The 131443-nt window shown below is 39.2% G+C and overlaps 1 protein-coding gene and 1 non-coding gene across 13 annotated transcripts; one reads left to right on the forward strand and one right to left on the reverse strand.

The window, feature by feature from the left end:
• The first annotated feature begins 1202 nt into the window (after positions 1-1202).
• On the forward strand, positions 1203-120624 carry SCEL (sciellin). Of its 12 annotated transcripts, none has more exons than XM_043892376.1 (35): positions 1203-1507; positions 16520-16581; positions 17283-17400; positions 23036-23095; positions 28213-28281; positions 34562-34630; positions 35227-35265; positions 36502-36582; positions 39618-39683; positions 52719-52799; positions 55276-55341; positions 57521-57580; positions 61440-61484; positions 62658-62717; positions 63014-63073; positions 65069-65128; positions 65762-65821; positions 66202-66261; positions 67937-67996; positions 73754-73813; positions 74488-74547; positions 76185-76244; positions 80233-80283; positions 81225-81284; positions 85751-85810; positions 85946-86005; positions 86153-86209; positions 95266-95328; positions 105771-105863; positions 107068-107139; positions 108351-108410; positions 109141-109215; positions 113699-113807; positions 115916-116018; positions 118343-120624. In XM_043892376.1, exons 2-35 carry the CDS (start codon positions 16539-16541, stop codon positions 118357-118359), a joined length of 2217 nt encoding a protein of 738 aa, XP_043748311.1. In that variant the 5' UTR covers positions 1203-1507; positions 16520-16538; the 3' UTR covers positions 118360-120624. The 12 variants fall into 12 exon arrangements, with proteins under 12 accessions (XP_043748311.1, XP_043748312.1, XP_043748317.1 ...); XM_043892377.1 differs by having other exon boundaries at positions 65765-65821; positions 66205-66261; positions 81222-81284; XM_043892374.1 differs by having other exon boundaries at positions 1204-1507; positions 66205-66261; positions 81222-81284.
• Positions 65498-65570, reverse strand: TRNAR-CCU. Its single transcript has one exon. It is a non-coding gene; the product is annotated as a tRNA-Arg (tRNA).
• Positions 120625-131443: the final 10819 nt, after the last annotated feature.

Consider the following 131443-nt stretch of genomic DNA (forward strand, 5'->3'; position numbering starts at 1 on the left):
TCTTTACCATCTGAACCACCAGGGAATATAGATATACATATATACATTGGAAAAGGAAATGGCAACCCTCTCTAGTATTCCTGCCTGGAATTCCTGTATCCCACATACAGAGGAGCCTAGGGGGCTACAGTCCATCGGGTCCCAGGAGTCAGACACAACTTACCGACTAAACCACCACCACCACCATATATATATATATGTATATATATATAACCTTTAGAGAACATTTTCCATTTGACTTTATTTTTTAAAAAAAATTTTGGCCCAGCCACACGGCATGTAAGATTTCATCTCCATGGCTAGGGACCGAATCCCTGTCCCCTGCATTGGAAGCATGGAGTTTCAACCATTGGATGGCCAGGGAAGTCCTTGTTTTCCATTTTAAATGTTCAAATCCTCAACCCAGAATAAGGGCACATTAAGATAGAGATGTCCCAGTCCATAATGACTGCATCCTGCAATTGCCTGAACCTTCTAATGGGAATGCTTCTGTATCTTCTTATAGTCACTTCTATGACTGTAGCTCCCCTGGACTGTGGTTTTTCAGGAGCTGTCTTGAAATGGGGAAGACTTGGTTAATTACTGGTGTGGCAGATGAATAGAGATGACCCAGGAAATTCTAATGACTCCTTCCTCTCAGCAGTGTTCCAGATTCACTAAGCTTCTTTAAAGACTCCTGGCTGTCACGGAAGGTACATTTCAGAACCTGTAATAGGAGTCCCCACCTAGTGTGGCTCCTCTTTAGCATTCCTTGCTCTCCAAGCAGGTGTCTACTGCTGCTCTCAGATGAGAAAGAAGTTTCCAGGATGCTTTTCACATTTTTATAGGTGGTGAAATCACAAAACGATCAGAATTCTTACTTTTACTTCAGGATGTATTTTTTCCTCTGATCGTTTTACCAAAATTCCTATGTGCAGAATTTGTGTAACAGATTCCTTTCCTATTTCCTGATCTCGGGCTTCCAAAGGACTTTTGTCTCCTAAGGATCTTGATTCCAACCAGCAGTGCATTTCCTGTGTGTGTATCTGGGCCCCAGTCTTCCAGGCACCATGGGCAGAGAAGAGATCCCTCCCAGCTCAAGTTTTGTGTTTTGTTTTTTAAGAGAGAATCCAAAATAGGTTGGATACAATGGCACCTGGTCAGGGTAGAGTTGTGTGTACTGTTGATGCCAATTAAAAGGGTGATAACAGAAGTACATATTTTTGGTCTACCAAGGCCATAAATTGCAGAAAGAATTCACCAGACAGACAGCAGGTCGGTGAGTGAGCTGGTTTAATTGAATTGGTATTTGTACAAGGTGACACCCTCTCTCATACCACCCACCCCCTCCCTGGGTGACTCAGCCACTGAAGGAGAAGCCTCTGAACTCTTCATTAACGCAGGCAGGCGGAGGTGGAAACTGCTTTCAGTAAACTCCACGTACTCATTCGGAGTCTCAGCCGGATCACCTGGGGGAAATCACTGCAGGTTGTTTAGACAGAAAGTCCCGATTTTCTGCCCAAGACAGGTAAGTTGAATTATATTTGCAAAGGTAAAGATATCTGCTTTATTGCGTCACTTTCTCTTTTTCCTTTGCAAGTGGTTAAAATTAGAACTTACTCTCTTAACTTTGTCTTCTTTCCAGTGAAATTTTGACAGCTTCCCACTGGCTGCTCTGCTTGTCCACAGCTCTGCTGCTCCTTGTTGTGATTTTAGATGGCGTTGCTTTTAAATTCTCCACAATTTTACACATTTCTGGCAGTAGAGAAGTGAAAGCCTATTTGTTTCCATGTGGGAGCTGTCAGTTGGCGAATCTGGTCACACAGAAGGATAGTAAATTCTTAAAGTCAAGGGACCAGCATTTGCTGGTTTATTTTCTCAAGAGACTATAAAAACCTTTTTTAAGAGGAGCTCCTTGTCTTCACAGATGACGCTTTTACTGAAATGGTGAGCTCTACTGTTTTATAGATAAGAAGTCTTATTTGTTTTTCTTGATTGCTGAAAACACTGCAAGTCAGTCACTGAGCTATGTGAGAGGACTAGCCCTCCACCCTGTCCTCTCCAAGTAAGAAAATCATGTTTGTTGAGTGAATGCACCAAGGAATAAAGCAGGGCGGGATTAACTGGTCACAGGGTGGTATGCAGTTTCCCATAGAGATTCGTTTGTGTGCATTTTGCCAACTTGACTATGTTATATCCTGAGTTCCAATTTACAAATTGATTAATGTACATGGGGCAGTTTCAATGTCTATTCAAATCCTAGTCCTGAAAAACCAGTTTTAGAAGTCCTTTGATAAGAATAGAAAAGTTATTTTAGCCAGGCTTTCCTTTATAATTAATAGCTAAACTGATTTGTCTGACCTGTGTGTTTTCTCCACTATTTCCATTCAAAACTCAGAGCTGTGGGAATCAAACCCAGGTGCTAATCACACTTAGAACAAAACTTCTCTTTCCTTCAAATAGGTGCTTCCCACAGCACACCTGCCTCAGCCTTGAATTCTAGAGCTTCCATCACTTTCCATTGCTGAGCAGGTCACCTGCCATCTCAGGGGCATTTAGAGCTCAGTGCTCAAAGGTTACTGAGGAATTTTATAATTGGTTTTCAAACATTTATAGCAATCAGAAAGCTAATCTGTCACATTTGTGGATTATAATTTTGTCATGAAACGTGATCAGATTTAAAACCAGCTTTCTCTTCCACAGTTTATAATGCACAAATGGTCCTTGTGATGTTTGCTGTCTTCCAGAACTAAAGTACTAGGAAAGTCAATTTGAGAAAACTGTGAGATTATATCAATAAAAATTTTAGTAAAACATTTGGTTGATTCTGAATGTCAGAGTAGACCTAGAATGCAGATAAAAGGCCAGGATTTTTATTAAAATTTTAGCTTAATGAAATCTTAGAGCCAATTGACATAAATTTGCAACTGGAGCATTCAGCCCCCTATAAGAAGATGATGTAGTATGCACAGGTAGGTTGTAGGTAGGTTGCAGGTTGTGATACACTCACTCAGAGCCAGCCTCACCTCGGCTGCCAGTCTGTAGGCGCTGCTCACCTGGCTGACTCCTCTAGCTGCTAGAATTTTGACTGAAATAGCTGAGAGATTCATTTTCCTGGGGACTTTGTCAACAAAGAGGAGATGTTTTGAATGACAAAGCCCAGACTGTGGAATGAACAGTATATAGTTAACTAAGCAGTCAACTTAAGCAGTTTTCACTGATAGTGACCCTATGATTTGGGCGTCGACTCCAAGCACTCATGAAGAGGGATGTGATAGACTCATTCACCAGCCAGTGGTCCATGGGAAACCTTTGCTGGTCCCACAGTTTGTCTTCTGACATTATCCTGCTTCTAGGCTATTGGTTGGTCATGTTTCTCTTGCTGAGAACTTTGAAATAAGGGTTTTGTGTATTAATTACTGGAAACGTGTCTGTAGTTGCTTGAAGTTTACTTTTGAATCGAAAGTCTTTATCAAATATATTTCCTAAGGGTTTCTAGTCCATTGTAAAAAAATCCATGTGATTTTAGAATTTGGTGAAGGCCCTTCCTTAAATGGATACTCTGTCAAATAACAGCTATATTTATTAGATTTGTGTTTATGTTAGTTGCTAAACTTTTTAAAGATATGAATCATCCTTTTACTGTGATTGTTAAATGGAAGAGTGCTTTTTATAGCTATCCATTAAACAACTGGCTTACTTCTAGTTCTGAACTCATTGTAATTGTATACTTGAGAGCTCTAAGCACCTAAATAATTTATTCTGTTTCTAGACCCAAGTTTCCTTGGCCTAAAATGTGATTAAGTCTCCTTTTAATGGAACCTTCTGGGAGAAAGTAATAAATCATATAGAACATACTTTTTTAACTAAAATACACCCATCCCAGGAAACTGTGACAGTATTCCAGAAAATTCTCAGAAGCCACAGGATATGCATAGTACATCCACATCAAGAACTAATTTTAAATATTTTGGAGAAAACAGCCTCCCTGCAGCCTTACCTTCCTCCCTCATCTTTCCCAGTGTTCTCTCTCTCTCGTTATTAAGTAAACATTTGAAAGGAATCTACAGGAGGCTGGAGTCCAGATAGACTTGGATTTAATTATGACCCCACTTTGACCAAGTGTCACTTGTATGATCATACTTACCTTACAGTACCAGCGAATAAAAAGAAAATGTAGGGTTCTTACTTAATTATGCATATATTTGTATAATAAGATAATATGACTTATGTAGTCTTTCATAAGAACACAAAGAGATGTAAAACATGGAGAAAAAATTTCTGTACAAAAAATGTGGGACCTAGATTAAGAAAATCACAGAAGTTTACTATAAGTCCTAAACTTTGTTGAGAAAAAACATCTTTGAGTAGATTCCTGGATGAACAGATTGAATGTCATCAATGTCAGCTCTTCTCGAACCATTTTATAGGATTCATGCAGTTCCAATCAAAAGTGTTAATAGAATATTTGTTTTGAAATCAAAGAAAATAATTTTAATGTTTACCTTAAGAAATTAATAAATTAGAATAGCTGATAGAATTTCTACAAGGGAAATTAGTGAGGGGTGCTTGCATTAAACATTAAAACATATTATAAAAAGACAATAACTAAAGTAATTTGTTTCTGTTACAAGAAACTAATGTTAGATCTATGGGACAGAAGAGACAGCTGTGAAGCACATTCTTGAATATATAAGAAATTTTTTATGTGACAAAGGAAAAATCATGTATCAGTGGGAAAAGTATTATCAAAGTAAATCCATATAGATTCGAGTTTCTATGTAACAATAAAATACATTTTTTAATTAGAAGAAAATGTGTAAATATTTATTAATCTCATTTTTTGCAACAAATATTCCTCTAGAATTGATTATGTGCCAGATACAATAATAATATTTGGAAATACAACTATAGAGAAAATGGTCTTTGTTACAACCCTTAGATTTACAGTGTGTGTGTGTGTTGGAGATGGAGACAAACTATTCAGCCACGCAAACAGGCAGTCTGTATGCTAATGTTGTCATGGAGAGGTACTCTGTGCCTTGTGAACACTCTTAGTAAGCCTCTTAACTCAGCCTGGAGAGGTGGAGGTACAGACAGGTTGTGATGGTATCACTGAATGCCTCTAGGAGGATATGTAACGTGTGACCTGAAAAGTCTTTCCTGAAAGGAGAGTAAGGGTGAAGAGAGGCTCAGAAAGAATGCTTTAGGCAAAAACCGTAGAGTGAGCAACGCATCAAGGTGATGAAAAGGATGGAGCCCTCAGGAATTGGAATGACTTAGTCTAGCAGTAGCTCAGATGGTAAAGCGTCTGCCTGCAATGCAGGAGACCTGAGTTCAACCCCTGGGTGGGGAAGATCCCCTGGAGAAGGAAACGGCAACCCACTTCAGTATCCTTGCCTGGAAAATCCCATGGGCAGAGGAGCCTGGCAGGCTTCAGTCCATCGGTTCACAAAAAGTCAGGTACATACGACTGAGTGACTAAATTCCCTAGTCTAGCTGAAAGTAGAGTTTGAGTGAAGCATGGGAATTGGGAAGAAAGAAGACCGGAAGGTACAGACTTGTAAGCCTTGTCAACAATTTGGATTTTATCCTGACAGAAATGGAGGCCATTGAAGAATTTTAAGCAAAGTAGTGACTTGTGAGAATGGATTAAGAGTGTAAGTCTAGAGATTGGGAATATAGGTAGGAAGCTGTTAAAACAGTAAGCAGATCATGCCAGCTTGAATTGGTAGCTTGAATATAGAAAGAAAGACAATCAAAAGTGTTGTAGGAGAAGAGTCACAGTATTTGGTGATCGCTTGGATTTTGAGGTCAGAAAAAAGTTTTATTGATGGTCTACAGGGGTTTTAAGGAGTGAAAGAATTCATAAGGGGAAAGATAGAGAATTACAAAATTAGAAGCTGATAATGAAAACTCAGAATTAGAAGCCAAATGAATACTGGAAAAGTAAAAATAAATATTTTTGACATATAAGTATGTCAGACATATAAACATTTTGCTATAAAGAAAATAAGAAAGCAATAAGAAATCTGTAATATTAATCAATGGATAATTCACAAAATAAGAAAATAACCAAATGAAATTATAAAAATATGCATGTGAGCCAAAATGATTCCACTTTCACCTATTAAATCATTAAAGAGACTAATAAATGACAATTCTAAATCCTGGCCAATATGTGAACATTCATGTGCTGAGGGTGGATTGTAAACTGGTATAAAGTTTATGGGAAGATATTTGACAATAGAGACCAAGTACATTTTAGAAGTTACACCCCTTGGCAAATAATTTTACTTCTAAAGATCTATAAGATGGGGAACACATGTAAATCCATGGCTGATTCATGTCAATGTATGGCAAAAACCACTACAATATTGTAAAGTAATTAGCCTCCAACTAATAAAAATAAGTGGAAAAACAAAACAAAAAAAAGAATAACAAGGGATGTGGTCGAAAGATTTGTATGGTTTTGTTGGAAAAAAACAGGAGTTATGTTATACTGATAGGCCCATAAGACGAAATATTTTGTAGTTGCAGAAAAATTAATTATTCAAATATTTTTAAATGGTATTGAAAATGTGCATCAATAGGCTGTAATATGCAAAATGATAATAATAATAATAAAACAACCCTGGAGGAAAAGAACAAAGGTTGATGAAAGGTATCTGACTTTTTCCTTCTTTGTGCTTCCTTTTATTTTCCACATTTTCTGTTGAACATATATTGCAAATATAATGAAAAAGATTTTACTGTATAAAATTGAGATGAAGAGTGACCACATGACAGAATATGAAATAAGATTAAGATAAAGAACTTAGGGTAACAGTGTTTTGGTTCATAGTGCATGGTCTAAATTTGGGGTTTTTTAACATTTAACATTTAACATTTAACAAATGTTTTCAGTTAGAACTGAAAATAGTGCCTGAGGAGCTCAGACAATAGATAATTTTTATTAGATAGCATTTTTATTTAAACATTAGACCAGTGTCATGATATGAATTTAATCACTGTCACAGGACTAGGACTCTGCATGCTACAACTTACTGTTATCTATCATCCTGCAGTAAAGATTGGTGGTGGAAGCAAGGGCAGCTGGGGGCTCGCGCTGAAGGCAAGAACAAGCAGTAAAAACATTTTATGGTTGATGGTTTGTTGTTTAGTCGCTCAGTCGTGTCCAACTCTTTGTGAACTTACGGACAGTAGCCCTCCAGGTTCCTCTGTCTGTGGGATTTCCCAGGCAAGAATACTGGAGTGGGTTGCCATTTCCTTCTCCAGGGGATCTTCCTGACCCAGGGATTGAACCCGCGTCTCTTGCATCTCCTGCGTTGGCAGGCAGATTCTTTACCAGTGAGTCACCAGAAAAGCCCTTGGTCGATGGTTTTCAGACTCCGAATTCGTAGCATATAGATAACTGGCAGGCTCCAAGATTTCCTTTGTGCTACATTCTGAACTGTTTCACCCTTAGTAAGCAAGTTTTCTAATGGTAAGTGTAGACTGGGAAGCTGTGTAACTAAAGAAATAGCAAATTTCTAACCATCACAGCAGGCTAAGCAAGTCTTTCCCAGCCTCGTAATTATTGGATTTCCTTCTACAGTGCGTGTGAAGGCTAAACATAGTCCATTAATTTAAATGCATTTATTAATGTTTATACTTCGTGAAGCCCTGTTTGTTTTATCCTTACATAATATTTCATGTTCTTTTAGGTGATAATTAGTTGTTTGATGGTTTGTTGTATCTATCTCACAGAAGATAATGCTGTTGTTTATTGGTTTGTAATTATAGAGTCTCTCTTATTCTTCTGTTGAAAATAGTTTAATAGCGTTTGTGCTTTTTTCAGTTTCTAGGCGTTTTTCCCTATTATCAGTGATTTCTGGGAAGCAAGTACTAGTAGGTATTATTGAACCATGAAGGCTTTTTCATACACAAAAATGAGTACCACCAAGCTACATATGTCATTCCAGACATTTTTGCTGTGCTTATTTCCATAGTCTATGTTTGCTTTTGTTTTTTCCCCATCACTTTAGTAATTTCTCCTAGGCAACTATTCACATTTGGTCTTTTCCATAAAGATATCAATTTACCTAAGTATATTAGAAGCTCAGTAAATTAACTCTGGAGAGACTCTGGAGCATCCAACTATCACTCTGTGCTGTTCTCATGATACTTTGTTAAAAAGATCAGAGAAAATCTGCTCCAAATCTCTCTCTTGGTGGAGGTCCATCACAGATTTCTATTGCAAAGGAAATGTCATCCTCCTCACCCTTTCTTTTAACCTGGTAACTTTCTACCTGTTGACACCTTTTTATTTCCCGAGCTTCTGAGACAGGAACTCTGATGTCAGGTCCATTTGGGTTGGAATCCCAATTGTGCACTGGCTATGTTACTTGAGGCAAACTACTCATCCTAAAAACCTCTTTCCAAAAAGAGTGAATTTTTTTCCTACTTTCCTTGTTTTCTTTTTTTCTTAGAGGACATTACTCAGCTATAAAACAGAAAGAACTAATATCACCCCCTCTCCAGATTTCCAACTCCTGCACTGCCTTCTGCAAAAAGACTCTGACTTCATTGAAATCATTTGTTATAAAGTTTACTTAGGTGGAGAAGGAGGATAATCACAGTATCAGCCTTAAGGCATTATGTGGGTCTAAGCACAATACATGCATGGGTGCGTGCTAAGCCGATTCAGTCGTGTCTGACTCTTCGTGACTCTATGGACTGTAACCCAACAGGCTCCTCTGTCCATGGGATTCTCCATGTGAGAATACTGGAGTGGGTTGCCACACCCTCTTCCAGGGGACCTTCCCCGACCCAGAGACCGAACCCATGTCTCCTGCAGCTGCTGCAATGCAGGCGGACTCTTGACTGCTGAGTCACCGGGGAAGCCCTAGGCATGATACATATACAATCTAAGCTGAATAGGGCTAACACTATCACATGACCAAGTATCAGTGGTGAATTTTTTTGTTGGCTTTTTTCTCTTTTCTTCTTTCATCTTTTAGTTTGTTATCCTATTTTCTGCTCTGCATTTTTTTTTTTCTTTTCTGTCTTGATCTTCCTAAGTCTCTTTCATCTCTGCACCACCTCATTCCAGTTGCTTTGCTCACACAATCTTTCTCAGGGAGAGTTAGTGGGGAGTGATAACCCGTAGCGCTTATTAGGTATGTCGAGAGGCATTTTGTCCTTGGGAGGGAAGAGAGAGATCCACAAGGTCTTTTTGTCAGGAGGACCCAAAAGATGGAGAGGAGTGCAGCTTAGCTGGGAGGTGGCCCAGGGGAGTCTTAGAGTTGGGCTAGGAGGAACCGGGGCTGCCTGGCTCTGGGGGCAGGGAATCACCTGGTGACCTAAATCTCTCAAGGAAGTGCTATTATTCAAGATAGAAATTGAGAAGGACCAGAGGGAGATGAAGAGGATCTGAAAAGGGACAACTTGAAGAAATAGGGGATGTTTGATAGTTTCATATGCATCCAAAGAAAACCATGGAAAACTTGACTGGCTTTGTAATTCAGAATTTAAGAAGACCAATCTTTTCTAAAATCTAAATACACATGCCTTTGGGCAGAAGCTGTAGAATTGGGTACAAACTAGCACTTTCTGGTGTTTGGCCATTAAGAGGAAATGAAACAGAGGCCAAAAGTTGAAAAGATTTTTTTTTTCCTTCTACCATATTGACTTTTTTTGGCCATGCCACATGGCTTCCTCAACCAGGGATCAAACCCAGGTCCCTGCAGTGGAAGTGTGAAGTCCTAACCACTGGACAGACAGGGAATTCCCTCCCTATTGACTTTTGACAGCATGATTTCACATCAGAGTTTTCAACTTAAGCATTTGGTGGTTTAAAAGGGAACAGTTTCTGTAGTTCCCAGCATAATGGAGACATCTTTTTACACATCTTTGCCCATAATATTACACATTTAAAATATAGTTTTTGGCATATGTGCCAGTAACGGGATTTTGAGAAGCCAAGATGACAGTTGCATCTTTCTCATGAGAAGTTTAAAACTTGATTGGAAGGAAGCCAAGGACAGCACTTAGAAATAAATCTAATTGGCTGAACTGAGACTATTGAAGTGTGATTATCTGGGTGTTAAGTAAATATGAAACGCAGCATAACCTCAGCTGCTGAAATAAATAATTTCTTTTAAAAATAATATAAAAATGAGATTTTGCTTCATGTATTTCTTGATATTACCAATTTGAAAGGTTTTTAATCTCCAATCCATTCTACAAACAAGTATTTGTTTAACAAAAGCATTATTCACAGGGACCTATATTGTTGATCCATTTTTAATAGCAGTATAGAAAATTTCCATATGTAAAAAATGTATATTCTGGTCAAGATGGAAAGTGTTCCATTGCAGTAAAATTTCTGTGGAATTAGAGGTTGATGAGAGAGGAGCATGCACCTTAAAGGTTTTAGACTGGAGCTTCTAGAAATGATTCTGGGGCCACCAAATGGGCTGACATAAGGAGATAATTAGGGTGCTATGGCCAATGGGTCCTAAGGAAAAATAAAAGAGCAGATAACCCTGAGGAAGTTTGTGTAGTTGTGAGTGAAACATGTAGATTTGATGAAAAAAAAATTTTTTTTCCCACAGTATTAGTCATTTTTCACTTAAAAAAAAGCTCCTGCATACTTATTAAACTATTATCATTTAAAAATAGAATATATTTTCCTGTCTCATTTCACATCAGAGTTTTCAACTTAAGCATTTGGGGGTTTAAAAGGAGTCAATGGACAGCAAGCAGCTAGGAAAGAGTATAAAACATTATCAAGCCACTGAGTAGGGAGAGAGATTCAGAGAAGGAGTCGGGTAAGGAATACTGCCAGGCCACTCATGGCGTCACTGTGGCCACGGGAGGGGAGAGGCTCGAGGTTGAGCTGCCCAGCGGTGAAGGAGCAGCTATTTACTACTGCTGCTCCTCCCAGCTCCTCTCCCATTATCTCCCATCTTTTGGAACTTGTGGGCATTTCCTGCATATCTGGGATTGGCTGCATCACATGATACTTTGTGCAACATGTAGTATGGTGCACTGGGAAGACCCTGGCGTTGCAGTCATATAGACCTAATTGCAGTTCCTGGCTGTCACTTCCTCTGTGACCTTGGCCGGGTTATTTAGCCTCTCTTGAGTTCCTATAATTAGAGGTAATGATACTGACCTGGGAGGATTGGATAAGCTGATGTGCACTAAGCATGTGGCACAATCTGAAGCAACAGTAGGAGCTAAACACGTGATCCTTCTTGCTAGGGGCATCAAACACATGGACATGTTGCAAGAAATAGTGTTTTATTAATAAAAGAGTCACTAGTATCTCATGTTTTGAAGACCACAATGGGCTTTTAGACCTTCTGTTTCAGACCTACACAATGACCTTGTAACAGGCAAGTAGAGCACTAAGCTTTAGTAATAAAAATATGAAAGAGTAATTTCATGAAGAAACAAGGAGGTTTACTTTTCTCTTGCTCAAAGTTAAGAATTAGATCATCTAGGGCTGTCTGGCAACTCTGTAAGGAGCCCTGCCCCTTCTAACTTCCCATTCTGCCATTGTTAGTATGTGACTTCAGTCCTGAGGTTAGTTCATGGTCCAAAAATGGCCACTCTTACCTTCAGTCTGGCAGTTTCAGAGATGGAAAGGGCGAAGTGCAAAAGGCCTAGTTCTTCCCAGGAACTTTCATGAAAGAGGGAACAAGTTGAAACTGGGGTGTCCCAGAGAAAGCAAGTGAGGTCATTGGAAGCTATTCCTAGAAAGTATCCCAGAGACTCTGGGGATGGAGCCAGAGAGGTGTTTATGGGATACCAGAAGCTAATCATTGGCAGGGAGACAGAAGTAAGGTCCCAGCTCTTGCGTGGATGTCAGAGCTTATGACTCCTTCTGGAGAATGCCTGGCTACCAAAGCGTGAAAATATCAGATGTTTTAGCAGGATCTGATGAGAGCCAGCCTTGAATATAAGGTGTGTATGTGTGTGTTAATCACTCAGTCATGTCCGACTCTTTGTGACCACATGAACTGTAGCCCTCTAGATTCCTCTGTCCATGGGGTTCTCCAGGCCAGAATACTAGAGTACGTTGCCATTCCCTTCTTCAGGGGATCTTCCTGACCTGGGTTTGAACCCAGGTCTCCTGCATTACAGGCAGATTCTTTACCATCTGAGCCACCAGGGAAGCCCAAATATATGGAGTTGCTACATATTAGCACATTCCTCTGTCCGTGGGATTTCCCAGGCAAGAATACTGGAGTGGCTTGCAATTTCCTTCTCCAGGGGATCTTCCTAACCCAGTGATTGAACGTAGGTCTCGAATATCTCTTGCGCTGCAGGCAGATTCTTATCTGCTGAGCCACTGGGAAAGAATAAATATAAGGTAAAGAGGAGGTGCTGTTCTCTCTACAACTGCAGGGAGTCCCTGGCAGAGAGGAAAAGATGATGAACCTTGAGCTGGAAAACCTCAGGTGGAGTCCCAGCTTTGCCTCTCAGCCACTGCTCAAGCCATATCTCTGCTAAGTTGGGATTATATTACTCTTAGAACATGGCTATGGAAATGAAATGAGATAATTTATATATTACTATAACATCATCTATAGAATTATTATTGTCTGAACTCTCCTCTTTTTTACCCAGCAGAGCCTAAAGGGGCAGCAGAAGCCTGGCTTGGGAGGAAATTGAGGTGGAATATGGGGAGGATACCAAGGAAAATCTAAAGAAACAACATCCAGATAGAACCCTACATATGTCACCTTTAAGTCTGGCTTCTTTTGCTTAGCATGTTTCAAGTTTCATCCACATTGTAATGCATATCAACATTTCATTTCTTTTAGTTGCCAACTAATATTCCACTGTATGGGTGTACCACATGCAGTGTACCCATTCATCCATTGATGGACATCTGGGTTATTTTCACTTTTCGGCTATTCGGAATAATGCTGCCATGACCATTTGTGTGCACATTTTGTATGGACATAGGTTTGTAAGCTAGGAAGTGTCAGGGAATACACAGATGAGGCTGTTCTGTGCGTTTGTTTGCTGCAGTGATTCCTTGAGAAGCTGTCCTGGTTCCCCTCCTGCCAGGCACTGGGGGCAGAGATCATGGGACTCCAGAGATGTCAAGAGTCAGGCAGGCCCTGCTGTGTGCCTACCCTCTCTCAATGTAACGCCAGGTACCTGTCCTGTCTTGCAGTGACTCATCCCAAGCATTATTGCTGGTTGCCGACGAACGAGTTGGCTTCAGTTTAGAACCAGATTCTGCTTGTTTCCACTTTGGCAGGTTACATCCTCTCCCTGAGCTTCAGGCGTCTTATCTGGGAGATGGAGGTAATAGCTGCAGTGCAGAGTTTAGGTGAGGAAGAGTTTATGATGCCTGTGAGGCACCCTGTCAAGAGCAGATACTATGGCTATGGACAGCTGCCCTGTGCAGCGCGGCCATTAAAAAAATGAAGGTCAGAGATACGGTGGCACGAAGCTCTTTGAATAACTTAGCTATTTTAGAAATGTTTAAACTACTTTCCCCGTAAGGACTCTATTAGTTTGCTAGGGCTGCCAAAACAAAGTACCACAGGCCGGTAAGAGAAATTTGTTATCTGGGGGATTTCCTTGGAAGTCCTAAGGTTAAGGCTCTGAGCTGCCAGTGCAGGGGGTGGGGCTCCATCCCTGGTTGGAGAACTGGGATCCCACAGGCCATGTGGTGGGGCCAAAAGACTTTTTTTTTTAAAGTTTTTAAGAAAGAAAGAAATTTGTTGTCTCATAGTTCTGGAGGTTGGAAGTCTAAGATCAAGGTGTCCTCCGTTTTGGTTTCTCCTAAGGCCTCCCTTCTCAGTTTCAGGATGGCCACCCTTCTGTCTGCATCCTCTCACACCCTTTTCTCTGTGCAGACACAGAGAAAAGGTGTCTTTGTGTGTCCAAATTCCTCTTCTTATAAGGTCAGAGGAGAGGTTGGATTAGGCCTCACCCTAATGGCCTCATTTTAATGTAATCACTTCTTTAAAAGCCCTGCCTCCAAATGCAGACACATCCTGAGACACTGGGGTGTTAGAAATGTTGAAAAGGACCTAACTCAGTGCATAGTAAGTATCGAGGGGGCATCCACTCTGTCCCACAGGCTGGAAATGAGAAGACACAGTCTTGGGTCTGACTTACAGGACACTCGGTCTCTTGTGAGAGACAAATAAGCAGTTAATTGCCAAATGCCTTTTCTCTGTTGACCCTGGCCTGTGTTTCATGGTTGAGTTTGCAATCTCTGCAAATACGTCACCAGCTGTACATTCAGCATTCTGCCCACGTCAGAATCCCAGTTCAGTTGGCTACGAGCCCTTCAGGTCCTTACTGGCTCAGGAAAGGGTTTATCAGAGCCCATTTAGAAACAGAAAGTTGGTTAGCCAAGAGCCCAGAGAAGTGAGGCCAGACTGAGGTGAAGTGAACAAGCAGTTGAGACTGAAGTTTGCCAGGCCCTTTTTCCTCCCCTTTCTTCCAAATTTGAGGGGCCTCCACATACGTGAGACAGGGTCTGCTCTACACCCCTTGCGTGTCCAGGACCCAGTGACCCAGGGTGTTCATCTCCTCCCCACACCCAACCACACCTCCTCTATGTCTTTGCTTTATGCTTTCCGAGGTGATAGAAGCCTATGTCATCATCTTGACAGACATGTCATCAAATCTGACCCTCAAAACGACCACAGTTCATCTCATTTTACACATAAGGGAGCTGAACTATAAATATCATCCCCAAACTGACACAGTAAATAGCACACCTTAGATGCAGGTCTTTCTAATTCCCTGATGGCAAGGTGGTAAAGAATCCATCTGCCAAACAGGAGACACGAGTTGCCCCCTGGGTTGGGAAGAACCCCTGGCAAAAGAAGTAGCAATCCACTCCAGTATTCTTGCTTGGAGAATCCCACGGACAGAGGAGCCTGGCAGGCCACAGTCCACGGGGTCACAAAAGAGTCGGACAGGAGTTAGCAACAACTGGTAGCTCAGATGGTAAAGTGTCTGCCTACAATGCGGGAGACCCCGGTTTGATCCCTGGGTCGGGAAGATCCCCTGGAGAAGGAAATGCCAACCCACTCCAGTATTCTTGCCTGGAAAATCCCATGGGCCGAGTAGCCTGGTAGGCTACAGTCCATGGGGTTGCCAAGAGTCGGACGTGACTTCCCTTTCCCTTTCACTTTCTGATTTCACTGAGACCTTCAGACTCTCTGCGGAGTGAATAGCTGCCAGTCTTATCCTGGTTGTTAGTCTGAGGTTGGGTTCCCTCGAAGGAGTGCCTGAGATGCCCTTGGGTGCCTGTGATTTATGAAGGGTTTGTGCCCAAGAGAAGGAGAAAGGGCAGAGGGGGGAGGGTTGGGGAGGCAGGGGAATGAGCTGGGCCGTGATGCACCCGCTGCTGGCCTAACGTCTGCCATGGTGAGGGCTGAAGCACCAGTCGCCTGCAGAAGTGGCTTGGCTCTGCGTTCCAGGGTAGTCAGCTGCTGGCTGCTGGTGTAGTGGATGAGGGTATATAACTGGCAGCCCCACGAGCCAAGGGCAATTTCCCAGAAGAGATGGAGCTGTGAGCCCATGGTGCCAAACACTAGGCTGGTAAAGTCACCAGCAGCTTCCAATTCTCACCCACTCTTGGGGCACTGATATTCTAAATGAAAACACCAGGCAAACAATGCCTTGATCCAGAAAATGTGTCTTTACCTCTTCAGGTCCTATAGCCAGTTATTGTAGGAGATACATTTGAACCAGAGGGTAGGAGATAGGGGCTTTATAACCCCCACATTAAACCTGTAAACTGCTGTCTGATGATGCAACTGTAAGTCTCAACTCATTTATAGTTTGACAAGGTGATTTTTGTGTACCTTGTTCAGATGATCATCACAACCTTATAAGGTAGGTAGCAGGTTTCTTTAGCCCATTTTACAGGGAGATTAAGTAGTTCAGAACTTTGATGTTATGAAACTGGGCCTAGGACTTGCTTCTGACTCAAGATGGAGGACCCCTCCCACATTCCGTACACCGTCTGGTGGGATGGACTCTGCAAAAACACAACGCCCCACCGAGGGTGACCAAGTCATCACTATTGGCCCAGGACTTTTCTAGTTTAAAAACTGAGAGCCCCACATTTGTGGAAATTCAGGGCTGACTTCTCTGTTAAGCAGAAAGGCCACACCTGGGACTCGCAATACCTGTAGGGCCCCAGAACAGACACTTGTCATATTATCTTTCTTGTCTCCACCTCCTGGTTCAGTGCCAGGCTCTCAATGCATATTTAGTCATTGAATAAATGAATTAACTGATGGGCTGATTCAGTCAATTGCTTGTCCTGTAACATAGGGGGCACTAAATACTCCTGATTTCAGTATCATCTGTAAAATAAATACATTGGAATAGACGAACTCTCATGTTCTCAGGAGACAGTTTATATCATGTATTTGTTATACCAGGTTATGGGACTGTCCGTGTCATTGAAGAATGTGTCTCACTAGCAATGAACGAGCCCCTTGTTGATTCTTCGTTAAGTCATTGTCGTGTTTCTTCCCCATCCCCATTTTTCTTTTAGGTCCTAACTGGAATGCAGCATGTCCAATTTCACCTTGAGAAAAACATCTCCCACAGGAAACGGTAATGTAGATGGTGTTTCCCTTACTCAGAAAACTTAAACATCTGGGGAAAACAATCCATAGTTCCTAATTTTTTCATGTACCTATGAAATGCTTAGAAGCAGCAGTCTGATTTAATTAACATGGCCAAAGTTAGGCTTAAAATAAAAGTCAGAGCACTGTAGACTTAACTCATCTAATTGCAATTCAAAGATTTCTTTTAAAAATCAAGTATAGGTGACCTTCTATACTTCTGACTCCCATAAGATCAAAGAATCACGTTATTTATAATCAGAAGCACCAGGACTTATTGAGTATTATTTATACTCAATAATAAGTAATAAGTACTTCCAAAACATATGTGTTTGTGTGTCCTTCCAAGGCATATTTCTTTCTGAGCAAAATGGCCCACCCACTAAACCCAGTATTGATTTAGCTGAGGCCTGTGGTTCTACATTCCCAGCTGCAGGGCAGGGCTTCATAACGTGCACAGGTAGTTTCAGTTGGCACCCGAGCAGTCTTATATGTTATGTTATCTTTGATGATAGGTGTGGGATTTGTTCTTTCTTGCCAGTGCATCTTACTTTGAAACAGTATGGGAGGTTCCAGCCTAGAAGATGGAGGCTGGACCATCAGATGCGCCTCTCAAGATTTCCAAGTTAGCAAACACACACTCAATTCCATGGCACTGTATCTCTTGAGGTTTCATTTTTCTGTTGTTAGATATGGGGACTACCACGCAGGGGACCACACTGAGGCAACAGGGTTTCCAAGAGGTCAACAAAAGAAGGACTTTCTTACAGGATAATAGCTGGATAAAGAAACGTCCTGAAGAAGAAAGGTAAGAGGGCATGGGGAGGGGGAGAAGGGGGAAGAAAGAGCTATTCTCCATTTGGGAAACCAATGGCCAACTGAAAGTGGATGCTTTTTTTTTTTCTAAAGCACTTTGTTGCTTGGCCTCATTTTTGGTAAGATTTAGTTAGCATACATTGGTTATATCAGATTTTTAACAATATCTCTACCATCTTAAATATCCATATACCTAGAAGAACATGAGTTGTGAGTGAGAGAAAGCAGAATTTCATTGTTATGAGTAGCATAGACATTGATAACCTCAGGAAAAAAAAAGACATTCCAGTTTCCAAAAAGGTAATACTTAGTCTGTGGTGGGGATATTCCTGGTATATATTGATCATGTCAGTTGAAACAAACAGAAGTATGATTCTAAATTTACAAATTTAATAATAATTTATCTGAAATTTCCTTATGAGCAAGTGAAATAGTTAAATTATTGGCTCATTTTATTTCCCACTGGCTGTATACCTCTAGGTCCAGGAAGGTGCTAAATGCACTGTCACTTCATGAGTGAAGACATTTACCACCAAGAAAGTATTGTCTGTTTTAAGCATTACATCTATTAGCTATATGTTTAAAGGTTTGAAGACCATGTCCCTAAACATATTGCCTCATTGCCAGCACAGATTTATAATAGATATTTGTCCAACCCAGATATATTTATTATAAATTGTTTACACACACACACACACACACATGTGTGTGTGTCCTTAGTCACTCAGTTGTGTCCGATTCTTCCACTCCATGGTCTGTAACCCGCCAGGCTCCTCTGTCCATGGGGACTCTCCAGGCAAGAATACTGGAGTGGGTTGCTATGCCCTCCTCCAAGGGATCTTCCCAACTCAGGGATCAAACCCAGGTCTCTCACATTGCAGGCAGATTCTTTACCATCTGAGTCACCAGGGAAGCCCAAGAATACTGGAGTGGGTATCCTATCCCTTCTCCAGGGAAGCGTCCTGACCCAGGATTGAAGCGGCGTCTCCTGCATTGCAGACAGATCCTTCACCAGTTGAGCTACCAGGGAAGCCTATATATATATATATATACATATATATATACACGTATATATATATACACATATGTGTATGTATGTATGTATGTATATATATATGCATATATATATATATGCATATACATGCATATGCGTATGTTCTTTGATTCCCTCTTACATGTCAAGTTAGATGCTAGGTACTTTACATATAAAGCATCACTAAATCTCACAACTTTTCTACAAGGTAGGTATTACATTCTCATTTTGCAGAGGGGAGTCTGAGGCTCAGAGAAGTTAGGTAACTTGTCCAAGAGCACACAACTATTAAGTGGTAGAGCTGAGAGTAACATGACCCATTGTCTTTCTGTTACACCAGTGGATCTCAGTCAGGGACAATTTTGCTCCCAGGGGATGTTTGACAAGGTCAGGAGACATTTATAGATGTCAAAACTGGGGACGCGGTACTCCTGACATCTAGTCGGTAGAGACTAGGAATGCCACTAAAAAACCTATTAATACAATCACAGGATACTCCTCACAACAAAAAATGATCAAACCTGTAATATCATGAGCACTGAAGTTGGGAAGCCCTGCATTACAGGATACTTACTCCAAGTTTTCTACTTAACTGTCCATGCATGGTTGTAATTGGTGAACAAAAATGTCTATTAAATTCTGTTATTTTAAGGAACTATAGGGGTATTTGGAGATACACTAAGTTTTGGAGGTAGCATTCTTAGACAACAATCAGTTCCACACACTAAGTTTTGGAGTTAACACTCTTGGACGACAATCATTCCCTTCTATAAAGCAACATTTACTGCTTCTCTTGAAACCTATTATGACATTTCTATTTTTCCAAAGTGACAGAGGGATATCAAAGGTGAATTTGGCGCTGCAAGTATTTGCACAGATGTGGGGAGATAGAGATGTCTAAGACAATTCACAGTCGGTAGGAGCAATGGTTTTATGTCAGACACACTTCCTTAAAAAGGCCTAGGGAAGCTTGGGCGGTGTGACAGCTTCTCAGTGAAGGGGAAATTGGCTCTGGTACTTCCCCCACACTCGCTGGCCCGGTGCTGGGCTCCTTGCTAGGATTTTTCTTCAGGCAAAAAGTGCATCTGTTGTCTGCTGCTCTCCACCAAGTGTAGGGAGGGGATACCGGGAATCTGGAGGGTTCTCTTGGGATCTCTGAGGGTGTATATTCACTGGAATTGTTTCAGTTTCACTGTTCATCTTTCTTTTTAATTATCTACTACAGTTCTTTTATAGCTTTATTGTCAGTGGTTCCAGAGTGTTGAGTAACATTAGTGGAGCAGAACCAGGAGAAATGTGATATTTCAGGTTTGGTTGGGTTCACATTAAAAGGTTCAGATGGTTACTCTCTGCCTTGGCTCAAGGCCAAAGTCTTTACTACATGTTTTGACATTTCCTAATATTGCCTGTGGGCTTCCCAGGTGGCGCTAGTGGTAAAGAACCTGCCTGCCAATGCAGGAGACATAAGAGATGCAGGTTCAATCCCTGGGTTTGGGAGGTTCCCTGGATGAGGGCATGGCAACCCATTCCAGTATTCTTTCCTGGAGAATCCCATGGACAGAGGAACCTGGCAGGCTGTAGTCCACAGTTGCAAAGAGTCAGACGTGACTGAAGCAACCTAGCACATACACACACAACATTGCCTGTACTTTCAGGTCCACTGTACAAAGTAAGAAAAATATAACTTTAGGATTTTATGTATGAAGGCCTATTGCATGATTGACCAGTAGGAAAAGCAAAAGTTTGGAATATAGAGATCTGGGTCCTAAACCCACCCTTGTCACTTGCTAATCTTTTAGCTTTAGGAAAGCCACACAGACTCCCTGAGCAATTTTCTCATCTGTGAATTGGATGAGTGTCTCCCTTGCCTAATTTATAGGGTATTTTAAGGACCAAGCAGAGCACACAGTCTCATGGTTCAAAAATAGGCTAAATCTGTGAACAATCAACCTTCTTAACCACAAATACTGGTATGTATTTTCCTACACTTTGTCAAGAAAAACTATCAAAGTCATCAAGTGGAAAAATTTCAGACATAACAGACTTAATTAAATTTAAAAGATGTTTGAAAAAACATTTGCCTTCCTGCAGAAAAGCATGCTTCTTTTTTTCCCCCATTTAATTTTATTATTTGGAGGCTAATAACTTAACAATATTGTAGTGGTTTTTGCCATACACTGACATGAATCAGCCATGGATTTACATGTGTTCCCCATCCCGATCCCTCCTCCCACCTCCCTCTCCATCCCATCCCTCTGGGTCTTCCCAGTGCACCAGCCCTGAGCACTTATCTCATGCATCCAACCTGGGCTGGTGGTCTGTTTCACCCTCGATAGTATACTTGTTTCAATGCTGTTCTCTCAGAACATCCCACCCTCGCCTTCTCCCATAGAGTCTAAAAGTCTGTTCTGTATATCTGTGTCTCTTTTTCTGTTTTGCATATAGGGTTATCGTTACTATCTCTTTAAATTCCATATATATGCATTAGTATACTGTATTGGTCTTTATCTTTCTGGCTTACTTCACTCTGTATAATGGGCTCCAGTTTCATTCATCTCATTAGAACTGATTCAAATGAATTCTTTTTAATGGCTGAGTAATATTCCATGGTGTATATGTACCACAGCTTCCTTATCCATTTGTCTGCTGATGGGCATCTAGGTTGCTTCCATGTCCTGGCTATTATAAACAGTGCTGCAATGAACATTGGGGTACACATGTCTCTTTCAATTCTGACTTCCTCGGTGTGTATGCCCAGGAGTGGGATTGCTGGGTCATATGGCAGTTCTATTTCCAGTTTTTTAAGGAATCTCCACACTGTTCTCCATAGTGGCTGTACTAGTTTGCATCCCCACCAACAGTGTAAGAGGGTTCCCTTTTCTCCACACCCTCTCCAGCATTTATTGCTTGTAGACTTTTGAATAGCAGCCATCCTGACTGGCATGTAATGGTACCTCATTGAGGTTTTGATTTGCATTTCTCTGATGATGAGTGATGTCAAGCATCTTTTCACGTGTTTGTTAGCCATCTGTATGTCTTCTTTGGAGAAATGTTAAAAAGATCATACATCATGACCAAGTGGGCTTTATCCCAGGAATGCAAGAATTCTTAAATATCCACAAATCAATCAATGTAATACACCACATTAACAAATTGAAAGATAAAAACCATATGATTATCTCAATAGATGCAGGAAAAGCCTTTGACAAAATTCAACATCCATTTATGATAAAAACTCTCTAGAAAGCAGGAATAGAAGGAACATACCTCAACATAATAAAAGCTGTATATGACAAACCCACAGCAAACATTATCCTCAATGGTGAAAAATTTAAAGCATTTCCCCTGAAATCAGGAACAAGAGAAGGGTGCCCACTCTCACCACTTTTATTCAACATAGTTTTGGAAGTTTTGGCCATAGCAATCAGAGCAGAAAAAGAAATAAAATGAATCCAAATAGGAAAAGAAGAAGTGAAACTCTCACTGTTTGCAGATGACATGATCCTCTACATAGAAAACCCTAGACTTTACCAGAAAGTTACTAGAGCTAATCAATGAATATAGTAAAGTTGCAGGATATAAAATTAACACACAGAAATCCCTTGCATTCCTATACACTAACAAAGAGAAAACCGAAAGAGAAATTAAGGAAACAATACCATTCACCATTGCAACAAAAAGAATAAAATACTTAGGAGTATATCTACCTAAAGAAACAAAAGACCTATACATAGAAACTATAAAACACTGATGAAAGAAATCAAAGAGGACACAAATAGATGGAGAAATATTCCGGGTTATGTATTGGGAGAATCAATGTGGTGAAAATGAGTATACTACCCAAAGCAATCTATAGATTCAATGCAATCCCTATCAAGCTACCAACGGTATTCTTCACAGAACTAGAACAAATAATTTCACAATTCGTATGGAAATACAAAAAACCTCAAACAGTCAAAGCAATCTTGAGAAAGAAGAATGGAACTGGAGGAATCAACCTGCCTGACTTCAGGCTCTACTACAAAGCCACAGTCATCAAGACAGTATGATACTGGCACAAAGGCAGGAATATAGATCAATGGAACAAAATAGAAAGCCCAGAGATAAATCCACGTACCTACGGACACCTTATCTTCAACAAAGGAGGCAAGACTATACAATGGAAAAAAGACAACCTCTTTAACAAGTGGTGCTGGGAAAACTGGTCAACCACTTGTGAAAGAATGAAACTAGAACACTTTCTAACAGCATGCTTCTAATATACACAAGTAGTTGGCTGAGCGTTCCCACACTCTGATGAAAGAAACCAAAACCAAAAACCAAAGAGCAAACACTCATCCTGTTGTGGAATCACCTGGAAATCTCATGGGATAAATCAGAATAATGGTCGTTTGTACTCCCAAACTTGTTTCTTTTCACCGTGTTCTTTCAAGTGGTGACTGGTTAAAATAAATGCATAGTTTTATTCTTATGCCTGAAGTAAAATGAATTAACTTTGCCAAGCATTGCGAGCTCTTTCCCGTCTGCCTTATTTAATGCTTACTAAAGACTGTGAGGACTTTTCATGTGACTTAATTTTGTTCTTTCTCTGCAGAGATGAAAATTACGGTAGGGTGGTGCTCCACAGACATAATTCCCACGATGCCTTGGACAGGTAGGTGTTTCAGACAAGTTACATCATTAGCAGAAACACAAAGACAGTTGTTTCTGAGAGTAGACTTGTTCAAGGTTGAATACTGGTGCCTAGCCACAAGCTTTCCTGACATTCTGGGCACATGAAGGAGAATCTGATAACATCAGGAATTTTCACAAAGCAAACTGTGCTTCTCCAGCTTTATGCTCCTAAAATACAGCTTGGAGGTGTAGAATCATCAATCCACTTCTCACCTTACCAAGTTGGCCTTCCTGATGGGAAAGAGCAAGGGCTCCCACAGAAACATGATGAGATAAGATATTTCTGAGCCTGAGAGAAAGGGACCCTAAAAGAGAAATAACAGCTGAGTTCACTTGCTTTATAGGACAGTACATTTCTTTTCTGTGGTTGGTGACTGCAGGCATGAAATTAAAAGACACTTGCTACTTGGAAGGAAAGCTATGACAAACCTACACAGTGTATTAAAAAGTAGAGACATCACTTTGCCAACTGGGTCCATAGAGTCAAAGCTGTGATTTTTCCAGTAGTCATGTATGGATGTGAGAGTTGGTCATAAAGAAGGCTGAGTGCCGAAGAATCGTTGCTTTTGAATTGTGGTGCTGGAGAAGACCCTTGAGAGTCCCTTGGACAGCAAGGAGACCAAACCAGTCAATCCTAAAGGAAATCAGTCCTGAATATTCATTATAAGGACTGATGCTGAAGCTGAAACTCCAATACTTTGGCCACCTGATACAAAGAACTGACTCATGGAAAAAATACCTGATGCTGGGAAAGATTGAGGGCAGGAAGAGAATGAGGCAATAGAGGATGAGTTGGTTGGATGGCATCACCGACTCAATGGACATAAGTTTGAGCAAACTCCAGGAGATAGTGAAGGACAGAGAAGCCCAGTGTGTTGCAGTCTATAGGGTCTCAAAGAGTTGGACATGATTTAGCGACTGAAAACAGCATTTCTTTTCAGAAACTCCTAGGCATGTGGAAAATCACTAAATGATACTCAGTGGCCAGTGGCCAGGCAAATGTAAATTAGTAGGAAAATTTAAGCAAAACTCATAGTCACATGATGTAAATAATCTAAGATTGATAAAATGAATAGACAATATTCTTACTAAAGCACATTGATACTAACACACATACAAACAACCACACCCAGCAGAAGAACCTAGTTATTTCTCAGACAAAAGTTTTATCTGGTTCAATAGCCAGTGTCTACCACCAAGACATACTTAGTAAAGGACTATGATTGTTTTTCATGGTGGGGCTTTAAAAAGATAAGTAGACATTGTAAAGTAAGTTGTTGTTTAGTTGCTAAGTTGTATACAACTCTTTTGTGACCCCCATGAACTGTAATCCACCAGGCTCTTCTGTCCATGGAATTCTCCAGGCCAGAATACTGGAGTGAGTTGCTATTTCATTCTCCAGGGGATCTTCCCAAATCAGGGATCAAACCCATGTCACCTACATTGGCAGGTGGATTCTTTACCACTGAGCCACCTGGGAAGCCCCCAAGTAACTATACTCAAATAAAAATTAATTTAAAAAAACTTAAGTGGACACTTTGAATATGCCTATTTTGTAATTTTTATCTGTGAATTTTTTAAACCATTTAAAAAATGTTCAGAATTTTGACGTGTTCTAATTGCCAACAAAGGTCCATCTGGTCAAGGCTATGGTTTTTCCTGTGGTCATGTATGGATGTGAGAGTTGGACTGTGAAGAAAGCTGAGCACAGAAAAATTGATGCTTTTGAACTGTGGTGTTGGAGAAGACTCTTGAGAGTCCCTTGGACTGCAAGGAGATCCAACCACTCCATCCTAAAGGAGATCAGTCCTGGGTGTTCATTGGAAGAACTGATGCTGAAGCTGAAACTCCAATACTTTGGCCACCTCATGCGAAGAGTTGACTCATTGGAAAAGACCCTGATGCTGGGAGGGATTGGGGGCAGGAGGAGAAGGGGATGACAGAGAATGAGATGGCTGGATGGCATCACCAACTTGATGGCCATGAGTTTGAGTAAACTCCGGGAGTTGGTGATGGACAGGTAGGCCTGGCATGCTGCGATTCATGGGGTTGCAAAGAGTCGGACACGACTGAGCGACTGAACTGAACTGAAGGGTCCTGAGTTTACCCCCCTCTACATGAAGTATCCCATTGGTTTTTGGGTTCCCAGCCTTAGTTCTTCTGTTTGACTCTTCTGTGATTTAGCTGACTGTCCTGTGACCTGTCCTGAGTCTTCATGATTTTGAAGCTTATGTTCTTGTTCTCTGTTGGCCCTCTCTTACCAAACAAAGGGAACCTGATAACTTGAATCCAGGCACTAGTGGAAAATGCACCCTCCATTGTATTTGCCTTTCTCTGAAACTATTAAAGATCATACTTGTTGTGAAGCATCAGGAAAACTAAGATTCGTGTTCTTAATATGTTTCAAGATGGACAACATTCTGGCTAAACCAGCACATTTAACTGTTTTATCTTCCCTATTAAAAATCTAAAAGCCTGAGACATTTCCCCCGGACTCCTTGACTAGTATCTCAAATGACATCTTTATAAAAGGTAGGGTAGGTTATTTTTCTCCTTGCATTTGCTCAAATAGATGTCTGTGTGACACTTTTCCATCCTTCTGCAGAGGTTGTGTCCACTTTGGTGTTCACCCAACACCACTTTGGAGCACCTACTGTGTGCTGACACTGTGCCAGGTGCTGGGAATACAAAGATGCATCAGACACCAGCTGTGATTTTAAGGCGCTCTCATATTTCATGGAAAAAGATGGATCCATAGACACAAATACTCAGATTTACCATGGAAAGTGCTTGTAAAAGTCTGGGCCATGCTATGGGAAGAAGCAGAGGGTAACTCTGGCTGAAAGAGTGGGAGCCCTCCCTGAGGAAGTGCTCATTGGTGTTGCTGTTTGAAGGATGGAAGATGTTTCCAAGTGGGAAAGAGTAGCTGGTGGGTGAGCGGCTGGGAAAGAGGCACTTCCAGCAGAAGCGATAACATGCCCAAGAGTTCCACGTGAGCAGAGACTGAAAATAAAGGAAAATAAACAATAGTCTCGTCATGCTAGAAGACAAGCTTCATAGGATGCACAAACAACATTTTGCAGTGTCATTTCCCTGTGAGATCATTAACACGTGTCAAAGGAGGCAGAAAGCACAACAAATAGTACCAGTGGAGATGCCCTTTGGAGCCAGACAATATTCTGCAGTCTGGGAACAAAACAAAACCCTTGCTTCCATAAAACTCCAAGTGACTCAAGTGAAAGTCACTGAGTCGTGTCCAAGTCTTTGTGACCCCATGGACTGTACAGTCCATGGAATTCTCCAGGCCAGAATATCGGAGTGGGTAGTCTTTCCCTTCTCCAGGGGGTCTTCCAAACCCAGGGATTGAACCCAGGTCTCCCGCAGTGCAGGCAGATTCTTTACAAGCTGAGCCACCAGAGAAATCCAAGAATACTGGGCTGGGTAGCCTATCCCTTCTCCAGCGGATCTTCCTGACCCAGGAATCGAACTGGGGTCTCCTGCATTGCATGCGGATTCTTTACCGACTGAGCTATCAGGGAAGCTTCCTGGTTAAAGGTAGAGGAGGGAGAGATTGAATGTAAATGAACACAGTGTGGTATGTCCTGTGGTGATAAGTACCTGGAAGAATAAAGCAGCTAATGAGACAAAGCTATGGCGTCTGTGAGGGGCTGTTTCCTGGATGGGGGTCAGTTCCATCTGCACCCATGCATTACACCTGCTGATGAGTCTCACTATGACCTCACTCTGAGTTTCCTTAAAAGCACGAGAGATTGCATTAGCCATTTTTTATAAACATTATTCTTTCCTTAACAAACACTATTCCCTCTATCTCTGTTCATTCGTGTCTGTTTATCCTCCAAGTCCCAGCTCAATGTCTATCTCATCCAGGAAGCCTTCTCTGATCCCCATCTCTCCAAACAAGCTTTCTCAGCTTCAAACTCCCTTGTACTTGACCTGAACCTCTTTTCTGATACTGACTGCTTTCTATGCTTGGACGTACAGGTCTTACTTGTCCCACTAGCTCTGTGTGTGCAGGGTCTATAGTTAATTCATAACTCATTCCTCAGCTGATGATATACTGCTGATAATATACTGTCATCAGTACAGTATATGGTTTACCTGCAAATATTTGCTAAATAAAGATACACTACATCAAGTTAAAAATTGCATCTTAAATAGTATACTGTTTTGGTACATTTTCTGATTCAGTACCTTTGATCTGTCAGCTTCAAACGATGCTTTGAAATGCAAATACAGTCAATCATGGTAGAATTCTCCAAAGAGCTTACTTTCCCTGTATCACAGGGTTAAGACATTGAACAGACTTTTCTTGCTGATTGATTAATCTGATCAAGCTATCTCCAGTGCTTTGATGATCATGGTTCCTTCTCTAATTTTCTTCTCTTCTCTCTGCTCCCTCTTTTTCAAATTATCCATCTGTCTCAGCTCTCTGCTGCTGTCTCTCCTCCCCCTACTTCTCCCAGGCTCCCCTCTCTTCTCCCCATCCGTACTTTCTCTCTTCTACCACTTTCCTCTGTTCATTTTCTTCCTATGTTTCCTGTTTCTCTCTTTTCTTCTCTCTTGCTCCCTCTTTCTTCCAGCAAGGCCTCTTCTCTCAACCCTGTCCACGGTGCTGAACTCGGAATAGACTGATTGATATGTAGCCGTTGTGCTGGCATAAGGTTCTGATGAAGCTGGAAACACAACCGAGCTGATGATAAGGGATTGAGTTCCTATTACATAAAAGTCAACAACAACCCTGAAAGCGGTACATATGAGTAATTAATTCTTTTGCATTCTTTTGCATTCTTTTGCATTTTGTTTCACATATCCTTATCCTTGATTTGAATATGTTACATTGTAATTAGATTAATTGGATCTAAAGAAGAATTCTTTTATTAGCATGGGGAATTGGGTTTGCTAATTTATCCTAGTCAGGTCAAAGCCTGGGACAATTTTGGTACTCCAAATATGTCTTTTCTTGGTAACATATATATCTCCCACCCCAACCGGCCAAGATTTTACCAAATCTGTGGAAGCTGTGTAAACTATTTTTTATAATTTATTTGATCTTCCTATAATTATTTTTTGCTACAGGAAAGCAAATGAGAGGGAAGAGCCAAAAGCCACAATCAGTCGGTACAGATCTGATGACACTTTGGACAGGTAAGGTGTTTTGAACCAGCGAGTGGAATGCATAACATATGTTAAATCCCATTTCTTATAAGGCATGAGGCAGCTAAATGTTTACCACAGTGAGCTTCAAACCATGATATTTTATCCCCAGGAACACGAGGGCTATAAAGATGGAATTATCCTCTTCAAAACTCACAAAATCTTGACTTGCTATGCTATTTTCCTAAAATCTTGCTAGCTTTTATTTTTTGTACTAATTGATAGTACATCAATAGGAAAAATTCTAAAGGAACTGGTTTGAGTATAGATGGGATGGGCACTGAATGTTATCTGTTTAATTTTAAAAAGAGAATATAGTTTTTTTTGTGTGAGTCACCAATTCTTGTTCTAACTTCTGTTTTTACATTCCAGAGGCAGAGAAACAGCAGTTTTTGTTTTAACTGTCTTATGGAGAGACTATACATTTTAATAACACAGTAGTTTTGATTCACTCTAGGATGAAGACATTAGCTCTTTACTCTAGAAAGTAAAACTGCTCTTTCGGCCATGGAGTCACCACATGGCTATACATGAGTCATTGTGTTGTGCCTGTTGTTGGCTCACTCCTAGATGGAAGGAAAGGAAGGCTCATAAATAGAAAACCGAGGAATTTCTATTCAGGTTGAAGTGTAAATGCTACAGGTCACATTTAAATTTTATATCTGGTAGAGGTGCTTCCTAGGTGGCTCAGTAGTAAAGAATCTGCCTGCCAATATAGGAGACACAGGAGACTTGGGTGCAATGCCTGGGTGGGGGAGATCACCTAGAGGAGGGCATGGCAACCCACACCAGTATTCTTGCCTAGAGAATTCCAGGGACATGAGCCTGGTGGGCTACAGTCTATGGGGTCATGTGGAGTCAGACACAACTTAGTAGCTGAGTACAGAGTGTTTATTAAGCATAGATAAAGAACAAAGTTAACATCTTCATTTGGAGTCTAGACATAGTGAATGTCCCAGGCCATCAATAGTTGAAACCACACCCCTGTAAGGTAAAGATGTGCTATCTTTGGAAACAAACATGCAACTGGCTGCCCTTGCAGCACATACACCGAAACTTATGGCATCTAATAGATTCCATATTCAGACCAGGCCAATGTCAGTTAATGCATGCACTTCTGCACTCTTTATAGCCTTTTAAGTCAATCTCCCTAATAGCAACATCTCTCTTGTAATTAACCTTGACAAGAGTCAGTTCATGAAAGTATATACCCAGGATCTCATCGCCACAGCTCTGAGTGAGAGAGGAGTCACAGTGCTTCTGTCTGTTCATCTTGGCTTTGCGGGCTGTCCTAGTGCTCTGTTAATTGAAGCAGGAAACCCTACTTCTAAGGATGAATTTACAAGTGAGGTAATTATATCTCAAGAAAGGTAAATATGTGGGAGACCTAAGCCTTTACAGGCTGTGTGTCTGAATGTTTATATCAGGCCAGTCAAGATGGAGCCTTAGAACATCATCAATGAACTAGACCAGACCTCACAGTCAAGCCAGTTAGTCATTCTCAACCGCAGCAGCAGATTAGAATCACCTAGAAAGTGAAGATGTCAGTCTCTCAGTCTTGTCTCTTTACTACCCCATGGACTATAGCCCACCAGGCTCCTCTGTTCATGGGGTTCTCTAGGCAAGAATATTGGCGAGGGTAGCCATTCCCTTCTCCAGGGTATCTTCCCAACCCAGGGATTGAACCCAGGTCTCCAGCACTGCAGGCAGATTCTTTACCATCTGAGCCACCAGGGAAGCCAAATCACCTAGAGAGCTTTTTGACTGCACTGATAATTTGGTTCCAACAGTTCTTCTTCCCTAAATCCTAATCTAATTAGTCTGAGGGAGACTTGGGCATCTTTTAAAGTTTTTGACATGATTCTGATGAGCAGCCAAAATTCCAAACCACCAAACCAGTCCAAACCCTTCATTTTAAAACCTAGAAAATGAGGCCAGAGATTTCTTGCTTTATCTATACAGAGGATTAACAGTGCATATTTGGAAGATGAGCTACTTCCCCAGGCAGTCCTATCCGCAGCTCACCCCCAACAGTGAACTGCATTCATCTCTCTAAGTGTGGACACAGGTGTGGGGGAGAGAACACAGAGGAGGTAAAGAAAGGCAAGTCCTGGTAGCAGGAGTCAGACCCCATCATGCAGGGCACTCCAAGTGTACGACGTGAAGTAATTTTAGGAGGAGGATGATCAAATATATTAGGAGTGTGCATGTGTGTGCCATTTTAGAACTAATGTGTGTAATAAATAAATATGAGAAAAGTACTGAAGTACCTTTAAAGAGTTCCCTTTTAAAATATACATCTGTCGGTAAAAATGTGAAGTATTCTAAAGAAACATAGGTAATCAATAGTATACCGTAGCATTCAATATGGCTCAAACCCTGAAGATTGGTTCATAAGAAATTTGGAAAAACCTAGGTTAGGGAGACCTCTAGTGTTATGTTGTGGAAGTGTAAGTTTTCCTTTGGTTCTTTTGATCATGTTGCTGATTATATTTAAGTATTTCCTGTCTCCAAGACTGACTCCTAGTAAAACAATCTATCTTATATCACAAGTTGATAGAAACTTCATTTCTAAGGGAAGTACCAAGTTAATCTCCCTAAGAAATGAGAAATTGATGAACACATTGGAATGATGGTTAAATTGACGAATACATTGGAATGATGGTTCTGTCCATTATGATTTATATTATTTATATTTATATAAATTATTATTTACATTACACATAATTATTTATATATTGTTTATATACTGAACCCCCTAGTGTTGTGAAAGAGATAGTGGAGGTGAAAAATAATAACCGAAGAAAGACATGTTGCTCATGAGTGTTGCAACAATTACAGTACAGAACCAGGTGGACGACAGTGGGCCCTACTGGAAAGACTTCGGAGACAGACTGCTTCCTGGTTGTATGACCAAGAGAAAGCCACTCACATTCTCTGAGACTCTATTTATTCATCTATAAAATGAAAATAATTACATCTACCTTGTAGAGATGTTCTGAAGAGCAGAGAAAATTGCAAAAAGTAGTAGGTAGCTATTTTGATTATTCCATGCTAATTGCCCACAAAGACGAACACTGTAGAATTTTGATTAACTTCATTTAATTTTAACATCACAACTCTCCTTTATTTAAACCTTGAAGATGTTTGAAATTAAAGTTCTGTTTTCTTTAGACAGATTGTTATTTTCAGGGTACCAGAGTAGCAATTTCCCAGAATTATTTTTATCTTCTCTGAAGATCTCATAGATGGCTCTAAAGTCTGAGTAGTTTGCAAGGAACATTTAAGTTTTACAATTTAGGATTACATGACATCATGTTTATGATATTCACCATGGTTTACTGCAAAGCCCTTTAAATATAAACATATCAGAGGCTCAGTAGCAATTAGTGCAGAGCGTATACTTGTAGTCTTTGGTCTAATGATCACCTGAGTGATCTTCATGAAATTTTTTTTTTTTTTTTTGCACATCTGTGCAAATCCTGTGTTAAAGCCAAAATACAGGATGGCTCAAAATTTTTTTTTTGCTTTTTTCACTGCTATATCAACTTAAATACTAATCATTTGTTTATACCTTTAAATTATTTTTAAAAGGTATACATTTATAATTTAAAAATCAACAGAGTGACATTTTGATCCAGATACATTTCTCCACCCAGACACATTTTTCCGTCTTATTTCCCACTTTTCACAAAGGATATCTAGGACCAGAGGGACAGCACATGAAACATAAGTGGCCAGCACCCTCTGTGAGCAGCAGCACTGGAGTGTCTAAGAGATACACTGAAGGTTTACATTCCTCATTTACTACAAATAATTTATACCAGCATATTCTCATACTTACTTGCTTTCTGTTTTTACCTTCTCTATGAGCTTCAATTTCAATGGTGGTATTATTAGCATTAGACCCCTTACATATGACATCTCTTTTTAAAAAAATCTCAATTAAAGATCATTATTATCCCCATCATATAATATTTTCTCATATAACAGACACTCAGTCCTTCAGGAAGCATAACAAGTGATTCTGTTTTATTCCATTGCCCCCCACACACACACTAATGTTTAATCCAAAACCTTGTTAATCACTGTAGAAACCCTACAAGTCATTAGGAAGATGAACTTTGTTATCTACTACAAGATTTTTAAACGAACAAGTGAATATAAAAATGACTAATACCTTGAGGATGGTGGTAGTTTAGTTGCTAAGTTGTGTCTGACTCTGTAATCCCATGGACTGTAGCCTGCCAGGCTCCTCTGTCCATGGGATGTCCCAGACAAGAATACTGGAGTGGGTTACCTTTTCCTCCTCCACATCATGAGTTTTAAATGTGGATTCATTCTGTGCAAGTTAATAACTGGATTGTGAACAGTCAGTTGAGAATATGGAGCTCTGGATGATTCCATGTTCTTTCCTTTTTGAATTCAAGAGTTACCAGTTTGCATTCAAGGTATCAGAATTATGCACCATAAACAGAAATTATATGGGGTTGATTTGGGGAATTTTCATGTATTAGTGTTAGTTACCAAATGTTTTAGTTATACATATCACAATGACATCTAGGAATTGAAATCATTTTAAAGCTGGGACAAATAAGCCATATTTTTCTATCATGAGTTTTTTTAGAGCAAGGCAAGATTATTGTCCATCTTCCCAGGAACAGTTTATATAAAGCCCTGTAGTAAAGTGGATGCTGGGACTTCCTTGGTGGTCCAGTGGTTAAGAATCCACCTTGCAATCCACAGGTTCGATTCATGATCAGGGAACTAAGATCCCACATGTGGGGTGGCAATTAAGTCTGCTCACCAAAACTACCAAGCCCACCATACTGCAAGGAAAGATCTCGCTTGACACAAGAAAGATCCTGTGTGCTGCAACTTAGACCCGATGCAGCCTAAATAAATATATAAATATTAAAAAAAGAAAAGAAACAGATGCTATGTGCTCACCACCATAGCTTATTTTTTTTAAATAACAGGAATGATAAAGATAACAGTTTAGAGAAAATTATATTAATAGTAGACCCATAGTATGAGATCAGCAGAAGACTCTTGCTGACCTTTTGTTTTCCAGAACCTAATTTTTCCCCATGCTAGTATTGTGCAATGTGGGGGAGGGAATGACAACCCACTCCAATATTCTTTGCCTGGAGAATCCCATGTACAGAGGAGCCTGGTGGGCTGCAGTCTGTGGGGTTACAGTTTTGTGCAAGCCTGCAGAGTCCAGAAGACAGCCTCACATCTCAGGAAGAGCTTTCTTTCTGATGTGCTTTTCTAGAGGTTGCAGTTGTGAGATCCCACCACTGGCATGCAGGCTACAGGATTCCTAATTTGTCTACTGACCCCAAAGACAGACAAACACACCTTTCCCAGACCTACTTTACTATGGAGACCCAAGTTTAGAGTGTTCTAAACCTCTGATGGTCCCCAGGGCCTATTAACACAATGTGTTAGTCAATGTAAACAAATTTGCCAGGGTAGAGCAATTCTTGTGACAGGTTCTCTCCCTTGCCTCCAAATCTCCATGGTTTAGCCCAATAGAAGATTATTGCTTGCTCTCAGCAGAGTTCAAAGTGATATCCTAGAAAATTAGGGGAACTCTCTGCTCCATGAAATGACTCAGAGACCTAGTTCTTCCCATGTTTTAATTCTGCCATCTTCAACCCATGAGCACCAAATCTATAGGAGAAGAGGAGGAAAGAGCATGGAGGATCATACAAGAGGTTTTATGATGGTTTTGGGAGTCATGAATAATATTTCTGTCCACATTCTTTAGAACTCAATCACATGATCCCAATATACATGTACTGAAGATTGGGATATGCAGTCTTCCTGTGTGCTCAGAAGGAAAACAAAGAGATTGACAAACATATAGCATTGTCTATAGCATAGAACATTTTTAAAAATTGCTTAAGTCTTCCATTGATTCCTTTTAGTGACATAGAAAGTACTGTCATTGGGTAGATAAATGAATAAACAATAATGAAAAGGAATATTTAATGAATTAAATGCTCAATGAGTCAGAAAGTCTAGCTGAAAAGCATTAACTTTAAAAGTTACAAACTGTATCAAAATGGCCTAATAAATAAATTTTGTGGTGAGTATAATAGTTTTTTTTTATTATAAAATTTTCTAAGATGTAACACCTGAAAAGCAATTGTTTTCACTAGAGAAAGGTTATGTTGTGAAGTGATTCTGGCGTGAAAGAGGTCTAAGAGGAGTTTAAAAACCTAAATGTTGATCCAGACTTTTGTCTTATTTCTTTATAAAGGATTTCAAACAGAAATGATGCTGCTAAAACATATAAGGCCAATACCCTGGATAACCGACTAACCAATAGGTACCAGTATCTACTAACTTGGGGAAAGGGTCAAGTACAATATTTTTCTAAGCATTACTTACTTACATACAGTTCTTCAGTCCTACTTATTATCTTTCTGTAAACCCTTATCCTCTATTTTTTAAACAGAAGTAATTCTGGCATAAAAACTTGGCTCCTGCTCATGGTTAAATAAAAATAAAATCTTATTCTTGGCTTCAAAATGAAGAGAATTCATCACTTCAGGCCATCATTCTTACCACATTTATGTTTCTGTTTAAATCATCCTGGTGGCAACATTATGAAATACATGTAAATGTAAATTTTACATTCCTATTGTAAAAAAATTATTGAACCCATCAAAGAAAAAAACTTGGCTTAAAAGATGAAATTTCTAGAGGAAAAAAAAACCTTTTTTTGGAATCTAATACACAAAAGGTGAAAAATCATGAGATCAGCTTTTCAAATATATTCAACTACTGATACTTTCTTTTTCTTTCTCACAACTAATGTTAACCTTTAATAGTAATAACTCTAAATTCATGGACAACTGCAAATTGATGCAAGAATTTATTCTTTGCTGCTGTTCAAACTTTGCCTTCTCGTTTTCTTAACAGAAATGTGTCCACGTTTCAACCACCAGAAGTGACAAAGACGTATGTACTTCTTTAACTGATCTTGCATTTTAAAAATAAAGTGTATTTCTTCCTATATGCCCAAGAAAAAATCAAGGTATATTGTCTTCAGGCCAAAGTTTCGTTGTAACACAGTCATGCCCCCACAGCTTTGACAGGTTGAGTAGTATTGATAGAAATACTGAAGTGGTCGGCAAAACTTAAAGTACTCTCTATGTGGACTTTAACACAAGAAGTTTGCCAACTTCTGCTCTAATCAAACACTGAAGCTTAAGTCATTCTTTATTTCTTTTCTTTTTAAAAGTCTAGATTCTTTACTTCTTTGCCCACAGAACTTTAAATTTTTTTCCTACTCCTATGGCAACTCTTTCTTCTTGCACATTTCACTTGCCTCCCAAAACACCCATCACATCTATAGCTCAGCTGAGTCTTGAAATCATGGTTTTGCTAACCCTGGAATGTACTAATGGTGGTTATAAGCAAGCAAAGTAGATATGTTTTTGAAAACTTGGCTGATTTTTAGATTTGAACTTTCAAAAAAAGTAATTTTCACCCTGGACTGCCTTCCAATAGTTGAAACAGGCCTGAGTCACTTCAATTTTTGAGGGTCTGCATATATTAACAAATGCTAAATGGAGATTTGGCTTCCCTAGTGGCTCAGACAGTAAAGAATCTGCCTGCAAAGCAGGAGACCTGGGTTCGATCCCTGGGTCAGGAAGATCCCCTGGAGAAGGGAATGACAACCCACTTCAGTATTCTTGCTTGGAGAATTCCATGGACAGAGAAGTTTAGCAGGCTGCAGTCCATGGGGTCACACATAGTCAGACATGACTGAGCAACTAACACACACACACAGATTTAAAACAGTGTGATTTTTAAATGTTTTCTTAAACAAGCAAAAGTATTTAATCCTAAAAAAATTGTAATATAATTCTGTGAGTCACAGCATAGACAGGATTTCAAAATATTTGTTGGAATCCATAGCACATCGAAATTGATTGGTCTGGGTTTCAGACACAGCATGTCATATAATGAACGACTTCTCCATTCAATTCCTTCTGATTTAATTATTTGAATGAAAGCCAGGTGATTTGTAAAATGGGTAAACTAAGGAAGAACTTTTTCTGTTGTTGTTCTTTCACCCTCAAGTGAAACATTTTGTGGTGGGAATAGAAGTAGATGGTAAGTCCTTTCAAAGGTGAGATAAAATGAAAAGTTTCAGGAATGTGCTCACTGTTTGTTCTTGTGATAAAACAGGCAACCTGGAGGCTTGTCCAATGCAAACGCCACCAACACCCCAGCTTCCACCTCCACTACTACACCTGTGAAGAAAAAGAGGTAGGATGGGCTTGCTGGGAGCCCCTCTTACTGCTGTTCTGTCACAGATTATTCTTTATTACTGTCTGAACCACATCATCCACCAAGGCCCCTGAGCAGCATCTAGAATTTGCTCTCTGCCCTTCTCCTCCTGCCCTCCTCCCCTTCCCAGGGATCCTGTTCCTACTGTCTTCTGCTGTCTTCACACCTCAGTCCTTTCCTCCTCACTCTCCTTTTCAAATATGCCATCTTTTCCTCCAATTTTATTGAGAAATAATTGACATACTTCGCTGTGTAAGCTTAAGGTGTATAGTGTCATTGAAACATATTGTGAGGTGATCACCGAATATGTTTAATTAACATCCATCATATCTTCCCAGGTGGCGCTAGTGGTAAAGAGCCCTTCTGCCATTGCAGGAGATGTAAGAGACATGGGTTCGATCCCTGGGTGCGGAAGATCCCCTGAAGAAGGGCATGGCAACCCACTCCAGTATTCTTGTCTGGAGAATCCAGTGAGCAGAGGAGTCCATCGGGTCACCAAGAGTTGGACACGACTGAAACAACTTAGCATGCACAACATTCATCATCTCACAGAGCATCCATTATGTCAATAAAAAGAAACACATTTCTCCTTTTGATGAGAACTCTTAAGATCTACTCTCTTAACTACTTTTCTATGTATAATGAAATTATATGAAAGTGAAGTCGCTCACTGGTGTCTGACTCTTTGCAATCCCATGGACTGTAACCTGGCAGGCTCCTCTGCCCATGGGATTTTCCAGGCAAGAATGCTGGAGTGGGTTGCCACTTCCTTCTCCAGGGAATCTTCCCGACCCAGGGATAGAACCCAGGTCTCCCACATTGCAGGCAGACTCTTTACCATCTGAGCCATCAGGGAATCCTATGTATAATACAATCATGGTAACTGTAGTCATCATGTTATAGATTACAACCCTAGAACTTATAACTTCTTTGTCCTTTGTTGGATGATGTTTCAAATGGATATAAAATAAGTTGGTCTAAAGGACAAATAAAAAATGTAAGTTTTTACCCTTTTGGCCACCTTCCTCCAATCTCCCTCAATCCTCCTGCCTCTGATAACCACAAATCTGATCTTGTTTTCATATGTGCCATCTTAGGGGCTTGGATACCTAGGTAATGTTTTGATGCTAGAGCTCAGATAGTAAAGCTACTTCAGGTAATGTATGTTATCAGAGTCCTACTACAGGGACTGCCTTATCCTGCATAACGTCTGCAGTGTGGCCAAGCGTCACTAGATTCCAGCAACCAGTCTGCATCTTGGAGGCCTCCTCTGCTCTGTAAATTGGGCTTCCTCCACATACAGGGTCAAAGGTCCTATCTAGAGGCATCAGCCTCTGTGTACTTCTTACCTCTTCTTTCAACTTCCCTGTACGGCCTCCCCCTTTCGCCTGTGCTAACTTCTATTTATCTAGTAGGCATGGAGGAGGAGGTAGAACTTCGGTGGTAGAATCTTCTTTATGTGACACAATGTGATGGTGGGAGTGATTTTTGCATGTTGAAGAGAACACAGTGCCAGTGAACTGTGACATGAGTGGAAAACAGGAATTCATGAACCTCAGAGCTTTTGAAATTTTCTTATTTTCTTTGCTTGCTCCTCTGACCACGCTTGGGCTTCCCAGGTGGTGCTAGAGGTAAAGAACCTGCCTGCCAATGCATGAGACGTAAAAGACATGGGTTCCTCTCTTGGTCAGGAAGATCCCCTGGAGAAGGGCATGGCAACCCACTCCAGTATCCTTGCCTGGAGAATCCCCATGGACAGAGGAGTCTGGCAGACCACAGTCCATGTGGCTGCAAAGAGTCAGAAACAACTGGAGCAACTTAGCACGCACACACAGGACTAGGCCTGGTGTACACCAGCTGTTTAGTGCTTGTTGATGATCTGGCTGACTGTCAGCTGCTCCTGTAGTCCTCCTGGAGGGAAATGACTGATTCTATTTTCTCCTGCAAACGAAATTTTGATTGTGTCTACAGAGTCTCAGGAAGTAAGATTACCCTTCTCTTGGATCCAAATTTCACATTCTCCCTGATCTTTTCTTTGTCTGTTAGGAGAAACTGAAAGGGAAATTTAAGGTCAGGTAGTTCAATCTCTTACCCAAGGCAAGAATCTTTTCTCTGATAGGCTAGGCATCATTCAGGACCATTGCAGGGAGAAACATGCCTCTCACTTCTGTGGTGTGCCTTGTCTAAGCTCTCGGGGGTTGCGTTGAGCTGAAATTGGCTTTGATTTACTCCCATCCCATCTTAGCACAGTCCTGCAATCTCAGAGAATAGACAAGCTTCAGGAAGTTAAAGGACTCTCCTGTCTTTATCCTTGATCTTCCTTTTCCAGGCTGTCTTACTCTCCTCCGAACATCACTTTTGATCTATAACTTAGTCTTTTTGACAGAGTCCTTAGCTATCTCTACCAATTAAAATGATGTCTTAATAATGGGAAGGCATCTTTCTAATTGGATATACGTGTGTGTGTGTACATGTATGTATAAACATGTGTGCTTCATTGTTCATGTGCATCTATATAAAATTGAGCTTGGCACTGCTATGGCATTCATTTATATTTTCAATATTCTTACTTTCAGCATTTCCTATCATACAGATTTTTTAAAACCATATTTTGAGTAGAACATAACAGCATTGTTATTTGTATTACAAAATGTTTCAGAAATGCAGAAAAACAGAGAGGTATGTTGATAATGAGCACCCATGAACCTACCGTATAGATTCAACATTATTTTCCAGATTTCCTGCAGATTTCTTTTTAAAGAAATGTCTACATTGTTTAGTGTCAAAGGAAATGGGCAAAAGGATTTATTTGGGAGAGCAGATTGCCTGGAATACAGGCCGTTACTTCCTGTGGCAGGAAGTAGATAGTTTTCATTTTATCTCCAAGACCTTGTAGGAAAGTCATCTCATTGCCTTTTTACCTGTCAATTTATTTTCAGCTTTTCCTGGAAGACACGTGGGTGGGATCAGGTCTTTCGAGCACTGTGTTTATAACCGATGTCATTTCTTAACAGACAGTCCTGGTTTCCACCACCCCCTCCAGGTTACAACACCACCCCAAACACAGGAGCAAGCAGAAGGTAAGAGAAAGATGTCAGAGGTAATTGCTATGTAATATGATGGAAGAATGTGTTAGATAGTGACAACATATAATTGTGGATGCTTTGGAATAAAGTGGAGGCAATTTTGTGAACTCTGAGTTCTGAACAAGATAGTGCCCGATGAAAGTTAGGTCAGGGTACAAGGGTGCCTGGTAGGAAATCTGACACGCTTTGAGGAGTAAATGACTGTATTTTTAGTTTGCTAAGGGTTGCTGTAGCAAAGTACCATAAAGGTGGGTGGTGTGAGAGAAATGTGTTGTCTCACAGCTCCAGAGGCTGGAAGCCCAAGATCAAGGTGTTGACGGGGTTCCTTCTGAGTGTTGTGAGAGGGGATCTATTCCACCCTTTTTCCTGGCTTCTGGTGTTTTCCTAGCAACCTCTGGTTTGTATAAGAGATTGTACAAACTTAGTTTGTATAAGAACCTCTCTGGTGGCTCAGATGGAAAAAATCTACCCGCAATGCAGGAGACCCAGGTTCGATCCCTTGGTCAGGAAGATCCCCTTTCGAAGGGAATGGCTACCTACTCCAGTATGCTTGCCTGGAGAATTCCATGGACATTGGAGCCTGGCAGGCTACAGTCCATGGGGTAGCACCATTTCAATCTCCACCTTCATCTTTACATGGTGTTTACCCCGTGTGCCTGTCTGTGTCCAAATTTCCCCTCTTTTAAGGACACCGGTCCTATCGAATGGGGAGTATGATCTCATCCTGACTCAGCTACTTATGTCCATGACTCATGTCTTACCTATTTGTGTCTACTAATGACCCCATTCCCAAACACATTTGGAGAGGACCTCATTCGCTCCACTGGGGGGCAGGGGAGAGAACAGGGGCCATCGCTAGTGGGGGCCCAGTGTGGGCTCTGGTGTCAGTCATTTTTGCTCTGATGAACCCAGATGTCAGGCTGGGAATGTGTATGGCACGTTCTCGGTAAACTTAAAGTGACAGATGGGTGGTGTTTGTTTGCTTTTACTTTTTTGTTGCTGTTGAGAGCAATAATTGTAACTAAATTAGAGAACAGGTGGAGAATACCTGGTTCTACAGTTTCCATACTGGGAATGTCAACAACTATTTAACTTAATAAATATTTAATAATAAGTGATTACTGTAATGCCAGATATTGTTCTAGGATCTTGGGAGATATCAGTAAACAAAACACGGAGCCTACACTCAAGCCTTCAGAGAAACAGACACGGTGTAGGCCTCTCATAATTTATGTTGTCACTAGCACTTGAAGAAAAATAGGTCTCCAAGTTGGTTTTGCTTTAGGTATCCAAAATTATTTGCATGTCATCAACCCCTAGAATATCTTCACCCGATATTTCCATCTTTAAATGGGATTCATTTTCCCAATTCAACACTTGGAAAAAGGTCATGAAGCAGTGCCCTTGTTTCATACAAGACTGTTTTACTTCCAGAAATTTTCATCTGTTGCACAGGCTTTTGATGTGTCTTTTATTTCCAAATAATAGGTATATTTGGAAATAAATGTCTTATAATTTAAGTTGAATCTATAAGGACATAAATAACTTTAGTTGACTAATAGACAGAAAGAATTCAAGTTGTCTTTCATACCCTTGGCTTCATCTGTATGTATGTGTGTGTGTTCATATGTATTTTATTATATGTGTATAACATGTATAAAATTATTGGACATGTTGAATAATCACAGCTTGGAATTATACCAACCTTCTCTTAAAATATTTTCTTTTTAAACCTGTTCATCTTTTTAAACCTGTGGATGATTTCCAACTATATGAGCTGCCAAGTATGAATTATGTCTCTAATTTATAACCTCCTTTCTCCTCAGGCTGTGTTTAGATATTTCTCCGTAAATGGTACCTTTCATGGAACTACCCAAGTTATTGTTGTAAGATACCACTGTACATTCCATCCAATTTTGTCTTGATAGACAGTAACTGATACTTAGAAACATTAATTACTTATTTCCCAAATAACTTATTTTTATCTTTTATTTGTTATTCCATTGTTCATGTAAATTATCATCATAATAAGCAACTATTATATAACTGTGTAAAGATATGAAAGGGTTGTTCATACACTAACATCATATGTGTTCAGTGCCCATTCAGCTACGGATCACTGTTCGCACAGAACTGATACTGCCTGGCTATATGCCCTTACAATTTATGCATAGCTGGATGTGATTTACATGGAAGATAAAATAAGTTACAATGCTTCTATTTCTGATTTCTGGATTAGATGCCTAGCACCAGATTTAATGGAGAGAGAAGATTATTGCATAAGGTTGATGAATTTAAATATCCATTCCTTTCTTAAAGTCACAGATTATAAATATAATGGCTAGACCAAAAGACTTCTCTTCAAGAATCAGAGCTAATGTTATCCCAAGCTTTCAGGGAAAGGAGAGAATAATAGCAATATAGCAATGCCTTTGATTTCTAAAGTGCTTTTCCTTGGAACAACTCAAAGTACTGCTTCTGTTTCTCACCTTTAATACCAGTGCATTCTCGGGGCTCAGAAATAGCCTTTTTAGCAGAAGCCAAAAACTAGAAGCAATTATTAAATGATTAAAGGAATCAAAGGTTTCAAAAAGAGATCTTTGTCCCCAGAAGAACAAAAAGAAGATGGAAATAGGTCAAGAACAGATAAAAATGGAGAATTGTGACTTTTAATACCAGCTAATAGCCAATGCTAACTTTATTTCCCTTTGACCTTTACTTATTCACTGGTCTCCATCTCTCTTTCTCCCCTTTCTTCTCTTCTGCAAAAGAATTTCCCCTTAATACCAACATCCACTCTCATTTCTGTTCTTCGTTTTGGGAACCTTCATTTTTCCATCACCTGATCTTTCCCAGAGATTTCATTTTCTCCCACACACCCATTCCCAGTTATTACAAGGAGAGGTCATTTTCCTGAATGTGTTTCCCCTCTAACCTCTCTGTGATCTTTGACCCCATGGACTACCCCATTCCTCAGCTGTCCCTTTCTTGACTTACGTAGGGTGGAAGAACCAAACTTAGTTGTGTTTGGATTGACAACTTGTGTTGGTGTTGTGTTTGGATTAAAATCTGTTACAGGCATGAGGTAAGCTGCACCCAAAGGGTCTTAAGCTTTTTTATTTATCAACATAAGATCCCATGATATCACTTTTCTCTATATTTATATGTATATCTGTACCTATAACTCTACAAGTCTGTTTAAGTCTATAGCTATTGATATTTCTATAGCTACATCTAGAAATATATCTACATCTCATTCTGTCTATATAATTAATAGGTTGGTGAATTCAGTTCAGTTCAGTAGCTCAGTTGTGTCCAACTCTTTGCAACCCCATGGACTGCAGCATGCCAGACTTCCCTGTCCATCACCAACTCTTGGAGCCTACTCAAACTCATGTCCATCACATCGGTGAATTCAACTAGATTTTAAATGAGCAAGTTTAATTTTCTAATATAACTATATAGGAGAGCTAAAGAAAAAAAGCAATTTCTTAAAACAAGTATCATTTTATGTATGACACACATTGGTCTTGCAATGAGAAAGTTAAGATCTGGTGATCAAACAAAATTTTAGAGTTAAGACTCAAATATCTCTGAAAGTCTCTTACCCCCTTTTTGATAAAACAAGTAGAGAAAGAAGCTGTAACTCATGATAGTAAAACACAGCAGGTAAAGTTCTGAACTTAAATAAAACTCTTTCTAGCTGATTTCTAAGGTAACTCCTTAGTCCTTGAATGTAAATGTTCTCTGATCTCTTTCGTCTCTCGTTGAGAAGGGAAAACTCTAGCACAGGGTTTTGAATGACCAGCCTGTGTGTGCTGTGTATGCTTTGCTTAGTCACTCAGTTGTGTCCAACTCTTTGTGACCCTGTGGACTGTAGCCCGCCTCTGTCAGAGGACAGGCTCCTCTGTCCACGGGGATTCCCCAGGCAAGAATACTGGCTGGAGCAAGTCTCTGTGCTGTCCTCAAGGGGATCTTCCCAACCCAGAGATTGTACCCAGGTCTCCTGCATTCAGATGGATTCTTTACCATTTGATCCACCAGGGAGGCCATGAATACTGAAGTGGGTAGCCTATCCCTTCTCCAGGGAAACTTCCCAACCCAGGAATCAAACTGGGGTCTCCTTCACTGCAGGTGGTTCTTTACCAGCTGAGCTACCAGGGAAGCCCATCAACCTGTGTCAACAAGATTATTTCCTTTGAAATCCTCTTTTCAACTGCCATCAAAACCTATAGTTTCTTTTCATTTTAATCAGGACTGAATCAAATTTTAGCTCTACAACTTTTTTTCCTCATTACATTGATCTGTCTCTCCTTCCTCTGTGATCACTGGTTTACCCCCTTTCCCATGTTCAAATCCCTCTCATTATTTCAGAATATTACTTCTGTTTTAATGTTTTGGTGTAATGTAATTTGAGCTCTATGTATTCGAGATTCTGAAATACATATAAAAGAAATACATGTGTCATCAATATGGAAAATAGTTAGGTCAGAGCTAGTGAAAGTTTTTCCTTTTCCACTTGTTTCATTTTAAGATTTATCAGAAAGCCTGATGCAAAGCAGTTTGTCAGCAATCACTAGTGTCTATCTTAATTTCTCAAGTTCTTAAACTTTTTCTCATCTTTGAGTCTTTAAAAGAGTGATAACATATGCCAGGACCTGAACCAATGGTGTAATAGGTGCCATTCGTGAGAAGTGCTCAGTCAAATCACAATAAAATACAGGTGCAGCATTTCTAGGAATTTAATATTAAAGTCACTTCTGATTTTAGAACCCACCTTTAACTCTTGGTGTTCTGTTTATGGTAAATTTAAGTGCATAGGCTTTTGTACTTAGGTGATGCAGAGATTCAGTGCTTTGATGGCATATGAAGCTCATTTAAGAAACTCATGAAGCCAGATTTAGGTTACTTAACAGATAATATGAATGTTTACAATGTTACCCATTATAGTGATTCTGGAGCAACAATGAAGCAAACCAGCAGCACCACCAAAAAAAAGAAAAAAAAAAAAAGCCAATGTGTTTTTTTCTGCAATCATTTCCAAAGACAGAAAATAAATTGTATAATATCTGATAAAATTAAAGTAGTGGAAACACATGCAGGAAATCACCATATTGCGAAATGCTTGCTACATACTTTCATAATTTCTCATCCATATTTGTTTCAATCTCTTTTCTTTCAGTGGTTTTCACTTCCACTTAGCTGATTTGGTAGATAAGAAGGAGGAAAAAAAATTTCTGATTGAGAAGCGGGTTGCTATGGCAACCTTGCACTACAGTTATATTTTTCCATCTGTAACTATAAATGGTAAAATATAGCTTTTCTAATTAGGCTGCAACATTTTTAACTCTATTGGTACCAAACCTTCTACGAAGTTTGCTGTCACCCTAAATTAAATTATTATATTTAATTTTTATCACAACAAACATCTTCTTGTATTAACTAGAAGCCATTTTGCAAAAACTAAGAGTCTAAAACTCTCAGTAAAATGTCAAAGTATGGTGATTTAAAAACTGTATCTCAATGCCTAAAATACCAATTATATTCATTCAAAATAATTAAAACATAAACCTGAGTCAGGGTTTGTTATTTTTTTAAAGTATTTTAATAGAATGAGGAGAAAGTTAATTCAGAATGTGCTGCTATGAATTCAGCAATACTTGAAAATTTCTCTCCCTCTGTGTCTATTGGAAGCTAGTTTATTTGTGCTCTTATATTAAATTATGCTATTTAAATTTCATTAATCACAGCTGAATATTCATACATTTATAAAGTGCAGTATATGAATATTCAGGATGCTTAGTGCATAGCAAGTAGTATTCACGACTACTGTGGAACTGAAGATTCCTTGCAATATTCTGCCTTCCCATGGTCATGTAGCGGTTTGCCAGCCACGGATCTGAACCAGTCTCATCCTTTTATAAATGAAGCAGCAGATTCTTCAGAGAGGATCAGTGTTCTTTCCATGATCAGTGGCAAAACTAGTCTAAAAGCTAGGTCTCTGAAATTATTGTTCAATGCGTGCTCTTTGTTGTGGTGTGGTTCATCCAAATGGTCCCTGGCCACTGAAAGTAAGACACTGTTACAGCAATCATGCTTTTGAACAAATCTAAAGATTATTCTCTGGAATCTTTAGAATGCCTTGCTTTCTGCAAGCTCTTTGAGACCATGGACAACATTACACCTTTTCTAGTCTTGAATGCTCAACTTTGCTTGTTATATGTCCTAACATAATAACTAGGGCAGTTGTGGAATAAGTGCTTTTGAACTGACACCTTTGGGCAAGCAAATAATACAGGACCTCTTATTGTTATTAAATTTTCATTGGAAATACCTAGAAGAATAATGGTTTGATATAGTATGATAGAGAGCAGCGGTCCCCAACATTTTTGGCACCAGGTTTTGTGGAAGATCATTTTTCCACGGACTAGGGAGGGGGGATGGTTTCAGGATGATTCAAGTGCATTACATCTATTATGTCTCTGCTGATCTGACAGGAGGTGAAGCTCAGGCAGTAATGTCAGTGGTGGGGAGCAACTGTAAATACAGATGAAGCTTCACGGATTAGCCCACCACTCACCTGCTCTGAAGTCCAGTTCCTAACAGTCCACAGACCAATATAGGGTTGGGGATGCCTCATATAGAGGAGAAAGCATGTGATTAGACATGATTAAGACTAGGTTAAAACCTTGGCTGAATCACTTACTACCAGTGTGACCCAGGGCAAATTGCTCACCTTTTTTGAGACTCAGTGAAAAAAATAAATGATATATATAATTTATTTATATGCACACACACAGACAAACACACACACACACATTCCACAGGACAGATATATAGACTAAATAAAGTATGTGAGAAGTATGTCAACTTGGACAAGTTGACATGTTACTGAAACTAAAAAAAATGTAAGTTCCATTTCCTTTGCTATTGTTGGAATAAGAATCCTACTGGCAGACTACAACAGCTAAGCATAATGCAAAGTAAAAACAAAACTCACCATCAATTTTTAAGGGTCAATTATTCTTTCAACCCTGACCTGTGTTGTCATAGAAATGTTCTTCACAAAGCCATTCTGGAACACGAGTCACACAGCCAAGCATGTTTTCCAAAAAAGCCAGAATACAAAGAAGTGACCTTTGCAGGAGCTTATGAAAACGAGGGAACAGAAACAGTTTGACAGAGTTATTTCTATTAGCTCTGGCCTTCGGGCTACAATCTGCAGGCTTTCAAACGTTGCCCAGGAAAGCTGCCTTTTGATTCCTGGAAGTTATTTTTTATAATTATAGCAGCTAGTGTGGCGTCATCAACCCTGCGGAAGGTCTTACAGGCTGGAGGGAAAGACAGAGGGGAGAACCAGGGTCAACTGATCCAAGCTTAAACAGCGCATCTCAAAGTGGTGTTCAAACAGGATCATTCCACATGAATGTCTCTTGTTTTTGGTCTCTTCGAAACATTCCAGGCCACAGCTTCCTGCTTCCCTCTCACATTCTAAAGCCCCTGCTTGGCATGGCCTCCAGCTCCTGGCTCAGCATGAATGACGCCTCTCATTGCCCCCAGGGCTGGGGTTCTGTCATCTGTGACTGTCACTGCAGAGATGCAAAAAAGCTCCTTTGAGACAGACTGAAGTCAGCATGGTCTTGCCCTGGCCCAGCCCAGCAGGGGTGTAAATGCATTACTCTCGCTTCTCTGCTTTTCTTGGCCTTCACAAATGCACACCTGACTTTTATTTCCCCAAACCATCTTCTTCCTGTACACCCAGATCTTCCTCTCTACTCATCTCTGCCTCTCAGACACACCCACACAATATTTTCCAGCCTCTTTGAGGGCTTAGTGGCTTCCCAGGTGGCGCTAGTGGTAAAGAACCCACCTGCCAATGCAGGAGACGCAAGAGACGAGGGTTCGATCTCTGGGTTGGGAAGATCCCCTGAAGGGGGAAATGGCAACCCACTCCAGTATTCTAGCCTGGAGAATCCCATGGACAGAGGAGCCTGGTGGGCTACAGTCCATGGGGTTACAAAAGAGTCAGACACAACTGAAGTGACTTAGCACCACTTTATGTGGAAGAAACTTAGCTTTTTATCACTGTGATTCTGGCATAAGCAAAGTTGGGCACCATCCCATGTCTCTTTTTTTGTAATCCTCCTTTCCACCTAGTTACTATTCTCCTGTCTGTTTTCAGATATCCAGTGCCCTGTGTAGACTCATTAATACCTGGGGCCAACCACCTTCTTATCCTTTCCTCTATCCCTGGAAGAGAAGCATATAACCAGTTCATCAATACAGATACATGAAAGACGCATTATCATTTGAGTGACATTACATTGTTGCAACACAGGGATATGTTTTGAGAAGAGAAGATGATGACAATCAATACAAATAAAAGAACATCTAACTGTGAAATCTAACATTAGGTCAGAATGGGGAGAGTGTTTTCCTCTAAATTACTTTTGCAGGCATATCATATTACACAGTAACTCATCTGAGCACCCAGCGCCCACCAGGTACTTGATGAAAGTGAAAGTCACTCAGGTGTATCTGACTCTTTGCAACCCTGTTGACTATACAGTCCATGGAGTTCTCCAGGCCAGAATACTGGAGTGGGTAGCCTTTCCCTTCTCCAGGGCATCTTCCCAATGCAGGGGTTAAACCCAGGTCTCCCGCATTGCAGGTGGATTCTTTACCAACTGAGCTATCAGGTACTCAGTAGTGGAGTCAACAACGGACAATGGACTTCTATGGGACAGGTAAACTTGAACAGATTTTCAAAGCTTTAGACTCCTGTTCAGTACCCATTTTCCTTCTTACCAAATAAAATTCAGCCAATCCCTCCCTCTTCCAACACATCTTTATCAGGCACCAACACCATGTACAATCCTAGTGCTTGGCGTGCAACTATCCTTTTAGGGACTTTCGGTCCAGCCAGGGTGGAGACAAAAAATTATGTGCAATTCAGACCAGCATGGCATGTGTTGTGATGAATGTGTGCTACTGGAAGACATAGAAGAGTGTCCACCGGAGCACTGGGTACCACTCCACACAGTAACCCCTAAACCAGAGGCTGAAGGGCAAGAAGGGCTCTCCAGTGGACAGGAGCAGGAGGTACGCTCCAGAGGAGAGAGAGCATAGCGTTGGGGTGGGATGGGGTTAGGAAGTGCCGGTGGTTTGGCCCCGCTGCAGCGCTGGGTTCACGTGGCGTGAAAACCGCAGCAGCCACAACCCTTAGACTAAGCCAGGCGGTGCTCTGAGGCTTTGCACTGCCCGCTTGCTGGCTTCAAAGCCACCATCAACACAAGAACCAGAAGGCCCACTGTGCTCTGTGTCCACTCCTCTCCTGCCTCTCACCCAGGGCCAGAAAAGCTTCAGGACTAATTCCATCATGTCCCCTATCCTTTTGGCCATGGATCCCTATGGGAACCCCAGTCAGATTATTTCTCATCACATGGACCATCCCTGCAGAGTTCTGTGCATCACTGAACCTGACTCAGTCCTACAGCATCCCAACCCCTCAAACCGGTCCACAGAACCTTCCTGGATACGTCATCCATTATCGTTAAAACTCACTCCTCTTCAGTCTCATCTCTGACTGAATGATCTCTCCCTCCTTGGTGGGTTCTCCCAGAGAACCCTGCTCTCCCAGCCTCCTTCTCAGTGACAGCTGCTTTTCTTCTAATCCCATATACTTTGAGGTCAGGAGGAAGAGGAGGGATCCTGTTTGCTCCTTATTGCTAATTTCTATTTCTCCCTCTTTCCTAAAACTCCCTGTCCTCCTTGAAGCCATTCCCTTGTGAGTGTCTCTCTTTCCCTGGAGTCATCCTAAGGTCTCTGAGGCACTCACCCTCACTCTGTGGGGACTTCAGCACTTGGCTCACTGTCTCCCACAAACACTCCTCCCAGCACAATGCCTGAAAGTGAAAGTCACTCAGTCGTGTCCGACTCTGTGACCCCATGGACTATATAGTCCATGGAATTCTCCAGGCCAGAATACTGGAGTGGGTAGACTTGCCCTGCTCCAGGGGATCTTCCCAACCCAAGGAACTCAGGTCTCCCACATTGCAGGTGGATTCTTTACCAGCTGAGCCACAGGGGAAGCCCAAGAACACTGGAGTGGGTAGCCTATCCCTTCTCCAGCAGATCTGCCCGACCCAGGAACCAAACCAGGGTCTCCTGCATTGCACGTGGATTCTTTACCAACTGAGCTATCAGGGAAGCCCTCATAAGTCCTGATGATTCCCAAATTCGTGTAATGGATCCCTCGCGTCCTGGGCTTTCACTTTCTTGATCTCCTCTCCAACAATCTTGTCCATTGCCCTACTCCAGCCACCCACAGATTTTGCCCTTGTAAGAAATCATATACACTACAAAACTTCAAAGCTTTCCCTTTTCCGGTTTCCATTTTCCATCTACTCACTTTCTATCCACACTTTCTGGTTCAATCCCTCCAGTTCTCTGATTCCAGAAGTTTTCCAGTCCCACAACCACCAATCCATTGATTCTACCATCTTTCCACAGCCCTTCTCCCCTCACATCCTCACTTCCCTCCATGTCCGTCTCAGATCCCACAGCCCTTCACTGTAATCACGTCCTTACATACCCCTTCTCTTCCGTTGTCATCAGTCTTTATTGCACTCTCTTGGCTGAATTAGAAGCTTCCTTAAATCCACTCTCTGTTCAATCTGCTCCTGCCCCTGAAGAATCGAACGTGGCAAAAGGAAGCAATGGGTATTAGCCTTATTTTAGTTCCATGAGGATTGACTTCAGCGGAGCCATTGGTGTTGCCCAAAGAGTCCTTGAGAGGCAGCACCATGGGGGATGGTTTATGGAGCCAGACTTCTTGGTTTGGATTTCGTGCTCTGCCCCTTACCAGCTGTATCATCACGGGGTATTTATTTTCACTTTCTGTGCCTCTGTCTTTTCATCTATAAAATAGGAAGAAGCAGAATACTTATCTCTGGGATTGAAGAGAGGGTTCAATGAGCTCGCTCTCTGTGCCTCCATGACCAACCTTCCTGCATGTGCCCTCAGCCTCCTTGCTTCCCATGTCTAAGCATTTTCTGCTCACTCTCCTGCACCATCAAATTTTCCATCTTCCCTGATTCATTCCATCGTCATATCTACATACTCTATTACCCTTCATTGACCTATCAACCTTCAGGTAGCTTCCCAATTTTCTCTTCCCTCTTCACTGCAAAGTGTCTCAAAAGAAATCTCTATGTCTATCACTCTGCCTCCTGTTTTCTTTGAGATCCACTCCTAGAAGGTTTTTTTTCCCCACTACTGTTCCATAAAAACTGTGTTCCTCAGGTTTATCAATGACCACTATGTTGCCAACACAATGGTAACTCTCCACCCCAGTTTTATTTGATCTGTCAAATGTCTTGCAAGGCTTGGCAAGGCTAGTTACTCTTTCTGGAAACACTTGTCTCACTTGATTTCCTGGCATCACACTCTCATATTTCTCTTCTTTTCTCTTTGGCTGCTTCTCTTCAGATGCCTTTTCTGTTTCCTCCCCATTATTCTTGATGTCTAAATATTGCTGGGATCAGGGGTTCCACCCTTGGCCCTCTTCCTTCTCTATGTAGACTGACTTCCTGCATGGTCTCATCCAGTTTCAAGTGTTAGATGCCATCTCAAAGCTGATGATACTCTTTCTTCAACAGCCTCATGGCTCAGTTTATCACTTCCTTCAGGTCTTGGCTTATATTTCACCTCACATACAGGTGTTCCCACACCCATCACTTTACTCTCTCACTGTTTTATTTGCTTCTTAGTACTATTCTTCATCTGTCATTTATTTATTTGTGTATTGAAAACCTTCTGAAAACAGGGAAATTATCCACTTTGTAGGGTGCCTCATGCATAGCAAGCTACCAATAAATGTGTTAAATAAAAGCATGATTTCATTGAGTCCCAACAACACCCCCACAGTGCTGTTGGAAGGGCTATTACAAATGAGGAAATGGAATAATTTAGGCCCTTGTCCCACAGCTGACAATTCAGGCAGCTTAACTCCCGAGTCTACATGCTCCCTAGTGCACTGCAGAAGCCAGAGAGGTACAGAGTTGAGATCACAGGGTATTTCTATGGAATTTATCTCAAGGTTTATGGGGAACTACTGGGGTGGGAGTTCGGGGGTAGGGAAGTGATATGCCCTGGGTAAAGTGCTTGATAAATCACTTCCGTTGTGTCTGACTCTTTGTGACCCTATGGACTGTAGTCTGCCAGGCTCCTTTGTGGGACATGGGATTCTCCAGGCAAGAATACTGGAGTAGATAACCATGCCCTCCTCCAAGGGATTTTCCCATCCTATGGTTCAAACCCATGTCTCCTGCATCTTCTGCATTGGGGGTGGATTCTTTACCACTGAGCCACCAGGGAAACCCAAGTAAAGTGCTAACTCCATGCCAAATATGCCCATAATTGCCTGTTTCAGTTCCTGGGTGATCAAATCATGCCATTTCAGAGGCTGTCTTGGTGCTTTGTTGGAAAATTTAGGCTGACAGTGTTTGTAAGCTCTGACAGCATCAAACTGGCCTATGCTGTCAATGTTTAAGGTGGATTTAGTTAAGAGCTTCAAATCAACTTCATCTTAAGGTCTATGGAATTGAAAACCTTTCTTGCTGCTTCCGTAGCAGCTTGATAGTTGACATAATTCCTAAAGAAGCTTATATGTTCATTTAGCCCAGGAACCATTTACTCTGCTCATGCGCTGCTGACCCAAAATATCACAACTTGAGTGAGATAGTCTAGTAAATTACTAAGCTGTTTAAAGTACACATAATGTTTCAAACTATAGTTGGGGAGGACAGGGTTTCCAAAAATCTGATTAAATGAACTTTCCTGTAATTTACAGATTTGACTTCTTTAAAGTTTAGAACTTCAAACATCCTGGCCTTTCCAGTAGCTCATGCACAGGGGTTGTAAGAAGCACGAGATATTTCCACATAGACAACAAAGGCATTTGGTGAATAGATGCTAAAATTTACCTGGTTTCCATGGTGAAATGAACTGCTGTTTTCTGTTCTAAAGGGAACCAACTGTTCATCCTCCAATACCTCCAAAGCCCAGTTCTGCTGTTTCATCTCCTAACCAGCTGAAGCAGGATAATAGGTAAGACCGAGCATTCCAGAATTTCTTGCAAAATTAAGTTTAAAGGAAATGACACCATATGAATTGTGACTTGTGCAAAAAGCATGGGTGTGTTTTTTGTGCAGGTTCACTGCAGAAGCACTTGGAAAGCTGCTCTAATTCCATTTGCCCACACAAATGTGTATTTATGTTTGCCTCTGGATACTTATGGCCGCTACCTGTCCTATGGAAACAGACTTTCAAGATAGAAACTGAGCAATAGTAATGCCCAGGAGATGTTCATACAGGTTTCCTCTACTTTATGTATTGGGAGCCAATATGTAAGGAACCCCTCTCTCCCTGTATATAAATATATATGTATATATGTGCGGCAGTGGTGCTTTAGTCACTCAGTCATGTCCAACTCTCTGTGACCCTGAGGACAGTAACCCCCCAGTCTCCTCTGTCCGTGGGGTTTCCCAGGCAAGAAAACTGTGCAGGTTGCCATTTCCTTCCCCAGGGGATCATTCTGACCCAGGGATCAAACCCATGTCTCCTGCATTGAAGGTGGATTCTTTACCACTAAGTCACCAATGAAGCCCATTTATTGATATGTATATATATTGTATATATATACTGCAAAGAGTTGGATACAACTTAGCTACCGGACAACAGCAAGAAGAACAAATATGTGTATATATATATTTATACAAACACACACACACACACACATATATATATACCTTAACTAGTTAAGATTCCCATTTAGAGCTACATTTTCTAACAAAAGATGTTCTTAAAACTTTGTGTTACTGTTCAAACCCTCCCTTATGTTAGAAAATACCTTTGGGTACTTCTTTAGTCTTATTGAGACATTTGTAACTTATTTAAAAGCTATAACAAATTTTGAAAAATGCTATAATTACCTTGCCTCCAAATCAAGAAAAAAAAAAGACAGACTTGCTTTTCCATTTTGAAACGCAGTGCTCTCTAATTAATACTTAGAAACAAATACTTAGAAACTAATTCGGAGATCTGAGCACCTCCCCATGTGTTGCTATTAAACAGTTTACTAATCTTAAGCTATTTTCCAAGACCCACACAGCACATTTCCATTATTGTTGAGAGATTTTTATTTTATTTTATTTATTTATTTTTTTTATCCTTCAAACAACGCCTTTATTTAGTTTTTTTTTGGCAACGTGAGAGATTTTTAAAATGGTATCTCAGTGAAGACTAAATACATTAGATTCGCTTGATGGCCTGCCTTCGATTCTTTTGTATTTTTACTTTTTCATGGTGATTTTTTTGACAACATGTAGGACTATTGGAAAACTATTCTTCATTAAGAGGATAACTTTGGCCAGAAAATGCTGATTGCATGACAGGGCTATGTAGCTTTAGGCATTCAACCTAATGTGTTAAAAACTCAAGTCTGAATTTCTATTCACTGAAATGTCACAGGATCTTTGAAATTTTGTCCTTAGGAGGAGAGGATGATTATTTTTTGAATGTTAAAAAAATTCTTCTTCATTGAATTAATGAAAAATATAGGCCAGATTTATGACTTCTAATCTGCACAATGGGTATAATTATACACTTGAAAATCACTTTTCAGGTTTTCTATCTTATGTTATTTTTCCTTTTACTTTGACAGTATTGAGCAATTTAATATTAATGTGAATAAGATTTTTAGAGGGCTAAAAAAAGTTGGTGTTATTACCTCCTAAATTCAAAACCTTGGATTCTAAAGCAGTGAATTGAATAGATTCAAAAGAAGCTAAATTTCATCAGAACTGGTCTAATCTGTTTTTACTACTCTAATTTATTTCTTCCACAAATGATCTTAAATATAAAATGAGGACAACTTGCATGTTTTAAACCCTGATTACTTTAATCACAGCAAGATGATTTTAATGAAAGAATATGAAAGGGAAGTGTTTCCTATGTAATTAACACATGTCCTCAGGAGTACAAAAAATGGTTGAATTTAGTTTCTTGAGAACAAGCAAGAATGTGTAAGTAGGTCAATTAGATACTTAGAAAAAAAGCGAGAAAAGCCTTATACCACAAATTGTTACAGAACCTAACATTGTAAAATTTAATTCTAACAACTCAGTGTGGTCATTCCCAATGTGGTGGGTGTGCTGGAAAAATGATCGTGTTTACCATATTATCTGAGCAAACATATTTCTTGATAGCTTTCAAATGGGATGAGTCTTTGAGAAAAAGATGTTCCTCTGACACCTAACAAAACATGATTTTTTACTATTTAAAAACATTGTATCATTATCTAATAGAAATAAATATATTTATCTAATAAAGAGAAGTGCTTTATTGATGACTGAAAGCTAAAATAAATGAACATGAACATATGTAGAAGTTTATTTTCATAGTGCTATTATTCCACCAAGCATACTTTCATCTCTTTGAATGTAAATGTTTTCTCATAAATTTAAATTTAACAGAGAAGTGTTTTCTTACCTAACAGACTTTATCTTTAATTTGAAAAATATAGGCAGATATATCCAGCTAAACCAAGTGTATATACAGAAGCCAAAAGATCTGCTGAAAGAAATACAAGGTACAATGATCTATCCTGATATCTCTATATCTATGTAATTGTATAAATGATAAAGTATGCTTTATTAGAACACTGAAACATACATGAAATTAGTAAAACAGACAAAATCAGTTTTCCAACTGACTTCAATAGTGGGTAATAAATATTTTTATATGTACTTAGATAATTTTATTCCTTTTATTGCTATTTCTAAGCATTACATTAAGAACAACCAAAATTCCCTGAATATGATAACAGAATAAGATCAAACCCCTTAAGACAGGAAAATCTCTCCTTATTCCTAACACTTGTCCCAGAGACTATGACATAGATGGTGTTGATGTGTAAGGGAATAGGTGGAAATACAGTCATCTGATTGAACGTCTACAAAACCTTTGCTTGGAATTGGCTGTATGATAGTCACTGAGCTTCACCTGCACCAGCAGTAAAAGGCTTACAAATTGTATTGATGCTTTTGAGTAAGATTTCCCCATGACAGTCCTGGTTTACACCTATTGTCTTAAACATCCCATTTCGTTTAGTATTTGTTTTGGGTGTATCTTTATTTATTTATTTGAAAAAATACTATTTTTGAAACAGGTTTTTTGAAGAGTGTTATTTTATAAGTCAACCAATATGATAAACCAGTTTTATTTTTTTTATGGTAAAAACCACAGCATTAATTTACCATCTTGTGCATGTGGGATAAGTTGCTTCGGTTGTGTCCAACTCTTTGTGACCCATTGACTGTAGCCCTCCAGGTTCCTCTGACCATGGGCTTCTTCAGGCAAGAATACTGGAGTGGGTTGCCAGTCCCTTCTCCAGGGGATCTTCCCAACCCAGGGATCGAGCCCATGTCTGTTATGTCTACTTGCATTGGCAGGCAAGTTCTTTACCACTAGGGCCTCCTGGGAAGCCCATCTTAATTTACAGTCTTAACCATTATAATGAATCTTTATTTTAAACAATTTTTTTTAACTGAAAACACTTTTCAAAGTGCAAAACTTTACGTACATTTTTTTTTTCTTTATTATTCCCCCTGACTCTTAGACTTAGGTCACACAGATACCTTTCCTTTTGGGGGAGTACCTTGTACCTACTGACTTAAGGTACAGTTGTATCTCAGCATTTTCTACAGTATGTCCCATGTGCCACAAGATATCAATGAATGTTCTGGGAAAGAGGCATTTAAAGGCCAACACATTTAGGAAACACAGGAGAATAGATTTCTCTATCATGAATTTCCAGAGCCTTCAATGTGCGTATATGTACATTCCAAATCTCTAAAAGCCAGTTATGTTTCCTAAATTTACTTGACTACAAAATTCTTTCTTCATGGAACTCTGTTAACTTTCTATATAGTATTGTTTATGAAACACAGGTCTTAATTCAGGTAAACCTAAAAGGTTTTCCCTAATTATTCCTTTTCATGACATAGAGATTTAAGTCCATTACATGCCAGGTGATTCCACATACCCTACAGTTTTAAATGTACTTTCTTTCCCTTTGGAAGTCTAAGAAGACAGCTACGTTCACTTCATACAAGGGGTTAACTGATCTTCTGAATATGTTGCTCAATGTTCCTTGAAAACTGAAACTGTTAGTCGCTCAGTCGTGTCCGACTCTTTGCCACCCCATGAGTGGTAGCCTGCCCTGCTCCTCTGTCCATGGGATTCTCCAGGCAAGAATACTGGAACAGGTTGCCATTCCCTTCTCCAGGGGAATCTTCCTAACCCAGGGATCGAATCCAGGTCTCCTGCATTGGGATGTGGATTCTTTACCATCTAAGCCACCAGGGAAGCCCAAGGATGTATGCTCAGTGACATTATAATGTTCTCTGGTTGATAGAAAAACTTCTGAACATACTCTGTGTTTACTTGTGCAGTTAATTGAATTTCACCCCCCATATCCTTTTTAAGTATGTAACTTGCACAAAGCCGATACACGTCTTTAGGAGAAACTGTAATTATTTCAGCGAGCACTAGATGGCAGAGGCAATGCCCGGGTGGAATGACTGGCGTGCACGTGTGCGCGTGTGTGAATGCTGTGAGCTGATGTGATAGGCTATTGTTACTCAGTTAAAGTCAGTAATTTCTGATAACATGTGGACTTTTGCTTTCTTCACTGAACACAGATACTTTAGTTCCTTTAAGCATAGCTCAACTGTCATTGACTTGAGTTTATTTTTCATTGTTTGAAGGAGTCAGGACCTGGAGAACATTGTCAAAGTGGCCAGTTCGCTTCAGAAAACTAACAAGGGGTGAGAGCTCAAGAGGTTTTGAACTTGCATATTTCCTTCTCTTTTTGTTTCAAAAATGCTTAGCCAGTACCTTTAAATCTTCCAAATATGAATGAAATCCTGATGCTGCTTATTATATATAATTTGAAGGAAGAAAGAGTCAGTCTCTAGATTAGTGTTCCCGAGGAATGAGCAATACTGACACTGACGGACACTCTTCTTTCTCTGCTTTCTCTTCTGTGGAGTGACGCTCATGGTGGTGACCTTGCTCCAAACCCCCAGTCCTGTATTTATGTTCCGACCCGGATCTGTGCTTATCCATCTCCCCAGCACCCCCATATAGAATGTCCTAGGTTATTTTCAACTTCCTCCCCAAAGGTGGTATTTCCTGTCTACTCTGTGTTCTTTCATTCAGGCAAGCTCGCCTTTCTGGAATCATTTTTGATTCTTTCATCTTGACCCCTCTATGCAGTATCAGGCATGTATGGATTAAATGTCTAAAGTGCCCTGCACACCCCCATGGCCTCACCCAGTTCAAACCCTCATTGGTTCCATCACAGGTTATCAGAGTAGCTATTCAGACTGACTGACTCTCCTCCAGTCTCTTCTCCCACTAGACCATTACTGCCCATCACTGCTGGAGTTTTCTTTCTATGATTCTGCTTGAAAAATCACTCTGCTTGGCTCCCCATGGCCTGTTCAATTACATATAACTTCGTTCAATGCCTTTGTTAACCTGGTGCTGACCTAACATTCCTTAGCAATTTCGGACTTCACCAGTTCCATTTATCCTACATTCAATACCAAATAAAACCACTTCCTTTCTGAAGTTTCCAGAGCCTCTGCCTTTGTTTATACCATTCTTTTCATGAGGCCTTTTCCAGCCTTAAGGCCACCATATCTATACATTCAAGTCCTACCCATTTTTCAAGATCCAGATCCACACCAGCGCCTCTGTGAGGTCTTTTCCAAGTGAGTGACCCAGTGAGATGTGATTCTGCCTGCTTAAGCGATTAGAGTCCTATTATTCAAGTTACATAACAGCTAATCATATTTAGTATTGTTTTATGGTATTTATATAAATGTATTGTCTTCTTTATTATCTCTTTAATCTCCTAAAGCAGAGATACTTTGTCTTTCTCACCATCTGTCATCTGCAAAGTCTAATACAATGCATTGTGCAAAGTAGAAGTGTTTATATAGTGGATAATGGTAAACACAATGCTGAGCAGTGAGGAAACCTTGGGTATAAACATTCCGTGGTTTAATCCTGTGCCTACAGAATTTTTTTCCTTGCTCAGTGGAAGTTAGCTGTGCTAAGAGGGTTGTTAGGATTGCCAGCTCAGTCAAAGACCTGAAGAGAAGTCACAGAAATGACAGTGAGCTCTTCTCTGCGACTCATGGACACAGTCTAAATTTGGACAGAGACGGTGGAAAGTATCCTCAATTTTTCATTTTCATTTCTTCCATTGTCTAAGTCTTCTGTTGTCTAGATTTCTCATTTTATTTATTCATTTTTGTTTGAGATAATATTTTTATGGGGATTGAACAGTTTTTTGACAGGTGTTTAAGGGACAGATAGGTGAGTGATGCCGAAGGGCAATTACGGTTTGGCGTCGGTCAAGCAAAAACAGTGAGAGCTTCAGTTGGATTAGCTTTCCTGTCCCCTCTTCCTCACCCAATACACAAATTCCACAGCCAGACACAGTCTTCACAGGGAGAAGCTGCTACTTTGATGGGGACCAGGGGAAATGTCTGATGCTCTGGGCTATATCTAAGGACTCAATATAGCTTTTATTTTTATCTGAGTTGCTTTGTAATACTCCTTTGGGAAATGGACTATTACTCCTATCTGACTAAGAGCATTTAATTTATTGCAAATGCGGTGGTGAAACTTAATATCCAAGCTTTCATCAACTTGATGTCATTTTAAAAGCTCAACTTCTTCATTCAGAATACAGTCCCCATTTTACTTCATTTCCCACAGAGTGTCTTCTCATGATCTATGTTAATTTTCTTGTGGAACCCCAAATCCTGATAATCTCATCATTGTGACTCACCAGTCGGAAAGGTTTGGAGCGAAAATCTATAGAGCTTGCTCCTTCCCTAGGGAACATGGAACAGATTTGTAGTCTCAGAGTTGGAAGGTAGAATTTCAAATAAGAGATGACAGTATAGCGTTGTGTCAGGATCTGGGTAACGTTTGTCCCATGCAAGGATAGAACATTAATCTGTTTTTTGTCAGGATCAGCAACTTTCACATTTCTATATTTATTCTCAGCCTTTGACTCTACCATTGAATACACACTATTACTTGAAAGGATTCATCTCTGTGGTGGCCGTTGATTGAATAAGTTTTTTAGGTCCCTGAGAAGACCATCCCAGTAACTATTCTGGTGATCTGCTGTATCAGGCATCTCCAAGCACGTTAGTGACTCAGTGACTATACCTCTCTAGAGCTGAGCCAAAGTCTTGGTGCCTCTAAATTCAGTTTAAAAAATAAATGTAATGAACATTTTAAAAATGAAAACATTAATATTGACTGGGAACTGTTTACTATAATTGCCAAAATTAATTGAGTTTATGACATGCTAGGAATCATGCTAATCACTTTCTATTCATTAACTTATTGGTTCTTTTCTGAGGTGGGGATGATTAGTAGTCTTATTTTGAAACTGAAAAAAATTGAGGGAGCAAGAGTTTAGACAACTCACCCAGTCACCAAGTAATAAGCAGTAAAGCCTGGATTGGAATCCAAGTATCCCTAACTTGGGAACCTGAATGTCTAACTACCTACTTACTTGGCCTCCTGGTCTATGCCAGTGATGACTCAAGAAGAAAGAGGAATATTGAGGAAGTGTGGAAAATTTGTGATTCTAGAGCAGGAAGAAGAGAGAACCAAGATTTATGCACTGGAAAACTGGATGAGGAAGGCAAGAGAAATGGGGGTAAAGCGGGTAGATAGAAGAGATGAAGGGAGGAGGTTCTGTGAGGAGCAAATAGGAAGGAAAAACCACTCCAGCTGCCTTCTGGAGGGAGAGGGCTGAGTTAAGGAATATTCCAGAACACAGGGGTTGGGCTTAAACAGGTAGCTCCTGAAGAAGCAGCCAATAGACTTCACAGTTCTCATATACAAAAACAGGAGAGCAAATCTAGCTGACCAGGAATGAGGGGGAATACAATTTAAGAAAGAGACCAGACTTACTGATAAATGAGTGTTTTCTAAAAGCTTCTCTGTGCAAGCACATTATGCAAAGATATAATCTATAATAAGTCAATATATCTGTATTTGTTGATGCAATTTGACCTCATATTAAGCATCTACTGTGTGAAAAACTCTGTATTAAATACTGGAGAGGATCCAATATAAAACTGCTATAAATTGTAAGTGGTGTGTGAATGTGTGTATGTGTCTGTCTGTGTGTCTGTCTGTGTATACTCACACTCATATATGTAGAAGCAAGGAGACAAGTGCGTGACTACTATTGCGCTGGGCAAAAATTTTGGTTAGTGAATGCATTATTCAATAAAATTCTTGGTGAATCTGAAAAACATGTCTTATTTTTACTTAAAATCCAGCAAGCTTTTTGGCCAACCTAATATATTACAAAGTAATGCAAAGTAAGTACCATAAAGGAGATACAAAAACCCAAAACACCGCAAGGCTTCCAAAAATGTAGGGGACTCTATTCACTTAGAGGACTGGGAAAGATTTCTTGGAGAAAGGTCTGTCTGAGGAGAGCTTTGGAAGATAGACATGTTTTTCATGGATAATGAAGGTGGGATGTTTGTTGAACTTCAAAAAACTCAGAAATAGTTGTTTTAAGCTGAATCTGTCACTGACTTTTACTGATGGGAGACATTCTTTCTCTTCCCAAAGTGAAGAATTGGATAATCTCATCAAAATGAATAAAAGTTTGAATAGGTAAGATCTTTTTTTTTTCACTTTATTACTGAATTCACTTTGGTACTTTTCAGTAGTTTTGAGCATGAGGGCCCATATACTGAGCTAGTCAAAAGTGTCCTACAAATCTTGAACAAAAAGCTTGCAGAAATCATCATTTCATCATTGTTACAAATGGTTATTACAATTTAAAGGTACTAATATTAAAGTCTTATTGATTTTCATAAACCATTGTTTAGTAAAGCAGTTATAAAAATAAACACATTTATCTTCCTGAACTTCTATTATTTAGTATGTAAATAGTTTTGTTTGGTCACTGAATGCTTTTAGTTTAATCACTACAAAACCCACTCATTTTCTTAGTTAATATTACCTGTTTATTTTGAATCATTTGTAATTGCATAATTTAAAGATCTTATTAATTGAAGCTTGAAGTGCAATTTTAGTTCTCTCTCTGTTACTTGGCCCACTAATGCATGAAATAAGTAGGTACCAGAGTGAACGAGAAACAAAGCAAATGTCAAATAAGTTCATAGATCTGATGATAAAGAGATGTGATTTTTCATACCCTGCGTTGACAAAAATGATCTATTAATAAATGACTACCAACAACTCAGTGTGATTTGCTGCTTTTCAGGTTTTTTTTTGTTGTTGTTTGTTTGTTTGTTTTAATTTACAGAGAGAGGAGGTATTAGATCAGGAATCAGACTCCACAGTCTGATGAGGCCAGGCGGGTAGAGATGCATGAAGGGAGTTGGCTCTGAAACATGGAGGGAGTGCCTGTCCCAGATGTCTGGATGTTTCTCAGCTCCAGTTGCAATGTGAGAATTTGAGCCCAGAGTTGCAGGACACATTCAGGAAATCCTGAAACTCCAGGTGTCCACATGTCATGGCCAGCTTTGTAAATATTGGCTCATACTAAAAAAGAATAACGCTCCTTGAATGCAAACAATGGACTTATTACAGCTTGTGGCTCCCCAGTTTATATCTTCTTTTCTTTTCTCCAAGGTCCACCGCCATTTAATATTTGAGTCTAGGAAAAAAATTGGTTTGGAATAAAGTGATTTCAGGAAGCGTGGTTCATCTTTCCCAACAACTTCTATTTCCTGTCTCAGATATAAACTGATCTTTGCTTATATGAGTTAAGTATCCATCATTAATAGTGACAAGGTTTTTTACTCAATTCTTTTAAAGAAATCAAGGTCTTGATGGTCTCTTCAGAGCAAATCTTAAGTCAGAATTAACGGAGAAACGGTAAGTGCATCTGTCTCTAACCTGAAAATATTATCTCCCAGATTGCTTGTTTTATTCTTTCAGACATTAGCTGGAAGGGAGTTCTCTGGCATAAAAATATGCTAACAGATGGGGCGGTGCACTCAGTATTGTACATTTAGTTCAGACATAATTGCCCAGAAGGATTTCTGCTGCTCTATTCAGTAAGAGTAAATGAGCAATTCATGAAAATTTTTTACTGTTTCTGACCTTTCAAGATAACACATAATTTTTTTTCAATATGCAGTCTCTTATTTTAATTTCTTTGTGTTTTATAGAGCCAAAAGCCTTGAAAATCTCATCTTTGTGAATACCCGGACAGATAAAGATGGCAAAGGGTAAGATTTGATTGAGACTCTTACAGCCTTTTTTGATTGATTCCTAAACTGTGTGCCATTTCCTGGGGGAGACCTTCTGCTCAAAACAAGAGTCAGACAGGCTGGTGGAACAGACCCTTGATCAGGGTCGGGAGATGAGGGGGCTGTCTTGGTGCTACCTCTGTCACCAGAATCAGTCATGGCGACCCTGGACAAGTGGCCTCTGTTTCCTCAATCCATAAAATGAAGGGTATGATCTAAATAGATGGTCTCCAAGTTCCCTTTTACATCTAAATGTGAAAGAAATCAAACAGATCACTAGAAGTAGTGGACAATAGGCTGGTTTAAGGACTAAATATATTCACTATAAGACATTTAGATGCCAGTAGTGTAGCCCCTCACCCCTGAAGTCTTTACCAGGGACTAAAGCATCTTTCAGTTGGAATGTTGATCAACTCACTTCATTTGTCTATCACTCAGATGCACGTGTAAACATCTCAACGTCAAAAGCCATGTTTTTATTGACTTTGTATCATAAAAAGGGTTAATTAATGGTCAGTAACTGAACACTTAAAGAAGTTAACTTACAGTTCTAGACTGACACTGATATACAAGAAAATGAATTACTACTGATATTATTTTTGATGTTGAAAAAAATCAAACTTTTGACAATTTCATTAAAGAAAATCCCAGAACAATCAAGAATTGCATAAGGCTAAAGATTTATGAGGTCTCTACTGCTTTTTCTCCAGATTGGCTATTTTTACCTTGTATCCGGTTAGTCATTAGATTTGCCTTCCTAACATGATGATTTCTATTGTCCTGGTTATCTTTAAAAACCATTAATCTGTGCCAATCTGTGCCCAGGCAGATATTCTAGCTTTCCTGGTCAAGCTTGGCAGTATGCCTTCTTAACCCTCTCTAATGCAGAACACTTAACAAAGTCTATATAGTAAAAAGTGTTGACAATCACCACCTCCATTCAGACATCAAATACTTATTAACAACATTAGTATAGCATGAATGTGCAAGCATTATTATAGGTGATTTTGTTTTTTTTTTTTTTTTTCAAATAGAGAACAGATGAAGTGAGAAAGCAGTCAATTCTCTATAAGTGGTTATGTGAGTTTCAGAGGAGAAGATGAGATTTCAGATTTTTTAAGAAATGAAATTTGGAAAGTTCCATTAAAGTGGTGGAAATTAGGAAAAGGGAGATGATTATCACAAGTCAATCATTGTATGGGCTAGGGAAGAGGGAAAAAGGAAATGATTTGTGATCTGGGATAAATTGATAGCGACTGGGCTTTGATGCAGAAAAGACAGCTCTCAATGATTGTAGTAGGGGGCAGCCATAATTCCTTTTCCTTCTTCCCTCCTTCTTTATACAGAAAGAAAACCTCAGATTGTCAACAGTCTTATCACAGTGAAAGACAGAAACAGATGAAAATAACATTGAACAATTGGGGGATTTAGAGAGATTAGCTTTCCTTTTCCCTGTTTTAAGCTATCAGCCTCTGAAAGTTTTATTGGTTGTGACCAATTCATATAAAGTACTGGAGTCATCATAGAGTTATTTCTACTTTTCCAAGGTTGCTTTTTTATTAAAGATGGCTTTTCTAAACCTTCAAAGTGTTTGGATTCAAAATGTTGATCCTCTGATTTCCACCCTTGATATGAATGATTTTCATGTTTAAGGCAGACAATATCTCAACACATGTATTAAAGTTAGCTTCCCACCAACCCACCCTCAAAGGATAAAGAAAGCAAAAGTTGAAATGTGGAAAGAACTTTTAAATTGAATCAATCATGATTGAGTCATGGTTGGGTCCTCACTATAGGATAGTTAGTATATCAGCATTTGGCATGAGAAGAGCTGCTTGAATTAAATATTTCTAAAGATTTCTGATGTTTTAGGTACTGATAACATCTTACTCCTATTGTGAGAAATCTGCTGTTGAATTTCTCTCTTTCTCTCTCCACTGCTCTGCTTTCTCCACCCCCTCCAATGTTGTAAAGAAACCAAGGCCTTGGAAGTCTTATTAAAGTTAATCAAAGGGCTGACAAAATCGAGAAAGGGTAAGTAAAGGTTCTAACGTGACGGGGCTCCCTTTTTTCATGTTAGCTTTTTACACCTCATTAGAAATGGAGTGTTATGGATTCCTCTGTCACAGATGAGCTATTGCACTTTGGGGTCTGTCAGAGAGGAAGTAAGGAATATGATGAATCCTGTTTCCATAAGACCACATGCTTGAGTGGCACTAATGTGCAGGAAAGCCTGTTATTCTATATTATCTTAAATAATTTAAAAATGAGACAAATTTTCTATTTAAATTGAGAAATATAAAGGACAAAAAAGCAAAGTGAGAGGTGTGTTGGTAAAGTCTTTTTTTTTTTTTTTAATTTATTTGGTTGGCTTGGGTCTTAGCTGAGGCATGAGAGATCTAGTTCCCTGACCAGGGATTGAACCTGGGTCCCCTGCATTAGGAGTGCAGAATCTTAACCACTGGACCACCAGGGAAGTCCTGGGGGAGACTTTCTAAACTGTGGAAATTAATAAAGATAAGTTAATGAAAAATTACATCACAATTTCTCCAGTCAGTTGGCCCTGGGAACATCAGACACCCTTTCAGGGACGTTCTTGTTTATACGGTTTTCAGAGAAAACTGAATGCAACCTAACTGATATAAGGTTTTCATGTTTTTCCCAAAGAAGCCAAGATCTCAAAGAGGTTATTAAAGCAAATGCCACGACAGATCAGACAAGCAGAGGGTGAGATCTGATTTTATGTTTTCGAATCTTGGTTATTTTCTCCTGGGTTAGCTGTGTGATTTTCTCAGTCCACTGAAGGGGGACATATCTTTGAGTCTGGCTCCTCTCCTCTGCGTCTGAACCTTATTGCCCCGAGCTTTACCTTGGAGAGTCTATAGTATGTTCTATCTTAATTTAAATTTACGTGGCCCAATAGAATTCCAGAGATTAAGTTAACTTTTTATTGGTAGAAATGTTTTATAACAAAAATGAATTTAATACTAGTATAATAATTTTCTCCAAAAGCTTGAATTAATCATCAATAATGTGGAATGTGTATATTAAAAAATACTATGGGAATACTTTAAAGCTGATCTAATTTTCTTTTTTTTTTTTTTAAGAAGTGAAGACCTTGATAGCATTATCAAAGTGAATCCCAAAGAAAGTGCCAACACCAGTGGGTAAGACATACTAGTGTCTTTAAATCTGATTTCTATAAGTGACAATAAGATAAAATGAGTTGGCATTTTAATTTCAGAAACATGTTTTACTAGCATGGAATTGGATAATAATGAGGGGCTACATGACCTTTCACTCAGTCGTGTCTGACTCTTTGCGACCCCATGGACTGTAGCCTGCCAGGCTCCCCTGTCCATGGAATTCTCCAGGGAAGAATACTGGAGTGGGTTGCCATGTCCTTCTCCAGGGGATCTTCCCAACTCAGAGAGTGAACCTGGGTCTTCTACATTGCAGGCAGATTCTTTACCATCTGAGCCACAGGGAAGCACAAAGTTAAAATGATTTGGCACTTTAATTTCAGAAATATGTTTTACTAGCATGGAATTGGATAAGAATGACAGGTCACATGACCTTTCCTCCTTGCTCCCCATGAAATTGCTTATTTTTGAAGAATTGTCCCAAATGTTTGATAGGAAGTTACCTTTTCTCCCAGATTTTGGTTTGGCTTTAGAGGTGAGTTACTGAATTGAATTTCTTTGTGTCTAAAGAAAGTACAATCTTGACATTTTAAAAGTGAGTTTTTAAAATGGCCAAGGTAACCAAGAGTAAGGCTTGATTAAAACTCTTGACAATCAACTTCTCTAAGGATGGTGGCTCAGAAGGCAGTCCAGGGGAGGCGCTGGGCAGGTACACACTCTGTGAGTCAGAGCCTCTCATCCTGGTCTTGCTCAGAGCTGGGTCCACAAGGCAGCAGGGCCCAGCTGCAGTACTTCTGCCACCTCCTACTGCCCCCTTTGGATTCGGGCTCTGCCCTTTCTGATATTTCTCAGTGCCTTTTAATGGAGGAAACATGCATCTACCCGAGAAGTGAGTCATTTATTTTCCTACCATGTTAAGGCCTTTTTCTTGCTCTTATGACTTACCATAATCTAATTATGGGCTTCCCTGTTGGCTCAGATGGTGAATAATCTGCCTGCAATGCAGGAAACTTCCAGGGGAAGATCCCCTGGAAAAGGGAATGGCTACCCACTCCAGTGTTCTTGCCTGGAGAATCCCATGGACAGAAGAGCCTGTTGGGCTACAGTCCATGGGATTACAAAGAGTTGGACATGACTGAGCAACTAACACACACACACAATCTAATTATATTCTAAAAGGCTTGATTTGGGGGAGTGGTTGCATTTATATGAAGACATATATTTTTCTTATTATTTTTAATACTGAAAAACTATTATTTATATTGTTACTGTCATCTAAAAATAGAACAGGCAACTATATCTGATTTATTAGATGAAAATTTACATTATATCTGGATCCAGTATAGAACTTTATCTATTAATAGCTTACATTACTTCAGTGCCACCCATCTGGGATATTTTAATAAGATGTATCTGAGGGCAAGGTGGATTTTGTTAAATAGCAAGTAATTTAATGTATACATACACATTTTGAGAATAAAACAGAAACATGCTAAGTTTCTTGTTGATAAATTAAGAAACTTAAATGGTTTTTAGCTCAGGATATGAGAGAAAAGTTTTAATTTGCATTTATAGCTTTGAAAATTACATTGGTAGAGAATGTGTATATTTTATCGCTTCTTAATTTTTCCAATCATTGTTCACTTGATTAGTGTTTTATTTTAATGACATTCATTAAAACTCATTTCCTTACTCAAAGGAAGCAAGACCTCAATGGGCTTATTAAAGTAAATCCTGAAACAAATAAAAATATTAAGAGGTAAGTAAGTTAAAGCTTTTCATTTCTCCTTTGACATTTATAAACTCACTGGAATTCTGAGTACTTGCATTCAGGAGAGCAAATTGGAATTCAAACCAAACAGAACTATTTTTTCCCAAATACATCATATTAGGCAATTCTATATGACTGATACACAGAAGTGACCTCTTGCATTTTATTCTCAAGTGGCATCTGCTATAAGGTATATTTTGAGAAATTTAATGGGAATTTGACTACCCTTATCTAGTATTTATTTCTTTGTGTGTGTGTGTGTGTGTGTGAGCATGTATGTGTATGTACAGTGTAAATAGTAATGTCATGTATGCACACTTTATATTTAGAATGGATAGCCAACAAGGGCCTACTGTATACCACAGGGAACTCTGTTCCATGTTATGTGACAGCCTGGATGGGAGAGAAGGTTGAGGAAGAAGGGATACATGTATATGTATGGTGAATCCTTTTGCTGTCTACCTGAAACTATCACAGCATTGTTAATTGGCTATATTCCAATATAAAATAAATCAAAAGTTTAAAAAAATATACTTTAAGTGAATTTTATTTATTAAAGATATAAAAAGTGTGTTATGTATAAATGTATGTGTGTATATATAAGTGTGTTGATATGTATATGAGTGTGTATTAATCAGGATTCTCCAGAGAAACAAAACAGTAGAATATACAGGTAGAAAGAGAGATTTATGATAAGGAATTAGCACATACCCTTATGGATGCTGAGAGTTCCCAAGATCTATTGTTGGCAAGCTGGAGACCCAACCAGTTGTGTAGTTCCAGTTCCAGTTTGAAGGCGTTAGACCAGGAGAGCCCATGTTTAAGCTTCAATTCAACGGCAAGGGAAGAGCAATGTTTTAGGTCAAGCACTCAGGCAGGCAAAGTCTCCTCTTACCTAAGCCCTTCTGTTCTATTCAGTCCTTCAACTGAACAGCCATGGCCCACCCATGTTGGGGATGGCCATCTGCTTTACTCAGTCTACAGATTCAGATGTTAAGCCCATCCCCAAACTCCCTCACAGCACACCTGGAATGATATTTGACCAAATATCTGGGCACCCTGTGGCCTGGTCAAGCTGACATGTGAAATTAACCATCACAGTGTGGATATGAAAGTGAAACTAAAATATAAATGCCTGTGACTATCAAAAAAAAAAAAAAGAAAAAGAAAGTGAAAGTGTTAGCTGCTCAGCCGTGTGACTCTCTGCAATCCCATGGACTGTAGCCCACCAGATTACTCTGTCCTTGGATTTCTCCAGGCAAGAATACTGGAGTGTATACCATTCCCTTCTCCTGGGGAATCTTCTCAACCTAGGGATCAAACCCAGGTCTCCTGCATTGCAGGCAGATTATTTACCATCTGAACCACCAGGAAAGCCCATCACAGTGTGTATATTTATATATATATAAATGTATATGTGTGTATGTAAATAGTATGTGTGCATAAGTGTACATGTATGTATGTATGTGTAGTGTATATAAATAAGTGTATTTTGTGGGTGTGTAAGTAGTGTGTGAATGTGTTTATGTACAGATTGTGTGTGCATGTATACTATATTTGTGTGCAGTGTGTATATATGTATGTTGTGCAATGTATGTTTAAAGACGAAGAGGTTAACAAAGTGTACTTTGTAAAAGAATTGCCCTACCCATGAATTGCCAAGGAAATCTGGAAAGCTTATGTCCTCTTGCTTTTTTTTTTATTTTTTAAAAAACAGATGGAACATATCTGAAACTGAGCTTGTTGTCATGTTGCTGAGGAGCGTACCAAGTAATTCCATGTGGTTTCTTTTGAACCTCTTTCCATTCCGTTCACTCAGAACATGATATTATGAGTTGATTCTAAAATGTGTCACTAATGCCTGCAGGCCCCGTCAGAGCCAGGGCCCGGCTGGCTGAAAGCTGGTGTGCATCATCAGGCCGTCCTATTCTCAGCAATGCTGGTGTGGTTGCAGAACCAGTGACCCGTCGTTACAGACATGTGCAGTTTTTTGCAGCTAATAAACTGAGAAGAAAGCACTGATTTCCCTGGTTACCTAGGTGTTTCAGGGAGGGAGCTTGAGGCAGTGAAAGGGAGCAGGGAGTCTAAAGGATCAGGGTTCAAATTCTGGCTGTGTCACTTGCCCCATGCATCAATTTAGAGATCATAATACTATCACATTTGGCACATTGGAGATAAATAATTAATAGCAATAATAAAGATTCACATGAATTATGTTTTCTTAATGATTTAGATGGGGCTTCCCTGGTGGCTCAGCAGTAAAAATCTGCCTGCCAGTGCAGGAGATGTAGGTTTGATCTCGGTTGGAAATATCCACCAGAGAAGGAAATGGCAACCCCCTCCAATTTTCTTGCCTGGAGAATCCCAGGGACAGAGGAGCCTGGCAGACTACAGTCCATGGGGTTGCAAACAGTTGGACATGACTTAGTGATTAAACAACAACAATGATTTGGATACTTTTAAATACTTAATTTACTTTGACTCTACAAGAAAAATTTATGTTTTACCTTTCTAATTTTTATTAAAGAGAGTATTTCAAATCATTACCTATTGTTTTTCATAGGTTGAGGGGGGGTGTGTGTGTATGTGTTTGCCTATGTGTACACTTGCACACACATACACACAAATGTATGCATTCACATATGTATACTTGTGTGTGCATATGTGTGTGTCTACATGTGTCAATGCATATGAGTGTATGCATGTATGTGCAGACGTATGTGTGATTGTATACATCTGTACAAATGCTTGTGTGTGCCTGAATATATGTGTGAGTATATCCATGTGCTTTTGTATGTATATAAGTACCTATGTGCACGATTGTGTATGTGTGTGTACTTGTGTGTATGTGTGTAAGAGTGTTGCAGTCTGTGTGTCTATTCGTGTATTTGTATGTGTGTGCTTCCTGGGAGCTTTAAGGGCAGTAGTCTTCTTTTTTTCCTTTTACCAAGCACCATTAAACTCTGTGGATCTCTTAAAAATAAAATAAGATTGTCTCCCTCCCTTATTAAAAAACTTCCAAAATTCTCTTAATTCAGGTAGAATTAAGTTCTAAACTTGAGCAATGGCCTCTCACATGTTCAGTAAAGTCCAGCCAAACTTACCTCTTTTCTATCCAGCCTCACTTCTGCATTAACACTTCTGTTACCTTCTCAAAGAGATTGTTTCTAACCATTGAATATAATTACATCACCACGCCCTTCTCCAAACCTAGCATCACCGGCACCTGGCACTGATTTTTAGGACCATATGTTATTATCTAGAATTGTAGCATTCACTTATATGTTTGATTGCATGTGGCCTGCCTCTTGCCAAGTTAGGATGGAAGCTTCTTTTTAAAGTTTACTTGTTTTAATTTATTATTTTTGACTGCTCTGGGTCTTTGTTGCTGCACGTGAGCTTTCTTTAGCTGCAGGGAGTGGGGCCTGCCCTCCAGGCGCAGTGCATGGGTTTCTCCTTGTGGTGGCTTCTCTTGTTGTGGAGCACAGGCTGTAAGGCTTGTGGGCTTTAGTACTTGTGGCTTGTGGGCTCTAGAGCGCCTAACTCTAGTAATTGCGGTGCCCTTAGTTGCTTGCGGGCTTCCCTGGAGGCTCAGACGGTAAAGCGTCTGCCTGCAGTGCGGGAGACCCGGGTTCAATCCCTGGGTTGGGAAGATACCCTGGAGGAGGAAATGGCAACCCACTCCAGTACTCTTGCCTGGAAAATTCCATGGACTGAGGACCCTGGTAGGCTACAGTCCATGGGGTCACAAAGAGTTGGACGTGATTGAGCGACTTCACTTTCACGTTCACTTTAGTTGCCTGCAGCATGTAGGATCTTCCCAGACCAGGGATGGAAATAGTGTCCCCTGCCTGCATTGGCAGGCAGATTCTTAATCACCAGACCACCAGGGAAGTCCTGGAATGGATGTTTCTTTAGGTTTAAGCCTGTCTGTATTGTTCACAGCTATCCCAGCACTTGGGGCCATGGTAGGCTTTCCGTAACTGTTTGTGGATTGAAAGACTGCATAAATATTGAAGAGATATACACTATGAGGCACTGCTTCCCTCCGTGGAGCTCAAAATATTATTTTCCATTACACTTTAACTAGCACATTCTTCTTTATTGAGTTTATGAACCTTAAAATTTACACAACCCTCTGTGTGCTTTATTCAAAATAAAGAGATCAAGGTCTCCAACAGAAACAACAGAGATATTACAAGGGAGGAGTTGCAATGCTTAAGCTGTGGGATTTCTTCTTGAGTACTCAAATGAGTACTACCGTTTTTAGTACTCAAAATACTAGAAACAGAATCCTGGGAATACTTTTTTTCTCAGTCACTGGCATTCAAATTCCACATATTTTGTTTAGGCCACAAAGGGTTAAAAAAAATCAACATAGGATATTCTGGGGTAGAATAGTTGTTTTTTTGGGGGGGTTAACAATTTCATTATTTGCATGAAAAAGTTTCAAACTTTTTATTACTGCTTTTAGCATGGATGTGCACATTCTCAGACATCTGGAAATAAGTAAGAACTTGAGTCAGCATCTAGCTAGCTGCTTCCAGATATCTGTATCTTTGATGTTGCATTGATACCACCTTGGAGACTTTATGACCTGATCTTAGCAGGGCCATGGGGCATGGGGATACGGGGTGTAAATGTGCCTTCTATGGATGTTCTTCATCCATATGGTATCCACCGTAGATCAGAGGCACATTGGCTGCCACTGGGAATGTGGAAAACACATGTAGAAGCAACAGGAAAAAGAAAAATTCCATTAAGATCAGAAGCACATATCCTAAAGGGTAACTGTAAAATATTGAGTCATTCTCAGTGACTACATGGTGTTTTACATTACAGTTTTAGATTGTAACTTACATTTCAAAAGTTGATAGATTTTAATCTTCTTATTGTTTATTGCCAACACAACTAGTCAAAATTTGTAGTTTTAATACACAGTAGGTACCAGCAGGAGATAACAGATTGTATATTATGGACTTTAACAAATTGCTTCTTGTTATTGTTGTTCAGTCGCTGAGTCATGCATGTCTGACTCTGCAACTCCATGGACTACAGCAAGCATGCCTGGCTTCCCTGTCCTTCACCATCTCCAGGAGCCTGCTCAGACTCATGTCTATTGAGTCGGTGATACCATCCAACCATCTCATCCTCTGTCACCTCATTCTTCTTTGCCTTCAATCATTCCCAGCATCAGGGTCTTTTCCAAGGAGTTGGCTCTTCACATCAGGTGGCCAAAGTATTGGAGCTTTGGCTTCAGCATCAGTCCTTCAAATGAATGTTCAGGGTACATTTATCTAAATCCAGTGTTTAAATAGAAAATCTGCTAACGGCTGACAATTTTACAAAATGAGGGTTCTCCAAAGTTCAAAATTCCCACAGCATGTTGGAAGCTGATGGGTAGAGTTGTGCCTTGCGGAATGTTCCAGGAACGTGTACACAGACTATTACAGAATATGTTTAGAGCCCCTGGAAAAGGCAAGGGCATAGCATTCAAAGAATCAAAGCAGAGTCCTATCTCAGTGCTTGCTAGTGCCTGATGGCTCCAAGATTAAAATATGGTCTCTATGAGTCTCAATGGGTTTCAGAGATGTATAAATCCCTACATGCTTCTGTGTGCCTTTAACAATCTTCAGCTCTTTGGCATGATCTTAATGTTTACACTGTTTCTGAGTTTTAATGAATAGTTTTATCAACTTGGTTGTAATCTGTTATTAACTTTGCTATTTTTTCTATGTTTTAAAGGGGCCAGAGTCTTGATAATCTCATCCAAGTGACCCCTGAAGTTAACAGAAGTAACCCAAGGTGAGGATTATACCTTATCTTTCTTCCTTCCATCAATTTGTGCATCAAGTTCTGAATCAGTTTGTGGCTCTCATTAGAGAAGCTGTGTTGAAAAGTGGTTTGAAGTCAAAATATCTGAATTCCATGACTTATCAGCTGGGTACGTTTGAGCAAGTCCCTTGAATACTAAGCTGATACTTATTTAGTTATAAAATGAAGATCATAATGTCTGTTCCACTTTTGTCATTTGATTATTATAAAGATCCTGTGAAATAATGGATATAGCATTCCTTTAAAGGAAAAAGTGTTTAAATCCAAAAGTGTTTGAATTTCCATTTAAATCCCTTAAAATGGAAATTATTAACAGAACACAGTTTAATTATAGCTATTGCATCAGGTAGAATACTAAATGAGGCTGACAGGGTGAGATTTTTTGGCAAATAGTTGCAGAGATGATCTTTTAAACTCACTCTTGCCCTAATTTTATGGTTTTATTTTGAGGGTATATAGGAAACTGATACCAATGAAAATCAAAAGTTTTACTCTTTTAAGTGAAACACTAGACTGGTATTGATTTCTCTCAAAACTTAATTGTAAAATTCATCGTAAGCACATATATCCTTTAAAGTAATTAGTTTGACTTAATTAGTTGACATAATTTCACTTTTACTTATTATGTTTCTTTTTGTTTAAAGTTCCAAAGACCTGGATAACCTCATCAAAGTGAACCCAAGAACTGGGAAAAGTGCGCAAGGGTAAGATTTAATACATTGCTTTTTTGTTTCATGTTAACCAATGCTTAAAAACATACTTAAATCATCATTTCAGCAGACTAACACTGCTATAGTATCAATGTATCAATGGTTGTTCAAGAAAAACCATGTAACCTGCACCACCTCATATGTAAGCTGTTAAAGATTTTGGTTAGCCAATTTCTAATATAATGTAGGTATTTTGATTCATTAGGTGCAGTGTTTTCCCAGGATGGACAAGACACTTTTTTTTTTCACAATTAAATATCATTTATCTGAAATGTCCAGAATAGCAAATTCATTGGCAACCAAGAAAACAAAGTGTTTGGCTGTCAAGGGCTGAGGGGAATGATGGTTTATTGGGTATAGACTTTTATGTGCAATCAGTTAACTTAACTATTTCTTTTTTAAAAAACTTTTTGTTTTGTATTGGGGTATAGCTGATTAACAATGATGTGATAGTTTCAGGTGGACGGCAAAGGGACTCAGCCATTCATATACATGTGTACATTTTCCCTCAAACTCCCATCCAGGCTATCACATAACATAGAGCAGAGTTCCCTATTCCAAACAGTAGTGGTCAGGACACTTTTATCGGTTGATTTGTTTATTTTTCTTAAGCAGAGAGATGGCACAAGAGAGAGGAAAGAGCATCAGACCAGAGCCCAGAGATATGGGTCTGGGCAGGACTCTGCCCTCCCTGACAGTGAGAAGCGGGCCTGATCACACTCCTGTTTGGACTTCGGTTTTCTCATCCTCACAGTGAGGAAATTGGGCCAGATGCTCCCTTGTCACTTCCAATGTCAATTCAGTTAATAATTTCCAATAAGATGGTTGGTGTTATGATAAGTGTGCACACTCTGGAGTTAATTACATAGCTTTCCGTTCCAGCCTTGCCACTACAGGCCATGTGGGGAAAACTTCATCTTTGTGGGTTTCAGCTTTTCCTTTTCTGAAATGGAGATGATGATACTTCCTATTGTTGACCTGAAACAAATAGACTGTCAGATATTTCTCCAGCCAAGATGGATTTGCTCAGATCATCAGAGAATTGTAGTTTGGGGTCTGCAACCATGGGGAGCCACATGCAAGTCCCTGAAGGAGAAGGAAGATCACTTTTATAGAGGGGAGGGGGGAAAGGATACTGGGAGGACTACGGTAAACGAAGAGTTCACAGCTTTTCACTGGCTGAGTCCTTGCCAGGAAAGAAGAAAAGTCTTTCCTCTTCCTGCTGGCTTCTGCTATTGTCACAGGGCAGGAGAGAGCCCCCCTGATGGTCTCCCAACTCTATTTCATTGAGGTTTCAGTTTATTAACATTTTTATACTATTTCATAGGGTTGATATAAGTATTAAATCATATAAATCACGTAAATCACTTAGCACAGTGCCTGGCACATCATGAATTTTCTGAAACCACTAATTATTGTTCACTATTTCCATGTGGTTATAGCTAGGTCCAAATATATATTTTCAGAGTCAACATTGAAAGCCTCCAATCCCTTGAGATGATCTCTATTTTAATAAATATTTTCTAGTAAAATATCTTTGTAATAAAAAATGCTTTTCCATTTTTGTAAATATTTTCAACACTTTGATGTAACCTGTCATATGATCTCATCCTTTCTTCCATGTCTTAAAGGGACCAAAGTCTTGACAACGTCATCAAAGTGACTCTGGAAACAAACAAAACTAACCAAGGGTGAGGTTTATGGAACTCTTCTATTTCTCCATTTTATTCTGTTCAACTTAGAAAATATGATAAAACTGATTGTTCTATCAAAGAAACCGCCAATAATGGGACCCAAAACCACAGCTCTGTGTCAGAAACCTAATGTTCAATTCCTTTATTCAGGGATCCCTGGCTGTGAATATTTGTGGAGGAATTCCTTAAAATATGAGAATAATCTCTTATCCATGTGAGATTTGTTTTCCATGCTTGGGATTTCCTCAAAATAAATCGAGATTCCTCCTGGGATGAAGCATCTTCCCCAAACAATTTCCTAGAGATAAGCAGCCTAAGAGAAGGTCTTCATGTAAAGAAAGTCTCCTTCATTCATCCTCCATCCGTCATCATTTTTTCCCTCTCCTCTTCCATTTACACTCCAATAATTCCTAAAGTTTGGGGGTCATTTAAAAAAATTATAGTTAGTTCATTGAAATAATAAAGAATACAAAAAAGAATTTTCTTTAAGGTACACTGTGTTGAGTAAACAAAGGGATATAGCCAAACCATGAACCTATAAACACATGTTGTTATGCTAGTTTGAATGTGAGTTAAAAATAAAAGGTACCAAAGCATGTATCTTCTCTCTCACAGAGTTTTCTATCTTATTTTGCTTCTAGGTATTCTATTTTAACAGTAGATAGCTATCATATAAAGTTTACTAGACTAGGTCAGGAGTCAGTAACTTTTGCTTAAAGGGCTAGGGAATAAAATTTCAGGTATAGGGGCCCAAAACAGTCTTTATTTAAACTAACGATCATTAATAACACATTGTAAAGGAATGGGAATGGCTATGTTCGAATAAAACTTTACTTGTAAAACCAGACTTCAGGCTGGATTTAGCTTGAGGACCATAGACTGCTGATTCCTAGGCAGTATTTCATATGGATGGGTGAAGAGGATCAACCCTGCATGTACTTGGAACAGCTTCCAAAACGCAGCCTCCGTTGCATATATTGCTTCATTCACTTTAGAGTTAGACCAAAGAATTTATCATTCTTTCGTTTGAATATTGAGTTCTAAATTGTCCTTATATTTTGTTCACTAAATGAAAGTATAATGTATTGTCACTGTCTGGGGGTCAGATAACGAATCCAGAGTCCATGTAATACTTTATGTTACAGATTAAAGATTCTATGAAAGACAGTTATCTCTTGTCCCTCTTCCAAGATGACTTAGTTTGTAAAGTGAAGAAAGCCTTAATAATATGACCTTTCCCATGCAATATGTGTGAGCCCTGTTTCAGCACCTGCCCTCTGCCATGTCTTGCATTATATCATGTGTTCATCTCTTCCACTTGGTAGTAAAATTTTTTAGTTTAGAGAATATCTGTTAGCTGTTCAATTCAGTTCAGTCCCTCAGTCGTGTCTGACTCTTTGCGACCCCATGAATCGCAGCCCACCAGGCCTCCCTGTCCATCACCAACTCCCGGAGTTTACCCAAACCCATGTCCATTGAGTCAGTGATGCCATCCAACCATCTCATCCTCTGTCATCCCCTTCTCCTCCTGCCCTCAATCCCTCCCAGCATCAGGGTCTTTTCTTTTCCAATGAGTCAGCTCTTCACATCAGGTGGCCAAAGTATTGGAGTTTCAGTTTCAACATCAGTCCTTCCAATGAACACCCAGGCCTGATCTCCTTTAGGATGGACTGGTTGGATCTCCTTGCAGTCCAAGGGACTCTCAAGAGTCTTCTCCAACACCACAGTTCAAAAGGATCAGTTCTTTGGCACTCAGCTTTCTTTATAATCCAACTCTCACATCCATACATGACCACTGGAAAAACCATAGCCTTGACTAGATGGACCTTTGTTGGCAATGTCTCTGCTTTTTAATATGCTGTCTAGGTTGGTCATAACTTTCCTTGCAAGGAGTCTTTTAATTTCATGGCTGCAATCACCATCTGCAGTGATTTTGGAGCCCGGAAAAATAAAGTCAGCCATTGTTTCCACTGTTTCCCCATCTACTTGCCATGAAGTAATGGGACCAGATGCCATGATCTTAGTTTTCTGAATGTTGAGCTTTAAGCCAACTTTTTCACTCTCCTCTTTCACTTCATCAAGAGGCTTTTTAGTTCTTCTTCACTTTCTGCCATAAGGGTGGTGTCATCTGCATATCTGAGGTGATTGACATTTCTCCCGGCTATCTTGATTCCAGCTTGTGCTTCCTCCAGCCCAGCATTTCTCATGATGTATTCTGCATATAAGTTAAATAAGCAGGGTGGCAATATACAGCCTCGACCTACTCCTTTTCCTATTTGGAACCAGTCTGTTGTTCCATGTCCAGTTCTAACTGTTGCTTCCTGACCTGCATACAGATTTCTCAAGAGGCAGGTCAGGTGGTCTGGTATTCCCATCTCTTTCAGAATTTTCCACAGTTTCTTGTGATCCACACAGTCAAAGGCTTTATAGATGTACAATCTTGGACAAATCATTTTACCTCCTTGAATTCTCAACTTCTTTATCTGTAAAGTGGGGATTGTAAGAATTACCTTCTTCAATGAACTACCAGAAAAATTAGCTTGTGAAGCATTTATTCCCCAAGTACTTATTAGACATTATCTATTGGTATTATTATTACTGTTACTGCTTTTCTTCATTGTTGAGTCCCCATTGCACCACTCAATGCTTAGTTCAAGCAAGATACCTAAGAAGTTATCTATTAGGTTGAATCTTATGAAATTGTTGACATTCAACAATTTTTGACCCACAAGATGACAATTTCAAATAATTCAATATAACAGAATGCAATAATTTACATGGAAGTATATGTACATGATAAAATTCATTTATAGGTTAATCCTAAAGATTAGTTAGGTTATAGAAGCCTTTCTAGCCTCTTTTCTTTTCAGGATATGTAACAAATTGTCCAATAATAATGTATATCAAGATATATATCTTGTTTAGGCCTTCTGATGTTAGAGCTGATATGAAAGCCCAGTGCAATAACAGAAATGTCTTTTTAGAGATTGTTGCCGTTTAGTCACCAAGTTGTGTCTGACTCTTTTGAGACCCCATGAACTGTATGTAGCCCGCCAGGCTCCTCTGTCCATGGGATTCTCCAGGCAAAAATCTGTAGTGGGTTGCCATTTCCTTCTCCAGGGCATCTTCTCAACCCAGGGATCAAACCTGTCTCCTTCACTGGCAGGCGGGTTCTTTACCACTGAGCCACAAGGAAAGCCCCCTTTTAGAGCTGTTATTGCCTATTTGAGTACAAAAGCAAATTTTATTGTCAGAAGTCTTCTTTGTTCTGATATAGCATTGCATGAAGCATGATTCTGAATTGTTTAATATCTTGGAGTAGCCTCAATGTTACATATTCATATTATGTATGAATACCTCCATACCTTAGAATCAGGAAATATACTCTTTTTAAAAAAGTCCCAGGTTTTTGTTTTATTTTATCCTGAGGAGAGGGAAGCAAGGAACACATGGAAATGATGTACAACTCAAATTTTTCTCTTGTTCATTACAACCTTGAAACAAATTCTAAATGCTTATTCTAGTACCAAATACAATCTAGGAAATAAGAAATTTAAGAGCAAATTAAATTTAAGGTTGTCTTGAAAGGAATAAGAATAAAAATAAATTTTCATATATATGTAGTTGTATAAGAAATGAATTTATAGTAGCTATCTGCTTTCACAGAGAACTAAAAAGAATATTCAAGTAAAATGAAGTTTTTGTTTTTTTTTTTTTTTTTTTTAATATTTATTTATTTTATTTATTTATTTGGCTGTTCCCAGCCTTAGCTGCAGCATGTGGGATCAAGTTCCCTGACCAGGGATTGAACCCTGGCCCCCTGCATTGGGAGCACAGAGTCTTAGCCTCTAGACCACCAGGGAAGTCCCTAAAATGAAGTTTTGAATTAGCAACAATCACTTTATTCAATATTATGATTGAAAAAATATACAAATTTAACTGATTTGATTTGATTTTACTAGCTATTAAAATTTACATTTTTTAGGAGCCAAGACCTAGACAGTCTTATCAAAGTGACTCCCTCAGCAAGGAAAAGGTAAGTTTATTAGTATTGTTGAAGACTCATGAGCAAGTCTTCAATTTATGCCCCAGAATAAAGTTAATTATTTGGCTAAGGATGTTTGAAAGGGGATATGAAAAAAAATGAGAAAAATTGATTTGCTGACATGTAATAATCCTGGACAGGTTTTTTTTTTTTTTTTCTGGACAGGTTTTTATATTGCTTCAATTTGTTACATTATAATATTGTTCAAATTGTAATATTGAAGTTAATTCTGTATAATGACTACCTGAGAAATTCATTTAATGCAATTATAGCTTAACTAGATTATTACTGCAAATTTAGTTAATAAATTATAAGTTCATAAAACTGAATAAACCAAAGAATATTGGCTTTATTCTCTTTCATAAACCTAAGGATTAATTTTTAAATGACTCTTCAGAAATTTGGTGACATAACATTCCAATGCTTGATTAGAAATATTACTGTAAGACTTTGAATATGCTCCTGTCTTCTTAAGAAGTTAAGACTCATTGTCCACTGGAGTAAAAGTTAAGAAAAGCATGACAGAGTAACTCCAAGCTACTTCTCGGAATTATTGTGATAATAATGTTGGTGAAAAGCCTTGTGCAGTTGTAAGGAATTATTGTGAACAGAGAGAGGAAGGAAGTGGGCAGGAGACAACGTGTGGTTACCTAATTCACCTTCAGTTATTGCTTAGGTACTTGGCCTAAGGAAGGCCTTAACTTTCATGCAACTCTATTTATTTATGAAAAGAGAATGGTGATATTTAACTCAGTTGCTTTGAGGATTTAAAAAAGGTAACCATTTTATACGAAGTAGAAACTCATTACATTTATCACTTTTTGTCTAGGATCCCATCAAAGGATTCACAAATGTCAAAAGAAAAAACACCAGTCATAAAATTTGCTGATTTCCAACTGCATTTGACCGTTTATTTTATTTTGTTTTAGCAGTGAACAAGGTCTTGATGAACTTATTAATGTAAGCCCCAAAGCTGTCAAAAATACCACTAGGTAAGACAAAGATGTTATTTATTTGCTTTGGTTTGTTTCTCCTTAACTAAGCATAATATGAATATAAATAACTTGTAATCATTCCATGGGCAAACTGAATGTAAATCTTGAAAAGTCATCACGAATTTTATATGTCTCTGAAAAATTAGATATGTATTTGCTAATAGAAAGACAGCTCAGATAAAGCAGCTGAAGGGAGTGACTGGGGTAGAAATGTAGGTAGCCTGTGCCCTGCTTATGATTTGTAGTATTGATGGCAATACCTTTGTTTCTGGGTTTGATTAAAACTTGTTAATGGTTGTTAATTTTTGAAAAAGAGCTGGACACCTCATCCAGATTAATTACAAGCAATTTTATTCATCTCATTTTTGGAAAGTGTTTGATAGTTGGTGGAAATTTTATGAGGTTCATTATTTTTTAGATGATTTGCTGCTCCTAGCAAAGCAATGGACCTAAAATGATAATTCTTTAAGTAGTATCTGTGATGATGAAAAATGAAATTCAGTTTTTGCCTCTGGTTTATGGAGATTTTTATACCATTATACACTACTATTATAGACATATGTATATATTTACATTATATATTTATATGTAATATTGTGTATATTTAGATTTTTATATCATTATATACCACTATTATAGATATATATGCATATATTTGTACATATTTTTAAATGTTTTCATGATTTCACTTTTTTGAGTTTATCTGGTACATAGAAAAATCACAAATTTTGGAGATGGAAAGAAGGAACCTCAGAGGACTCATAGCCCAGTTAGTTTGAACAATTTCGTGAACCACTATCCCAGTTAAAGCAGGGCCTGGTGGCTCAGACAGTAAAGAATCTGCCTGCAGTGCGGGAGGCCTGGGTTCAATCCCTGGGTTGGGAAGATTCCCCTGGAGAAGGGAATGGCTACCCACTCCTGTATTCTTGCCTGGAGAATCCCCATGGACAGAGGAACCTGGCGGGCTACAGTCCATGCAGTCTGCAGAAAGTTGGACACGACTGAGCAACTTTCACTTTTCACATTCTAGTCAAACCTATTCAATTTACAGAAGGGGAAATTAAGACTCAGAAAGGTTAAGTGATTTGGCCAGGGTCACAGAGAAAACTAGTGGAAGATGGAATAGTGGTTCTGTGATCTGTTAGGCAGTGAATAATTACTGAACACCTACTGGGTTTGAAGCTTACAACTAGGTATCATTAGGTGCACATTAGGTATAATTATAGGCCGTGGGTGCCAAAAAAGAGAATTCAGTAGACATACTCAATCTTATTAACAGCAGGCAATTATCATAGATTAAAGCTAATTATGGACTGGGGGCACAGAGATGGGACTCCAAGACAATAATAGGTTGTCAATTTAAAATATTACATGTACTGCTTGCTGAATATAGAATGTGTTGTCAGTGAGTTGCATTTAAAAAGAAAAGGAGAAATGAAATAGCTAACTTAATAAATATGACAATCAATAAAATTCATATTCATAGATTCCTAGGAGTAGAAGATGGGCAGAGGATTAGGCCCAATCCAGTCTTCTCATTTTACAGATGAGAAGACCAAGGCCAGGGGCAAATATCTCATAGCCTTCCAACTCCCAGCCCAACTCCTGGTCTTTAAGTCACAGCTCACGGACTTTGATCTTAAAATAAATGAAAGTTGATCTAGCACCTCAGGAAATAGTGGAAATTATAAAGCTAGGCCTTTTGCTCTTGCCATGGGACAGCTAGGGGATGTTCTCCACCGCTTTCACAGGGTCATTGGAAATGTTACTTCTGTCTTTGAAGTGACTATGGCACAAATTTATGCCAATGACCGCAAAACACCTCATAACTTTTGAACTACATGAAAGTGGGTGCGTGCTAAATCACTTTAGTCATGTCCGACTCTTTGCTACCCTGTGGACCGTAGCCTGCCAGGCTCCTCTGTCCATGGGATTCTCCAGGCAAGAATACTAGAGTGTGTTGCCGTCCCTCCTCCAGGGGATCTTCCCCACCCAGGGATCGAACCCAGTCTCTTATATCTCCTGCATTGGTAGGTGGGTTCTTCATCACTAGCACCACCTGGGAGACCCACATGAGAGTAATGATAGCTAAATGTTCCAGTGTATCCCCCTATATCCTTAAAGCAAAATAAATGAAAGCAGTAACTTGAGTAGGAAAAACATAACATTTTTTCCTGGATAAAATTCAGATATCATTCCTGTGTTTTTTAAGAATCCAGGGCCTGAAAAAAGTGCCTTTAAGTTTTCAATTCATTGAGATAAGTTGCATGATACTATCAATCAAGGCAATTCAGGACTTTCTTTATTAACACAGGTGTTGTTTTTTTAGGAGAAGTGGTAAATCATAGCATGTGTTTATATGTTTTCTAAGCTGGTGTTTCTCAAATTGTAGACCACAATCCATTAAATGGTCTTGTAATTAATTTAGTGACTGGCAGTCAGCATTTCGCCCCCAATTAACTACAGTGAAACAGAGTAGAAAATGAGAGTTCTTCTTATGTAGTCTTACTTTGTGAAGTTTATATTTTATTATGTGTGTATGTCTGTCTGACTGACTGACTGGAAAGGTGAAGTATTGAGCTATGATGTAAAATGTATTTTTTAATGAGTTCTATGATAGAGTACTCTTAGAACTATGAGTAGAACTATAGAACTATGATACACTTCTATGATATAGCATAGTTCTAAGTTTTGCAATGAACCAAGTTTTCTGTCCTGGGCAGAAGAGTAAAAAAGGAAGTTCTCATGTTTATGTTCACATTTTTATACAATTTATGCTGGTAGGTGAAAATTATATGTAGTTACACAAAAATATTGCGATTGATTTTATGTAGTAAAAGGTTGAGGCTTAAAAAAAAAAAAGGTTGAGGCCTTTGAACATATTATTTCCTCTAAAAAATTTTATTCTTTGTACTTTTTTTTTCTTTTAATGTATGAATAATCACCATTTTAAAGATTGTCTTTCAAGCACAATTTAATTTTACACAAATTTTGTAACCAGTTTATACAAGAAAATAATATTTTTGATAATTCTCATATGTGTGTCATTTCTTTCATACTGTTTGTAGACACCAGTTGATTATCTTTAATTGAGAATATTATTACTGAAGATAATTCAATACAGTGAAAATTCATTTAAGGGCTTTTTGTCTGCCATGGAGATCTGAGGACAAGGATAAGAGCTGAAACTCAGTGAAGCCATGAGCTGGGAAGCCAATTCTATGGAAAGGCTTATGGGCTGGGGAGGGAAATGCACACCTTTTCCTCAGATTAAAAAAAAATTATTGGAATATAGTTGGTTTACAATGTTGTGTTAGTTTCAGATATATGGCAAAGTGAATCAGTTATACATTTACCACTCTTTTTTAGATTCTTTTCCCATGTAGGTTTTCTCAGACTTTTTGATGATTAACCTCCAAGTGGTTCTCCTTTAGTTCTTAATCTCCCATCAGACTTTTGAAGAGTAAACTATATTTTTATTTAAGGGAAAAGGACTTTGGAGGGGGAAAGAGATACAGGCAGGTAACTGTCTAAAATTTACTGGAAGCAGGTGTTATCAAGCCCAAGATTTCTTGTTACTGTGGGCTACTCTATTTCTTTGGATAAATATTATAAAGTGGTTTAGAAAAAATCACTAATTTCCAGCCCTTAAAAACAAAGTATTATATGGATGCAATGAGTGATAGCAAACCATGTTCTCTAACTGAGGAAAGAAAGTGATAGCATTTCAACTGGGAAGTGGACAGTTATCAGAGCATGTACCTAATCTGACCATGATTTCAGCTTTTTAAGTCATCATAGAGGAAAGAGAAGTCACAATTTTGATGGATTTCTGGAACTCTCTTTGCCAAGCCTTATGTTAAGTATGATCCCAGTTTTGGAGCTTATTAATTTTTTACAAAATGATATTGTTAGTTGGTGAATATGATTTTTAAAATATCAAGGACCTTGGAATCATTTGTATCTTCGTACTGTTAAAGAATTCCAGAGTAAAAGTGGTGAATCACAAGACGTTTGCTGTGGACTCTGAGTCAGCGTGCCCTGGTAGATGGGCTCTGACAACAAACTGTGTGAAATTAGAGTAATTTTTCTCCTGATCCTACATAATGTATCCTCCCTGGACTGGCTGAAAATGTATCTTAAGGCCATTCTATGCCAAACCAATAGGTCTCATAGATGAGTTTCCCTGTTGGCTCAGTGATAAAATATCCTCCTGCCAATGCTTGATCCTGGGGTTGGGAAGATCATCTGGAGAAGGGAATGCAACCTGCTCCAGTATTCCAGCCTGGGAAATCCCATCAACAGAGAAGCCTAGCAGGCTACAGTCCATGGGGTAGCAAAACAGTCTGACAATAACAACAACAACCAATGATAAAATAGCTAATCCCTTCTTCCAGTTCCAACCAACTTAAACCTGGATTATCTCTATAACAAAAGCTGCTTTATTTTTTTTCCTCTTAAAGAAATCAAGATCTTGATAAGCTCATCAAAGTGAATCCTGAAATTCTCCTCAACAATCAAAGGTAATAGAACTGTATTAATTTTTGTACTTTGGGTAGGAAGAATGTTCTGTTTTACTGTTATTTCAAGCAGATTTATAACCTTAGTGATCTTACCAAAAGAATTTATAATTAACCTTTTTATTTTTCTATTTAAAGAAACCAGGATCTTGATAACCTCATCAAAGTGAATCCTGCAGTAATCAGAAGCAGTCAAAGGTAATCAAATAAAAGCAGTCATTTCATAGCTCTTCTGTCTGTTGCTCCTGAGTGGAGTAGATTTATAATACTGGTTTATAGAACTAGCACAAACCAAAAAAAAACCCTATTACTAATTGGAGTTTGTGTTTTTTCTCTTTTTAACAGCCAAGCTTTAGACAATCTCATTCAAGTGAAACCTTCAGCACTCAGAAATACTAAGCGGTAAATGACTTTGCCTAACTATCTTGACATGTACCCAAAGTTCTTTCTTTCTTCTCTTTTTAAAAAAGAAGGCTTTTGTTTTTCTTGTGTTCAAATGAGCACACATTTATAAGCCATGTGCTTCCTGTCAGCAAAGAACATGTTGTACTCTTCTGGAATCAATTGCACTCTTCACATGCAGTTGTGTGTTTCTTATTTGCATGAAGACAAATTAATGTTTGTTGTCTATAAGAAATAGAGTATCAGGACTGAAATGAAAAGTGAGTGAAATTAATTAAGAGTAAAACACATTTTGGAGAAGCTGGACCAAGCCAGTGATTTACATAGATGCTTACAGAGGATTGGAGTATTGGAAAGGATATTGAGTCTTCAGAATTACAGCTCCACAGCAAATCCAGCACATTTTAACCTTGAACTTCCATTTTGAGTTTTGTAAATATCTTACAGTTCACTATCTTTATGTCATACATGTTTAGTTGCTAAGTTGTGTCCAACTCTTTGCAACCCCATGGACCCTAGCCCACAGACTCCTCTGTCCATGGGATTTCCCAGGTGAGAGTACTGGAATGGGTTGCTATTTCTTTCTCCAGGGAGTCTTTATGTCTTATCTTTATGTCATATCTTTCACCAAAAGAGCTTATTCATAGATAATGCACCAGAGTGCATTGTATCAGAGGTCTACATTGTTCTGCTGACCTGAAATTTCGCTGTAATAAATATATAGCTGGAAATTATAGTCTCACTATTCTGGGATGAAGAAAGCAAATAACATATAGAAAAGTGCTTTGAAGCCACGGGCAGCAAGAGAACAGTCTGACATGCTTATCAGCCTGGTTCTTATGTCTTTTAGTTTGTTTTCTACATTAGTGTTTTAATTTGCCCTTTCTATTTGTGTGTTTTTTTTTCTTCTTTTTAAAATTTTTACAGTATTGTGTTGGTTTCTACCATACAACACTGCAAATCAACCATAATTACATGTATATTGCCTCCCCACACCCAACCCTAGTCCTCTTCCCCCCCTGCCCCACCTCCAGCCTCCCTTTCCTCCCCCTATTCCACCCCTCTAGGACGTCACAGAGCGCCAGACTAAGCTCCTTTTGTTATACGACAACTTCTCATAGCTATCCAGTTTACACATGATAGTGTATGTATGTTCATGCTGTGCTGTGCTTCATCACTCAGTCATGTCCGACTCTTAGTGACCCCGTGGACTACAGCCCGCCAGGCACCTCTGTCCATGGGGATTCTCCAGGCAAGAATGCTGGAGTGGGTTGCCATGCCCTCCTCCAGAGGATCTTCCGAACCCAGGGATCGAACCCAGGTCTCCCCAATGCAAGTGGATTCTATACTGCCTGAGCCACCAGGGAAGCCCTGGAATTCTCCAGGCCAGAATACTGGATCGGGTAGCCTTTCCCTTCTCTAGGGGATCTTCCCAACCCACGGTCCAAACCCAGGTCTCCCACATTGCAGACGGAGATTCTTTACCAGCTGAGCCACAAGTGGGGGGATTTGATGATAATCAGCCAGGATATTCAAGAATCGTTGCAGAATAAACAGGGAAGACTGAGCTGCCTGTTTGAAAAAAGGTAGTTCATTCAATGTGTTCAGTTACCTGTATCTACAGTGTGTTTATGTGGCCCATTGATTTTAATGGGTAAAGAGAGGGGGCATTTCAACATGCCTCCCAGCAGAAATAATAGCCACAAAGCACTTTTACATCCAATTCAGTGACAGGAGCACTGATTATTTAATAGTGTAACAGCAGTGAATCAGAGTTGCTTTTGTGTGACTTTGCTGACATTTCCAGCAGCTGTATATTTAATTCACAGTTAGGGGCGGGATAAACTTCAGTCATCAATCAGAATGTGAGCAGGTGTCCCGAGCTCTTCTAGGAACCCAACAATGTGAACAAATGCAGATGTGCACAGAATTTTCATTTACTCAGGGAGAAACCGTGTGACTTTTAACAGTGAATTTCACATTTTCATGAACCAACATTAAAGAAAGATAAATATTTCTCAATTATCTCTAGCCTATAAGCAGCTGCTCCCATATGAAGGTTGAAACACATCCAGTGATACAGGTCTTTACTGTTTGAAGGGCATCCTTCATCTAAAATAGAAAAAATATTCTGAACTATTTGTAGAATTACATACTGTGTGTGTGCCAAGTCACTTCAGTCATGTCCAACTCTTTTTGACCCTATGAAGGTAGCCTGCCAGGCTCCTCTGTCCATGGGAATTTGCAGGCAAGAATACTGGAGTGGGTTGCCATGTCCTCCTCCAGGGGATCTTCTCAATCCAGGGATTTGAACCCGTGTCTCTTGTGTCTCCGGCATTGGCACGCAAGTTCTTTGCCGCTAGCGCCACCTGGGAAGCTCTTGTAGTATTATACTTGCTTCTTTATATAGTGAAAGTGAGGTCGTTCAGTCATGTCCGACACTGCGATCCCGTGGACTGTAGCATACATGTCTCCTCCATCCATGGGAATTTCCAGGCAAGGGTACTGGAGCGGGTTGCCATTTCCTTCTCCAGAGGATCTTCCCGACCCAGGGATTGAACCCGGGTCTCCCACATTGCAGGCAGATGCTTTACCATCTGAGCCACCAGGGAAGCCTTCTTTATAAAGGGCTTCCTATTTGCTGAGACATGTCTTGCTAGTATTTCAATAAGACAAGAATTCTTTCCCATCTTCTTGTTGCACCCTTCTTACATTTCTGCTCAAGGCGGAAAGCTGGAGGTGGGAGGCAACCTTGACCATGTCTGTTGCTTCATTCCCTGGAATCAACAGGTCACTTTGAACGCTTCTCCTAATTATCTCAGGCACCGAGACACTTCATCACCCCGACTTGCTATTATAGCTCAGCTTACTGTGAGCTCTCCCGACCAGTCCATGTGCTCTCAGTGGTACCTTCTGCCCTTCAGTCCATCTGCCACACTGTCGAGTGATCTTCCTAAAACATAAATCTGAGCCTGGCCTTCCTCTGATGAAATCCTTCAGTGGCTTCTCATTGCCACTGGATAACGTGTACCCCTTAACCTGGTTTCCAAAGCCTATCATGATGTTGCCTCCACAGGTTTTCCACCCCCATTCCCTGCTAGACTCCACCCACAAGCAAAGTCTAGCCACTCACTCTCTGACCTGCTCACACCTTGCTCCTCCGCCATCATTCCTGCGTGGATAACTGCTATTTATACTTCAAGTCTGAGCTTAGATGTCTTTTACTCAGGCTCTGAGAAGCCCACCCTGACCCATCACTTCTGCATCAGGTCCTTCTAGATGCTCTCAAGGTATTATTCTGTTCTACAGAATGTTTGCCTCTTACAGGGAATTATTATTTAATCATCTGTCTTCAACTATTGGATTTTTAAGAGCAAATGTTGGGTCTGTCTTGTTCACTTCTTTATCTACAGTGCCTAGCACCATGTGTGCACATATTAGGTGCTTAATAAATATTCTCTGAGTTACATACTAAATCTCAAAATAAATTCAGACCTGTGATCACCTAGCGAGATAAAACTTATAGTGCCTCATAACTCCAACACTTGGAGCCCTCAGGAGTAAAACCAGACTGGAGGGATCTGATATTGGCTCCCTTGCTTAAACCAATGGCTCTATTTTGAACCGCAATCTCATTGAACCAGAGTGAATTAGAACCACTGAAATTCTTGATCATATCTTATATTTAAAAATATCAGTTGATCATTTTCTCTATGGACCTGTTAATTTCTTTAATATAAAATCTTTAAGATTCCCTCACTGAAGCTAATTATAAAAATATGTAAGGCTGGGCCCATTTTGCAAAGTCAATAGGGTTGAAGAATTATAGCAGTTATCTCACTGTGTCCTGTACTTCCTTCAGAGAGATAAATATTCCTTTTGAACTAAAGCTTAAAGCCTAAGATTTAGTTCTTGGCATAAAAGAAGTACCATAGTGAATTTTTTATATGGAGGCTTTTAATTTTGCAAATGTGTTTGATACTCTGCAAAAACAATTTAAGTAAGCTGTAGAGAGAGAAACATATTGCTGCTTTTAATAAACACCTCCCACAGCCTCATAAGAGAGGAAGAGCAGTTGGGAGTGATCTGTTAACTTTCATGTAGAGCATATCTTATGAAAACCTGTATTATACTAGACGTAATGATAGCTTGATCCCTGGGATCTCTTTTTTTTTTTTTGGCTTAATCTACTCTGTTAAGAAGTGTTATATTCCTTAATGGGGCTGTAGAAAATAAATTACATGATTATAACAAATAAATACCTATATTCAAAATGTATGCTATGACTCTATATAACAGATAACTCATTTCTTCCTAAACATTTTGAAGTCTACATAAAGAAAAACATTTTTAGTTAGTATGGTTAACAAAATTTCTTTATAGCACTTCTCTCTGGATTCACAGAGAATTGGTGGTTTTTCTTAAAGTTGATTCCGACTGCTCATAAAATTAAAAAATTACCAGGTCATCCTTCCGTCGAACCACCACAGAAAGGGTTTGGAATCAAGCCTTTGTTCGACCCTGCTGCATTTGGCTGGGCTTCTATAAAAATCTATTTTTCACACTTTGACTCACAGCTTTTCATCTTCTACCATGGTGTAAAAGACATGACGTGATAGATGTGATCTTAATTAAAAAACGAAAATTTATTTTTACATTCTTCAGCTTGGGAAGTTTACGGGCAATCTCAACTTCTTTTTATTGATCTCCAAATCTAGCTGATGACATCAATCAGGCTGAACAGTCAGAGCAAATCCCCATTTTCTACTTTTCATAACCTGGAACTTTTAATTTTGCTTTAAATATTAGTATAGAGGGTTCAGAGTAAAATCTTATAACCCACTCTAGCGAACTTGATATGTGGCACTGTTTAATAAAAACAGCAAAAATTCTATAACCCTAGTAACATGGTGTATTTGATGATTCACAATTATATCCCTTTGGGAGTGTGCTTCTTTGAAGGTACGTACAGGTTCCAATTTTGAGTTATCTACCTGGAGTGGTTGGATTTGTGAGCTTCCCGTGGCTCCTCCTTGCTTAGGTCTAAATCCATTTCTGCTCTTCCTCACCATAGCTAGGATCCAAAAGACTGGGTCCTGGGGGTGGGGGTGGGGGATGGAAGTATAGACAGATCAAAGATGCAGTATCTGGAGACTGGGAGTGGAGAGTGCCAAGCAGGTAAGGATAGCCAGCATCAGGCCGAGAAGCTATACATAATAGTATCTGTCATGAGGGCAGAAGTGAGTCTGTATTTGTTTGCTAGGACTGCCATACCTAGAACCGTGGTCTGAGTGGGTTAAAACTGAAATTTGTTTTCTCATCATTCTGGAGTCTAGAAGTCTAAGATCAGGAAGTCAGTAGGGTTGGTTCCTTCTGAAGGCCCAGATGGAAGGATCTATTCCAGACCTCCCTCCTTGGCTGGTAGAGGGTTGTCTTCACCATTTGTCTTCATATTGTCTTCCATCTGTGTGTATCCGAGCCTAAATTCCTTCTTCTAATAAAGATTCCCTTCATATTGGATTAGGACCCACATTGATGACCTCATTTGAACTTGAGGATCTCTGTAAAGACCCCCATCTCCAAATAAAGACACATTTTGACATGCTGGTGTTAGGACTTCAGCATGTAAATTTGGTGGAAGGGCAATATTCGACCCCGTAAGGAAGTGTTCCAAAATAAGGAAACAAGGCCAGGGTTGGGAGCTGAGTGAAAAAAAAAAAAGGAAAGAAATATGTGCAATTCAGGGGTGAAGTAAGGCAGGTTCTGGGTGACTGATGCAAACGGAGGTGAAACGTCCATCACCATCTCCTGTGAACTTTTTCTCTGTGGTCCTGGTGCATGCTCTGCACTTAGATGTGTGTGGAGCTGGATACCTTAAAGGTTCAGGGTCTAACATCTTTCCCCTGGGGTCCTTTTCATGTCTTTTCCCAGAGCCGGGTAAGGTAGCAATGAATTTCCACCAGAGAAGGAGAAAAGAGAATTTAAATACATTTAAGGCCATAAGTATTTTTGGAGCAGCTACTGCGTGCAAGGCCGTGTTAAGTCACAGTAATGTGATTTTATTCTTAAGTCATAATGAAAAACACCAGCTTCCTTTAAAAATGCCACTCAGTTCATCCAAGGTTAGCTTTGGAGAGAGAATCACTTCCTGGGATAGAATTCTCTTTCCCCAAGATTCACATTTCTGGGTGCTCTCTCAGTGTTTGCCTCTGCCAACCATCCCAGTTTGACATTGCTGGGAAACCGGATTATGGAAGACCACAATCCTTTAAAGTTAAGTTAAATACTTAATTTTTAATCCATTATTCACAAGTATTTAGTGAAGTATTATTTTAAAATGTTAAGGGGGAGGATAATTTAATATCCTGACTGTAAAAATAGTATGGTGAGTCCTGAGGTCAAGATGTGCTTCTCGTAATTAAGGAAGGACCATCAAGGACTCTAAAGAAAGCTGAGCGCCGAAGAATTGATGCTTTTGAACTGTGGTGTTGGAGAAGACTCTTGAGAGTCCCTTGCACAGTGAGATCCAACCTGTCAATTCTAAGGGAAATCAGTCATGCATATTCATTGGAAGGACTGATGTTGAAGCTGAAACTCCAATACTTTGGCCACCTGATGCGAAGAACCGACTCATTGGAAAAGACCCTGATGCTGGGAAAGATTGAAGGCGGGAGGAGAGGGGACGACAGAGGATGAGATGGTTGGATGGCATCACCGACTCAATGGACATGAGTTTGAGTAGGCTCCGGGAGTTGGTGATGGACAGGGAAGCCTGGCATCCTGAAGTCCATGGGGTCACAAAGATTTGGACATGACTGAGCGACTGAACTGAACTGATCAAGGGTTACAAAGGAAAAGGCTGCTGTCTCTATTTCTAAATTCAAAAGAAGAGATCTGGGAGGTCTCCTCACACAGTTCTAGCAGCTGTGCTGGAGAAGTCAGTTTTGAATTTTATATTATTCAGACTGTAGCATCAAATGATTTTGATACTTCCAAGCTACTTCTGAAATCCTTTACTTTTTGCATATATTAAATTGGCATATTTTCTACTATAACTCACATTAAAAATTAATTTAGTTAATTACTACATTTTCAAACATGTGTAGCTAGTATTTTAAATGTGAGCTTTAAGTATAGCTATGGAATGCTGCCCAATTAGCATATTTATCAATTATTGATGGCTTGAATGTTATATAAAAAGAGTTGTAAGTCTCACTCCACATAAATACAAAGCCTTTTATATTATTTTTCATCCTTATAAATATCAGTTTGAGTCTATACGCTGATTCCATGTCAAAGAACCTTAGGACCAGAGAAGGGAGATTTATGAAAACTGGAATTAATGCTAAAGATGTGAAAAGTTACAGCAGAAATGAAAATACAGTCCCTCAACATTTTGGAATCCATAGTGCCCACTGCTGTGTCACTACGCTTCTATTAATTATCACTTATTTATTCTTACTCAGTTCAGGCACAACTATAGACATTGTGCCTATAAATTTTATTTACACTAACTCATTTATTCTCACTGAAACCTTATAAACTTAGCTATTATTATCCTAGTTTACAAAAGGAAGCTTAGAAAGGTTGACTAACTGGCCCATAAAAGTAGGGGAAGAAATGGCCTCACTCTTACTCCTAAACTATCCTGCAAACCAGTAGAGTTGGTGACAAGGCTTTTCCAAACTCATGGAAAAAAATTAAGAACTACCAGTATTATAGAAAATATATATAAACAGCTAATATGTACATAGCACACCAGAGAACACTGTATCTCATGTAATATGACAAATCACTGTAGCCCAAGATTTAAGAATCTAATTGTCCCATTCATCCTCCACATTGTGGACTGTTGATTCAAATTTTGGGTTGACTTCTCATGTCTCTGTTATGCAAAAATCTGGAATGAAGACTTTAATTAAATATTGAAGAATTGATTTCAGATGAGCAGGTGGCTCAGCTTCAAGCCCTGACTCTTTTACAAATTAGTTAATTGACCTTGGAAAATTCACTTAGCCTTGCTGAGCCTCGTATGCTGTCCTGCAAGATTCTGTGAGGTCTAAATGAGATAATCCACATGGAAATACACAAGTTAGTCCTTTGTGATGTGAAATAAGTATTCACTCAACTGATAGATATCAATCCGTTGTTTCTCTTCAGACTGAATTTCTCAAACCTTCCAAACACTTAGTTCATTTCTCTCTCATAATGTAATTTGTGCTCATACTTGAGTTGTATAGATCTAATAGTTCAATGTCAGATTTTTAGTGTCCCATATTCTGTAAGACCACAAATGACTATGTTTAAAATTATGTACTGGTTTAAAATATTTTATTCTAATGCTTTATTTCTTAAAATTATATGTAACTAAATCACATATACATGTCAGTTCAGTTCAGTTGTGTCCGACTCTTTGCGACCCCATGGACTGCAGCACACCAGGCCTCCCTGTCCATCACCAACTCCTGGAGTTTACTCAAACTAATGTCTATTGAGTTGGTGATGCCATCCAGCCATCTCATCCTCTGTCGTCCCCTTGTCCTCCTGCCCCCAATCCCTCCCAGCATCAGGGTCTTTTCCAATGAGTCAACCCTTTGCATGAGGTGGCCAAAGTACTGGAGTTTCAGCTTCAGCATCAGTCCTTCCAATGAACACCCAGGACTGATCTCCTTTAGGATGAACTGGTTGGATCTCTTTGCAGTTCAAGGGACTCTCATGAGTCTTCTCCAACACCACAGTTCAAAAGCATCAATTTTTCGGCACTCAGCTTTCTTCACAGTCCAACTCTCACATCCATACATGACCACTGGAAAGACCATAGCCTTGACTAGGCGGACCTTTGTTGGCAAAGTAATGTCTCTGCTTTTTAATATGCTATCTAGGTTGTTCATAACTTTCCTTCCAAGGAGTAAGCATCTTTTAATTTCATGGCTGCAATCACCATCTGCAGTGATTTTGGAGCCCCCCAAAATAAAGTCTGACACTGTTTCCACTGTTTCTCCATCTATTTCCCATGATATGTATTTAAATACTTGCTGCTTTTTTTTTTCCTGTAGAGACCAGAACCTCGAAAATTTAATTGACATAAATTCCAATGTGTCTAAGAATAAGAATGAAAGGTAAGACTTATTCTAATTTACAGTTTTCTTATGAATTCTATGTGAACCTTCATAAATTATGTAACCCTAGAAGATTCTCTGAGAGATTGAACTGTACTATAATGTTTAAATATAAATACTATCTGAATTGAAAAAAGAAAATGTACAGGGTGCCTGGGTTTCCCTGGTGGCTCAGTGGTAAAGAATCTGCCTGCCACTGCAAGAGATTTGGGTTTGATCCCTGGGTTGGGAAGATCCCTTGGAGAAGGAAATGGCAACCCAATTCAGTAGTCTTTCCTGGGAAATCCCATGGACAGAGGAACCTGGCAGGCTATAGTCCCAGGCGTTGCAAAGAGTCGGACACAAATGAGCGACTAACACCAACAGGGTGCTTAATAGCTAATCTGAAAAAAAGCCAACAAAATTTTAATTCTGCTAGAATTTCTGACTAAGGGCCTGCTGTTCAATGGTTTAGTGTAAAAGGCATGATAGAAATTGAGTGCTCTGCACTTGGGCTGTGAAGATTTATTTTTACTTACTGTTGCTTGGTAGGTTTTCAGCGGTGCAGGAAGCACTTTGAGATTCTCTGCCTTGGATACCTAGTGCTAAAAGAATGCACAAATTTGTCACAGCCAGGAAACAGGACCTAATTTTGGAATTTCTTTACACCTCAGAGGATCCTGGCTTTAAAACTGTTGCACTTTTTGTTTCTTTTACAAGGAAGGTTAGGATGGAAACTATGCTTCATTGTTGTTACAGATTGTTTAAATTAGGAAACAGTTTTCAAAGTTTTCCATGTTTAACTGTTCTTCCCCCCAACATGTGGGAGGACCCTAAAAGCAATAGGTTTCTGTTTTTAACCTTCCTAAGGTGCAGCTGCCTTATCTGTTAAAAAAAATTTTTTTTGTTATGTGAATAAGTGCTATTGGTGGTATCATGCAGAGAACAGAAAAGTAGAAGCGCTGGCTCACTGCTTCATTTGTTTGGTTTTCCTGTCTGTTCAAGGCTCTTTCCTATATGAGGTACATAGTTTCTTTCTGTCCCCTTCATTCCCTAAATCATCTGCTTTCTCTTTCTGTGATCTCAAGCAAATCTCTGAGAGAACAAGGGAGGATACATTGTCAAAAGGATCCACCATTTGGGGAATAGTATTGGACTTACAATTAACCAATCTCTTTCAAATATTACTTGGAAATGATCAAGATTTTAAAACTGACCATAAATGATGAATTATCATGAAAGAACTTTTCCCTGAATGCAATTTGAGAGGTGTTTCTGTTTCAGTCGGGCTTGTTCATGAAACAGGGTCTTATTAGAAAAATTAATGAGGAAACAGAAATTCAAGGGTAGGGACTGCAGCCTGCCAGGCTTCTCTGTCCATGGGATTCTCCAGGCAAGAATGCTGGGGTGAGTAGCCATTCGCTTCCCCAGGGAATCTTCCCACCCCAGGGGTGGAACCTGTGTCGGGCATCCTGAATTGGCAGGAGACTTCTTTACCCCTAGTGCCACCTGGGAAGCACGTGGAAAGATTAATGAGGAAATGGCAATTCCAGAGCAGAAACGTTAGGCTGGCCAGGCTTCACAGAGGCCTTCCCTGGAAGGTTGCTCATCCTTGGCCAGAGGGCATCCCATCAGGAGTCCCCAGACGTTAACCCTAGTGCTTTGTCGTTATTGTAGCTCAGTCGCTTCCTGAGTGTGGGCCTCTGCCTATGTTTCTCCTCTTCTTCCCTCTACTTATCATCGTCCTTATTCTCTACCAGGGCTTCCCCGTGGCTCAGACAGTAGAGAGTCCGCCTGCCATGCAGGAGACCTGGGTTCAATCCCTGGGTCGGGAAAACCCCCTGGAGAAGGAAATGGCTACCTCCAGTTTTCTTGCCTGGAGAATATTTCATGGACAGAGGAGGCTCTAGCAGGCTCTAGTCCCTGGGGTCACAAAGAGTCAGACATGACTGAGTAACTAACACTTTCATTCTCTACTCTATAGCTGCTTGGTAACCAAGGACTTTAGCTGCTTCCCAGTTTCTCCTTCCTCATAACTACTTCTTCCTCAATCTTTCTGAGGCTGTCTGGTCTCCTTCAGCAAGAAGGTGGGGTTGGGGCCATCTGTGTAGAAGAGGAGTGTGATGGAAAACACCATGGCTGCCAGTAATGTGTGCATGCTCTCCTTTGCTTTCCTACAATTTCATGTGCCTCCTGCCCAACATAACCCAACAACCTCATGTACATTCACAAACGCTCCCCTGCCCTAGTGGGGTTCTGATCATCCCAGTCAGTCATGCCTGGAGGCCTTAACCACTGCTACAGAATCTTTTGCTCATCCTGAGTTCTGTGTCTAGATGCCATCCATCCTTCTTCAGTTCTATCACAGTCTTGTACAGGATCTATCTACAAATTAAATGGAAAATGTACCACTGTGCCAGCCATGACAGAACAACTACAATAAAAATTTTCACTTGAAAAATAAAAAGTAGAAAAGAAATCCCTGGGCCCAATCTTTGTGCCCGTCTATTCTGTATACAGGCTTCTCTGGTGGCTCAGATGGTGAAGAATCTGCCTGCAATGCAGGAGACCCAGGTTCCCCTGGGCCGGAAAGACTCCCTGGAGAAGGGAATGGCTACTTACTCCAGTATTCTTGCCTGGAGAATTCCCTGGACAGAGGATCCTGGCGGGCTACGGTCCATGGGGTCACTAAGAGTCGAACACAGCTAGCGACTAACATTTCACTTCATTCTGTTTACAGAATAGAAAGTTTACTTTGACTCTCAAAATGGGTAAAGATTTAACTGAAAGAACATTGAGAATCAGGGATTAAGAGATTTGATCAGATAGAGAAAGTTAGTAAATTAAAGCGGTGTTCTGGTCTCAAGTTCTCTATTTCTCCAAAATAGAATACTTCTTTGTTTTAATTTCATTTTTTACTGAAGTTCAATTGCTTTACAATGTTGTGTTAGTTTCAAGTGTACAACAAAGGGATTCAGTTATACATATACATAATATATATTCTTCTTCAGATTCTTTTCCGTTATAGATTATCACAATACATTGAGTATAGTTCCCTGTGCTATACAGTGGGTCCTTGTTGTTTACTGATTTTATATATAGTAGTATTCATGTTAATCCCAAACTCCTAATTTATCTCTGGTCCCCACCACTGCTATCCTCTTTGGTTACCATAAGAATATTTATTTTTATATAGTTAAAATCTGTAAGTTTTACAAGAACTCAAAACCTTGATAGTTTTGTGGAAGTAAATCCTAACACATATAACAATTCAAAATGGTAAGCTCTTAGTAAACTGGCTTTGCCAGTGACTCAGCAGTAAAGAACTTGCCTGCAATGCAGGAGACTTGAGTTCAGTCCCTTTGTTGGGAAGATTCCCTGGAGAAGGGCATGGCAACTGACTCCAGTATCTTGCCTGGAGAATCCCATGGACAGAGGAGCTTGGCTGGCTACAATCTATAGGGTCACAAAGACTTGGACACAACTGAACAACTGAGCACTGCACAGCATAAGCTCTTAGTAAACTTTTGTTCTTCATGCAAAAGAGATTTACAAAGTTTGCAGTGACTTGGGTGTTTATCAGTTGAAATTGTTTTATGCTATTTAAAGTCAAGTTGCCACTCAGCCGTAAAAAGGAATGAAACTGTGCCATTTGCAGAGACATGAATGTCACATAGAGTGAAGGAAGAAAGAGAAAAGCAAATATTGTGTATCACTTATATGTAGAATCTAGAAAAATGACACAGATGAACTTATTTGCTGAGCAGAAACAGAGATATAGATGTAGAGAACAGACAAGCATATGGCTACCAAGGGGTGAAGGGGAGGTGGGATGAATTGAGTGATTGGGATTGACATATATACACTCAGTTCAGTTCAGTTGCTCAGTCGTGTCTGACTCTTTGTGACCCCAGGGACTGCAGCACGCCAGGCCTCCCTGCCCATCACCATCTCCCAGAGCCTACTCAAACTCATGTCCATTGAGTTGGTGATGCCATCCAACCATCTCATCCTCTGTTGTCCCCTTCTCCTCCCGCCTTCAATCATTTCCAGCATCGGGGTCTTTTCAAATGAGTCCATTCTTCACATCAGGTGGCCAAAGTACTGGAGCTTCAGCTTCAATTTCAGTCCTTCCAATGAATATTCAGGACTGATTTCCTTTAGGATTGACTGGTTGGACCTCCTTGCAGTCCAAGGGACTCTCAAGAGTCTTCTCCAACACCACAGTTCAAAAGCATCAATTCTTTGGCACTCAGCCTTCTTTACAGTCCAACTCTCACATCCATACATGACTTCTGGAAAAACCATAGCTCTGACTAGATGGACCTTTGTTGGCAAAGCAATGTCTCTGCTTTTGAATATGCTGTCTAGGTTGGTCATAACTTTTCATCCAAGGAGCAAGTGTCTTTTAATTTCACAGCTGCAGTCACCATCTGCAGTGATTTTGGAGCCCCCCAAAAATAAAGTCTTTCACTGTTTCCATTGCTTCCCTATCTATTTGCCATGAAGTGATGGGACCAGATGCCATGATCTTAGTTTTCTGAATGTTGAGCTTTAAGCCAACTCTTTCACTCTCCTCTTTCACTTTCATCAAGAGGCTCGTTAATTCTTTTTCACTTTCTGCCATAAGTGTGGTGTCATCTGCATATCTGAGGTTATTGATATTTCTCCCAGAAATCTTCCAGCTTGTGCTTCATCCAGTCCAGCATTTCTTATGATGTACTTTTGCATATAAGTTAAATAAGCAGGGTGACAATATACAGCCTTGACATACTCCTTTCCCAACTTGAAACAAGTCTGTTTTTCCATATACACTACTATGTGTGAAATAGATGACTAATGAAAACCCACAGTATAGCAGTGGAGAAGAAAATGGCAACCCGCTCCAGTATTCTTGATTGGAGAATCCCCTGGACAGAGAAACCTGGTGGGCTACAGTCCATGGGGTCCCAAGAGTTGGATATGAATGAGTGCCTAAGCACCCTCATACTGTATAGCTCAGGAAACTATACTCAGTGCTCTGTGGTGACCTAAATGGGAAGGAAATCAAAAAAAGAGGGGAATATGTACATGTATAGTGGATTCACTTTGCTGTACAGTGAAAACTAACACAACATTTTAAAGCAACTATACCCCAATGAGAATTAATTTAAAAAAAGAAATTGAAGTCATGCTGCCAAAGTTAAGTCAAATAGGACAATGAAAAGCTAAATAAATCTGTTAAATTGACACTTGTTTTATTTTATGAATATATTTACTCTGTATAGTAATTGGATATCCACAAATATATATGCAATCTGATTAATCATATTCAGAGTTGTAGACCATCACCACTATCACTTTTAGAACATTTTCATCACCTCGGAAAGAAACACCATGCCCATTAGCAGTCATGCATCATTTTCCCCCAGCCCTTAGCTCTGGACAGCTACTAAGCTACTTTCTGTCTTTTTCAATTTCTGATTCTGGACATTTCATATAAATGGAATCATAAAATATGTGGTCCTTTGTGACTGACTATTTTCGCCTGGCATAATGTTTTCAAAATTTACCAATGTTGTAACATGTCTCAGTATTTCTTTTTATTGCCAAATTTCACATATTCCATTATGTGAATAGACAGAATTTTATCTATTCATCAGCTGATGGGCATTTGTGTTGTTTCCACTATCAGATTGTAATTAACTGTATGAACAATGCTGTAATCAGCATTCATATAAAAGTTTTGTGTAGAGGTTTTTAATTTCTCTTGCTAGGGTATATACTTCAGTTCAGTTCAGTTCAGTCGCTCAGTCGTGTCCGACTGTTTGCAACCCCATGGACTGCAGCACGCCAGGCCTCCCTGTTTAACACTAATTCCCAGAGTTTACTCCGACTCATGTCCATTGAGTCAGTGATGCCATCCAGCCATCTCATCCTCTGTCATCCCCTTCTCCTCCCACCTTCAATCATTCCCAGGATTGGGGTCTTTTCAAATGAGTCAGTTCTTCGCATCAGGTAGCCAAAGTATTGGAGTTTCAGCTTCAACATCAGTCCTTCCAATGAACATTCAGGACTGATTTCCTCTAGGATGGACTTAGGGAGGGTATATACTTAGGGAGTGGAATTATTGGATCCTATAGTAACTCCATTTGAGGAAGTATCAGTTTTCTTAAATCAGGAGTACCATTTGATATTCTCACATCAAACGTCTGTGTATAAAAGTTTTAGATAGCTAAATTTTCAAGGTAAACTTCCACTGCAGAAAACATTTTCTCAAGTGAAATTCCATTTGGAATTTTGTAAGTTCCAACGCGATATTTAGTTTTTAGTTTATGAAGCTATTTAATTTAGAGATGAAACTGTGACCATTGATTCTAAGTTACAATTCAGCAATTTATTTCAGTGAAGGATAATAATAAAGCTATCCAGCAAAAAACACTGTGAGCCATAAGTTTTTTTTTATGAACATTATTCAAGGCATCTAGGAGGAACACTTTGGTGGAGAGTTCTCCTTTTCAGTGGTTCCCAAATTTTAGTTGCATCAAAATCACCTGCTGATCCAAGGACCACACTTTAAAAACCAGTGCTCTTTTGGATAAAATGTCACACTGCCTCTAAGGCAGTGGTTCTCAACCCTGTCTTACATGTGAGACTCACTGAAGAGATTTAAAAGAATCCAAGTGCTGAAGTCATGTGCCTGCTAAGTTGCCCCACTGGTGTCTGACTCTTTGCAACACTATGGACTGTAGCCCACCAGGCTCCCCTTTGTCCATGGGATTCTCCAGGCAAGAATACTGAAGTAGGTTGCCATGCCCTCCTCCGGGGATCTTCCTGACCCAGGGACTGAACCTGGGTCTCTTATGTCTCCTGCATTGGCAGTCGAGTTCTTTATCACTAGCACCACCTGGGAAGCCCTACACTACACCAATTAAGTCAGAATATCTGATGTGGGACCCAGTAACATTTTTAATTTAATTTAATTTTTTAATTGGTGGAAAAGTGCTTTACAATGTTGTGTTGGTTTCTGTCATACAACAAGGTGAATCAGTCACAATTATATAAATATATATCTCCTCTCCCTCTTGACCCTCCCTCCCCTCCCCCCTATCCCTCTCCTCTAGGTCATCACACAGCACCAGGCTGGGCTCCCTGTGTTATATAGCAACTTCCTACTAGCTATCTATTTTACACATGATATTGTATATATATATATCAATGCTGCTTTCTCAATTCATCCTACCCTCACTTTTCCCCACTGTGTCCACAACTCTGTTCTCTACTAGGTTCATCAGTACCATTTTTCTAAATTCCATATATATATTCCAATACTTGTTTTTCTCTTTCTGACTTACTTCACTCTGTATAACGGGTTCTAGGTTCATCTACCTCACTACAACTGACTCAAATCCATTCCTTTTTATGACTGAGTAATATTCCATCACATATGTGTAGCACCTGTCAATGAACATGTCCTGACTATTGTACATATTGCTGCAATGAACACTAGGTTACATGTATCTTTTAAAATTGTGGTTTTCTCAGGGTATATGCCAAGCAGTGGGATTGTTGTATGATATGGTAGATTTTCCCTTGTTTTTTAAGGAATCTCCATACTATTTTCCATAATGGCTGTATCAGTTTACATTCCCACTAACAGTGCAGGAGGGTTCCCTTTTCTCCATAACTTCTCCAACATTTATTTTTGTAGATTTTTGGATGATGGTCATTCTGAATGGTGTGAGATGATACCTCATTGTAGTTTTGATTTACATTTCCCTAATAATGAGCAATATTGAGCATCTTTTCTTGTGTTTATTGGAAATTTGTATGCCTTTGGAGAAATGTCTGTTTAGGTTTTCTGCCCAGGTTTGATTGGGTTGTTTGTTTTTCTGATACTGAACTGTATGAGCTGCTTATATATTTTGGAGAGTAATCCTTTTTAAAAGTGCTTTTAAAAGCACTACAGATTATTTAATTGGTTTCCAAAGAATTGTTTCTCTAACTATTTCTATGATTCTAAATAATTTTAAAAATTAGTGTTACCGCTTACTGACATCAAGATAGAATTTCCTTAGTAAGATCTATCACCATCTCATGAAAAACAAAGAAAGGTTTATCAACTATCACAGACCCTAAGACATGGTGATTATGTGGAAGTAGTATCCTGATTTGGATCTGAAATTGAGAGAGGACATCAGTGAAAAAACTGGTAAAATAGAAATAAGTCTGTAGTTTTGCTAATGACATTGTACCAATGCTAATTATTTAGTTTTGACAAACGGATCATGGTTGTGTGAGATGTTAGAATTAAGACATGCTGGGTGAAGAGTATACTGGAATTCTCTGAACTATCATTGCAATTATTCTATACCTTTAAGATTATCCAAAATAAAAGATTTCTTTTTTAAAAAGTGTATTGTCCTCCCAAATTACAAGAGGAACCAATCCCAGAAAGAATTTGCTGTTCCACATTCCAAATTTATTTACTAACATCTGATTTTTATTGACAATTATAAAGTATTGTCATTAGTCTTATCGAAAACACCATTAGGAAATGCTGCTTGTGTTAGTCTGCTCAGGCTGCCATAACAAAATACCACACACCAGGTGTTAAAAGACAGAATTTATTTTCTCACTCATTTGGAGACTAAAATTCTAGATCAAGATACTGTTGAAACAGGAGGAAGGGCGCAGGGTACAACCTTAAAAAGAATGACATGGCCACAGGACATGAAAAAACTGGTTGAAACCAACTAGGTCCAAAATGGCAGCAGACTCAACTCCCAGTAGACCTTGAGCCTCATTACATGCTCATTGTAATACATTGGCATATGCTCAATGACAGACCCACCAGCGTCATGACAGTTCTGAGGCCAGCCATAAAGGGTCAAAAAGAGGGCAGTGGCCCAGTTCCTAGAAATCTCCACCCCTTCCCCCAAATAACTGGAATAATCTTCCCACTCATTAGCCTATGGAATTACCCAGTCCACAAAAACTAACCACGCCACATTTTGGGCCTCTCTCTTCTTGCCTTCTGAGATGGCCCACACTGTCTGTATAGTGTGCTTTTCTCTAAATAAATCTGCTTCTTACTTTTCTCTGAATTCTTTCACGATGTAGCAAGAACATGAGATTCACAGGGAACAATGTCAGGGTTGGTTTCTGATGAGAACTCTCTTCTTGGTTTGCACATGACTGTGTCCGACTATGTCCTCACATGGCCTTTCCTCTGTGTGTCCACAGAGAGAGAGAGAGAGCAAGCTCTAGTACCTCTCCCTCTTCTTATAAGGACACCCTGTCCTATGGGATTAAAGCCCCACCCTTATGATTTCACCTAACCTTTATTTCCTTTTTATAGGCCCTGTCTCCACATCACATAGGGGTATAGGGCTTCAGTATAAGAATTTTTGGCAGGACACAATTCAATCCTTATCAGAGCTGTTTGCAAAGTATGTCCGTTCCTATTACAGGTTTCACAAACTGGTAATGTTTGATTTTACCTTTCTGAGGGCAGTACAAACACATTTCACACTCATTGACAACCTTTGCCTTTTGAAACTATTTGCTAAAATTGTGTTTTGTATTATTTACTATATGATCCGAATATTTCCAAATAGTTCCTAGTTAGGTCTATTGTTCCGAAATGACGTATTCTAATGATCACATTTGAGAATCTTCTAATAATATTCATTCTACTTTCTCATTGCCAAGTGTCTTTTGAAACATCTGTCTTAAAACTAGAAGATTGTTTTCCACATGCCAGAGATGATAATATGTGAGCAATTGTTTTTCTCTTCTTTAAAAGCTACCTGGAAATGGCAGGAACAGGCCAGTCAAGAATGATAAATCATGATTAAGATCTAAATCTCCTCTTGATTTTTATGTCTTGCCTCTGTCAGAGTTTTCTAACATGGGGAGAGAAAAAGAGCTAAAGCTTTCAATATGCCTATGTTAATTTTCCACTGTTTCATAGGAAAAAGCAAATATGCCTACACTTGGTTGAGCATAGTGACATTTTTAGATTAGCAGAAATCTAGGTCAAAGTTCTTTAGCGATCTTCAAAGTACTGCTTTTCTGTTAAAATGGAAACTGGAATTTCTCAAAGCAACCCCCAGATCATTTTCATTAAATAGATAAACTCCCAGATACGTTGTACATGAAAAACTTTCAAAAATGGCCTTGGTGCTGTGAGAATGTTACTGCAACCAGTTTCATATGGTTTCTGCCCTTGGTTAAGAAAGTATTATGTCCTATTAGATAATGTGACATGTGCCTATAGATTATTCATAATGGGAAGACAGTTGTGTCTATGGAAGAGTAAAATAGTACGTGTATTCTGTGTATATGTGCAGAAACCAGGCAAACAGAAACAGCTTTACTGTATGTTAAAAAAAATGTTATTTGAACAGAATTTTAATAAAACAAAAATCCTCTAAGTGGCTTTGATTTTAAGTGCCAAATATTTGCATTTGCTTTCTCAGGCAAGATGGCCAGGTCACTGGATCTACTGAGGCTTTAATCAGCCCATCCTCCAGAACAGCTGCCTATTCTCATGAAGCCAGGAAGACACTCAGGTACTGTGGTCAATTATAGAATAAATGACAGGACCATTCTCCTTCTGGCTTTTTTTTCTCCTTTTTTTTTTTTTTTTTTTTTTTATAAGAAAACATCCACATGGAGCCTGATCCTTCCTTTGAAATACAGAAAAATTTTTTAAATTTTGCTGTTGTTGTTTTTATGCATTTTTTGTGTTCCAATAAAACTTTCTTATTTTAAATGTATTTATTTTTAATTGAAGCATAATGCTTTACTATATTGTGTTTGTTTCTGCCCTACATCAACATGAATCAGCCATAGGTATACATATGTCCCCTTCCTCTTGAACCTGCCTCCCATCTCCTTCCCCATCCCACTCTCTAGGTTGTTACAGAGCTCCAGTTTAAGTTTCCTGAGTCATAACAGCAAATTTCCATGGGATATCTATTTTATATATGTTAGTCATATGTTTCCATGCTACTCTCTCCATTTGTCCTAACCTCTCCTTCCTCCCCCCTTGCCCATGTCCATAAGTTTGTTTTCTAAGTCTGTGTTTCCATTGCTTCCCTGCAAATACGTTCATCAGTATCATCTTTCTAGATTCTATATGTATGTGTTAATATATGATATTTGTTTGAAATGCAGAAATTTTTAATTTTAACCAGTGGCTTTATAGGCTTATACAAAGGTGTTGAGTAAACATCTTGGTCATTGGTAAGTTGTCAGTTAAGAATAAGTGTAAGAGTGATTTTTCCTTAGAAAGTCTGTAATTTAAAAAAAAAATATGATTGTGACATTGACACTGACATCCTTAGGTAGATTTAAAGGTTTCACTGAATCACGTGTTATCATGTTGGTTAATTAAGGTCCACTTTTTGTCTGAGATTTGTGGGGAAAGCAATGGTTTGGAAGTTTGGATGAGACATTAGGGTAATAGACACTAAAACATAGTACACAAATATTCAAAGTGCTCATCATGGTCTACAATAGACTTGCTGAGTGACCGATTTTCATAGTAGTATTCTGGAAATAGGCCAAAGCAGTAGAAGTTAAGACAAAATGGGAAACATAAATAAATTTTTCAGAAATGGATTAATACCAATTTAACATTTATATTTCAAAGGTTATAGTTTAGAAGGCGTATATGAGCATTATCTTTTCATTGGATTGGATAATTGCCTTGTTAATTTGATTATCCTATAAACAAACTTTAAACATAAAGTCAAATGGTTTGTATTGCAGCTCCAGTGCTGAAACCAGGCATGCAGGACCAAAGGATACAGTTGTGTACACAAGGACATACATGGAGAATAGGTACTGGAAATTTATTTGAAGTATTTTGCTTTATATATTTTATAATTTTGAAATAATCTGTGTTTAAGAAGAAATGTCACTTTTTAAGGTATGCTTTTTTTTTTCAAATAGACCATTTAAGAGAGTACTGAGTTCTAGATATATATTAATAATTCTTTCTAATCTTTCCATTATTATTAGTAGTAGTGTTAGTTGCTCAGTCGTGTCCAACTCTTTGCAACCCCATGGACTGTAGCCTACCAGGGTCCTCTATCCACAGGATTCTCCAGGCAAGAATACTGGAGTGGGTCACCATTCCCTTCTCCAGAGGATCTTCTCAACTCAGGAATCAAACGCAGATCTCCTGTGTTGCAGGCAGATTCTTTATCATCTGAGCTACAGGGAAGTCATATTTTTAAGAAGTTGTCAAATAATCATACAAAGTCATAGGACAGACTAAATAATATATTAATATAACACATGTATACATCATAGGATAGTTATTTGAAAGTAGTCAAATAAACATACATGCCCATAATGAACCTTATAAAATCACACAAGTATTCCTGTGCTAATTTTGGAGTCACACTTTAATTAAGTGTTTCTGTTGCTCACCTCTAATCTGAAACAAGGGACATAACTTTTTAGTAAATATGCTCAGGCCCAGAAACTCTGCTGCCTGATGTGATGGATGTCGAGGAAAAGTCCACCAAGGTCAGGGATTCACAAGTTATTCAGTTTTTCAGGAGTCTGTAAAAAGGAATTAGCCTAATTGTGGCATAGGGTAACAGTGGGGCATTCAGATATGGATAAACTATAGGCTGTATACGTGTTGATCATCACCCAGTTCAAAGAGACCAGAGAGCAGTGTACGGGGTGGGGGTGGAGCTGCCATAAATTCAAGGTGTGTCAGGATTTGAGCAACCTTCCTCCTCAAAAGGATTTTTCAAACCCAAGAAAAAATTTCCTTGTGAAATGCAACCTCAATCTTGATTTTCCTGCTTAATCCAATTCTCCTTAAAATCGACAGTGATTTAGAATCAAATCTGAGTTTGTCATTTACTGACCATGTGGCCTCAGCAAAGCCACTTGACTTCAATTTCCTGTCTCAATTCAAGTCTCAATTTTCTGACCCATAAAATGGGAATGACTATATACATGTCATGCATCAATATGCACAAACTCACTTAGCACTCTGCGCTCTGTGTTCCATAAAGCAGTTTCTCTTTCAGACAGCAACTGCCTGCAGGTTGTTTGGAGAGAGAGAGAGATTTCTCATTAAAAAATCCCAGGTGAGGCATGTGGAGTTACCCCTCACTGTATGAAATAATAGGAACACATTGCTTCTGGTCCTCATATGTTCCCAGGTAGCATGCATACTGGGGAGGCAATTACAGGCAGCCAGCCGGTTAGTGCAGTGCACTCTTCATTTGTCTCCAGGAGCGAATGACAGTTACGAACTGGAGCGGAAAGGGAACAAAGAGGACTCTCAAAAGTTACAATATTTTTTGCTGTATTCTAAACAATTCTTGGATGTTTTCATGTAAAAATAAAAGCTTCCAAAATTTCCCCTAAAAGTTCAAAAGTATTCCTCTATGTGAATGATGTCTGTCTATATTTGCTTGCACTGAGTATAGTCGTGCTTTGTGTATATTCTTTATGTTAGAACAACAGAGACCTTTCTTTTAGTAAAAATAAAGGAGGTGCAAGTACAGATTTTATGAAAAACGATGACTATTCCTGCTTACACTTGTGCTTGCGATCTCCTTGCCCCATTCTTTATTTTGGTGGATATGTCGACTTAGGTCACCTTGGAGGTAACTTGCATATCAGTACTTCTCCAGGTTAAAAAAAAGAGTTAGTACATTGTCCTGACATATAACATCACAAAGAATAACGATAGTGAGTGTGTGTGTGTGTGTGTGTGTGCGCGAGCTTCCTTGCCTACATGGGGTATTAATATATATCAATACTTCAACACTAGGGAAATAGCCCAGTTCTCACATGTGTGCTTGTTTCTAGCAAATCACCGAAGGATGGATATCGGGAGACTGTCTCTGGAAAATATATACAAACTGTTTATTCGACTTCAGATAGGTGAGTATATCTGTACTTCCATACGTACAAGTATATATATACCCATATCCACACGTATATTAATAAACATATGCATTCTTGGACTTCCCTGGTGGCTCAGATGGTAAAGAATCTGCCTGCCCGTGCAGGAAATCCAGGTTCAATCCCTGAGTCAGGAAGATCCCTTGGAGGAGGGCATGGTAACCCACTCCAGAATTTTTGCCTGGAGAAATCCATGGACTGAGGAGCCTGGTGGGATATATATATATGTGTGTATTTACTTTTATGAATAATATGCTTGTATTATATATGTGTATATGTACTTACTTATAATATATATTTAATTTATTTTTAGTATGTATATATATATATATACCAAAGTATTACAAGTATCATAAGTATATATATATATATATACTATATATATATACACTAAAGTAGTACAAGTATTTAATATATATACTATTATATACTAAAGTATTACAAGTATTATATATCTATATATATACTATATATATACTAAAGTATTACAAGTATTACATATATTTTATATATATATATATATATGTATGTATTTATATAGAGCATTCTTATTGTCCATTGAACTTGGAGATGGCCCTCCTGAGAGTGATTTTTCTACTGCTGATTGTGTGAGTGGAAGAAGTACAACCGCCTCTGCACCCAGGAGTTTGTTCCTTGGCTTCCTGGCTGTCGTTCTCTGATTTTGATGTACTTTGTTGCAGTAGAGCTTTCTGTGTTTTCCAGCTATCTTCCCGGCGAGTGTCTCGGCTGTAGGTGATCCCTGGAGTCCCCATTGCCACCACATTATTAGCCTCTAGGCTTCCCCGCATCCCTAGATTGTGTCCTCAGCCCTCTCTCCTTGTAGTCTTCTAGAGCCAGCTCATCTTACAAACAGCTGCATGGATGCACTTTCTGTGACCCACTCCAGGCATGGGCTCAGTGCCCAGGAGGGAGGGTTAGGGTGAGCATCAATTTAGTGCCAGTAAACTGACCCCAGGCTTTTGCTCTTGATTACTCTCTTTTAGCATGTAATGCTCAGTGGGGCAAATAGGTGACACTCATGTGACACAAGTCTGCAGACTTCCAGCAGAGAAAATGAAAATAAATAATTCATGTTGCAACCCAACCACTGGAAACCAGCTGTAATGCAAATGTCTGATATTCTGTTGACGGTGTTTCTCTATCGCTGGTGCTGAAACAAGGCTCACTGAGGGTCAGGACATATTTTTATGCACAGCCTCAGCTTGGAACACAGTCCTTGGCACCTCATAGATGCTCAATAAATGACTCCAGGAAAAAAAACCACCAACACCTATGTCCCATTTGCTGAGGGAAACATAGATAAACCAGGCATCAAAATTATATCCTCTTTTGGTCACTTTTGTGAGATCTTGTATTACCAAGGGTCTTCTGAGTGTCTTGCCTTTAAGTCATAGCTCTTTGATGTGACTACCTGAGCAGCACAAATACTGTCTAGATAAGCAAAAAAAAAAAAAAAAACAAAAACAGAATTAGATTTTTCAAAATACTCTGAAAAGATCTTCAACTAACAGTATGATCTTAGTAAGGACATCAGCAACTTCAGAGATTGGTAGGCGCATATTTTAATGGTTAGCCTAAGTGAAGGAAAACATCCTTCACTAAAGTATTGCTCTTTGTATGAAGAATTTCACTCCTGTTCCCCAAGTGGTCCTTGAAATTTTTTCAGTCGCCAGAGCAAAAGTCTATTCTCCATTAAAGCCAGTCAGTCGGGTAACATTTTCTGTTGACTATTCTGAGAAATTAGCTGTTTCCCCACAGTTCTTATCTAATCATGTCAATCCCATTTAAAGTCAAGTCATTAATGCAGTCATAAAAAAGAACAAAATAATGCCACCTGCAGCAACATGGATATACCTATAGATTATCAACTGAGTGAAGTAAGTCAGACATAGACAAATCTATGGTGTCTGTCATATGTGGAATCAGAAAGGGTACAAATGAACTTATTCACAAAATAGAGATAGAGTCACAGATGTAGAAAACAAATTTACCAAGGGATAAGGGAGGGAAGGGATAAATTGGGAGATTGGGACCGACATATATATACTATTATATATAAAATAAGGGATTCCCAGGTGGCTCAGTGGTAAAAATATCTGCCTGCCTAAGCAAGAGATACAGGAGACATGGGTTTGATCTCTGAGTCAAGAAGATCCCCTGGAGAAGGAAATGGCAACCCATTTCAGTATTCTTGTGTGAAAAATCCCATGGACAGATGAGCCTGGCGGGCTACAGTCCATGGGGTCCCAAAGAGTCGGATACAACTGAGCAACTGAGCATGCACTCACATTAAATTATTAGGGTATGAAAATTTATGACTAAGAGACCCAGTACTAGGACAAACACTAAATTGAGTATGTTTTCTTCCTGATTGTACCCAGGAACTAAACATTGCTTCAATTTATGATCACAATTTAAATTCTTAATAAATTCAAGTTTTAAGTCATGTTATGTGTACTTTCGTCACTTTAAGTGGTTTCAAATCATTTTCTGCATATTAAGTTTATAATAATGATTGTACTGGAAAACGCATTAAAGTGCTGTGGTCTAAGCTCACACAATGCGCGCGCACACACACACACACACACACAATAAAGTGGCCAGTGCCACTTTATAGGATAAAGACCAAAGTCCTCTGCACAGGATTTATGGGCCTTCAGAACCTTGTCCTGCTGAAGAGTGACTAAAGATCCAGCACTCCACACCCTCATCATGTCTCACCTTGGCACATCCTGTTCACTCTGCTTAGAACCCTTCCATCACACCTCTCCCCCGCTCACCTTGAGAGCTCCTTCACCTTCAAGCTTTAACTCACCTGGCACTTAAGCTGACAAGCCTTTCCTCCTTTACCCCAGAGATGAGTTGTTCATCTGGCTGTGCTCTCCTCACTCTTCACACGTCCGTAGTACATGGCAATTATCCAGTCACCTGGCTACCCCAGTGGAAAGAAAGCTTCTCCTTGAAGGAGACCTTCTCGCTCTTCTTTATATTCCCAGCTCCTCTCTCAGTGTCTCTGGAATGCAAGGATGCTAGAGAGGGCCTGCTTTCTACTCTTGAAGAGCTTACAGTCTAACAGGGGAAATTTAAGCCTGTGTGGACATACGTACGGGCTTCCCCAGTGACTCCGTCGGTAGGGAATCTGCCTGCACTGTGGGAGACCAGGGTTCGATTCCTGCCTCAGGAAGATCCCCCGGAGAAGGGAATGGCTACCCACTCCAGGATTCTTGTCTGGAGAAGTCCGTGGAGAGAGAAGCCTCTCTTACCCCCTCCTCCCGTCCACTTTCCCTCCTCTCTGCTTCGAGTCCTGGTCCTGATGACAGGATTGACCGTGGTTTCTGGCCATGACCAGTTCCTTATCATCTAGTGAGCCCAGTCAACGGGCAGGCCCAGAGGCAGCACAGGGCCCTGTGGCCGCTCTGCCTCCATTCACATCCTGCCTCTGCCACTCACTGGCTGCATGACTTACCCTTCTATGCCCCAGCTTCCTCCTGTGTACAATAAAGATAAAAATAAGAGTTACCTGCTTCTCAGAGATGTTATGAAGAATAGACAGGTTTATATAAGCAAAGTGCATGGAAAATGCACTGCACATGTTAAGCGTATTAGCACTATAAGTATTAGCTATTTTATTTCATTACCCCAGTACTTTGGAAATTTCAGGCTTTTATGCTAACACCCTGAGACTAGTAAACTCTGCCCAAGGTGCTATTTAAGACTATCTAAGACCTTCCAAAAGAATAAGAATCACATAGTTATTGGCCCTTTTTTAAGGCTCTAATGTGACTCAAGGGCTTTAGAACTTGCTGATCACTTATTTATTATTGAACGTTATTTTTCCAAAGTAAATAGAAAAGAATTTTTGTCACTAAATTCACCCTAATATTCTGAGTCTTGCAATGACACCAAGAGAATCAGCAAGGGAGCATTTTGATGATTCTGGACCCTGTAGTCCAGGGTATCCATCATTTGTGAGTTTACCAACACATTCTTGAATGGATTTCTATTTTTGTACTACTGAATGTCTGAGAGTTAAATTTTTATATTAATCTTCAACATAATTTTTCTATGATATATGTACATTAATAATTTAAAACCCTCTTCTAGCTTCAAGGGGGTACTTATGACCTAGTTCAATTAGGAAACTGTGAACATCTTTACCCTGCCCAGATGCACTTTTTTTTTTTTTCCAGATGCACTTTTGATTGCTAATGAATTAATAATTTGAAACTGTTTTTTATGTTAATTCTTTGATATCATTCTAAAACAACTAGAAGAATCCAGTCTATTACTAGGATAAGTAAGTCCTCAACTTTCCTTGATTTTTACATAATTTACTAAAGTATCAATAAAATTAGCATGTTATTTCCATATGATTTTATGGGGAATACATCTGTCTTTTGCATGATGACAAATTTATTTTTAATTGCTTACATCTCTATAGGTCTGTCATTGAGAGAGACATGTGCACCTACTGTAGAAAACCCCTAGGCACAGAAACCAAGATGATTTTAGATGAATTGCAAATTTGCTGCCATTCGACTTGCTTCAAGGTATGCCTATGTTTGTTGTATTTAACTCTCATACAAAATTGCATAATGACTAGAATAAAAATAATTATCTAATGGAATTTATGAGATGAAGTTAAAACTTTCAGAAACACTGTCATGCACATTAATAATGAACTGTTTAAATATTTCTCCAAGTTCTCAGCCTGAAATTCCAAGATTTATAATTACTCTCTTGACTTTAGGCTTAGAGTTGATTACTGACACGTTGATAACTCTTATTCTACAGATTTAAATCTATAAAAAGATAAACACTTGTTCTCTTTAGAAAAGTTTTTGCAGCATTTTCATAAATCATACATTGCATTAAATATATAATGAAATCCAAAAAGGAAAAGAAATTTTTGAGAAGAAAGTTACTCGCTTATTACATTCTAAAATTAGGATCGATGGGGTTAACAATAGTTAAAACTCAGTCTGCCTTTGAGAGCATGATTAATTATAATTAAATATGGCTTAGTAGAATAATAATAATAATAAAGTATACATAGTAGAATGCTTCACAATTTATGCCTTCATATGCCATTTCTTTTGCTTTTCACAGAAGTATTAGGTAGGTCAACAATATAGTTATTGGTATAACTAGGTGAGCACTTAACTAGGAACCTGAAGACCTGAGTTTGAGTTCTAATTGACACTACTTGTGGCCATGTGACTTTGGACAATCACCTAAATTAGCTTAGCCTAAGTTTCTTCATCTGTAAAATGACATAGCTGATTAGACCAGTGGTTTTCAACCCTGGATGCACATTATAATTGTCCAGGGAGATGATGAGAAAAATACAATGCTTGGGACCAGCCCCAGTTACATCATGAATCTTAGAGATGATTTCTGGGCATTGGTGTTTTTAAAGCCTTCTTAGATAGATCTAAAAGGCAGCCAGTTTGAGAACCACAGCCTGAATCTATGGGTCCTTTCTAGTGCTGATAGATTCTATGATTGATGCAAATTATCTGATTCAGTCAAGTAGATGTAATATTAGGCTGGCCAGAAAAGTCCATTTGGGTTTTCCAATAAGATGTTATGAACTTTTTGGCCAGCCCAATACTTTAACACTTGATTGCTTCTCTTTCAATTAGCTTCAGGCAATGACACAAAGTAATAAAAAATTCAGTGCCTCATTTTGAGGCAACAAAATCCAAATTTAAGCCATCATATATAGAATTCTATATAAAGTATGACATGAAAATTTCATAATTATTTCTCATAGGACAGGAAAATTTCCTTGAAGTTATTCAAATTTAGTCAGTGGAACAAAAATTAGTCTATAGCTCTTTATTTAAAATTATTATGCACAAAACTTTTTAAAGAAGAAAATTCTCCTGATTATTCCCTTTGGTCAACAGGAATAATTTCCATTTGTTATATTTTAGATGATTTATTTCTATTGTCAATTTAATTATAAAACACTACTGAGCATAAAAATATCCCCACACTCCTAAGAAAAGACAGATTACTCTATAGCCATAATTGTAGAGAATTACCTGAACTGGCTTAAACATGTCTAACTGATCTATGACAATTTGCGTCAATGAACTTGAAAGCCAGCCAGTTGGCAGTGGACTTCCTCCAGTGAGCCCGGGTTTAAGGTGGATGTCAAGCCTTTCTTGCCTCTTTAACCAGCATAGCTTGAAACAAATTTCCCCCTAAACTGTGTCCAGAGTCAGAAGTTTGTTTTGTCAATGACACTATATCTGGACAGTGTAGCTCTCCATTAGTAAGCAAACAATAAATACACTTAGTGTTCTTGTTTGCAATATCCAACAGTGATCTTGTCTTTGGCATAACCAATTTTTGAAAATGTTTATCTACTCTATATTATATTTGAGTTAGGTAGAAACTTCAGTAGTAGGTATGCCCTGAAATGCACACCTCCATAGTAGAGGGATTTTTGAGAGAAATTGTTTGGAAAGTTTGGTGTGTGGATCAGACAAATATACTTTTATTTTCTCTCACAGTTCTCTTGAGGCTTTATCAGAGTGTTGCTATGAAGAATGATATGGAATAAAGTAAAAGGTTCTTTTTATAATTCTGTTAACCAAGAATCTAAACTTCATATCTAATGTGAACTTTATACATGCCTTTCCTTTAGTGTGAAATATGCAAAAAACCTTTGGAAAACCTACAAGCAGGTGACAGTATTTGGATTTACAGACAGACAATACATTGTGAATCTTGCTACTCTAAAGTTGTAGGTAAGTGTTGAGCTCTGTGAGAAACTATCACTAACATTAATGAACTTTAGATATTGTTGAAAGATTTCAAAACTGGGAAGTATTTTATTAATTATATTAAAAATTCAGTTGCAGATACAATGGTAGCATTTCATTTAATCAGTCAAAATTTGTATTTTCTTCCGATATCAGACCAGACATAGATACGAATAAGCATAGGTCATTTATTGTAGAAAATTTTCCATTTTTTGCAAACAAAAATTTATCTTCTTTGCTCAGCTCATTGTTAGAATTAAAGTGCATTTCTGTGAATGACCTTTTACATTTCTGGAATATACTTTTATAATTTAATTTGGTTATTATACTAAATGCCCTTTAATGTTAATTTTAAATGGAAAATTTAAAGTTAATGGTATACAATTCTATATTAAATATGGCATCTAAGTTTATTTTTTCAGCTTAAGATCAATATTACTATAATTTGGGCACTTAATTAGCATAAGTTATGTGAGAAGAAACATTAAGGGCCTGCATTTTTAACTCATATTTTCAATAAGCTTACCATGAAAGTTATAAAAGTTGATTTAAAAGATGTGCACAATACAATATAAAAGTCTATGAAGCTTGATTAGTTTTTTTTTTTTTTTTATTTAAAACACATATTTATTAGTAGCAAATTACTACTTCTAAGGTGAGACACTAACGTTCTGTGAACAGATTTGTTTGTAATATACAAGACAAGCAAAGACCTTTTTTTTTTTTTTTTTTAATTTTTTTATTAGTTGGAGGCTAATTACTTCACAACATTTCAGTGGGTTTTGTCATACATTGATATGAATCAGCCATAGATTTACACTTATTCCCCATCCCGATCCCCCCTCCCACCTCCCTCTCCACCCGATTCCTCTGGGTCTTCCCAGTGCACCAGGCCGGAGCACTTGTCTCATGCATCCCACCTGGGCTGGTGATCTGTTTCACCATAGATAGTATACATGCTGTTCTTTTGAAACATCCCACCCTCACCTTCTCCCACAGAGTTCAAAAGTCTGTTCTGTATTTCTGTGTCTCTTTTTCTGTTTTGCATATAGGGTTATCGTTACCATCTTTCTAAATTCCATATATATGTGTTAGTATGCTGTAATGTTCTTTATCTTTCTGGCTTACTTCACTCTGTATAAGGGGTTCCAGTTTCATCCATCTCATTAGGACTGGTTCAAATGAATTCTTTTTGATGGCTGAGTAAAATTCCATGGTGTATATGTACCACAGCTTCCTTATCCATTCATCTGCTGATGGGCATCTAGGTTGCTTCCATGTCCTGGCTATTATAAACAGTGCTGCGATGAACATTGGGGTGCATGTGTCTCTTTCAGATCTGGTTTCCTCAGTGTGTATGCCCAGAAGTGGTATTGCTGGGTCATATGGCAGTTCTATTTCCAGTTTTTTAAGGAATCTCCACACTGTTTTCCATAGTGGCTGTACTAGTTTGCATTCCCACCAACAGTGTAAGAGGGTTCCCTTTTCTCCACAGCCTCTCCAGCATTTATTGCTTGTAGACTTTTGGATAGCAGCCAAAGCCAGTATCAACATTTTGTTTTTACTTCAATAGTCAGTAGATGGAATAAGCAGGATAAATAATGGGGAGCTGGTCAACAGCACTATGTAAAGGGAAGGTTTCCTGCTGGTGGCGAATGGAAAAGGAACATCTGTGGTTGTTACATGGGATCCAAAATATGGAATTTAATGACAAATGTGTGATATTAATGAGGTGCTTGAAGGCTACATCTGGAAAATGCTCTGAAAAATATTCAGAAACCCACATTCCATCAAGCTGCAGAATCGATGACAAGAACAAAGCTAATTATATTCATACTTGGCTTTCTATTTTCTGCTTTCCCCAGCCATTCTTATATTCCTTTTTCTTCTTCATTGAGCAGCCTTATCGGGATCCTTATCAGTGTTACATCAGGGGGCTTTGCTATGCATCTTAGCAGCTCTAAAACTTTCAGTCCCAAGAGTCCATGAAATGGTTTAGGAGATGTGGTTACCGAAACACTCAGATGTCTCTGTGCCTCCCTCCCTGTCTACGTGCACTTTTATAGTACATAGAAGTTATCAGGACATGACTCTCAAGCGTGTCATAAATATGAATACGGGGCATCAGTGCTTCATATTCTCAGTATGACCAAAAGCCTTGCCACAGTGATGAATGCAGTAGATGGTAAAAGTAAACTGTTTAGTCCACCCCCACCCACACAGATGAATAATTATTTTTAAAACTTTGGTGATAAGCTTATTTTTGTACTGAATTTGTATATATAACTTATTTTCTTTACATTTTTCAGCCAAGTGGATTCAGTAATTCTGGCACATGAAAATCAAGAGGAAAGGATTCATCGAGGAATTAAAATTTTTATTATAAGAACATGTAATCTAAAAAAGCTTTATACCAATGACTGACTCTTTGTATAACAATTCTGCTATTGCATAAATAATATAATTGCTTATACTAAGGTCGCATACATAAAGGAAACCATCTGATATCTGGTTAGATTTAGAGATAAAATATTCAAGTGGTCTAGTTACCAACATCAAAGGAAGGATGTTTCTGATGGCAGTGAGCATTGTCAGCCTTGACCAGGTCCATCTCTGCTCAGTATTAGGTTGTGCATCATGGTTTCCATTAGAGACCAGGATTCCCAATTTCTCATTTTTTGTTTCCCTAGGGATTTGAATTTACAGATGTTACTGACATCTTGACAAAACTGTCAAGGAAGCAAGATATGTACATTTCTTGTGTGCAAAAGAAATGTTCATAGAAATTTTGGCAGAAAGATAAAGTCTGGCAGAAAGGTGTTAGTGTATAATGGTGTACAGACCTCAGAAAATCACTTAAACTATTCAGATTTTGGTGCTGTTATCTGTAACATGAGGGGAAATGGAGAAAATAATTTCTGAGGTCACTTTCTGCTCCAAAACTCTCAGATTCTAAAGCAAGTTTTTGTTTGATCTTTAGAATCATACCTGAGTCTGTTTGTTAAGCATGTGGAACTAGATAGGATATCTAAACAATTTAATGTTGGTGTCATCCTTTAGTTTATTACAGATATAAGTTTTATAGAACATGTTTTATAAATACAAAGACATGCATTTATTGGTAATGGGTAAAAATCATATGGTATGTATAGCTTACATATTATAATTTGTTATGCTTTCTTTTCAAAATCTGGATATGTAAATGATCTATGAGAAATAATGGCAATGGACTAAAAGACATGTTCTTTAGCATGCCAAACCTATTCCTACTACATAACACTTTATATTTACAGATGGCTTATAAAAATAAAATGAACTGTCAGTTACACAGAATCTTCTTGTGCGGCATCTATAAATATTACTCAATGACATTGATACTGTCAAGTATAGTGATCATAATCTATTGTATTCTGTGCTATGCTACTTAATTATTTTGTCTTCTTAAGCCATAACATTGATTTTTAAAGAGCTTTTTCTTAAGGAATTGAAAAGTCAGTAATCTTGTGTGGAATTATTATTATTAAAATTGAGACATTGCACTTATAAACTATTTTATATGCATATAGGAACTGCTTCTCAAAGGAAAGCATATGGAACATTGAGAGAGGGTGAGATTCTAAGGGAGTTTAAGGCAGTTATATAAAACTGACAAACTAAGGAAACCAAAAAGATAATCATGTATTTTCTAACTGTTGCTAAATGTAAAGAATGATTCTTCCGTGTAATGATTTCAAGCATCTGTTCCTCTTAGACACTGATCCACAAAGTGTTAAACACTAAATGCTTATCAAAACACAGCAATGTGTAATCATTGTCCTATGGAGAGGAAGCCAGAAAAAACAATTAATAATAATTTGATACTCATTAATTCATGCTTGATGAGAAGTGGTGGTAATTGAGCCATATGTTTTATTGTTCTCTTATTACATGCTATCAGAGTGGATCAAAAGAAATAATTTTCTTAGAGTTGAAATTCGTGGCAGGAAAGGATGAGTAGAATAGTAGCCCTCTCTTTTATAGAAAGTGTATTAACATCTCAATGCCTTTGTAGTAATTAAAAATCATTTGAATATCATTTTTAAAGGACTCCACTGTTGAATGCTTCACTTCAAAAAAAAAAAACCTAAAAGGGGCATAATTCTCACTTTTCTGTAGCTGTTTAATGGACCCTTTCTTCTACAATAATGTATTAAATTAAACCAAAAGCTGTTGTAAAAATAGAGTGGATACAGAGTGAAGAGAAAAGGGCTTCTGATTTTATCAAGTCTGCTTCATTATGTCTGGGATTATTTGCACCATAGGAATGACAGATTTCTAAAACAATTTGTAAGATCTCATTTTTATTTGCAGCGAATTATGTTATGATTGGCATATTTTTCCTGGACACAAGTGCCTACATCTCAGAATACCAGGTCCTGGATTCTATTACTAATTAAAGGATGTCTCTAAAAAATAATTAATTGCTCCACTATGACAGCATTCTTCTGAAAAACAACATAAAATTTATCTAGTAATCTTGGAGATAAAATCTGTTAAAATCTTTTTTTTTCTTTTACGAAGGCCAAGAAATAAAAATTTATTCAAGAAGTAATCTGTGCATCCTTAATTATTTGATTGCAATCACTGCTATAATTAGATATGAGTGATGAGATGGTCCAATTCTCACAACTGGGGCACTCTCTGACTTGTTTACTATGATAGAAAATCATGAGCATTTGGAACATTTTCCAACTCAGCTTGATTCAGAGCTCTACCAAAACAAGTGACTGGCCTACATTGAGGCAAACTAACAATGTTAGTGGTATTTTTTGTTGTTGTTACTACTGAATATACTGGTTATTTGGTATAATGTAAATAATTTTTAGTATTGTACCTATTTCATAGCATTCAACAGTTCCCAGAGACCCTTGTTGTTCAGTTGCTAAGTCATGTCTGACTCTTTGCAACCCCAATGACTGCAGCACATCAGGCTTCCCTGTCCATCACCAACTCCCATAACTTGCTCAAACTCATGTCCACTGAGTCAGTGATGCCATCCAACCATCTTATCCTCTGTCACCCCCTTCTTCTCCTGCCCTCAATCTTTCCCAGCACCAGAGTCTTTTCTAATGAGTTGGCTCTTCACATCAGGTGGCCGAAGTATTGGAGCTTCAGCTTCAACATCAGTCTTTCCAACGAATATTCAAGGTTTCCTTGAGAATTGATTGGCTTGATCTCCTTGCTGTCCAAGGGACTCTCAAGAGTCTTCTCCAGCACCTCAATCCTAAAGAATCACTTCTTTGTCACTCAGCTTTCTTTATGGTCCAACTCTTATATCCACACATGACTACTGGAAAACCCATAGCTTTTTCTAGGCAGACCTTTGTTGGCAAAGTGTTGTCTCTGCTTTTGAATATGCTGTCTAGATTTGTCATAGCTTTTTTCCCAAGAAGCAAGAGTCTTTTAATTTCATGGCTGCAGTCACTGTCCGCAGTGATTTTGGAGCCCAAGAAAACAAAATCTGCCACTGTTTTCCATTTTTCTCCCATCTATTTGCCATGAAGTGATGGGACCAGATGGTATGATCTTAGTTTTTTGAATGTTGAGTTTTAAGTCAGTTTTTTCACTCATATTTACCTGTATTAACTTGCATTGGCCACTTCCCTCATGAGTCTATTTCCTGCTACTTAAAGTGTGAGATTTAAAACATTGGTTTGCTGTTGTACCCACCAGACCAAACACTGCATGATTTATAAATCTATGCTTACCCCTTTCTCAGATACCTCTTTCATTAGAGACCTAAGAGTTGTCAAATATTTTGTATGTGTTACAGAATTGCTTGTTGACTTTGTCACAACACAAACTGTTGGACAACATTCTGATTTGCATTTACTGGATCTTTTTGTCCTGCCCTTTGAGAAGTATGCATTGAAATGTTCAGATGCCTCTTGAGTTAGGCAATGGTCTCAATTTTTTCACTAGAATAGAGGAAACTGATCATCAGCATCCTTTATAAATACCACCTGGGAAAGATCTTCTAATTTCATTGCCTTTGAAACATTCTTCTCATTCATACATGAAAATCCAATCATTCTAGAGTCTGTAAGGAAAAAATGCATGGCTTATAATCTACTGTCACTCATTCATTCATTCATTTGTTCTATTTTCCAATAACTTAAAAATCTTCGTTTAGAATCTGTGTTCCAGATCTCCACGGTAACCAAAATAGTCAAGACTCCTGCCCTCTTGGAACTTAAATTCTAAAGAAAGGTTGGAGGAGCAGTTTGAAAGACAAAATGTAAATAAACACAATAATTTCTGAAAGCAAATAAGACCATGAAGGAAATAAAACACAGCAACCAGGTAAAGGGGTACTATTTAAAAGTAATGTTGTCAGATGATATTTCTAATAACAGCTGAATGATGAGAAGGAACTAGCCTGGGGGAAAGCACTCCAAGAGGAGATATCTTGCTGCTGCTGCTGCTGCTAAGTCGCTTCAGTCGTGTCTGACTCTGTGTGACCCCATAGACGGCAGCCCACCAGGCTCCCGGTCCCTGGGATTCTCCAGGCAAGAACACTGGAGTGGGTTGCCATTTCCTTCTCCAATGCATGAAAGTGAAAAGTGAAAGTGAAGTCGCTCAGTCGTGTCCGACTCTTAGCGACCCCATAGACTGCAGCCTACCAGGCTCCTCCATCCATGGGATTTTCCAGGTGAGAGTACTGGAGTGGGGTGCCATTGCCTTCTCCGGGAGATATCTTAGGATTGGCCAAAATCATTCCACTTTCTGGGCTAAATGTGTCCTTGCTTCTCTTAAATATGAGATCCAAATTCACAGATGCCAAGAGGCAGAGAACAGTCAAAGGATTTTTAAGCTTCCTCTATTTCTCATGCAAAACCATATTCAGATATCACGTAGATAGCTTTCAGGTCTCTGCCAATGGGTGGGTTACACCAAATGGTTACTCCATCTTGGTCCTCAGGCTGAAGTTTCTCACTGGATAAAGGAGTGACTGTGTCAGTGGTGGGTCTGAACCAATGCTCACCTGAAGTGGAAACAATGGGCCAGGTATGACATTTGCTCACCTCATCTAAGGCAGCACTCAGGATCTAATTCCTTTCTGTTTTTTTTTTTTTTTTCCTCAAAAAGAGACAGTAAACAGTTAAGCAGCATCATTTCAGGTCTAGAAGACACTTCTCACAGGAATTTTATAAATGTTACATGTTCTATTCCTTCGTGGCAATATGAATAATGTATCTGGTTGAAAGGAACATACAGATCTTGATGTAACTTTCTTGACAGTTACAATCTGTTGATTTCACCTCTTTTCCCAAGAGAAAAGGAAAGATTACCAGTTTCAAGGACCCTTCAGGCCCACAAAGGCAAATTGGATTGAAAGTCTCCCACAGGGAAGTGTTTAGGCCCTAAGGCAAGTGTGACCTTGGTGTTATTTGAAGAAATCACAGAAAGATTGCCAGGAGGCTGGAATTAGTGAAAATGAAATGATGAGATGGATGAAGCAGACAAGAGATAAGCTGTGGTTGTTTCATAACATATTATTAAAAATATACATCATCAAATGAAAAAAAAATATATACATCATCAAATGAATGGTGACATTTCATCAAATTCATTTATGCCTTTTAAATTTGTGCCATTAAGATATTGTTGAATATAATTGGTTTCATGAACAGATTAAAATTATTTTGAGACAAATATAGTCTACTGATTTTTGACAAAAGCACAAAGAGAATTCAGTGGAGAAAGAATAGTTTTTTAAAATAGTGCTGAGATAATTGGACACCCATGTGCAAAAAAGAAAAAATCAGTACTGAGCCACAGACTTTACATCTTTTACAAAAATTATCTCAAAGTGGATCATAGACTTAAATGTAAAATGCAAAACCATAAAACTTTTCAAAGAAAACTTAGGAGAAAAACAACATGACCTTAAACTTGGTTAAGAGTTTTTGGGTATAACATCAAAAGTGTAATCTATAAAATAAAAATGATTGAAGTTCAACTTTTTTAAAATTAAAAATGTGTGCTCTATGAGAGAAACTGTTAAGATAATGAAAATATAAGCCACAGATTGGGAGAAAATATTTGCAAAGTACATATCTGATAAAGAACTTGTTCTCCATATCAAAGAACCCTGAGGACTAACCACTCAGGAAACAAACAAACAAACAAACAAAAAAACTTTTAAAAATGGGCAAAAGATCTGAAGAGACACCTAACCAAAGAAGATGTACAGATGGCAAATAAACATATGAATGATACTCAATATCACTTTTCATTAGGAAAATGCAAATTAAAACAATGATGAGACTACTTCCTGACTATACGAATGGCTAAAAACTAAAACCTGAGAATGCCAATTGCTGGCAAGGATGCAGAGAAGCAGGAACTCTCATTCATTACTGATGGGAATACAAAATGGTCCAGCCACTTGGGAAGACAATTTGGCAGTTTCTTACAAAGCTAACCGTATTCTTTCACATAAGTCAGCAATTGTGCTCCTAGGTTTCTATCCAGCTAATTTGAAAACTTATGTTCATACAAAAAGCTGCACATAAATGTTTATAGCAGTTCTGTTTACAATCATCAAAAAACTGGAAGAATCTAAGATGTCCTTCAGTAAACAAATGTCTCAACAAAGCTGTGGTATATCTATACAACGGAATAATATTCAGCAATAAAAAGGGATGAGTGATCAAATCTGCAGAAACATGGATACTTCTTAAATGCATGATGCTAAGTGAAAAAAGCCAGTCTGAAAAAAGAAATCATATTGTATGATTCCACTTATGTAATGGCCTTCCTTGGTACCTCAGTCAGTAAAGAATCTTCATGCAGTGCAGGAGACCCGGGTTTGATCCCTGGGTCGGGAAGATCCCCTGGAGAAGGAAATGGCAACCCACTCAAGTATTCTTGCCTGGAGAATCCCATGGACAGAGGAGGCTGGTGGATTACAGTCCATAGTGTCATAAGACTTGTATGTGACTTAGTGACTAAACCAAACCACTTATGTAACATTCTAGAAAAGGCAAAACCATAGAGACAAAGTAAAAAAAAGAGAGTAAGTATTAAAGATCAGTGATTTCTGGGGCTTCAAGGGAGTGGGGCTGGAGAAATGGAGAGCTGAATAGGTGAAGCGTGGGGAAAGGTTTAGTGCCATCGAACTAGCCTATATACTGTAATGGTGAACACATGACATTATGTGCTTGTCAAAACCCAAAGAACTTTGCAGTTCAAAGAATGAACTTTAACAAATGCAAATTTTAAATCTCATTTAGGTGTTCAGGAGCAAGGGATCCCAGGATGGAATGTGGAATGCTGCAAAAGAATCCAGTAGTATCGCAAATGTGTGAAACAGTCTCAGTAAAAGGGCTGAGAGGAAAATGGGCTGACCTTAGTAACTTTAGAAATGTGTGGAGTGTCTAAGACTAAAGACACAAGTAACTGTGCCAGAACACTATACTCTAGTGGATCAAACTGTTTTTCATGGAGTGAAGTTAACAATTCTGAAACCACTATATATATATACTGGAATTGGTAATTCAGTAAAGAGACAATAGTTGGTGGGAGCCAGATTTCTTGCCTTTGGAGTTGGAGATTGCAGATAAGGAGGGGAAGAAACAGGAAGGGTCCTTGCGGTAATGAATGAGTTAAGAGAAATCAATATGATTTCATGTTTAGCTTAATATAGACACAGGTGATTATATATAGAAATATCTATAGGCATACACATTTATTAATACATGGCTTAGTATACACACATTTATTTTCTTGCTCTGTCAGCTGACAGAGCTTAGAGGCAAAAAATCCAGATCTTGATTTTCAATACCATTCCCCAGTAAAAGGGATGAAGACTCCTTGGAGAAATGACTGGTTTAAGGGTTGGGGCAGGATGTAGAGAAGATGCACCCAGAGCATCTTGTAGTGTCAGGAAATAAGGAAATGCTCAAACATACATGCACATACATAGGTACACACGGATGATATGGATATGTCCAAGGGACATAGGAATTGACTGAAAGAGCTCCCAATGGCCAAAGCTGACATTTGAGCAACTGAATAAATAAGGTAGTATTGAATTATAACCCAAAATACAAAATAAAGATTTGTGAGTCAGTGCTGGTATAAACAGATGATTGAATAAGTAAATAATAGAGGAGACACAAATCTCCTATGCACAATGCCAAATAATTCATGTAGCTACTCCATCCTCAAGGAGGTAGAGCTTAACCCTTCACTTCCTGTGTGTGGGCTGCATAGTACTTACCTTCCAGAGCACAGAATGGGACAAGAAAAAAAGTAATTTACAGAGGAGGGATCTGACAAACACTACCTCAGACAGGTATCAAGATTAGCATCAACGATAATTGATCACAATCACTAGCATGCACTTGATAGGATATGATAAAAATGGCAGAGCATCTCTGTAGCCTTCTTTCCCCCAACATATAGTATGTGTGTGTGTGGTCAGTCGCTCAGTCATATCAGACTCTTTGAGACTGCATGAACCATAGCCCACCAGTCTCCCCTGTCCATGGAATTTTCCCAGTAAGAATCCTGGAATGGGCTGCCATTTCCTTTTCCAGTGGGTCTTCCCGACCCAGAGATCAAACCTACTTCTCCAGAGTGTCTCCTACCTTGCAGGCAGATTCTTTACCACTGAGCCACCAGGGAAAATACACATCTTTATTGAAGGGTCTGTACTCCTCAAAACTGTCAAAGACATCAAAAATTTAAATGTCTGAGACACCTTTGCAGCCAGAAAAGAGAGCCTGAGGAGACATGACAACTAAATGTAATGTGGTTCCTGGATGAGCTCCTGAAACAAGAAAGAAACTTTTATTCCCAAGGAATTCAGAATAAAATAGAGCCTCTAGTGTTTCTTTTTTTTTTTTTCTTTTAAACAAAGGCAGACTGCCACATGTAGACTCATTAGGATGTGTCTGGAGCCCTGGAAGTTTGACTACTCTTTGTTTTTCTACAACTGGACCTTGACAGCTTGTGTGCAGGTCCTATCAGGGGAGCACAGCGCTTCGTATACCCGTGACCCAAGAGTGGTCCTCCTCCATCTGGGAAGGCAGATCAAGTGTGCAGCTTTGGGAGGGGCACATAGGGAGTGATGAGACAGGGAGGTCACCTACCTAGTCAGACAGATCAGCCACATCATCCCTGGTGGTCAATATGGTGACAGGTGTTGCAGCCAGATCACCCTGACATCCAAGACTTGGGTTCATAATTGATTCATGAATTGTGACAAAGCAACCACACTAATGTAGGGTATTCATAATAGATGAACCTCTGTGTGAGATGTGTGGGAACTCTGTGTTACCCTCACTGTAACACAGTGCTCAGGTGCTCAGTTATGTCTGACTCTTGCAACTCCATGGACTATAGCCCACCATGTCTTCTGCCCATGGGATTTTTCAGGCAAGAATATTGGCATGGGTTGCCATTTTCTTCCTCCATAATGTTTTCAGTAAGTCTAAAACTACTCTAAAAAAATTATATATATATATATATGAATTGAGTAATTATTATTAAAACCCTCCTCTAGCTCACTAATGCTGGACATGTGAAAAAAAATGATAGATATGGTGTTAGAATGCAGACGGAGCTTCATAACAATGAAAATCCAGAAAGATATGGGCTCCAAACATAAAGAAATTTCTTCTTCTTCCACGTGGCAGTCCTGAATTGGGCTGTGGGCTCTGTGGGCAGAGCATCTCTCATCTAACCTGGGGATGCTGACTGCTCCTATCCTGTTACTCAGCCATGTCCTAGAGGGCTGCTTTTACCCCAAGATCTGAGCAGAATCACAAGTGTTACTTCTGCTTTCTAGCTCCATGGAAGGGAAAGTGGAGGCAGTCACTTTCCTTTTCTTTCTTTTAATGTTTTTTTTAATTGCTAGAAAAGTCACATATATAAAACATGCTATTTTAGCCATATTTGACTGTACAGTTCAGTGGTGCTAAGCACATTCACATTGTTGTATAACTCTCACCATCATCCATCTCTGGAATTTTTCACTATCCTAAACTGAAACCCTGTCCCCATTAAACACTAAGCCCCATACCTCCTCCCCAATGCCCCCTACCCCCGGCCCCTGGAAAAACTTGCACACAACACTCCTACTTGCATCCCTTTTGAAATCACTTGGGACGCATGGCGAGGTGGATTGCACAGCAGGATGAACTGTGATCTCTAGTCCAGATTGCATTTGAGGATTTCTGTTACTAAAGGAAGAAGGCAGAATAAAACTAGCATCTGTGACAAATCTGTCCTTCTGGCTACCTGCTCAAATATCCAAGAGTACCTTTCTTCTTAAAAAAAAAAAAAAATTTCTTTATATATTTATTTGGTTGTACTGGGTCTTCCTTGCTGCGTGGCTTTTCTCTAATAGTGGCGAGAGGGGTCTACTCTCTAGTTGCAGTGTGCAGGCTTCCCATTGCAGGGGCTTCTGTTGCAGAGCATGGGCTCTTGGTCACGTGAGCTGGCAGCTCCTGGCTCTAGAGCACAGGCTCAATAGTTGTGGCGTGTGGGCCTAGATGCTCCATGGCATGTGGGATCTTTCTTGATCAGGGATGGAACCCATGTTTTCTGCATTGGCAGGCCAAGTGCACCCTTCTTCTCCCACACAGAACACACCCCTCAAGAGGGTGCGTCCTGAAATCCCATTCCATCACTCATCCAGCTCAGAGGCCAGGAATTCTGCTTGACTCTCAATGCCCTCTGGCAGGTCCTGATATGACTCCCTCCAGTGCAGAGACCTGTAAATGGAAAGGGGCATTATCTATCCCCCAACCAGCCTACGCACCATTGTGCAGTACAAACAAGGCCATCAGTTAGAACTCTCATTCAGAAGAGGGCAAATGGCAGCAGGCAGTGACCCACGGCAGTGAACGTGTCTGCTGGGCAGCCATTGTGAAAAGTCCCCTCTGGTATTACGGTTCTTGGTTTGATCTGGTCTGTTCTCCGGGAGGCACTGTCTTGTCCACTGTCCGCCACGGTCACATCTGAAGTGAGCATTGGAGGTGTGGATTTGGGGACCCAAGATTGCTTCAGGGTGGGAGGGTGAATGGCAAACTGTCATAGACTTCTGTAAGCTTGGCTTACATTATAGTTTTTAGCAGAACAACTTGCTCAAAAACTTAATAGGCTTCCGTCTATTTGTTTCTAGTTAGTTCCATATGAAGTTAACACTAGCAAAGGCCTTGGGAGGTCATAGTTCTTTCATCTGCTGCTTCCCCTCTTTTATTTACTGGCCTCTGTGGTTAGCTCATCCCTCTCCTTCAACTAAATGACCTTTGCAGTTAAGTTGATTCCCATTGTCTGAGGGAGAGTGTTTAATGGAAGGCCTGGTACAGTCTCTGAGAAACATTGCTGTCTCCTGCTCTTTGTCATAGAGTTGCAGTTCGCTTTTCTAGCTTGATTGAGCACTTATTCACTAGGCTTCCCAGATGACACTAGTGGTAAAAAAAAAAAAAAAAAAAAATTCACCTGCCAATGCAGGACGAGAGAGATGGGTTCCCTCCCTGGGTCAGGAAGATCCCTTGGAGAAGAGAATGGCAACCCACTCCAGTATTCTTGCCTGGAAAATCCCATGGACTGAGGAGCTTGGCAGGCTACAGTCTGTGGGGTCACAAAGAGTTGGACACAACTGAGCGCCTGAACACACACACACAGAACTCTCAATCAACTTGGACGGCAGCTCTCAGTGAGAACAGAACTGCAATGCTTAAGTATTTATGCTTGCAAACTGGCTAATGGACATCTTGCTTCATCTCGCTCATGGTATCTTGTCAAATGCAGTAAGGAGCAGCAAACATGTACTGACTCTCTGAGCTGTTTTTCAATCTCTTCAGCTAGAATTATGGGCTCCACAGCTAAAGTAAGCAAGTGTTAATTGTTTAGTCATGTCTGACTCTTTGGGATCCCATGGACTGTATCCCACCAGGCTTCTCTGTCGATGGAGTTCTCCAGACAAGAATACTGGGGTGGGTTGCCATTCCCTTTTCCAGGAAATCTTCCCAACCCAGGGATCGAACCCAGGTCTCCCACATTGCAGGCAGATTCTTTACCATTTGAGCCACCAGGGAAACCCATATTGAGTCATACATCAGTATAATGTCTTCCAAGTTCATCCATCTTGTTGCAAATGGTAAGATTTCCTTGTTGCAAATGGCAGGACTTCCCTGGTGGCTCAGATGGTAAAGTAAGCAAGAATTTTGCCAAATGTTTTTCCATGGCATAACAAGGGTCATCAAATTTCCAGCCTGCAACACTTCCTTGCTCCTTATTGCACAAACAACTGGCCCATACCACTTGTTTCAGACTTTCATTTGATAACAGCCCATCTCCAGCATCAGTTTCTAAATAAGTCAGGGCACAACCAAGTGGCTATAACAAAGAATCTCTAAAATACAGTGATTCAAACAGGATGGCTTTTTTTCTTTTTCTCATCAGAAAACAGAAGGAGACTCTGTCCACAAAATTGTCTAAAGCGTATTGTTTTGCCATCCCTAACATCTCATGATCAAAGCTGGCTCTTGTGACTGTGTCCCTGCCTGAAACGAGAGAAAAAGAAAGGATGTGATAAAGAATATGCCCCCACTCCTGTGACTCACATTCAACTGGCCACATTTAACAGCAGAGTCCCTTGGAAAGCAAGGAGATCAAACCAGTCAATCTTAAAGGAAATCAACCCTGAATACTCTTTGAAAGGACTGATGCTGAAGTTGAAGCTTCAATACTTTGGCCCCCTGATTTGAAGAGCTGATTCATTGGAAAAGAATTCCCTGATGAAGAGAAAGATTGAAAGCAGCAGGAAAAGAGGGCGACAGAGGATGAGATGGCTGGATGGCATCACCAATGCAATGGATATGAATTGGACAAACTCTGGGAGATGGTGAAGAGCAGGGAAGCCTGGCGTTCCGGAGTCCATGGGGCCGAGAAGAACCACAACAACAAAAACAACAGCAGGAAGGTCGTGACATGTGTCTCCTAGCCAAGCAACAGGTGTCAAGGTTTCCGGCACTAAAAGAAGATAGAGAAATGCACTGGGGGAGCAGGTTGTAGTCTTGACACAGAGCCCAGTGAGCTTGGACTCCTGATTCATTCCTCTGGAGAGCTTATCGCTGGATGATGGTAACCCAGGGTCTCCTATAAAACATGCTTCGGCATACAAAGACACTGTGATTTATACCTCCCAACCCTCATCACTGTTAATAATGTGTTGTTGTTTTTTTTAAGAGTTTTTGATGTGGACCATTTTTGAAGTCTTTATTGAATTTGTTACAACATTGCTGCTTCTGTTTTATGCCCTGGTTTTTTGGCCACGAGGTCCATGGGACCAGGGGTCTCTTGGACCAGGGGTTGAACCAGCACCCACTGCATTGGAAGCATGTCGCCTT

This window comes from Cervus elaphus, chromosome 30 (genome assembly GCF_910594005.1).
Source record: "Cervus elaphus chromosome 30, mCerEla1.1, whole genome shotgun sequence".
Taxonomy (NCBI): domain Eukaryota; kingdom Metazoa; phylum Chordata; class Mammalia; order Artiodactyla; family Cervidae; genus Cervus; species Cervus elaphus.

Excerpts from the sequence above, each read along its gene's own strand:
- SCEL (XM_043892373.1), top strand. The coding sequence starts at position 16,539 with ATGTCCAATTTCACCTTGAGAAAAACATCTCCCACAGGAAACG. Across the intron at positions 57,581-61,439 it reads CTTCAGAAAACTAACAAGGG|TGAAGAATTGGATAATCTCA; the intron begins GTGAGAGCTCAA and ends CTCTTCCCAAAG. Across the intron at positions 65,822-66,201 it reads ACAGATCAGACAAGCAGAGG|AAGTGAAGACCTTGATAGCA; the intron begins GTGAGATCTGAT and ends TTTTTTTTTAAG.